The sequence below is a fragment of the Labrus bergylta genome, chromosome 20, assembly GCF_963930695.1.
Source record: "Labrus bergylta chromosome 20, fLabBer1.1, whole genome shotgun sequence".
NCBI classification, from domain to species: Eukaryota; Metazoa; Chordata; class Actinopteri; order Labriformes; family Labridae; genus Labrus; species Labrus bergylta.
The window spans coordinates 6,223,947-6,346,224 of record NC_089214.1 but is presented as its reverse complement, the minus strand read 5'-3'; the positions used below and the strand labels follow the sequence as shown (position 1 = coordinate 6,346,224).

Below are 122,278 nucleotides of genomic sequence, written 5' to 3'. Positions count from 1 at the left end.
AGTGCTAATATTGCTGTTCTTCATAGACACTATAAATAGCGGAGAGTAATTACGTGATAAATGATCTCAGACACCTGTGTTGCACATGGAGCAAAAGGCTACTGCAGAGAAAGATTTCTTTAACAGGCAGCCAAGAGGTCAGACTCTATTAACGATGTTCCAGCAGACAATCTGAGGAAGAGCGTGCGCCTCATCTCGCAGAGAGTCTCTGAAAATTGGCGCCTTTTTGTCAGGGCAATTTGTTGATGATGCATGGTTATGATAAGAATTGAGTGAAGTGTCTGTAGTTGCCCAGGGCCCCTGAAGCTGAAGGCAACAGGGCCAACATGAGTAATCAACCCGAGGTGCAGATTGAGCCCCTGATAGCAGAGGGTCCCTGAAGTACCCCCAGGCGGCAGATATTAAAGATACTTTCGTCTGATTTTGACTGACAGCTGGTCAATCAAAAAAAAAACATCTTTTATCAGCAGTTATCAGTGCTGGAGTGAACATCAGAAATCTGTGTTTGGGCTGCTTTCTATCTGCTTTGATTAAATTAATATCTACCACCAGTATCATTGTGTTATATTGCAAAAATCTGCTTTGTTTGCAAGACTTTCTTTTTCATAAAACCAAGAAAACAAAATGGTTTTGACAGAAACAGAAGAGAATTCCACTGGAGTTTTAACACATTTGTAAATACAAGTCTTACACTGAGGATATGTTAGTTTTACTTAGCAGATGCTGATGTAATGGGATGATGGCAAGATGCAAAACAGGCTGCCACAAATATTAAGCAAAAATGCTAAAACACTGTGTGAGATAACACAAGTGTAGTCTTAGCACAACAAGTGTACATGTTCTCAAAGTAGACACTATCTTTGCAGAAAAGACTTGTTGCCCGCAAGTCGATCCCAGTACTACCCCCCATAAGGCTACCATTAGCTTAAATGCTAAGATTTTAAAACTCAATAATAGATTTGGTTTAATATGGGAATCGGGAGAACATTTTGAGAGTTATAAATGTCATGACATAATCAGTTAGACATCAACAGTTATGCAAATGATGTGATTGTATTTAAAGCAACAATATGTAACTATTCAGCACTGTAGTAGTTTCAAAGTACAGTACAATAACTTTGAACAGGGAGAATGGCGTCCATCCCGTTTCCACCAAGCACTCTGGGGACCTGTTTTCAGCACTATGTAACTTTGGGAGCGGGCTGCAGTTCTCTTGTGACAAGTGTGTACGGTTTCACGGCACTAGTTCACACACCTGCCTACGGCTTAATTAGAAGCTAGTTAGCCTGTCTCTGTACTGTGTGATAAGATGGCTGAAGAGGACAGAGATATAACCGAGCAAGAGTAATTATTAGACCTGTTGGTGAGAGCTTTGTTAAACAGTATGCTGCACTCCAACACCGAGCTGGCTATGACCTTATTCTGTGTGTTTATGATGCAGGATGCAGTTGCTCCTAGAGACCTTCGGTGGGCGCCAAAGCGCACCAAACTGAATTCCTTAAAAATGTGGCTTTAAACTTGCAGTTCCTAACTTGTCTGGGTAACACTTTATATTAAGGTGCTTGTAAAAAGCATTAATAACAGGTAATAAGTCACTTATAAATCACTTATAGGACCTTATTAGAGTCTTACTAACACAAATAAGACTATTTAAGTGTTAATATAGGCATAATTAACACATTTATTATGTCTTATAAGACACTTACAGGCTCTTATTAGAAACGTACTAACACTTTATATACCATCATAAACATTAATAAGATGTTTATGAACATTAATAAGACTTCATGAGTGTTAATTAAACTATAAATTAATGTATCATTGGCTTGTAAGATATTAATTAACACAAAGAAACTTGTTTATAGACCACTTATCAACGTTCCTAAGATGTTTATTGACATTGATAAGACTTTATTAGGTTCATATTAATGCCTTATAAAGGTTAATAAATACTTTATTATGCACTTAAGAGTTAATAAAGCTCCTCTGCAGGTACTGGATCTAAAGTGGGAACACTACTTATGAAGATTAATAAATACTAAACGCAGAAACAAAAAGGAGGTCTGTTGAACTTCCACTCAAACAGTTTTTGGAGAAAAAAAAATGCTACTACAAATACAAGTATTATCTGAAGGTTAACTGTAAACAACATTATGAAAACATTTGGTGTGTCATAGCTACCAACATATCTGATCAAATTCAGGGAAAAAGCATAGTTGTTTTTAACCCTGGTATTGACAAAAGAACCGAATTATGTACTTGAAAACGGGGAACTTCCAAGTGCTCCAGAGTTCGGTTCGCCCTGTGAGAACGTGGTCCGAACCAAGTGAGGGAAGAGTGTGGCTAATGTTAGCATCGCTAACAACAGCCTTCAGTCCTCCTTACAGGTTAAAGTATTCATGCCTGTGCTAAATGTGGCCACACCTTTTTCTCCATTTTATAGATCAAACTACTGCCAAACTGCGTAGCGCTATTGAATGCCCTTCTTCCACTGTCCTGTTGTTTACTTTCAGGTCAAAGCGCAGCATTAGGCCAGATTGCAGTATAGCCACTGACTCAGGCAAGACTGATTCTTTATTGAATCAGTCTTGCCTTTTTTTTGGTGTCATGGTTTGGTCGACACATCTTTAAAAGATAGAAATTCCTTAAACCAAAGTGTTAAATGGTAAAGTTGGCTGACTCACAGCTCTACCCAGCATCCCTGTTTACTGGACAGTTTCAGCGGATAGCTATATACCTCTATCTTAAAGGATGACAAACCCCTTTGCACAGTTATTTTCAGCTTCTTTTCTGTGAACGGAGGTCCAAAGGTGCAGAAGAAAGTTTCACTATCACTGAACTAAACTAGCTGTCGCGATGTTTGCACAAACAAAACTAATTTTATCCGAGCAGAAGGAATAATTTATTTATTCAGGCAAGTTTGACTTTTTGTTTAACATTCGCTGTTCTCCACTCCAGCGGAAACACTTCTAAATAAAATCTGCAGTCCATCCTTAAAAAGGGCCATTCCAACAACTTGAAGCCCAGTTAACAAATGCAGTGAGTAAAACACTCCCTTTTCTTGGGCTGACAGGAAAAATACAAAAGGACAGACCTCGGAGTGCATCTTCAAACACAATCAGTTGAAATGTAGAACAGCACTGTAAAAAAAACCCAACTAGTTATGACTTAAAAAAGTTAGTGTCTGGGTTGCCTTAAAATGTTAAGTCACTTAAAAAAGATAAGTTGAGATAAATTTGTGAGCATTCCAAAGAAATAAAATGTTCTATAGTCAAACAAACTTGACATCAAGTCAGTTGTACTTAAATCTTTAAGTTCACAAAACTTTTGAACACAACTCAGTTCCGGTGAAATTATCTTGTTATCTAGTTGAGGCAAAATGCTCTTTCAATTTCTTTTGACTTGAAATCCAAGGTTAAAATACTTTATCAAAAGTTGAATCCATCTAAAATATTGAGTTAAATGAATTGATCAATATAAATTGAATATATATATTTATATTTTTGTCAACTTAAATCAGTTCAGCGTATACATTTTTAGTGATTCTCTTCGCTTTTGTGGAAACTTTCAACTTCCTTTCAAATACAAATAAAAAAAAGGTATAATCTCTACAGGTTATTCGTTTTATCATAGAAACCAACCAACTTTAGTTCTTCAACCTTTGATAGCAGATCAGATCAAATAGCAAATCTAAACATTTACAAATGTTTTTACCACTTGTTGGTAAAACAATTTCCACCCAAGAATGTGCAAAAAATCAGTTGTCCTCCTTTTGCTGCATTTATCATTTATCGGTCACTTTTCTCAGTATTTTCAGATGCAATAAATGTATAAAATCAGGTAATTTACACATTTAATGACGTGATCTTACTGTGGTAACACAAACATTTCAAAAAAAGATCTGTGAGACAATGTCCAAATATTTCTTGGAAGCTTTCAGAAAACTCTTTCTCAGTCCATGGACCCTTGAAGGGGGCAGTGGTCACCACCGATATTCAATAGGTTCTTCTGTATGACTTAAAATGTACAATGTACTTCCTTTTGGTAGTCAATGTTAATTGCATACAGCAGACCCATGAGCATAGCTACAATGCAGAAATTTCCCCCATGAGGGATCAATAAAGTTTATCTTTACCATATGCTACCAATAGTCATGCTGCTTGATCTGATGCTCCAGGACGACCTCATCTTTTATCACCAGGAGGATGCTGACGTTCATATGCTTTGTTATGCCGTCCTCAGTGTCTGTAGATTTACTAAAGACAGAAAAAAATAGATATAGCTGTAAATTGTTTGTAATACTCTCTGAGAAACAAAATGTTTAGCCGGCAGATCCCCCGATAATCCTTCACTCTGTGAGTGAACTGAGCACAGACACAAAATATGGCAGCGCCCAGTAAGACCTCAGGGTTTCTCTCTTCCTGCAACCCTAGCCCTGTGGTAACTCTTAGGGGAGTTTACAGTCAGCTGAATCAGCGCATAGAAAACTTGACATAACATTGTGACAAAGTGGGTGAGAAGCTCTTCTCTTAATCACCACTTGTCATTTAAGTCTTTATTTAATATCAAATCACATCATTAATTACAGTTGTGTATTTAGCTTTAATTTATTTTTGTTTGTGTAACATTGTAGCACTTACTACTATCCCAGGTTTGTTTGTGTTAGCAATAAGTTACAGTTCACATCAAAGCATAAATTAACTTAAAGCAAACAAACAGTCTTGACTTTGTTCAGTCATTTTTATTTAGTTTCTGGAACTGCAAAATATAATTGATTGTCTTATCCATACTTACCTCTGTTAGTTCTTTTGTTCAGTTTCCCATGTGGTTCCATGCAGTTAAAGGGGGACAACCCAGCCCTTCCTGGGTATTTATCAGATTGATGATGTCATCGCTGACATCACTGGAGCAGACCATTTTGAAGGGGTTTTATTTCTGAGAAATGTTTTCTTTCTAATAATTTCTTTCATGTTTGAGTTACTGGTAGAATGTAATTTAATTATTTAAAGTTAATTTAGTTGAGTAAATGATCTGAGGTTAATTTAAGGGTTTATGTAGATTTCTTTGCTTTAAGGGAAAAGTGTAAACCCACTACTTGAGTTGTGCTGCACCCAGCTGCGGCCATTTTGTTAATGGGGCCATCTATAAAGCCAGGAGACGTGTGCTCTTGCATGAGGAGAGGTGAGGACGTGCTGCCTTTAACATGGTTCTTGGTCTGATTTAATCATGAAGTAAGTTGCCTTATTTACGTTGAACTTTTGTTGTTTTGTTAAGTTAACACGTGTTGGTTTAATCACTGTAAAAATACTCACCTTGGAAAATCTTCATCTGCTGAGTTGCCTTTCTACAACCTTCCTAGACAGTTGTGCTAACTACTTTACAAACACTGAGATTGACATTTCTTTCCATGTATCTAGCGATGTGGAAAATTCCAGGCTTTGGTCTGCAGGGACTCAGACTTTTCCTGACAAAGTCCAATCAATCAATGTGAACACTACTGTGCCAATTTGTAAGTGTGGAACTGCTGTATTTTTTTTTTTTTTTTTCAGATGCAGGCAGATCCCAGTCTCTCCTCCTCCAGTGGTTCAAATAGGAGTATTGTTGTTGCTGATAAAATGGTTATCCTGTTTTGATCAGAGTTATCAAACCTTCCTGCTGCTTCTGGTCATCTCAGTAAGTTCCTCTTGTCTCTGACTCACTGTTTGCTATCTGTCAGGGGCCTGTATCAGAGAAGGTTCAACAAACCCATCTCGGCTAAGATGACACAAATGTGCTTAAAAATGACTTTTATATTAAAATGCAAAACATTGAAGTTAATGGACCCATCATTAGGGCCTTGCTTGACTCCGGCAGTGATTAGACACTGGTACACAGGAAGTTTGTACCACCCAACATTGTCAGCAGCAGTGACACCATCCTTATCTGTTGTGTTCATGGAGATGAGAAGCCTTATCCAACAGTTGACATCTACATTAAGGTTAATGGTCAAACTTACCTTTTGAACATTGGGGTTGCTGATAATCTGTCTTTTGATGCTGTTCTAGAAAGAGACCTACCAGTTCTTTTTGATTTGTTGGAGCCAGAACAAAGCAGACAGTGTAACGCTGTGGTAAACAGAACGCAGGCCAGGCAATCCAATGAGCTACTTTTCAGTGAGGAGTTGGAGACCACACCTGGGAAGTCTTGGAAAACCCGCAGACAGACAAGAAATTCCAAAAGACAGTGATGACACCACCAACCAGCACTGAGCCAGAGTTACCACTAGGGTTTCAAGTTCCAGGTGATATGCAGAAAACTGAGCTGTCTTTGGTCTCTCTCATCAACAAGAGTCAGCGTTGCAGCTAGTGGTTCCCCAAGCAGCTAGAAACGCCATACTTGCCTTGGGGCGCTCGGTTCCCTGGGCTGACCACCTGGGCCCACAAAACCACAGCTCGCATTAAAAACCATTTCCACTGGCCTGGCCTGCGCAGACATGTTGCCCTCGGTGCCAAATAACATCTGCTAAAACACCCCCCAGAGCTCCACTTCAAACACTACCCATTATTGGCACCCCATTTGAGTGCCTTGGGATGGAAATTTTTTGGTCCTGTAGAGAGAACCAAAGCAGGGAACCGTTATATGCTGGTTATAACAGACTTTGCTACCAAGTATCCAGAAGTCTTTCTACTAAAATCTGTCCATGGTTTCTGTTTGGTACAGTTCTTTTCAAGGGTGGGCTTCCCTTGTGAAATATTAACTGATCAGGGAACTAACTTGATGTCTACTCTGCTGAAACAGGTGTACCAGTTACTGGGTATCAGGAGCTTCAGGACTACACCATATGTTCCTCAAACGGATGAGCTAACAGAGCGCTTTAACCAGACCCTGAAACAGATGCTCCGGAAGTTGGTAAACAACAATGGTACAGACTGGGATCAATGACTGCCATACCTCCTTTTTTGCATACAGGGAAGTACCCAATCCTCCACTGGTTTCTCTCCGTTTGAACTTCTGTATAGACATGAAGTTTGGGGGTCGTTGGCACTGTTGAGAGAGATCTGGGAGGGTGGGATCTGTTAACGTTGTATCCCATGTCATCCAGATGAGAGAGCGGCTGGAGAAAATGGGTGAGCTGGCCCAATCGCATGTGGCGGATGCTCAGCAGCAACAGAAGTCCTGGTACGACAAGCCAGCCAGGCAGAGATTCTTCGACCCTGGACTGAAAGTGCTGGTGCTAACAAACTGTTGGTTAAATGGCAAGGACTGTTAAAAAACCTAAAGAAACTTGGGCCAACCAGGTACTGACACCAAGGCACTCACGCTCCAGTAGGGTACTTCACACAAATCTCTTAAAAGAGTGGGTGCCGCGACCTGAAAGAAAAACAGAAGTGATGCTAATAAGTGTGCTGGATGAAGAAGTGGATGAGCAATACTACCTCTATAGTGACCTGGTAGACCATGATCTCAGTAACCAATCAGAAGGCCAATGGCTTCAGGTGAGCTCTATCTGTAATTCAGATGTTTTCCAAGAGAATCCTGGGAGAACAAACATTGTTGAACATGACATCGTTGTTAGAGAAGGTGCTTCTGTGAGAAGATTAACTTACAGGATCCCTGAGCGCCTGCTGGCCTCACTGAGAAGGGAAGTTAACCTGATGCCTTCCCTGGGGATCATCGAGACTTTGAAGAGCTAGTGGTGTAACCCAATGGTGCTTGTACCAAAGGATGGAAGCATAAGGTTCTGCATTGATTTCAGGTACCTGAATTGAATTTCTCTCTTTGATTCAGCCAACACCAATAATGTATGAACTGCATGTTCAATAGATCTCTACAAGGGTAATTGGCAGATTCCTCTCACCGATTGGTCACAGGAACTGACAGCCTTCAGGACACCATGGGGCCCTTTCCATTAGTAATACCATTTGAGTTTCAGCAACTTTCCAGCGACTCATGGACCAGGTAATTTGTTATTTATCTGGTTTTGCTGCAGCATATCTAGATGACATTGTCATTTACAGTAACACGTGGGAGGAACATCGGCAAGCTGTCTTGGATCGCCTTCATTCTGCCTGGCTGACTGTCATCCTATCGAAGGACCTAGGCCATATCATCAATGGGGTTGTACGCCCTCAGGTCAACAAAATCCAGGCCATAGAGTCCTGTCCCATGCCACAAACAAGGAAGCAGCTCCGATCTTTTTTGGGCTATCAGGCTTCTATCACCACCTCATACTCAATTTCTCCAACAGGGCAGCTCTTCTCACAGACTTGACTAGATCCCGGAGTCCCAATCAGATCCAGTGGACAGAGACGGCAGTGCAGCTTTCAGTGATATCCAGCAATTACTAAGTAAGCAACCTTGTCTGTATAGCCCAAACTTTGACGAACATTTTCTTCTGCAAACTGATGCTTCTGACAGGGCTTTGGGAGCTGCGTTACTCCAGGGACTTCAGGATGATCTGCATCCAGTCGCCCACATCAGCCGGAAACTGTTCCTCAGAGAGATTCGATATTTGCCGGTGGAGAAGGAAGCACTGGCTATCAAGTGGGCCCTTGATTCCTTCCGGTACTACCTTCTTCTTCAAGAGTTCACCTTGGAGACGGATCACAAGGCCCGTTTGGTTTGTAAACTTGGTTTACTATTTTTGGGTAAAATAAAAACCTACCTTTTCTTTAACCTTACTCCTGTGTCTCATGCCTTACTGCTTGGTCCCTAGCAGTCCCCCACAAGAGAATCCTTCTCACCAGGGTAAGAGTGTCTATAAGACACACTACAAGTGAAGGCCTGTGTCTGGCCATGAAATGTTTGTCTGATTTCACCTATGGCTTTGATGATGTCACCAGTTGTAATAATCCCAATGGATTTCATTACCTACATAAAGATGTGGGTTCTTTTTTTAGGCTTTGGTAGAGAAACCATCCAGTGACAAGAAGACGTACCACTATCTCCTCACACAGTACTACGAGGGAAAATACGTACACCCATTTTTCTGCCGTACGTACATTTGATAAGTGAGGGCCAATATGTGTTATGTTTTTGTCAACAGGGATATACAATGTGTTTCTACTCATGTAAAGGATGGGTTTTTCCACATTTCAAACTTTGCCTTATTGTTGACCAAATGAAACATAATTTTTTTTCTTTTTGTCATTACAGCCATAGAAAAAGTGGATGTAGGATCTTTGAAAGAGGTTAGTCGAGACCCTCTTCTGTTAGGGTTATTTTTTTTTTTTTCAGCTCCAGTCTCAAGTCAAGATAGACTTCTGCTCGACCAATGATTACCACATCAGTGGTGATGCTCAGTCTGGGCCATGAAAACACTTGGTGAGTTATTGTTTTATTACAGCGCTTGAAAAATTAATTTTCGCTGGTGTATCCATGAATTAAACTATATTGCAAGATATCCTTGCTGCCTTGTCCATCTTATTCGTTTATCACTGATGTTTTTCCAACTGCATTTTAAACTGGTTTTGGCTGTAATTATATTCCCTCTGGGCACATTTGTGGACAAAATCTGTAATATTTGCTTTTGTATTTTGCTGTTTTTTCTGGCCTTTTTTCCTGCTTTTGACATACGGAAAGAAATATCGCGTAAGGTTCCTCTCTCGCCCCCGGTCTCAGGGGTGTGAGAGAGACAGCGCTATAATAATAATTGGTAGTGAACTTTCTAACCAATCAGGTGAGACTCCCAGCATTCCTAGCTGGCTGATCTGAGACCTGTTGTTTGCCTGCCAGCCATATATTCCTGCTTAGCCTATTCTCTGGGCTGAGAACATGCGTGTTAGTTTAAATCCAACTCTTCTGTCCTGACTGAGGGTACAAACATCCATAGTGTTCAGCGGTAGATTGGGGGGGGGGGGGGGGGGAAAAAAAACAACACAATGTTGGCTGTTGATCAAGGCTGGATCCGCCTCGATGCTCACAAGTGTATTGAAAAATGCCTAGTCCTGTGCAATTGTAGCATCGCTGCTAACACTAATAAGATACATGTAAAATGTCATATGCCACTGCTAATCAGTTAGCTTCTGTGTTGTGACAAATGTAGTATTTATTCAGGCTTTTTGTGATCTGTAAGAGCAAAAGTTTGACACCATGAAGGGTGAAAGTAGCTTAGCCACAGTATGTATGTAAATGAGTAAGGAATAGTTTAATGGAAGTTATGATAAAAGTTTTTTCCTCTTTTATTAATGTCACTCTCTTTTGTGGAGTCCCATACATAACTTCAGTGTTTCTTATTACAGTAAAGTGTCCTATATTGTCTTATCAATAAAAAGCTCAACAGTAAATTGATATGGAAGATATTTAACCTTTTTTGCAGTACAACAGAGCTAAAGGAAAATTGTGAATAAAAACAGATGTTATTTTAATACTTGGTGTTAGATGTTCAGTGCTTAAATTGAGATGACGCCTGTGTTGATGCTGACATGCATGTTTATCTTTATAGGGATGGTGTGACCTGTCTGTAGGTCAGGTTTTGGTAAAAGGTGGCTTTTGGGCTCATCCAGAAAACCATCCACTGACAAGAGCATCCATCCATAGAACTGTGAACAGCTAACTGGATAGTGAGCCCAACCTTCGAGACTGCAAGTGGGATTAAGAAGACGGTTTCTTCTAAGGAAGAACTTCCTTTACTACTTCATAGAGCAGAAGCACAGATTAAACAGAAACATACACCAATGAAAAAGACTGGGATTAGACACTTCAAATGTTTGTTTTATTTCATGTGCACACTTTATTAAATTAGTTGTTAATTGCGTATTGTAATCGTGACCTGCAATATTTGGGTTCCTTACATACAAAGTTTGAAAATGTATTCCTGTGTGCGTCTCTTGACTGGTATTCAGACCTTCGGCTCCAGGAGTCCTAGTCTTCTGATGTTTGTCCACCTTCAACACTTTATGTACAGTAACATGGGTTAAAAACAACTATGCTTTTTCCCTGAATTTGATCAGATATGTTGGTAGCTGTGACACACCAAATGTTTTCATAATGGTTTTTGCAGTTAACGTTAAAGACAACTTGTATTTGTAGTAGCATTTTTTTTTAAACTGTCTGAGTAGAATTTCATGTGCATAATAAAGTATTTATTAACCTTTATAAGGCATTAATATGAACCTAATAAAGTCTTATTAATGTCAATAAACATTTTATGAACATTGATAAGTGGTCACTAGTGGTCTAGTGATTTTATTAATTTTATGACGTATATAAAGTGTCAGTACATTTCTAATAAGAGCCTATAAGTGTATTATAAGACATAATAAATGTGTTAATTATGCCTATATTAACAGTCTTATTTGTGTTAATAAGACTCTAATAAGGTCTTATGAGTGACGTATTACCTGTTATTAATGCTTATTACAAGCACCCTAATATAAAGTGTTAACCTTGTCTGTCCTGATCGCCTCCATGAGAGATTGAAGAAATGAAAATTGCAATTAATTCTGAAAAAAGACAATCTTTGGGTTTGTTGTCTGAATATTTAATAACAGTGTGCAAGAATTTAAGATTTTCTAACTTGGCCTATATTGAAAAATTGTGTTATTGTTACCCTATTCATTTTGCCTCCATCCCCTTGCTTGTCTAATTGTATCAATACTATTTCATAATTATTTACTCTCAGTCCTTGGCACTAGAAAACCTCTGTTTTAGTTTAGTCAGCATTTCTTTGTCTCAATGAAAGTTTTATTCCCCTTAAAAAAGCCAACATAAGCTATACTGTTTCTCATGCCAGACAAAGGAAGGTTGTAGAAACAAACATTGCACTGTGTGCAGTGTAATCCATACTAATTCATCTAACTGGTATGAGGAAGAATGATTCCCCATCTTTTTTTTCGGCAGTTTCATTCTAAATACATAAAGGTGTATTTTGCTCTTTGTAATTTGATCCGTCTTTCTGGTTTGAAGGTGTTTTTGTACATTTGACTATCTCTCGGGAAACGTTTAAAAGAAATCACAGAATGTTCGAACTTCAAATGATTATAAATGTGCTCCAATTCCACTTCAAGCATTTTTCATCGGGAAGAATCCTTCTATTTGCTGTTCCCTCTTACAAGTGATCTTTGGGGTTTTGAATAAGCTCTGCAAGAGGCTATCACCTGTGAAAATGTAAGAAAGAACACTCTCCATCTCTTCCTCTATAGGTTTGTGTGAACTGCATCACAATGATACCACACAGTGACCTTGGTTACTCCTTTCTCACACTTGGAAAAAAAATATAAAATTCTAAGATGTTTTGTTTTTGCAAGGTTCAAAGCTTTTGGAAACTATGTCAATACCTGTAAGGAGACGACATATTTACAGAGCGAAGATTCATAATAAGTTCATTGCAATCTCTTGCATCACTGTGAATTATACTGTCAGTTGTATTCATGCAGCTCTGAGTGCTGTCGAGACGCAGCGACAGCTCAGAGACGCTAGTCACTACTTTTGAACTCCAGATTGTTGTGAGTCCTCAAGTGAGATACATTTGGATACTCTGCTCAGGAGATACTGATGACAGTATAGATACAAATAAAAAAAAATATTACAGTGACTTTGGATTCTGAATTTGGTTCATATTTTTTTGCATGTCAAATTCTTGCAGATTATTTCAAATTGTAAATGTTGAGATTTCTAGCAGAAATGCTGATCAACACTTATGAAGTCAACACATAATACACACCAGCCCGGGCAGGTCATGGCTCATTCTGATTCAAAATGCAACCAAGAAAAGGACTTGATAGTTATTTATTTTCCTTATCTTCTCCCGATTTGTAATGCCAAACACCTCTCACCTCATCTCTCGTTTTTTTCAACAGTTGAACCTGGGCGAACCAAGAAAAATTGTTTTTTTGTATATCAGTTTACTTTGAAGAAATATACCCAAGCGTGTCCATGCAAAATAATGCTTCATTTAATAAGTCAAACATACACACACAAAAAAAACTTTTCAATTTTGGAGCATTTTGGTTTTCTGGTTTACAAAATGAAGGAGTCAGGGTTGTTGTACTGTTGGAATTTGGACCCATGGTATTCAACTTTCTAAATCTCTTGCTTTAGGAGGTTAGTTAAAGATGTAGTTTTGTCAAACATAGTCAGCTGTGTCTGGTGCTGTATGAAATTAAATTATTGAAACATGAATGTATTGACATTGGGTCCTATATGTTCTAGAAATGTGAAATAAACTTTGAAGTTGGTGCCTTCTTGGCCGAGAAAAGACAGAAAGTGTCTTTTTGGCTCATGTGGATGAAAGACACCAAATCCCAGAATGCACAGCACCGCAGGCCACTCCCACTAAGGTCCGAATCAGAATCAGAAATACTTTATTAATCCCAGAGGGAAATTCGATCGTTACAGTTTCTCCAAAATATACAATAGCAGTGGAAATATAGTAATAAAAACATTTACAGACATATTTACTTCAACACATAAGGCCATTTCCTCAACAGATTCCATGATTTCTTCCTGAATTGATCTTGGAAATTCAGACTCTATGTCTGTGTCCATAGGCAAACAGTGAGAGCACCGACACTACCAGTCCGCCCCAGCTTGAGCCGGCCCGGGCTCCTCGTCCTCACCGCCGCCGACAGGCTGCGGCCACAACAGCCAAAACACAAGAACGGCCTGTCAGCAGCAGCCGCCTCGCCGCTATATTTATATTTTTTCGCCATTATCAGCTTTCTCCATAGAGCCTGTTAACATAGCTTCCAAGCAATATGGCGGACGTTAAGTTTCGATCATGGGAGTGAGTTCCTACCCACTGATCTGTGATTGTTCTGTAGCTTCAGTGGTCGAAAATATGAGGAACTAGCGTTGTAGTTTCACCCCGCTAACCGCAACAGCTTATGATGACGCAAAATGCCGATTTTTGCGTCATCAGAAGCTCCTTTTCAGTGACATATAAAAGAGTTAATGTTTTTAAGATAAAGTTGATGTATGATATATATGGTAAGCTGTTTAATTCTTTTTAGACATTGTTCTGAATATGTGGCTGAAATCAGCATTTCCTATCCTGTATTCAGCCAAAGTTTACAGACAATATTATCCAACTGGCAAAAATATCTGTTGGTGTGAGACCTGTTAAGACACAGATATATAAAAAATGTGTTGGATGTTGGAATTGGATTTAGGGGAATTAATAACATGAGTAACAGTTTGTATTTTCAGAGACAATATTGTCACATGAACATGTTCTCATTGACCTTTTTGGTGATACATGAAAAATATCTTCACATATAGTTAATCCTGGAAGTGGCCAAAGTTCTTAACTTGATCAAATGAAAAGTGGGTTTTTCAAAGATAACATGCCCGATATATATGTGTCTCTTTCATCGTCACATTGGGCGCAGTATTTGAACACACCTTCAATGAAGTTCCTTTTAACTGCATGAGAGGCAGGCCTGGTGAACTCGCAAAAGTCTCCTCAGATAGCCGATGGTAAGCCTCTAAGTCATCACACACGCCTCTGTGGAGCGTCTGTGCTCCGTCTCCATCAGGCCTTTCAACTACAAAAGCCTCATCAAAAAAAAAAGATATGAAGAAGAAATCTTTCCCCCTCCTCCCCCCGAACCCCCTCTCTGTTTCCTCAAGCTCCCCAAATGCACATAGTGAAGCATCATTTTTTGAAAATTATTGATTATTGTTGTTAGATGCTGCTTCTAGACCATCATCAGAAAGAATCTCCATTTATTAACTCACTTGTTTATGCTCAGATTGACTGAAAGAAATCCCCTCAGTCTTTTACAGAACCGAATGTCAATTTTATTTTTTCAGCAAAAAAGGATAAAAACATCATTTGCACAATTCTGCGCCTTCAAAATAAATAATAATAATAATACATATCGGCTGTACATGTCGACACCCAATCATAACAGAACTTTTTTTTAAGCTGGAGAAACAAAGTGGGCACAATGCGGCGCATGAATATTATCATACAGTGTGTCCTTTACCATCAATAAACAAAACCATGGACATCATTGACTTCATGTTTGAATGACAATATATGCTGGACTCTGCAAACTACAGAAGCAAATTTCATTTACTTGACAAAACTGCAACTTCACCTCTCAGACCAAAAACGATTTTCTTGGGTCTAGTTTGCGTGAATCTCGCTATCAAAAACAACAAGCGGACTTTTCCAGCCCCCTTGCATCATACAAAAGCAGAACAACGGAATAGCTCAGAAAAAGAAACATCAGAGTTGGAAAATAGAAAGGCGGAAGAAAAAACAGACTCAGACAAACACTACATTGCAACATCTGCAAAATGTATTGTTAGGAGAATTAGAGAAATGATATCAATCCTGTTTCGCCCAGTGGAGACATCAAACTGACTGAGTGTCATTCTTTATTTTTTATTATTTGCACAACGTATGTCTTCACATCACTTCCTTAGCACATCAACTACTAGTTTATACTGTATGTGTGCAGTTGCACTTCTCATATAGTGTTGCGAGGTATGACAGAGTCCATGAATAATGTGCCTCTGTGTTTAAATGTTTATGAAAAAACATCTCACCAACCTGCTCCACAACCATCCCTAAAAAAAAAGGAAGAAAGAAAGAAAAAATCCATAGATTTCATGTTGTCAAATTCATATTGAACAGTCAAGTGACTACTGATTAGCCGCCAGGGACACAGCATTTCATGTGAAACGTTTTTTGTTTTTTTTTAGCACAAAGATAGCAAAGGAATGCATCAAAGCAAAGGGTGCTGGGCCCGTGCCCATCGCTGGAATGAAAGGACACGTTCCTCCCCGTAGAAATGCTCCAACATGTATGCATTCTGCAGTCAATGGTTGGGCTGGACCCCAAACTCGGAAACCTTTAATGTCTTTTGCACACAAGGTTTCCTCCTCCGTCGAGTCACTTTTGATGTCAAAACTCACCATGGCACGCTTTTGAAAATCCATACAAGGAGGTAAACAAACCCTAAACCTTTGAAGTCAAAGCGTTTTTCTCTCAATCTCTCTTGTGTTGTCTTTGAATCCTTTCCTCCAATGCGCCAAGGCAGACAAAATCATTTTCTCTGACAATAAATTACTTGTATTTTTATTTTTTTTGCCAAGTCCAAGAAATGTTGAGAGACATCGAGGGGCTATGAGAAGACACCGGCGCTGTCGCTGTTCCCGTAGAGGTCGGCCAGCTTTTTGAAGCGTGGTCCCCAGTTGCTCAGATAGTCGTAGTTCTGATCTGAATCTGTACTTAGTGACTCCAATGAGCTTAGAGAGTCTGCTACAGAGCCGCTGCCTTCAAAAGCATACGTCTGCAGAGAGTCGTACGGGGGAGCAGACGTGTCCACATCGGCGTCCTTAAGACGCTCCCAAATAAACTCTCGAAACACCACGTTGTCCGGCAGGGATTTGTAGGCTGGGCGAGTAGTTGATGGGTAATGAAAGAAGGTGGGAGTATCAGGTGTGACATCTCGCCGCACGTTGGGGTCCCTGATGACGTTTAGGTTACGCAGGGTGACCATGTCGAAGGCCTCTGTGTCCTCCTCTCCCCCGCCCTCGTCATCATAACGCACAATGTTCTCTCTGATGTCCCTCTCCTCCTCCAGGATCAGGGGCTCCTTCTTCCGCCGACGCATCGTCACAATTAGCAGAACCATCACTGCAGAGAGAGGGAGAGATGTTTGTGTTAGTCCTGACTAACAAGGTGCATATTTTCTGTGCCAGTCAGCTGAAAAGACGGCTGAAAGTCTGCCATTAATAACGGCTAAAGAATTGAATTTGTTAACGATAAGCTAAAAGCAATATCACATTTTGACCTAAAAGTAACGGATAAAAAGCAGACACAGCTAGCTAAAATATTCTGATAAACAGTTAAAAACTGTAGCTACAGGTGAGGGATAAAAAGCTAAAATTATCGGCACAAAGTAATGGATGAAAAGCAAAAAAATAGAGTTAAAATTGTTATCTAAAAACTGGATTCAAACTGTATAAAAAATGTAAAGTATTGGAGAAAGAAATAGTTAAAATATTGTTTTTCCGTGGACCCCCCCAACAAAAACCCACACCAAAGTTTTAAATTCTTCCATGTGCTCATGTCTATCACGTTTGGTTATTGTACAAGTATTTAAAGCTCCTCAAAAACCATGTCCTTCATTTTACAAATAAAGATTGAATGATTGATTGATTGATTAAATAGTTTGCAAAAAAAGGTTTTGAAGCCCTGCGCTGTAAATGCAATCAGTGTTTACAAAACTAGACCTGGAATGTAATAAATTGGCTCCCGCTGTGGTTTCATCTACCTCCATTCTGCTTCAAGACCTGCACAAAACTCCACCAAACTAAAGTCTTTGGCCCCTGTGAGATCTTACCAGAAGCCCTGCTCCAGCCCCTGCTCCCTCTCCCATACATTATTGCTGAAAATAACTCCACACCCAAGCAAACTGGCAAATGTCTAATGATCCTCTATCCATCAATGTCAAGCCGGTGCCAGTGAAATATCGTTCCATGGACCCATATTTCTTTTCCCCTCTCGGAGTCGAGATACTGCAGGCAGCAGAGTAAGAGGCCCAAAAACCAAATTCAAACACCACTTCACACCCTCTAATAAGGGAGTAAATGGAAGAGATGGAAGGGAGGAAAGTGTCACATGAAAGGCTGAAAGAGATGAATGGGCAGCTCTTGGTTGGCCATTTGCTGACTGCTGATACCCTACAACAGCCGTACTTTTACAGTTTTTTTTTTTTTTTCTTAGAAAGGCCCCTTCTGGTCTTTTACCCACAGCTAACATCCATGACACTTTTTTTTTTGGGCTTCATGCGGAACAGCAAACATTTCTGTGGACTATTGTTTCCTCTGATTTTGGGAACTCATTCTGAATTCTATTCGATTCAGTAAGTGAATAACAAAGCTGCACATTGAAATATAATATTCTCAGTGCTCTCCAGCAAAGCTCTTTAGGGTTTAAAGCCTAGAAGGCAGGCATGATGCGTCACAGACTGGAAGCTGGCCTACATCCAACCACGTCTGACTAGGATGAGCAGGTGGATGGTCGCGCATACAAAGTTACGTTTTAGTTCAGGTACCAAGGGTCCTTTAAGAAATGATTTCCAGCTCAGACAATTTAGCAAACACACACACACACACACACACACACACACACACACACACACACAGTTCTACAGGAGTCTTCATAACACACTTGGTGATGATGTACACTGAACGAAAAACAGAGATCAATTTAGTGAAACAAAAGCTTTCGCAGTAATTGGGTTGTTTAAATGATCCACACTGCACAATCGATAACAAACAAGGTGAGTTTTCGGCGCTGCCCTTTTCTTACCAGCATGCATCAATGAGTGCACTTTCTCACTCGACTTTTCTTTTTCTTTCCATGTGCTCCGTGATTCTGGTGAACCTGGGACTGATTCACTTTTGTTTTTTTTGCACCCACACACACTTCCTCTGTGTCGGTGCTGCAGTGAAAGCTCTATGAGATGTACGAATCAGCGACTGTATCACCCTCAGAGATGGAAGGTTTGTCTTTTAATACTAATTATGTGAGGAAGTTCATTTGTTGGACTCTTTTGTAACGCACTTTGGAAACCTATTTTCTCACTAAGTGTCTTCGAAAAAAATATGAAAAGTTCTGGACATTATTATGTGGTTTTGGTTTTGACTGGTTTGTGTTTTTGTGTCCTTCTCTGGGGTTATGAAACAGGTTTGAAGGGGGCGGGACTTAGTCACTCAAATGGGATGTCAAATACATGGACCAATCAAGATTTAGAGAAATGACTCATAACATTTGTCAGGTTACAGTGCACTTTTGTATAATGAAATACATTTTAATCCCCTTTTTAACTTTCTTTCAGGGTCTTGTATCTGGTTTTATGACTCTCTAAAGCACTTTGAATTACGTCAGTGTATGAAATGTGATATAAAAATTAAGCTGCTTTGCTTTCCATCACAACAATAACAGCTGAACTCCATTGACATGCAGATTTCCACCACATGATATTAATGTATTTGGAATTAGAGTCACATTTCATCACATTCAAAAAAGGAAGGATAAAGTATAAAGTAAATTGTTCCTGTGAGGCTGTTCAAACTCTTTATCTGCTGCCACAGCTTCGATTCTGCTGAGACGCTCGATTTGACGGGAGATTAATTCAGCAGCTGTTCAGAATGTGTTGGACATATTGAAACAGAAAGGGTTAATTTTCATGGCCGAGTTGTACACAACACCAGACAGAGTACTTTAACATCAAGTGTATGGGATTTGTAGGAGTTTTGAAATTATTTTCAGCAACATTGGAAACACTTTGTACTCGGCTGTAATGAATAATGTGTGTATTCTGACTCCTTTCGTCTTTTCCCATGCCACCTTTGACAAAATGACAAACAAAATATGTTTTAAATGTTTGTATAACTAAAAATATGATGTTCAAAGTTGGTGAGGCCACAGAAACCAAACCCACAACATTCATTGCATCCGACTAATAACTCCTAGAAGCTCATGGTGAGAAACCACAGGCGGTGGTGTGTGTTCACATTTCAGTCAGTCTGAATTTTCATTTGTTTTTATCACTTAACCTCATCCAAATCATCACATCTATGAAAAATGAACACACTGTTATTGTGAGTTAACAGACTACCACAGAGATATTTTCGTATTTTGTTGTTTTCTTCTTCTTCCTCATCACATTGTTAACCAAATGTCAGGCTTGATTTTTAAAGCACTCAAAGTCAAGTTTGAACTTGATTCCAATATTCTGAAAGCACTTCAATATTTCACAACATCAAACAATTGATTGTTTTTTTTTAGCTACAAGGGCTTTAAAAATGATTACTGTCATGTGTAATTAATGCTCCAATTTTGAATTCCCAATCATCTCATTTTTGGGTCTGAGAAATGTAAGAGCTTAGTAAAGTACACAAGCGCTTTAAATTTCTGTTTGTTGTTTTGTAATGTGAAGAAACCTCAGGGATTCAGTCTAACTTACCACAACCCTCATGTACTGACTCTTACAGTTCAGTTTAACATGATGCATATGTTGGCAATATGAAGGTTACATAGAAAATGCTAACATTTGTGGACCTGGAACCGGGACATGAAAGTTTTTAGTATTTGGACAAGGTAAATGGACTTGAGCTTGTATAGTGCTTTTCTAGTCTTCTGACTGCTCAAAGTGCTTTTACACCACATGTCACACATACACATTCACACACTGATGGCAGAGGCTGCTATGTAAAGTCACCATCAGTATAGCGGGAGCAACTTTGGGTTAAGTGGATTCGAGTCGACCGACTCTACCAACTGAGCAACAGCCAGTACCACACACTGAAAGTATCAACAAACGGGTGGAAAAAGGACAAACTGGCAAGCAGAGAGGAGTATGACATAGCTTAACATGTGCACAAATATTGCACCTGCAGTCCCAGGATATAAACGTCATCACCCCGTCGCTTGCAGTGAATTTCCCTGAGTATTTCCTTCAGCTCACCCTACTTCATGCAAAAATGTTCCTAAGGTGCTGGCAGGAAAAATTCCAGGTAAGGTCAGGATGAAAAATCCTGCTATTTGGGTTCAAACATGCAGCATATGCACACAAATCTGAGGACATTTTCAAGACTTTTGTGCATGTGTGAAAACACCAATAAAAATGTGTCAGGCCTCCTCCTTAATTGAGAGATCGAACTCTAGTGCAGGGAAGCTATTCTGCAACACAACTTGATAAAGGATACTGAAACAATCAGAATCAGACAGACATTCATGTCAGTGGCTAAATCGGCAAAACGTTCCTCTTAACAGCCCTGCTTTATATTTTCTGCGTGATTAAGATAACTTTTGTTCCACACATCCTCTTACAAACTGGTATTTTCAACCTCCTTTACAAAAGCTTGCTTTAACGCTTGCCAGGCTTTCTTTACAAAAAACATAAAAAACAAATCAGCTTTTAATTGACTTGCCCAGTCAACAAAGAGCAGACTTTCTTTTCTTTTTCTTCTTTCATTATTAGCGTGTCAACGAGTGAAAGCAAACAATTAAACAGATGAGACACACAATTGTGACGCAGCGATTCGGCGCGCAGTGGAGCTTAAAGATGAAATCTGAAGATGAAATTGTGTGCTGTCTGAACACAGACACATAAATAGAGACGCAGACAGTGGGCTAAAACAGGAGACAGACAGAAAATTAAGAGACAGATGAATGGACATGAAGATTTATAGAATGAGTCTGATAAGGCGCACACAGACAGAAATAACTGTCTGGAGAGTTGGAGCGCTACGTAATGTACTAATTGGGCCTCTGGAGGATTGAGCCGTACCTGACCTGGACTGGAGGGAAAAAAAAGACTGGGGATCTTAACAAGATAATGATCGTCTCAGTAGTTTGGTCGTATCATCCGAAAGTGACTGTATCATTAGAAAAAGGTTTTATGTGACATTTACTCAAAAACATAACTGCGTTCGGGCTCTTTCAGGAGTATTACGGCTAGGAGTAGAGGACAAGCTCGGTAATTAAATCTAAAAATATCAACCTATGATTAATGAGCACTTAGCTTATGAGCACGTGGAGACAAAGGTAATGTGCATTCAGCTCTGTGTGCTTTAAAGGCAGCCAGGTGGAACTGCACATATGCATCATGTTGGGATTGAAGTTTCTCACACACATTTGATGAATCCAGAGAGGAGGACGAGGAGGAGGACGAGGAGGAGGACGAGGAGGAGCAGTGCCCTGAGGGCTCTCCACCTGCAACACGCATCGATGTTATTACATTCTGCTAAAAAACGACCGATAACTAGAATCTGTGTGTTCTGGTGCGAGCTTTTCTCCTCTCGCCTGATGAGAAAGAATGAGATTGATGGAGGGCAGAAAAAAAAAAAGAAAAGAAGCAGATTCAGGAGTGACAGCACCTGAGGATGACAGCGGCGAGACGCGGCTCCGAGGGCTTTTTCTGACTCGTGTCTCATCGGAAACAATGCAATCAAACGCAATCACAGCCTCGATTGCTACCTAGGAGATTGAAAGAGGTCTTCATGGAAGGCCATCAAGGAAGATCAGAATAAAGGATTGGGCTGAGTGGTCGGGCAAGGGCTGTTAATACAAGAAGAAGAATAAGGTTCGGGGGGGGGGGGGGGAGGGGGTATGCACAAAGAGGTAACAGAGAAAAGAAGGAATGAGGATGATCCAATTGAGGCGGCAAACAGACTGATGGAGACAGCTTAGGACACACACTCACACGCGCACAAACACAGAGACATCTTGGAGGTATATTAAACCGGAGGCCATTAGTTCTAAGCCTGTGGCCTGAGGCCACGCTGTGCAGAATAGACCCAGCTTTCATTAGCCATGCCGAGTTCAGGCTTGTGCGGCCACGTATTTCCCCCTGTTGCTCTTTTGAAGTTTTCATTTATCACACGAAAATAATTCTCTGTTGCAATGAAAGAAGGAAAAACTTCAAGGGGACTGAAATGAAAAGCAAAGTCTGACCCTATCAAAGACCTTATTTCAGTTATTGTATGTGCTGTTTTGATCCTCCTCTGCTTTCACTGAAGATCACCTGAGCGTTAAACCACCACTCGGCCCGGATTTGATCACTCTTTGTCTGTGGGTTTTATGAGCAATAATGCAGGCAGGAGGTGATGGCTTGGAGCTGTAATATTTTTAAGGTTATGTTAATGAATTCTCAGTTACAAGCACCTTTACTAACATCTTAACATATGGTGTTGCATTAGACAACAGAGCGCCTGTCCTTGAAATACAGATCTTCCTACAGTGCTTATCCGTATGACCTTCATGAGATATATGATAATTAAGTTTAGAAAATACACTGAAACATATCCAGGGGAAGCCATCACGAGGCCTTCTTTATAGAGAAGGATGATCAAAAGATTGAAACCACATCACTGACTCAGACTGCCTGCAGGCAAAGAGCTCTTTCGAAGAAACTGCACATTATTACATTTTATTTTTCAATATCGTGTGCTATAATTCAGGAGAGGCACTGTAAAATAAACCACACATAATAATACCTGTGAAAATAAGGCTTAAGAAGCTTCTGGAGACTTAAAAAATAAAGTACAAGCACCTCTAAAAGTAATCAAATCAACAACAATATTGGTGTCTCAAACAATTCAATGTGAATATATCTATACTTAAAGCTCCTGTGAGGAACTTTTGGGTTGTGTCAATTTTGGTGACCTCAAATTCGTTGCTGATTTTGTAAATAATAAAAGTGGCTTTTTATGACAAAAATGTCTAATATGCAATTTACATACATTACATTATCCGTGGCTTGGAAAAAGTATAAATCGTCTGTTTCATTCATTGAGTGACACCCACCCCGCAGCAGGGCTGAAGGGCACATAAAATAACCAGATGAAAATAATCAATGTACTTTCTGATGGTCTTCTTTGCTGCTGTAGGGAAGAGACTTCAATATTCTTTTCAGTCTTCTTCATTTCTAGCTTAACAAAAACCTAAAAAGAGCTTTAATCATGTTAAAAACACTGTGATTATATGTTGAATATGCAGTCATGTCATAAGGTCCAGTGCGTTTTTCAGACATATAATCTCCTTCTTCTATATTTCCCCAATTTTGGACAAAAAATAAAAAAATAAATATGAGAAATAATGTCAAGTTTGCAGCCTTGGGTGTCCACATATTCCATCATTTCTCAACTCAGTTCAGCAAAAAATGAATAAAATAAAACACAGAGTACATTTCAGCACCTGGCGGGTCCAGCTAAACACTCAGGCTAAATAAAAATACTCCAAAAGTTCCCCCAAAACCCTGTACACCAACTCTACTTAATTGATCCTGTTGGCAGGAATTCAGTAAACATCCAGGCTGCTATTCAGAGCCGGCTGACCTAGGTCACATGTATTTTACCGAAGAGGAAATATGTGGGGAAGAAAACTCCCCCCAGGTTTGACATGTGCAAGACCTCAACAAGTAGCTGTGTTTTAGCAAAAGCTCCTCTCAAACATTCGACTGCCTGGAGAATGCATAATAGCAGGGATAACTTGGAGATGGGTAGTAAACACTGAGGCTAGTAGTGTTCAGCAGCACAGCGCTGTAGACTTACATTATATCCACTTAAATCTGAACTCACATCTGATCCGCTGAGGTTGTAAAGCTGCGATGTATTCCCTCAGCAACTTAACAAACAAAGGTGGTTCAATCAGACATTTCTAAATTGACAACATGCTAAAGGTGTTTCATCTGCTGATGTTCTGCCAAAGACTTTTAGTTTGCAAAAAAAACAGAAAGAGTAGAGGTGGAGGTTGTGTACGTTTTTCTAAAATCTTACTCAAAAGGAAAATGGTATGAAAATCGATTTTTTTATTTAATATTTTCATATCTGAGATTATTTTTTCCCTATGAGATTTATCCTTACAGGATGGATGGGCAGATGGATGGATGAATAAATGGACGGATGTACAGTGGACCAATGGACGAATGAAAGGACGTTTGAATGGTTGGAAAGAAGGATGGATGGAGGGATTTTCAGTGGACTGACGGACCAATAGAAGGACAGAGAAATGATGGATGGATAAATGGATGGATGGATGGATGTTCAGTGGCCCGATGGACAGATGGAAGGACATTTGAATGGATGGATCGATAAATGGATAAATGGCTTTTATTTTGAATGTTTCTACTATTTCAAGATGAGGTGACTTTACTTCCTGTTTGAATATAAACCTGCTTCTGTTTGGAAATTAAACAAGAAACGTCATTAACCCTTGTAACCTTCAAATTACGTGGTAATTTGAAGGTTACAAAATCATCTCTCAATGTTGACACTCTTGTTTCACGGTGTATGATTGTTTTCACTGAGAATCACCCTGTCTGTGTTGTTTTATTTGTGTAATTCGACATCTTTGTAAATGAGGGAAACCTCATTGATTTTCCAGGCTTAAATAAAGGTTTGAAATGAAATTAAATGAACTTAACCGAGGAACTTGTAACAACTCGAGAACTAAACTAAAACAGCCAAATGGCACGGTAAATAAAGAAAAATATCTGATTTCACGAGGTGAAAATGACTTTGACTCGTTAACTGAGCTGCATTCAAAAGAGCAGCATGGTCGATGCAAGTAAAAAAAAGGAAATACCATGACAGGAAAAGTTGTAAACAAACCCAAAGAAACTGCAAGTGAGTTGCTGCAAGAAAATGACCTCTGCTATAATGATCATCTTCAGCTTCATATCGACCTTTTCTGTACTTCTTACTTGGAGTGACTTGTCCGTGACACTGAGGTTGTAGAATTCTTACCCAGGAGTGTGATGATGCAGCCCAAAATAGCCAGGAGGGCACCGGTGCTCAGGCCGGTCGCGATGTAAGCCACAGCTCCACAAGACAAGGCCACGCCGTCGGAGTCACAGTCGCACACACGCACCGACAGTGTGTTTGTGCTGCTGAGGGCCGGACTTCCACTGTCCACAATCAACACGGGCAGCCGGTACACAGGCTGCTCTCCTCGCCTGAAACCGCCTCGTTTTGTCAAAATGGACGCCGTGTTGTCTGGAAAGCAGAGGGAAGAGGGTGAAACATGAGTAAACCTGATCAACAATGATCTGCATATAGTCGACTTGCAGGCGTCTAAAGTTCCATCCTGTAACGATCACCATGCTGTGGCTGTGCAGTTTAAAATGATTTTACAGTGTTAAAAGCAGGAATGCCAACAGATGGTGTCATTAACACAATTCATTACATGACACACTGTGGCGTCTCTCCCTGATCTTGACCACCTGTTGGCTAATAACAGCTTCAGTTTGATGGTTAAATCTTATATGAAGTCTGGGAGTACAATCGAGAGAAGGAGGCAGACAGAGGAGAGCAATATGCCATTACAGCAGCTAAAAAAAGCTTCATCATGACAAGTGTTTCAATAGATTCAAAGAGGCTTTCAAACTGAGCAGTCAATTGAAATGTAGATTTCCTCTTGAAGGACAACGTCTTTTATTTTTTTTAAGAGCGATATTAAGATTACGCTTTGCTTTGCTTTTACTTAGAACAAAGTAATAAATGAGGATAGAGATAGCTTCTCTTGTAAATGCCACATCAGTCAAATCAGCAAAATATGCCCGCTGCTGAAACAAACACATACTGGTTTGTCACAACTGTCATGAGTTGAAAATAAAGCTGTTACATAGTTGGATGAAGACGTTGTGTTGCTAAATGAGGCACATTTTGTTATGAATATTTTCTGCATGCAGTCAGGCTGGAAAAAAAAGGGAAAAGACGACTTTAAGGCATTAAGCTGCATGGGAAAAGTATGTAGGCACTCGCACGCTGCCCTCACATGATTGTTGAATAATTTATCCCAAAACCCAAGGCTGCTTTAAAGGCCTTCTGGTTTTAGGCTTCCCACAACACAGTGGACCTGACCGCAAGGATTTGCGAAACATTTGTGAGTTCACTTATGTTGGCCGATAAGGCTCAACTTCCTGGTTCCAATATAGATGTGGGTGAGGTCAGGGCTAAGGTCAGTAAAAATGTCCCAAGGCAAACAGGAAAAATCATTTCCTTCTGGAGGTGGCTTTGTGCTTGAGGACGTTGTTGTGTTAAAACCGGAGTAGGCCAAGTATCCAAAGAGATTGCATTAAGAATATGAGGCAAAGCGGTGCCATTTATGTTGCAAAGGGAAAACACGGGAGTGGAAGATGTGGTGATGGGCAGGTGTGTGGTGTGTCCTCTACCAGTGTTCAGGTCCTGTCAGTACAGAATTCATACAGCAGCCATTTTCCTATGACATCACGCTCAAGGTTTCGAAGCTCAAATGCTCAGCGGGCCGTGAAGCTTTGTCTGCTTTGAGACTGTCAATTCAGATCTCCACAAATGAACTATAATCATGACAACACACTTACTGGATGGTTTATATTAGGGCCCGACCGAATTGGGATTTTTGGGGCCGATGCCGATATATTGGCCGATATCTTTCTGAGATTGATCTTTGATCTTTAGAGAGAGATAGATATGGATAGACACACATTTATTTTGCTGATCCCTAAAATGCAGTTTTCAAACACTATTGGAAAATATATATAATGAAGACACATCAATCAACTGGAAAGTAATGCGCATGTACATACATCACCGCTTGACACTCTGTAGGGTGATAACGCTTTTTGTAATCCATACAGCCCCCTCTGGTGATAACAGCCAGAGAACTACTAGTGTAATACAATGATATATTCAACTGAAATGCTATTTGACTGGTAAAAAATAGTAGACTAGTAATATCGACATGTATCAGAGATAAAATTAGTCGATACCGATAGTGACTTGGCCGGCAGAGAGAGATATATATATATATATATGAATGTTTGACAGCGATGTAGGTCTTGCACTTTTTTTTGGTGTGGGACCTTGGGGGGCTCAGCTTTTCTTTGATAGGAGTAAGGGGGCTTCAAAGAAAAAAGGTTGGGAACCACTGATCAAAAGGATTATGTCATATTACTGCCTCACACGATGAAAGATAATGCAATGTGTGCTAAAATATATGATATTCACGTTAGGATAAAGTGTATACATAATCAACATATTTAAAGCCGGGTAAACACTGTATGTGTGCAGAGAGCCTCTCTTAAAAATAGGCTATAAACCATCTTCCTGTGAAGCTGCTCTTAATCTTCTAAGAGGCTGTACCAAACATGCAGTTCATCATGCAACACAGGTCTGCACTCACTCTTATTACTCCTGCACAACCTGGCTGCTTCCTCTGAAATGTAACATGGCAGCCTGAGCTGAGCTCCCACACGTGTGAACAAAACACTCAACAAAGGGCATTTACCTCGGAGAGCGAGCAGCTCGGTGCATGTTTTTAAAGCAGCGGGATTCCAGGTAAGTAACTGATGATGGAGTCAGGCCCAATCCTCATGTGTCTTTAAAGCTGAATTTAAACGAACATTTCAGCTTTCCTTTAGGAGAAGCTAATTTTATCCTTTCGACCACTTCACTGTGTGTAGGTGGTGAGTAAATCATAATGATACAAAGGCATTTTCAGTCTTTAAGGTTAACTTATTCTGCGATCGACTACACAGAGACCTTTTGAAAAACAAGGTTGTGGCTTTGTGGAACAAACTGAGTTATTGAAGATGTGCTCCAGTTGCAGCAGAAAGTTTGTTTTTGCATTCAGTTTTGATGAACAATTATTTTTAAAAAAGGGTAGTGAGGGCATTGTCATGGCAGAATTATGGTTTCATTTGGCGCAGCCGGGCACGCCGGAGGGGTGCTGCAGATACTCTCTAACTCTCCTCCTGAGTCAGATTGCAGTGTAGATTGTGTCCAGAGAGCTGGAGTGAGCAATAGCCAAACGTGTCAATTGCACCGCTGCAAGGCTCAATCTGAGGCAAGTCAGCAGCAAATAGACTGTACCTAACCTGACCGACACCTTCAACAGACTCTGAGATAAACTGGCAGGTTTCTCAGGGGACTTTTTTTTTTTTATTAAGCAACTGCACAAAGTGGGTTAATGCAGTGGCTCTCAAACCTTTTTCTGTCACCCTAACGTTCAGTCAACCTAACGACAGACTGAGGGCTGGAGCTGAGGCGGGTTTTTAAGCCTCCTGACAACCTGTTACATCACGCCCACCACGCACACCAACCACTATGCCACCGGCGCCCATATATTGACCTTTCTGAAGTGGTGCAATAAAAGCAATAAGCCGCAAAACCCACAGTCATCATTTTGTGCAGAAACAAGTTTAAGTTTGATTAAAAATTGTCTAATGGAAATATGAGGACTGTGGAGTTTTCAAATGTTTTCCCTTTGTACCCCGTAATAAATTTATCTTTTAACGACCAGTTTTTCAAAGTCCTGTAAAGGAAAGCCCTTGGATTTGAACATTTCATCATTACATTTCATCTGGATTTTTCTCCCAGATCGAAAGAAACAAACACATTTTAACTGCGGTAAATCATTTATAACTACAAGAGAAGGTCGTTCAAGGATAATGTCGAGGAATGAACATGAGGGTTGTTTTACCTTTGTTGTCCCGCAGGGTGAAGTTGAGGTTGCCGGCAACAGGAGCAGCCAGGGCGAAATAAAAGCGATGGCCGCTCAAAGGTTCGTCCTTATCCACGGCGCTGATGGTCTGGATCACCTGAGGATAACACAACACAACACACACGATCAAAAAGAGACACTTGAGATTAGCTACATTGCTGATCTTGATCCAATCTCACAGGCTGATTAGGTGTTAAGTGAAGCTGTTAATTGTTGAATGTGTGCAGTCAGTGAGAGCTTTGGTATCAGTTTAAGGACAGCGCTGTCGTCAAGCCTTTGCATATGCATCTGTGACATAGATTTATATAAACTGAGACATAAATCTTTCTTAAAAGGCCACCAACAGTGAGAGGGAACCAGAGAAAATCAACTTGATCCTGATTGATGGAGAAAGATTTGTTTTATGATGTTTGGCTGTGTTTAAGTGTCATTTCTCTCCAGAGAACAGTTAAGTGCTTATTTGGCAGAGCTTGGCACCCTCTTAGGGATGAAGTGTTTGCTTTTGGGAAGTGATTTCTCCCGAGCAAATCCTGTCCAGCAACTGTTGTCCCAGTAGGAGCTCCTAGACTACGACATCCATCGGAGAAACCCCAACCCCCAGAGCACAATAATAATCCAATAATAATAAAGTGTGTCCTATCGCATTATATTACATGTATCATTTTCAAGGTAATATTTCCATAGTTTTGTAATTATGAACGGCAGCCAGAAAGGCGTAACAGTGTATAGGGATATCTGATTACAGTAGACAAGAGGGAATAAAAAACGGACATATCATATGAGGAGAAGATCGTTTGTTAAAAGACATATTTATAAAGAAAATGAAACAAAGCCATACAAAATAAATACACAATTTGCAGTTCAATCTTTAAAGAAATAGATCAATCCTTCTGATTCTATAAAAAGGAAATATTTTGGCATAGATTTCCTTTTTTTATGCTTCAAAAAAAAAATTATTTACTGAATTATTTCCACTATACTTAAATTTGGACAAATCTTTGAGGGAATGATATAAATCAACCACAAGGATCAAATTTAAGATTCAAATTTCAATTTTCACAGCTGTTAAGTAGCATGCATTTGGATTAAATTAATGATCAATGAATCATTGTCATTATAACCTTATAATTAACTCATTAATACATAATAGTAGTAATACCTATGTTTGATGTTTTGTTTCATTATAAAGGTCTAAAATAAATAATGAAATAAAAAAAACAATTTTAATGCTCCTGAGAGGAACTTTCACTTTGAGTTGATTTTGGCGCCCCCTGTGGACAAAGCCATCCTGTCTTCTCTAAATGGCCAACAGGATAACCCGTGCACAGCCTAAACACGATCTCAGGTGCACACGGGTGCAGGAACATACCACGAAAAATACATCATTAGTCTGTGGCACACTGAAAATAAGTTATTTTCAGTGTGCCACAGCCTTTTGATTAACTTAAATAACCATCTATGCTTTTGTTGATCCTGTCTCAACATGCATTAGTAGTGTTGTGTTTTTCTGTGGAAAATGTAAAAATATGAACAAAGGCTGTTTCTCACTTTTTCCGACACCTACCTGGAGACAGCGGCTACAGGCTTTGAAAATATCTGAACAGAATCAGTCAGTCTTGTCTCTGATGGTCTCTTTTGCTTTTGTAGGTCACTGAAGGCATCAGTTTTAATTTCAGTCCGTTTCATAACCAGAAAAAAAAATCCTCACAGGAGCTTTAAAACAATCTCCTAAAATTAAATCACCTGAAAAGGTCTGGATCTGAAAAGTGCTTTCAAATGTAACATACTCCAACCAAGTGCTGGATGGTGCAATTAGTTAAGTTCAGTACGACTCACTTTTCCAACAGAATATTCCATTTGGAAATGTTCTCCAGTGAAAGGTTGAGAAGATATCAGAGGATGAACTATTATTAGAATCAGTCTTCTGGCTGTAAAATCTCGTCCAGAGTTGTATCTACCTGCCTGTATCGATCACCTAACAGGAGATGTATTCAGCGGCAGGTCAGCGCTTTGAGTGTAGTATCACTAATGCACGCCAACTAAATGCACATGTTATTCAAGCAGGCACTCCGACTTCATTATAAAATGACTCATGATAAGAACCGCTCTTGCTTGAGGCGATGCAAGACAAGCGTTCATTTCCAAGAGTTAAACAAGTGAATGCTATTTGTTTCGGCCCACTTTATTTTGCCTCTGAACCCCCCGACTAAACAGCATCTGACTCCTTTTATTTTACAGCAGTGTTGAAAACTATAAATAATGCAGGAAATCAAATTACCAAATAAACCAATTTATTTACACCCACCAGCGTGAGCTGTAATGACTTTTTTATTCATACAAACATGTTTTCTGAAAATCAAGTTATCTTTTTTCAGACGAAAAAAAAACCACACTGAGCTTTAATTTCAGCGCCTTCTGTGCAGCAGCAGCAGCAAAAAGAAAAGACAAGAAAAGAGAAAAGACTTGCACACGCTGTACAGGAGAAGCATATCACACACAAACATGCCATATGGGCGACAAATGATAGCCACCAAGACGACCATCAAAGTGGCTGTTACTGCAGAAGTGTCCTTGTAAATTTAGATCAAACCTGCAGAATCCTTTTGTAGCAGATCTAAAAACTCAACCTTGTGACAACTCACACCCATGGACCGGATCCAAGAAAATCTTAAAAGCAATTCACGCTAAATTATCACATTTCCCAGGCCCAAACATCTCTGCGTCTCACATCGAGACAAAAACAGAATTAAAATATTTTAGAAAATTAAAAAGGGGCGAGGATGAAGACGAAGAAGAAGAAGAAAATGAAAGCCACTGATCCATCAGTGCCCAGACATGGATTATCAGTTGTCAGCTGTGATTAAATGCTGCTGGTTACGAGCTGTCAGGTATTAGGGGTTGGTGTAGGTGGTAAACGACATCCTGCCAATTATTAAAACTGGCAGGCGGGGTGAAAGATTCATGAATATTTTACTCTGTGTCTAAACAAAATTAAAATAGTTCCTCTTTCATCAGCAAAAGTAATCACAAAGTATGTTTTTTTAGTTGTTGTTTGTTTACTGCTTGGCTTTGCAGCGCGAGGGGAAATTTGTGTGCGATGCAGAAATGCTCTAGTTGGAGACCGCCGGGGATATCTGTAAATACAGACAGAAGTGATGTTTGTGTCAGCGACAGATCAGGGACAGGTAGACTCGAATGCCGGGCAGCCAGACATGCAGCGTGTGCATGCTCGGGTGCATATCATGAAAGCTGCCATTGATTCTGGGATCATAATAACTCACAAGGCTCTCACTCTGTTATGGAAATTTCCCATCTGATAGAAACCTTTCTTTGTGGTTCTTACAGTGACACCTCCTATACACAATTTGAACCCTTTGATGTCCTTTGAATATCGTGGTTGGATCCGGGGCTTATCTGGAGGAAGGTTTCTGTTCCTCACTGCAGAGGGAAAGGACTGTAAATCATCCTTAAATCAAACACTTTGTAATGTATAATGCCTTTCATTAGTGTGGCTCTGATGCAAGGCGTTCCAGAGAACCTTTGCTGGGGAATTCTCTAATGGCTAGAGTGGCAGACAGGAGAGGAGAGGCATGGATGTAGGCATAAATTCTCGCTGAAAGACATTACCGGCGGTATCAGACTGCTGCCTGTCGCAGTGCGAGACGGAGGAGGCAGATGAATCACAGAATTAAAGAGTTTACACAAGGCTGCCCGTCAGATCAGAAGCGGGATATTAAAGGACAAAAAGGTGTCTGTATTTGTAGCATCGAAGAAGGAAAGTGCAAAAAAACAGAGGCATGCATGCACTCAAATATCCACACACCTTTATTTGTCCTTCCAAAATTTTTTATATTCAACTGTAATCCCAAAAATAAGATTGTCTCCTACGTGCTGGAAACATTTGGACCAGCAGTGCAGTCCAAAGTCAGAGAATTAAGAACAGGGTTTTCTAGGTCCTAAACAGTGATTTTAACATTTAAGACCAAAGGAACTTGTTTTCTAAGACCTAAATTGATCCAAATAAAGGTTTAACTTCCAAGAAAAACAATTTTGAAGTGATTCTTTTATATTTGATATTTGTCAGAAATGTTACTGCCAACCACAGTAAGATGTCTAAATAAACCTAATTAATCCTGAGAATGAAAACAAGTTAGACATGAGCTCAGACATTCGTTGATGATCATCCTTTAAACAAAGTGAGAGAAAACAACAAGACGATCTACACAACAGAAGAGCTTCTTGTGTTTTGCATGCTTCACCTTGGTGTCATCTCGTAATGAAGTGATAAAGTACATAGGTGCAGCCTTGTCAAAAACTCTGTGACACATTGACAAACATTAATTAACACTTGACATAGCTGTATTTATAGGATGGGCCCTGCTTTTAATCCTGAACCACACTTCATTATACACATGACTGTTTTAATACAATCATAAGAAAGAAGCATTAAAGATGTGAGCCTGACTTAGTCTAAACCTGTAAACTCTGGATCAAAATAAACCCATTCAAGCATAAAGAATAACAAATATTGTCAGTCTGTCTGATCTTTGCTTCCTTTTGGATTTTTCCTGATCTGAAAATAAAATAAAAAGCAGTTTTATTATTTGGCCTAACCCTAAAATCTGTACTTCTCTCTCTCTATAGCGAGTCAAAGAGGATTTTATAAATTGAATTAAAACATATTTTTAGTATTAATTTAAGCAGTTTTTGAATATCAACTGATTCTTTTCATTACGTTCTAACTAAATGCATGGGGCGCCGGCAGCCTAGTGGTTAGTGCCTGCCTCATATACGGAGGCTGTGGTCTGGCCTGGGTCTAAATCCGTTCAAATCAATAAATAAAGGCACCCCCCCCCCAAAGAAAACAAACTGGTCAAATGTGTTTTCTTTGGAAATATATAATTTTTAACTCTTTAACTGAAAGTTGAAATATTGTTCTTATTAAAGGTCACATATTATCCTCATTTTCAACCAGTTTAAATGAGTCTCAGAGCTCCCCAAAACATGTCTGTGAAGTTTCTTGTTCTAAATCCACTCTGATCCTGTATTTGATCATGCCTATAAACCCCTCTATTTAAGCCCTGCTCAGAACAGGCTGTTTCTGTGTCTGTAGCTTTAAATATGTAAATGAGCTGCGTCTGATCATGCCTCTCTCTGGAAGGGCTTGGGTGGCTCTGGCTTTCTCGCTCCATGTTACGGTGAGAAGGCAGACTCAGAGAGCAGAACAAACACCTAGCTGTGGGAGTGTCACCCACCTGGGGGAGGGGTTACTGCCCTTCGTGATGTCATGAAGGGAAAATCTCCAAAACGGCCTGTTTGAGCACACATTTTATGAAAAGTGGAGAAGAAGACGGAGAGGATGGACTTTTCTCATAATCTGGGTGTTATTGTAGACAGACTAGGGACACATATTATAGTTAAAAAAAACAAGGTGAAGTGTATTTTGTTTAATATGTGACCTTTGACACATATGATTTAATGCAATAAGCAGCTTTGTATATTTCAGTTAATGGGTAAGTGTTGCATATCTGATCTTGATATTCACAAACAAAGAATTTCACTTAAATAATTCATTGATCATTTGTAAAAATGTATTTAATGAAGAAAAAGTATTTTCTATCAATAGTCTTCACAATTAGTGGTTAAAAAAACATTTCAGCTTTTATACTGATGTCAAAAATCCTTAAAAGATACTCGGCTCAATGAGCTTCATGTGTCATCAACCAGCCCCTCTGTATTTAATCCAATAGCTAACATTAGTCTGCACTTTGTGATTGAACACTTCAGACTCCTGATTTAGAAGCAATTTTTATTCTTGTTAAATTTTGCACAACCTGGATAAGACCTGAATTTTTCCCTAACCAAACACTGACAGTAAATTGCCTCCATCCTGCCAACTAAAACTTGTCTGTTCCCTCTGGTTTAATCTTCAAGCTATTAAGATTTAACTCGACGCCAAACACCTGGATTATGTAAGAGAACAACAATGACCATAATCCACTGCATCTACAGCACTCTTCAGATGCGTGCCTTTAAGTCAAGGTGTGTGAGTGCATGTAACGTCAGCTAACGCAGCATAGCGAGGAAGTGTTGTGTTTGAAAAACGGCACAGGCATGATGTAGTTGAAAAAAACAATTTAAAAAACAAATCTCTAAAAGGACTATTTTGTAGTCTTAAAAATGTGGTTATCAGATAGTTGACCAGACGAGTCATGTGATGAGATGAAGCAGCAACTTGAAAGTTGAACGAAGAGTATAAATAAGCCCTTAATCAAATAGGTGGCACTGGTTGCCATGGGGATAAGACAGCTGTCACCAGGGGTTGTGTTGACGTCGGAAATGGTGGCCCTGCAGTTTTCACACCCCTCGCTTTACCTTGCACCGTTGTGACTCCCCATGACACCGTCGCCCACATGTGACACCCGCAGCTTCACAGACAGATCAGCAGCCCCCCCCGTTCACACATCGCACCCCGCTGTCATCACAAACACACACAGAAACGCACACATTTCGATCTATTTCATTCGCAATCAACACGTATGTCATCTCTCAATCTCCTCTCTTTTTGTTGGTCGTTTCAGTTCATCCACCTGATCCCGAAAAAAGACAGACCTGCTGAGGCAGCGTGCTGTCCTGCTGAGATCTGAGACTTCATTTGCTCCATGTTCAGTATACAGGCCCACTACATGTTTTCCATGTTTCTTGCACTTGACATCTCTGTTTTTATCTCCCACCTCCATGCGACACCTAAACAGATCATTCTGACGACGAGCGACGCTGTGGAGATATGTTTTGTTGTTTGTGTGATTGAGGTGGAAGTTAACAAAGTGGAAAATGACGTTATCTGATCAAAGAGGGTAAATTCACTCCTGAAATGTTCTTAAGCAGCAGCTTTGATAACCTGACACAGTGGCCCTGGCAACAGACAAAATCAAGACAACAAAATGTGTGGAAAAAGCAATCCAGCTGGGTCTTTTAATCATCAAGGAATACAATAATATGAAGATCAATATTTCAAATGCTTATCAACTTTCTTTGTTTTGGTTTCATTTAGAGGTAAACTGTTTGAGACTACTGAAGCCTTAATGCATTGCAGACGGTTAACAGGAAGCAAACTGTTACAATGGTCACTTCTTTAGCTGTAGTCTGAAAGTCATATTTTTCTGCATTTTGGCAAATTGGCACCATATGCCAAAATAGCTACTGGCTGCTTCTTTTCTTTGCAGTCCACTCAAGGATGGAAAGACAAATTCTACTGATTGACTTTGAAATAAAAGTTGAAAACATGATGATTCAAAAGCAAGTGCTGACTAAGGCCAAAATATTTTCATGATTTTTGTGTATGAATTTGACTGAGTAATGACTCAAAGAAGGAGAGCAATGTTAGCGCAAATTGCTCCAATCAGGCACTAAGGGTTGTGTACCTTCAAGAGTTATGTGTTACAGTTTTAAATCTCAGACTGTTGCACATCACTGCAAAACGGGACAATAAACTGTTCTTTTTAAATTTAAATTATCTGGTATGCATTTTTTTTAACAGTTTAAATTGTTCTGTTCTTGACTATCCAACATTCACAAGTCTTGAGGGGACACTGCACCTCCTCTGGGATGCTGCAGGACTGCAGGGAGGAGTGGAGGAGCAGATTGGGGGCAGCTAAATGCCAAGTCTACTCATGTATGTAATGGTTACACTGAAGTGATTGTACAACCTGACCCCATACCCCGCCTACTATCCCCACTGCCTCTGCCCCCTCCACCCCATCATAATATCAATTAATATTATGGCAGAATACAGACGCACCGATGATCCGTAACAAGTGGCATGTCCTGAGAGAGCCAGTGCCACGAGACCGCCTTAATTAGGCCTGAAAAAAAAAAAGGCAGGTTATTCTATCCCTGTACTCCCCGTTAATCTGCGTTTCAGAGCCACAGAGTCAACCCCAGCCCCGACCGGCAAATGTTATTATTTCATCTCTATCGCAGCTGTGAATAAGCCAGTGGGCGTGACAGCCAGTGGGCGGCCTCAGATCCTTAACAAAGCTTTCCAGGGATGCAGACACAACTAGTGCAGCCAACTGTTTCCCCGCTTCAGCCGGACATACAGTTCTCAACAGGAGCATTTTAATTAATTAGAAATCAGGAGGGTTGGTGGAGTGCACATCTGACAGGTTATGAGTCCACCCGGCCTCTCTGCTAACAGACAGCCGACACCTAGTTGTAATTCAAACAGGGTGTTGCATTCAAATGTCAACCCCTCTCCTTCTCTTTGCTCTGGATCTGTTTTTGGGTGTAAATTTCATCATGAAATTTCCATTTTGCCTGCATTCATTATGCCGTCTGGAGGAGCAATCCCACTGGTACAGCTCTAAACAGAGGGCTTTATTTGAATAGGATTGAATAGAAAGTTGAACTATTGAAAAAGAGGAATGAGAACAAACTCTTTCCCTCTTTAGTAGTCACACATTTAAATGGTAAGGTGCATGTATGGTTATCACAAATACTTTGGTAAGATGTTGATTTTAATATATGTCAGGTAAGTTGTAAAAACACTCACTTTTGCACATGAGAAAATCTTGTTTTTAAATAGTCCATATGTAAAACATAACATTTAAGGAAATCGAGGATTTAAACCTTTAATTTGGCCTTTATTTGAAAAGAGAAAAATCTATCAAGGTCTGCATTTGCCCTTTCTAAATTGGGTTACAAATGTCATAGATAAGTTTGTTTTTGTCTCTTGATTGGTGAATCCAAGTCAAGTAGCATTCTAGCTAACTTTCTAGCTTACTACATGCCATGCTAGCTAAACGCTTGTAGGCACAAGTTTTCCAAGTTGAGCAAATAACCTGCTGTTTTGCTAACTAGCTAATCACAAGCGAATTATCAGGCAAACAAAATGCAAGTGTGCGCAATAAGCATCCTTGGGTCAAAGAGGAAAATATTTTTTAAGTAATCAGTTTTCCTTACAACACTTCAGTACTGAATATAACGAAAGGTCAAAACATTCACACTCACACAAATAAAGCCGACGCGTTCTGTTTTTTAATGCTCTTGACTACTAGCATGTTAAACCTAGCTTGTAGCTATAGCCGCTTTTTTAAACATTCAGCAGACAGTTTCCCCGGTTCAAAAAAGGACAGACGCCTTCGAGAGCAGCACACGTTCGCTGCAGAGTAGCTCTTAGCTACACCTTGGGGGGGGGGGGGTGGACCTCACAGCTCAGCTATCACTGGCATTGAGTAAGCAATCTGTCTGCTTCAGCTGAGTAATTACAGATTTGCCGTACCTTTTCCTGCTGATGATGCTGTCATGGGCTGTGGCTGTTGCTATGTCCTGGGGCTCGGGTTGATTGTCAGGGAATGACTTTGTTTCAGCATTGTCATAGAGTCTATACCATAATTTATCAGGCGCCAGTGGGGGAAAAAGAAGTACAAATTATCTGCTGTATTTGAAAGTCAGGGCATATTGATGGGTGATAAATTGAGTTGGAGTCGCTCTAAATTTCTTATCACTGAGCAACGACAATAATCTCAGGATAAGTGGCAGCATCATTAACCAAAAATAGACATTAAGCTCTGGTAGCGTGCATTCTTCAATAATGATGACATCTCGTGTAGAGGTTTTTTCAACAAATACTCTGCACCCCAAGGCAAAGATATGATTAATTAAATTTAGATACAGCATTATCTCAAAATACCTCAAGGTGGGTTGAATTGTACACACTGAGTTGTATTTCTTTTAGTTGCAATTTTCAGTCTGAACAACTAAATAGAAGACAGAAGGAAATACTCCACACAGGAACCACATATTAAAACATCACCTGTAAGGCTACTGTAACCTCCAAAGCATTACTGTGGTCAGGCACCATGCACACAGGGAAAAAAAACAAAAAAAACGCACACATGAAATATAGTCCCTCATTTTGGCAAATGAAACCATTTGCTATTCTAGTTCACCCTCCTGTGAGCACGCTGACAAACGGCTACCAAATATGAATGCAAATAACATATTTAAAATGGGCCTAATAGCTATTTCCAATACAATGCATCATTCTGATCAATTGTACTTATTCAGGTCTACACGCCTCCTTTACCCTTCGCCTCTGATTGTATTTTCCAAATGCCAAGAGCAGACGAATCACTGCCGCAAACACACAAGTCATTTAGCGACAATGAGGCCAGATGCTAAACACAGAGAAAATGCGATGCACGGCCACAGCCTCTTTTCCCTCCTTCTCTACCTCGACTAAATCTCCACAAACTCAAATCTCTCAGGGTTTCTTTTGTTGTTTGATGTTATGATGCGTCTTCTGCCCCATTCCCCTCCGTGGTGATCATCTAATTACACCAGTGGAGTCAAACCACGACAGAGCACCACTCCATGCAAGCACAAGATATCAAATTACCCCATGATGTTATTGCGGATTAGGACCACAGGCAGAGTCGAGCAGTGACTCATTACTTTAGATGCTTTTGACAGGAGGAAATGAACAATAGCACCTACAATACCTGCAATTAAATCTTAAGGATGTGTCTCATACTAATGACTCAGCCTCCCTGGAATGACCTCAAGGTGCGAGGCAAATATGTGGACAGCAAACTTGAGGAACATGAAAGAGTTTTAATGGCTTTGAGAGTCAGCAGGCTGCCTTTGTGAGTCAAACCTCAAGTGAGCATGGAGAGAGAAAAGAGGAAAAAGGGAAGGTGGACCAACTGCAGAGACGCTGCTGGGTCTTACCTGTCCTGGCATGGCGTTTTCACAGAGGAGGGTTTCATAGTCGATGGCAAAGACCGGGGCATTATCATTTATGTCCAGCACTGTGATGAGAGCGATTCCTTTTCCAATCTGATTTGGATCCTCTGGAAGAGAAAGAGAGAAGAAAGTCAGCACGTTTCATGTCAGCAAACCCTCCTTGAAACACTTTTATTCTGCTTTAACTTTGGGTTGATGCACTTGGCCAAATTATAGAATATTGATCTTTCTCGTGTGTTTTAATTAATCACAAAGTGCTGCGGTAATGAAATATGCAGTGTGCTTCCAACAGCTGGCTCTGCTGTGGATCAGCCAAAGTGATTACACTCGGTGTGGGCTTGTCGTCCGGGAGGCTGCGCATGGGCTTCACGCCTCTGTCTGCCTGACACACACTGATGGCTAAATGGCCACATCTGAGTGTAAGATGATGATTAGGCCTGGCGTGGCTGCCATGCCGGCCACAGATGACGCTCTGACATTCGGGCCGGACGATTTGATCGTGATAAAAAGGACGCGCAGAGCCTCAGGACGCAGACTTCTTGTCATCGGCGTGGTCAGGGGCAGAGCGGATGAAATGTGAGTGACTGTAGCTCAAATGCACAACATCCTTCAACCCAAAGAGTCCCTTCACTCTTTTCAGTTACAAAGAAACCCATTTACTATAAATACTGTCATAAGTCACACAGGGCAGTAGATTTTGTTGCCAGTGTGGAAACTCAGAGATGTTTTCAGCTGGAAACAAGGCCCAAGTGTCACTATGTGTCACAAGCCAGTACCTCATGCATGAAGCACCGTGGTGACATTTCATATGGCTATTATTATATGCTGCCTTCTCTTTGTTGCTATATCAGGCAAGCGCTCACACTCGGGAATGAACTGAGAACTGCGTGTGTGTGTGTGCTGTTAGATGTAAATAAAAACACATCATTTGAAGCTAAGAGTGATAAAAGGTTCTGAAAAAAAACTGAATATCCTTTTTCACTCTGTGTTCAGTGTGAAGATGTGAAGCAGAGGAACTGCCGCGCTGACAGGCTGCTTGTCTTTTTTAACTTATACTGATGCGATGCAGCTGTCTAGAGCGCTCTGCAAGATTATGCGCCGAAGATTGTTGTCCGTTGTGTTTCCATGATAGCGAGGAATGAAAGGAAACGTGTTGAAAAAAAGAGACACTGGTGTCCTTTGAGTCATCGAGAGATAAACAAAAAGGCAGGCGGCACTTTTTCACATCACATTAACATAGAGCCCCCGTGGGTGAGATGGCCCACCCTTAGTCAGCATCTTGTCCCCACATCTCAGGGATGTGTGGAGGTCAAAATGACCGTCCTCTATGTGAATTAACATTCCCCTGACGGCCCTACAACAATGCCAACAACTGCATTGTTCACAGCTTAGAAGGTTGTAGGTTATTATGAGGAGGTTGATATGACAGATAGGATCTTCGGCTTCACATTTTCACGGTGACACCAACAAGTAAACTGATCTTTCACTGAGAATTACCACTCCAAATTTTTGAAGCAGGTCCTTAATTTAAAACAGAGAACAATGGAATCGTATAGCATTTAATTTCCAGCCAGCAACTACTGATTTTGCAGCCTGAAATGACAGCTGTTGCTAGCAGATTTTATCAGCTAGCTAATGGCGCTAATGTTAGCTGATTGAAAACACCGTCATCCAGCCGACTCTGATATTTGAGGCTTGTTTTAAAGTGAGAATCTTGGGAAAGGAGTGTAAAATATTTTATGGCTACTTGTAGGATACAGTACTGAGTAAAAGACTGGGCCTGTATGTCCAAGGTCAAACGTTAGCATCCTCACCAGTCCATGAAACGCTAAGACATAATTAAAAGGATTACTTTTTGTGATGTCGTAATAAAGGTTCAAACATAAAATTGGATGGTTGTGTTTCAGGTATTACCAAAAGATTAAAAGCTAGTGGCTTAAGAGTGTGTGTGTTGTACAGTAATCAAAAGATTTAAAGGTCACATATTATACTCATCTTCAACCGGTTGAAATACGTCTCAGAGCTCCCAAAAATTTGTCTGTGAAGTTTCTTTCAAAAAATCCACTCTGATCCTGTATTTGATCATGCCTCTAAACCCCTCTATTTCAGCCCTGCTCAGAACAGGCTGTTTCTGTGTCTGTAGCTTTAAATGCAAATGAGCTGTGTCTGGCCACGCCCCCCCTCTGGAAGGGCTTGAGAGGCTAAGGCTTTCTCGCTCCATGCCCAATGGTTTACTGTGAGAAGGCAGACTCAGAGGGCAGAACAAACACCTAGATGTGGGAGTATCACGCTGGGGGAGGGGTTACTTCCCTTTGTGATGTCATGAAGGGAAAATCGCCAAACAGCCGGTTTAGCACGCTTTTTTTCTTTTTTTTCAAAAGAGAGTATGGACTTTTCTAATAAGTGGGGGGGGGGGGGGGGGGGGGGGGGGGGGGGCTGAAGACAGGCTAGGAAGACATATTAGAGTTAGAAAAACATGGTATGGTTTGTTTTGCATAATATGTCACCTTTAATGTTCGATACCTGGCTCCTCCAATCCAAACTTCAAATTGTCCTTGGGCAAGATGCTAAAACCCAAATTGCTCCCAAAGGCAAAGCAATTGGCGAGAGAGTGAGTGAGGGTGAGTTTTAAAAAGTATGAGTGAAATGGCTCGTAGTGTGAAGCACTTTTAGAGGCTGGAGTACTGGGTCGCGCTATCACGATATCCATTCACCACTAAATGAATCATGAACATAACACTGCTAAGCTTACTTGCTCTTTTTTTTAATGGAAGGATATTTTACCCTTTCAAGTCTAGGACATTTATTTAATATCAAAGTTTTCTTGTTAAGCATCAACTGAAATCTGAGATCAAATATATTGCTAACGCCAGGGGTACTACCACTAGTGCCCATATGACGTTTAACTTGTGCTGTTGACTTTGTAGTTTCCCAAATCCAATAAATGACAGTATAACAGAGAAGCTAACATTACTCTAAACACTGACATTGTCCAAGACAAGTTTGCAACACAAAGGGAAATTACTAATCTTTTTTAATGTACCTGTAACACTTCAAATCAATGTCGTTAGCTAAGAACTGATCCTGTAGTTAGTGAGTTGTTTTCCAAGATTTTTGCAAGATTTCTTTGGAACAAAAGCGTGGATGAGAACACTGCTTAATCAGTACTTACACTTTTCATTTTAATTTTTGGTTTTAAAAAGACTCTCCAATCCTTACAATGATCTAAAGAAAAAATCAAATTCATTTTGTCATCCAATGTGCACTGCTTCTTGATTAAGAGTCCCACTGACTTCTTAGAAACAGTTTCTATTCACAGGTGAAGTTTCAACTTACGGCTTTCGATAGCGAAGATGGTGAGGTTATGGATCGAGTTGGCCTCACGATCCAAAGGCTTGGCTGTGCTGATGACCCCACTTAAAGCGTCTACATTAAAAAAGCGCTCCAAGTCGGTGTTTCTGTCAATGGAGTACCTGGATAAAAAAAAATACACAACAAAACTCACTACTGATGTATCTGCTCACAAAAATTGCTTTTGGATGGTGGTATTGATTTGACTTGTGAGAAAAGATTAAGCTTTCTTCCATCAAACTGTGCAACACATATACTGAAGCTTCTCAGTTGATGCAGAGATAACTTCAATCAGTGAACAATACATCTGGTTAACATTTTGACCTTTTAAAAAACAAATAAAAAAAACAATAAATGCGCTAGAAACTTGGAACAATATAGCACGAATGAAACAAAAGCCTATTAAATGTTTTTCAAATTTGAAGGCTGTCCTCTTGTCTCTTAGCGCACAACACTGATCAAAACCTTTCAAAACACAGCAACTTATATTTCTAGAGAAAATTACGACTTAAATTAGCCTACATCCAAAGGGTATTATTGCAATGTAATTTGACTCTTGTGGCTGCATTAGTTCCACAATAATTTTAATTTCAACAGATGTCGTGAAATATATTGCAGTCGCTGTAACAATCACAGAAGCAAAAAGAGGCAATTTACAGCTACAATGGACGAGTAATTTGATTTTCTGATTAAGATTACTGACAACCCTCACAGACCAGGCATGAATACCATACAATATTCATTCAATTAATGCAAAATAGGCGGGGATCTCGAGAGTGACACCGAACAGATTGGCGATGAGAGTGCTTGTTTTGAGTCTTAAATGCCACGAGTGCACAAGTGTTGAGACTTGACCCTCCTGAAGGAATGCCCTTCTCTTGTTCGAGATGGCATTTTTAATTTTGCACATGCTGCACTCCCCGGTTCTCTCACCATCTGTTGCATTGGTGACAATAACATGGGGGCTTTGGGTGGTCTAAGGATTCTTTCTTTAGAGATCATGTGGAGTAGTAGAATGGATTAGATGGTTGTCTTAATTGTCCCAAATGGGATATTCACATCCATAGATTCAGATGCCGATACTCTACAACCTATTTATGATCGGGCTCTTGGCATTGTGAACTTTTTGGAATCTTTCGATTACTCCCAATCACTCCAAAAATGGTTTTAAAGACATACAGTATAACTTAAGAACATAAGAAATGGTAGGCGAGTCATTTGTAACTACCTGATGGCATTGTTGGAGGTGTCCGGGTCATGGGCAGAGACTCTTCCGATTGAGGTGCCCATTTTGGCATCTTCTGAAACCACCATCTTGCTAAGAGGAGATGAAAAGACCGGTGGCTCGTTCACATCTTGCACTGTCACCCTGACTGATGTTGTATCGCTGAATGGTCCTGAACTTAAGAAGTTGGAGTCGATGTTCCTGTTTGTGGCTTCAATTCTCATCGAAAAACTGCTCTTTGTTTCAAAGTCCAGAGGCTAGAGGAGACAGAAGAAGAATACACAACAAATGAGACAGTTCTTAAGTAAAACTATGTAAAGACTATATTCCTTTTGCCACTCAACATTCCCAGACAGTCAAGGTTAAATAAACAACTCATATTTGTCCGTAAATCTGAAGATAATCCACACAATGCTTGGATATTGATCCCAATTAAAAAGTAGATTTTAAGACCCATTACAATTTAACATGGAGTCTGATTTAGACAAAGTAATTTGCTGATGGATTTTAGTGACTTTGTGCTGTGAAAGCAATAATATTGATTTTAAAAAAAGCATGCAGCATGGTGAAAAGCATTCTCAAATGAATGCCTTTGAAACATTTTGTCATTTTGTCTGGAACTCCCCATTGCAACATGTAATATACTGCTGGAGACCATTGATTTGACACTTTCATTGTCAGAGACTCTGTCCAATGGTGTAATTGTCTGAGTTTGGTGCAAAACAAACAAAGGATCAAATTGGCCCATCTGACAAGAATCACTTGTGTCCAACAATGGCTCTGGCTTGTCTGCAAAGGAGCTGCAGCAATGAACTGTCACATCCATGTGGCCACAGGAGCCAGTTTCTAGTCCACTGAAACCCTGAAATGTAAAGTGTTTGCCATGGGCTCTGTTGACACCAAGTGAGGCAAGATTGTGCAACAAAATAAGCTGCTTTATAACCCATTTAAAGTTCAAAGTTTTATTCGTTTGTGTAGGCAGATATTGTGACATTATTTATAACATCTCAGTAACCATGGTGAGAGGAGTGCATCAAATCCTACAGTGAACTAAGTGATTCACTGTGGTTCAATGGATTTGAAGTGTCTAAAAATGTAAATTCTGGTTGGCGTTTTTTGTTTTGGATTTTGAAAATTTCAAAAAAAATCAGAGAATCGAAAAAGACCAAGTACTTTGAGTTTTCTGTTGTATCTTTCATCACTACACTGATTTACACAAGTCTTTAACCTTAAACCCGAATGGACTACAGTTTACTTGTAAACGTGTTGGAGAGAGAACTATTTTAGTCATTGATGATGATCACTAATCCAAAGGTGTAAAGACACTAAGAAGGAAAGGGGTGTAGACATGTAGACATGGGGGTTAGGAACGAAGAAGAGAATTTAAACAAGCATATCCTACATGGAGCACAAAGATCACAGAAATGCACTTTTCTATTTGTTATAACTAAGAAATGCACATTTTCGCGCTGCATTCCAAAATCCAATGAAAAGACCAAAATCAGCCATGCTTGAGTCTCCCTCTTAATCCTCTCTGACTCCCCTGCCCTCTCTGTGCACTTCCTTGCACATTCATTCCTGATAAATACTGTACATTTTAAATAACAAGCGACAAAGTGAAAAGGGCTGTATGTACTGTGCTCCTGAAACTGCTGTGAACTGTGGTACTCAGCAAACATTACTATTTTTTGGGGACTATTTTAAGCTGCGGATTAATTCACATTTGGTGCTATTGTAAATATTTGCAACAGATGGGGTATATAGGACTAGAGTAAACTACAGTGCCCAATGTTGATGATAATGAAGGACAACGACAGTGTTGCTCAGTGCAACAGTGTGGCTCAGTGTTGGAAAAGCATATTATCAGCTTCATGCTTTTTTATTTTAATTTGAAAATCTACATGAAATTATGATTAATTAAGAAAAGTGTATATTCTACAATTCATTTAGCAGACGCTTTTGTCCAAAGTGAAGTACATCAGAGAGTAAGTACAACACAAGCAAGGATCTAGAGAGGAGGGAACAACATCAGTAAGTGCAAACAAACGGCTTTATGTATATACTGCGAACAGTTTACAGTATGCAGATAGTCAAAACACATCAATCCATATTTCAAGCAACGCTAAATGCCAACTACACCAAGATATTGCCTTCAATCTTGATGGGTTTCAGAAAGGAGCAGGTAATACTATGTGAAAGCCTGTGATCTGTTGAATTAAGCCATCTGTTTATATATAAAGTACCTTCAGGAGGATAATGACTCCATCTTGTGTTTCCTCATCTGTCGTTATGTTGAAAATGGAAGGCCCGTCTCCGTCCATGATCCTGTAGTCCATCTCTGCATTGGAGCCTATGTCAGAATCTGCAGCCTTGATTCTGGCCACCACAGATTGCACCGGCAGTGACTCCAGCACCGTGTACTGATAGTTCTCTGGAAAAGGAAGGGAGAGCAAGCTGATGCTGGTAATGGATGTGCTTATTTCACCACCAACTCACCTTCAAGCAGCTCAGCCTTTTTCAAAACCCCTTCAGCTTTGATTCGGCCGTGTGGCTCAGCAATAAATTCATGTTGCATAACTGAGACAGGCGGCGGCATTTGGGACCCTTTTCATTTTGGAATGCAGCATAGGCAATGAAGAAAAGTTAAAATATGTAGCTAGGAAAGAAAAGACTAATTTGAGACGCCAGATTCTTACGTGGAAGAGTATTCAACAAAACATAGAACTCCCTTAATTCAGCCTGGATGTGATGGTTTAACCCTTGGACCAAAAAGAGATAAAGTGTAGAGAAAAAAAGCCAGAGTAAGGCTTAGTCCCTCTCCGATACCTTTCACGGGATGAAATGTCCACTTGAATATTCTATTACTCCGAAAGTCTCCATTGTGTTCCCTGAGCTTTTGTCTGACCCCTTGGATTTAAAGTACCCTTATAGGAATAAAGAAGGGAATCATATTCATAATCATAATCTCTCCGATCACCATGGCGGAGCTCATTACCAGACCTTTCTGTGTTCCTCATAGTGTCTCCCTCAGCCACCGTCTAAATGCTAATCTGCCTGACATTGTTTGCCGCCATGTAATCTTTATAATGGCTTTTTAATTTGCCGTGGAATAGCAGCTCTTTAAAAGACCAAAGAATTGCTTTCCTCCCTCCACTTTGCCCCTTGCACCTACCTCTTTTTCCTTCCCTTCACCACCTCCCTCCCAGTCTCTCCTCCCATGCTGCTAACCTTGGCTCCTTTCCCTTCCTTTCTTCCAAGGACTAGCTATAGCTCCCTACTCTATCAGCTCTGATGCTCCATAATGGTCTATCGATTCTGACCCATGACCCTGTGAACGCGACGGCAGGTGGAACCCCCAAACTCATCCAAAGTCTCTTTCTTCCCAGCTTGACAGCATTGGGTTAAAACGTCATTGATGACTTGTTGTGCAAACTTGAACCTTTCTTTTCCCCCAGGGGCTAGCAAATTGACTTTGGTCCTCAGCAGTCCAGTGACGAGTGCACTAGGCAGACAGTGGTTGGACTATCAGCGGTAAACCGATTGCCGGCGCTTCAGATTATCATGAGAAGCACTGCATGGCTTTGAATCCCAAAGCTCGGCCTGGACCCCATTAGCAGCCCGTGAAATAGGCTGACAACAAAAAAAGAGGGAGTCTGATTGATCCTGGTATCCAAGGCTGAAGCAGCCCACAGCTGTGACAAAGAGTAAAGCAAGGAGGTGTACACCTTCCAAGAAGGCTGTTTTTAATTTGGTTGTAAAAGTCCAAATGTTTACTGAAAATACAAACAATGTGAAGTTTAAAAGATAAAGAGAAAAGGACAGCATGGCATTCTTCAAAACTAACTAGACAAACACATAATGTATCAGATCAAATGATTTATTTTCAAGAGCAGAATAACAACCCTGCGTTTTCTGTACCACTGCATTCATTGCGAGCAGTACAATGTGTCCCTCATTTAGTTGTCAGAGTTTAAGTGTTCTTTCAGCAATTATAGATCTTTAAAGCCCCATTCATCTGAAGCTAAAGATCTTGCATGGAGCTGATGGTTTCAATCTGATTGTGGAGAAGCTGTTAAAAACATGGCATTTACTGTACATGAGGGGCTTTATAAACCCTTAGGGGACAATCAGGAACGCAGTCTTACTGTGAGTGAACCGCGGTGGGTTGTCATTGACATCGGTAAGCGTGACAGTGACGGTGGTTGTGCCGGAGAGGCCACCCATCTGGCCGACCATGTCTTTGGCCTGTATGACAAGAACATACTGGTCCCTTGTCTCCCGGTCCATGTCTGGCAGAGCTGTTCTGATGACACCTAAAGAGAGAAAAGCAGAGAAAAGGATGCTTTTATATTGGTGGTTTCTAACATTTTAAACAGCCTATAATAATGTTTTATTCAAATTGTTACCTGTCGTTTCACCTGTGTTCTTGATGTTCTTGTCTGTTACTTTCTAATGCTTTGTTTTTTTTTATATATGCGATGTTCAGCACTTTGGATCAACTGTGCTGTGTGTAAAGTGCTATATAAATAAAGTTAAGTTGAGTTGAGAAGAGATGTAGTCAGATTTTTACTTTGCCACAGAGCTTAAATTTTCATCATTTCACTGCAAGTGATGACTTGGTTGGTTTTTCAAAACGAAGCAGGAAAAAAAAAAAACATTTAGAGGGCAATACAACATATTTATTCCTCATACTCTAAACGGGATGTCCATGACGCCTGGTAACTTGTTTTCACATCAACAGTTTATTGTGACAGTTGTTAGCCCTGAAATGAACTGTCACTCCAAATAGTTTAGAAGTGACATATGATGAGGTTTATGTTAAGACACTGCTGAAAAGTGAGCACATGCAAAGGGACATTTTTAGCCGCCAGGGGATGTATAATCTGTCAGCCCGCTTGTCATGATTGATCTGCATCAGAAAAGGATCAGAGATGTGACACCACCGGCATTAAATGACTGGCATTTGTCTGCAGGTGTCTGTTTTTGTCTGCACCTGAGCCACTGTATTAAAAAGCTAGTGCCAAGCCAAGATCAGGCACACACACAAAATACTAAAAAGCTTGTAGAGAAATCTTCCATTAATGAAATTTTTCCAAGCTCGACATTATCTCCTGACTACAAAGATGATAATTCCAGAAAAAATTAACGCCACGCATTTCAATGCAACGAAAAGTGCCCTAATCCTTCAAAAGCAATCACTGTTGCTTCTCAAAGTTAATGAGTTACCACACAATGTGTTTCATTCATTAAATGGCACTTATTAAAGATTCCTACAGAAAATGGAAGATTACTCATGAAGAATCCCCACATAGCCATAACATGCAGTTCCTGAATAAATTTATCTTTTTTAGTTGTGTTATCACATTCACGGCCTGATGAAGCAGATCAAAGGGAGGCTGTTGCGTATAGTCAGCACCTGAAGAATTCCTCATAATCCTTTAAATTACTCTGAAATTTGATATGTAATTGAGGCCCACTCTTACGAGAAAGAAAATAGGCCCACTGCAGAATTCTCAATCAGCTGTGCTCTTGATAATGAAGAATTTCAGAAATATTTGTAAAATATATTTGGCTGGTATGAGTGAGCCAAGGTAGATTTATGCCTGTTATTTCTTCAACCAAAGCTGCACTGTTATCCATATTTTTTATATTATGCTGATTTGTGTTCAAGTCATCTTTCTCTGGAAAGTTTTTTTAAAATGTATTTTTAATGCTAATAGGAATACAATGCCATGATTGATCGCTCTGAAGTCATTACACTTCTTAAACTGCTTTAAATGGACCCAAGAAAAGGACATCGTAATCTGTATTTCTGTGGATATATGTTGTTTTATCATTAAGGGAGCATTTTGGCTTCATCTTTGTTCAACAGGAGTAGACTGAGGCGCGTTGTCCATATACTGTATAGTCTATGGGTGCACCACACACACAGTCTCTCTCACAGACACCTGCAGGTGCCCTCCTGGCAAACATTAAAAAAAAAAAAAATCACTAAAGTGGTTTTGGCGGAATCATGGATTAATTTAAGGCATGGCCAAGAAGAGGCCTTAAATATGTCACTTGTTGGGTGACTGGTCCCATGTTGATGAATAAGCAATGACACTAAAGTCCTCTGATGGATAGGAATGCAAGTGCACACACACACATACAGACACACACACACACACACACACACACACACACACACACACACACACACACACACACACACACACACACACACACACACACACACACACACACACACACACACACACACACTAGGACTAGCAATTAAGCTCAATCCAGGAACAAAGCAGGAAGGACAAACAAATCAAGAAAAGTGGGTCAAAAGACTTTAAGAGAAAAAAGAAGATGCTGTTTGACCGCTGCTGCAGCTGTACTTGAAAATAAACAATTCCATTAAGTGTTTAATTTTCTAGCCCTGCCATCCTTTGTTAATGTCATTACAGTCCCCGCAGCTGAAAACTGTTATTGGCTGCTCTAACTAAAGGGCTCGGTTAGCTAAATTATAGTGAGCTGTCCGCTTCTGTTCTCCAAAGATGCTGCCAGTGGGCTTACAGTGGGATGACTGTGGTCAATAAAGCAATAATCTTTGCCTGTTGCTCTACAAAACATGCCATTTCAGTGCTGCATCAAATAATGAACAGCGAGATGTCACACAGCGCTGGAGGAGGAAAACACGTCTGCCTTTCTCTCCTCCGCTTAAGCTTCAACGACAAAGTCAAAACATGTCATCTGTTTTTTCTTCTTTTTTTTTTTTTAGCTTAATGCTTTTATGAAGAGAATTTAGGCATCCATCTCTGCAATGTGGATATTCACCCATCTGCTTCCCTTACATCCATCCCCCCTCCACCCATTCATCACTTCTCTGTTGCTTCTTCAGCAGTGTAACCTCGTAGCCAATTAAAGAGCACCACCACTGCTCGGGAGCTTGCTGCGGTGACACCTGTGAACCCTGTTTACTGAGTTGCATCTGAAAGGTTACTTCAAAACCTTCAATCCAGCGAGGCTCCCTTAGTACAAGCGAGACGCAAACAGAAACAAACTTTTCTGTTTTCTACTACAACTTCACCACAGGGACAAAGCAAGCATGTCTAGACTTAAAAGAGGTGTCTTTAAACATTCAGGAAGTAAGGCTGAGCTGGATAATGGTTGGATTATAATAACAGCAGCAGATGACAGCAGATGACTCCTAAAAGGTGAGATAAAGCAGGAAAAAAGATGCAAGGTTTGTGCAGCCAGCAGTGAAACAAATGAATGCTCACACTGAACCATAGATAGGCTTCAAACACAATTGATGTACTTATTTAATATCAGCCTGGCGTGTTGGAGCCTGAGAGATATTGGCTGTGGTTAATGATGCAATGAATCCTGATTCCAGCTCTCTTTAAAAAAAAAAAAAAAAAACCCCAACATGTTTCTCCTCCCGCCTGGCCAGAAGCACACATACTTCTTGCAGAGCTACGCTGCTAATCCACACGGCGATGTTGCGAGTCTGTTGTTTGTCTGCTGGGTGCCAGCCTCCCCCGTCCCCCGCTCTCTCTATCTCTGTTACCCCGTGCGGCGCTGGTGTCATTCCTGGGGAGAGGCGATGATTAAAATCCTTCTGTCGCTATCACGGCACGGCCTCGCATTGCGCCGTGACTCCTTGCCTCCGGTGCAAGCCAGACGCATTGTAGCCATGCATTTATCTAGCTGTCTCCACACCACTGGCGGCAGACGGGTGGGCCACGCTCCCTGCTAAAACCCAGATACTTGACATTTGTCTTGGGAAGAGGAAATAAAAAGTGCAGACTTTGCGAGGCAGCCTCTGGCTCTGCGTGCAGCTATGAGAGGTACTGATGAAGGTGATGAACACTTAAACATGAAGGGTGCAAGATGTGATTTGCCAGACCCTCAGGCGCTACACTTACAAGGAAAAAAGATCCCATAACACACAAAAAACAGGCCATACAAACAGGGAATAAAACCTCCGACCTAGGAAGTATATAACTCATTGACATTCACGCATCACGCTCTGATCACAGGTCACTATGCTTACCCAGGGGCTGTGAAGGCGCCACATGATACGACAGAACAAAAGTGTTGTCGGAACACGTCATTATGTCAAACATGTTACACAACAAGATTTCCATTCATTTGTAATGTTTCCCTCAAAGCAAGTGTGCTCATCTGTGCACACTCCAGGTGTGTGCATTTGTGATTTGAATTGAAAAATTGCCTCTCCCATTGTGGCAGCCAGATTTATATCTCGCCTTCAGCTGTAATGTTCTCCATTTAGTGCCGACACCACAACTAGAATCTGGCACAGAGCTACAACAACAAAATAGGGTTGAGAAAAGCTTTTGAAAAAAAAAGAAGAAGGGCTGTGCTAATATCTTAATTACATACTGATCACAGGAAACCTGTCACCTCCTGACCTCAGAGCGGCTCCAGGTTACGCAAGGATTGGATGTGGCCTTTCTCTTTATTTGAGTTGCATTCTGTTTAATTAGATTTTCAGGCTGAGAAGAGACGAACCTCTGCTCTCCCCTCCTCCTCTCACCCAGGTACCTGTCATATTCAGATGTCATAGTTGTGTCGCTTTGAGAGGCAAGCCGTGTCACATCTTAAATACCCCCTCCAGAATGTAATTAATCCTCTCATTCAGGCACCTGGCATGTTCTACTAACTAAATTCTTCTCTTGTTATTCCAGCCATTGAGGTTTGCGAGCTTGCATGCATGCTTAGCAGTGCTAATGTGTGTGGATAATTGTCTCTAAAGGACTTGCAATATCGCCAAGGTGTATGGAGCTGGAGGCAGCTGTTCAAACCTCCTTGAGCCTGCCATCAATTAGAGCGCAGTCCTCGACAGCGCTACCAATTCAGCTTCACCTTCAAACTAAACTACAAGCTATCAATCAATATGAATTACAAAATACTGTCTTAACGGAGCAGCTTTAGGTGCAGCAACTTATGTATTTTGCCGACATTATGCGTTGCTTGTAAGTTAGTGGAGCTATTCAGGATTAAGTACTTCTCCCAAGGGCACCTTGTAGATTCAATTTGGGATTAAGAACCAGAGGAAAGAGACTTGTTAAGCGAAAAAGAGCAAGGATGCTACCCACCTAACACTGGGTCGCACACATCCTCCTCCCCCCCCCCTGACCATTAGCCCTCTGCCACTTAATCGCTGGTGCAGTATTGCAGTGTGGAGCTTAGAGTGTATTTCAGCCCCGGTACTTTGTCAAAGTCACCCTCTGCAATGGCCCAGGCGTGTGCTGCAAATGGGACTAATTAGTAACTTGCAAAGACAGAAGCACAACGCTCATCCCACAACACTCAATCCTGGGCTGCTGTCTTAAAGCCAGTGTCTCACCCCCTGAGTGTAGTCTTTAAGATACATGGTATTGATGATATGTTAAAAACTAACAGGTCACATAATATGGTCCCATTCCAAGAGATTAGAAAAAGTAGACCCCTTGTTTACCTCAGAAAAACTATTTCAAGAAAAATAATGTCTTTAATAATTAATAAATAATGAGATAACAACCTTTTGATCAGGTGGTCACTGGAACCGGACGATTTTCAGCCTATTTGTCAGTGACCTGTGACCTGCACTTCCTCTCAAATATATTGGATTATGTGGTGATCTCAGATTTATACACATGAACAGCCAATTGTGCCATGCACACAGCAACCCACACAGGCTAACATGTCATTGGTGTGGACGTGAGGCGCACATCAGCATGGGTGCAAAAGCATCGACATACTGGAGCATAGACAAAAACCCTTTCCTGCCCTTACTCCTCTTGCTTCAAAGTATCTCTACTTCACATCTGCTCTGTCCAAATGTTTGTGTTCTCTCTCTCTCTCTCTCTTACTCCACAGGGCCGGGGGAGCACAGTACATTAGAATATTTATTAATCAATAATCCTGTTGTATTCTTTGGCAGTGGGACAATAATTGATAAAATCTCAGTGTGAACGAGATTGAAAAGGTTTACCTGATGCGAGAGGTATCACTTGAGGGAATATTATGTAGTAATACCTATTAATAATTAACAGATATAAAAAAGATGTCCAAATCTTTGTAACAGCAATGTAGGAGACTGCAAGCAATAGCCTAATGAAAGAGTCAACCCTGGTAGATATTTGATGGGTAATTCATAAGTCCTACAGGAGTCAGGGAGAATGCAGACGAAGCGAGTAAAGTATATCTTTACATGAAAAATGTTTGTTTTATGCCTTCAGTTACAGTGCTTTAAAGAAAGAAATGATAACAAAAAACCTGTCTCGACAATGGTCAATTAAATAGTTTTCCTTCAGTAGTTTTAAGGTCTGATACACTTCCTGGGCTGAAAAATAAAGCCAAAGAGGTAGTGTACAAAGTCTGAAGTTCCTTAAAAGTCCACTTTAAGCTGGCGTCATTAGTGAGTCCATCCCCATAAAGAACCATTTTAAAATGCCCAACTATCCAGCAGAATGAAACATGTTTAAAGACAGATACAAAAACAAAAAAGTGTTTTTGGTCTCTAAATTTCCTCTTTCATGACAACAGTCGGGGAATGAATCACTTGAGTGCCAAAAGCGTTTGTTTCCTTCGCATCACTGAACTTCACATCTCAGCCGTGTGTTGGTGCCTTTTGGAGTATTTGTCATGCAAATTTAGGACATATGGCTTTCTGTATAGTTAATTGTAGAAACAGATGAAGTCTGTGCTCCAGCTCTTTTTGGTGAGTTAAATTCGAGGATGATTATGGTTGCAATAATGAGCAGATATATTTGTGTTCACAACACCTGGCAGACTTGTTCAGTGTTCCTCCCGCTGGTTTTATAAACGCAAAACTACAATTCATTTTCTAAAAGCAGCCCCTGTTGCAACACGTGTCAATCACTCCACCAAATCTTAAAGAAAAATCTTCATTTGGTAATTAATCCACTGATAAATTGGCTCATTGTCGTTTCTGGTTTCAAACTATCAGAATGATTTTTCCAATCAGGAGTCTTTTTGATTGCCATTAGAAAGAATACAGCTTGAATACATATAGGAATAGGCTTTACTTTGAAACTAAACACTTGGTCAACTATTTTTTAGGCTTTTATGTCTTTATTGGAGAGACAGGATAGTGGATAGAGTGGGGAATGTCGTGGGAATGGAGCCACAGTTCGGATTCAACTCATGCCACCTTGAGGACAAGAGAGTTGTCAGTTTTTTTGGGTGCGTAACCCAACTTTACGAGGCCAACAGCGCCCCTACCAGCTTCATTTTTCCCTCAAACTTTACCCGGACTTTCTCCTGCCAGCTCCCTGGTAAATGTTCCGCATGCTGATGTGTGAGCTGATGTGAGAAGGAAGAAGGTAATATTCAGGGAAATTCTGCAAGCAAGCGGGAGGGGTTGACGATAATTATCCTGTGGGCGGCGCTCGGTGATAAGCGTGTATGCATAGCGTAACTGCTTCATTATGTTTTTCTCTTCACCAGTGTGATCTTCTCTGCTCTTTAGTTGATATTGTGAGCATGTGGAGGAACAGGTACAACTGATATGAAGGCAAACATTTTCATTATAGCATCCTATAGTGGACTCTGTTGCTTCCGCCTCGTTCTTCAGACGTCATGTACCGACCACTCCTGTTCGATTTAGGAAGATTTCAACTCAAAATGTAGAAGGTTAACTGCAATGCAGACATTGAACAATGTATACGATGTGACTGACAAGGTTTAACAAAAGACTTCAATAAAGCGTACCACATTCTTCTGTGATAGAAAATCTGAGAAAAGTAAAATGGTGTCAAGATGCTAACAAATGTCTGCACGCACATGTAGGCGACCGTCACTCTTAAGATCTGAGGATTCAATGAAACGCTTTAAAGACACTGACAGCTCTACACCAAACAGAAAGAAGGAAGGCTGACATTTGAACAGTGTCTCTGCATCAAATCTCATCCATCGTGATGACTGCAGTGTAAAGTATGGCATAGAGCAGGAATTAACTGTGGTTAGCATCACAATCTACTGTAAGTGAACACAGGCCACTTACAGTAAGTACTCAAACACTGTAAAGCTTTTGAAATATCAACAATTGGATTTAAAAAGTCTACTCAGCTTAATGAAAATCAGGTCATCAACCGAGGAAGGGAATAAATGAGCTCTAGTGCTCTGAACGGAATGGGACTAAGAAAATATGAGAGTAATATGGACTTTATGGGGCAGACTGCTGTTTGAACACCACTGAAGGAGAAGTCCGCTCTCGCTCTAATTGGTATGGGTGTCATGAAGTCTCTCTTGAGACTCATCGATGTGTTCAGTTGTTCTTTCAAACTTTGTTAAAAAGATCATTGAACAGCCAGAGGCAGGTGGTCAGATTTCTATCAGTCCCATTTTGGAAATCTCTGCCGGGCAAGACATGATAAATGAGCCAATCCTTTAAGTGATTCGTGATCGGAATTTTAATTTATCTTCGAATAGGAAGTAGCAGATATTAGAACGTATCATGTGGCAATGAATCCCCCAAAGTTTCAAAGTTATGAGGATAACATGGCTGGAACAGTTTATTCTTAAGATGTCAAAGAAACAAAAAGCAAATAGACAACTAAAAAACAAAAGGTGGCAAGTTTGTAAAAGGTGCTACAGTTTCAAAGTTGATGACAACACAGGATTTTTCTCTAAGAAAACCAGCCGAGCATTTTTAGTGGTATCAATTTTTATTTCCCAAAGGTAGTTCTTCTTGAAAGGCGACTAAATTAAGATGAAGATGAAGGTAACGGTGTGAGCACTTCCTAATATTTCTCCCAATTACAGTTGTGCCTCGTACTTTTTAAGGGAGCCATATAGAGGGGAAAAGGAATCTATCAAAAGCCAGCTTCAAACCAAGAGAGGATTCACAGAAGTAACGATGCTGCTATAAAGCCCTGCAGGTTCTCCCCTCGACGCACAAGTTACTGCCCTGTAAGCCGTTGTTTTACACCGGGTTGTTATTAAGGTTAGCCCTGTCAAACAAGAGAACATGTCTTCATGCTTCCCTGCATCGAGCCCCACATGGAGTCACACCTCTCTGACAGCCGTCCAAGCTCTTCAATTCTGACTCCGATATTGCATCTCATAACCATGAGATCCAATCACCTTCTACGTGGGCGGAAACAGAGCCAAGTATAATCAGGCGTGGTCGGGCAGCGATGGGAAGCAGAGAGCTGAGGAGCTGGCCGGGGCCCAAGGGCTCTATCTGAGTGCACATTTAGGTGTGTGTGTCTGAGGGTTTGTGTGTGTGTCTGAGGGTGTGTGCCACTGTTTGACAGATTAATAAACCAGCCTACACTTCACTACATTTAATGAATTCTTTATCGCCTTTACCAGCCCAGCAAAGGCAAAAAAAGGGACGTTTCTACGTATTCATTATGATATCTAAAAGAAAATAAAAGTGAAAATGTTGCTTTCGATGAAACACTTGCTTTAAGTTTGATGTCTCACCAAGATGAGGAGGGCCTACAAGCAGACTGTGATATATTCTCACACTCAACACTGTTGGCTGTTGTAGATGCTGATCTAAATGTATTGTGCTAAATGTTCTTCAGATGCAACCACGAGTATAAATAGCCATAGATTCGGTGGACTGTCTTGAGCTTTACATGGACTAAAAGTGCAAGCTTCTATGTGGCCCAAATGTTGACAAAAAAATTACCCAACATCCTTAGATGTTCAGGTGCTTGGTCATGAGCTGAATTAAATTCCCCGAAAAAAAAAAAAAAAAAAAGGAACCGAGAAAAACACTGGCGCACAAATTCCCAAGTTCCCGCCCAAACTCATCTTAGGGAAGGTGATTGCAGCATTTTAACTCATTAATTAGCCCACAGAAGTTTCAGCTTCCGAGAATATCAAAGATTTACAGCCTCGCCGACCTCCCACAGGAACTGTCGGAGCTTAAAGAGTATCCACGAGGAACCTTTTCATTTAGGGTGGATAAAACATGTAAATGTTCACCCCCAAACATGGAAACATGGAAATGTTCCCTAATGAAAGCTGCAGCAGGAGGCTTCATTAGCTCAATGTCTCTAGAAAGTGAAAAACAACACAGAAATGCTGTGATAGTGTGCAGACTCCATAGCTTAGTGTGCTGGAGTTTTGATGCTCACTACATCTTTTCCTCCTCTAACAGCACATCCATAATGCCTGCACAGTGAGAAGTCATTTCCTTTCTTGCCATGTGCATTCATTTTTCTTGAATACTCCATTTTCTTCCGCTGGTTAGGCTTATTGAATGTTTACAGAGAACCTAACAGGTCACAGTAGAGTTTTTTGTTGTCGTTGAGCATTCCTCTTAGTTCTGTCTGCCTGACTGTGAAAAATAAACGACATAAATCCCTGCATTGCAGTGGCTCCCACCAGTTCATGAATTAAAACTACATTCATAAAATACCAGCATGTGTGTATGTGTTGCTCCCGAAGCAGGGGGATGAAGCCTAATATTATGGGATAGCCCATATTTTTCTCTTTTCTTGCAAGAGTGCTTTGCATGAAGTAGCTGAGCCTCGGCAGGGCAGTGTCTAATGAGCCGGCTATGAAGATGTAGCGAGGGGCTGCCGCTGCACTTCTCAGGATAAAACGCCCCACAAGTCAACAAACTACCTCGCATCTTATCTCGCAGTTTATTTGAGGCCCTTTTTTTTTTTTGCTCAGGCTTTTGTTAAACTTTTCTCCAATATGCTGTTATCTCCGCAGCCCCGAGTGATGATAAGTAATAGAATTTGGTTTTCTGCTTCGTTCTTTAAACAGTGCCGTAATTTGTTGATAGCAAAATGAAAACGTCATCATCAGCTTCAAAGTGTTTAAGTCCAGGTTTGTTTTTTTTCTAGTACAGAAAATACTGTTGCATTTTGAAATAGAGCATAATACAAACTAATCAAAAGTTGAATTTGTAAGCAGTAAAATACCACCCCATGCTGAGTTTAATACACTTAGGTTTCTTTTGCACATACTGTATAGTCCTACTTTAGATTAGGGCTACACGATAAATTGCAATCTTATCATTACAGCAAAATAAACATCCGCAGTAAACACATCAAAAAAGTTTGAATTTATTGCAATAAATTCAAAAGCACTGCTCTCTCAGTCAGATTATTTGCAGAAAATGTAGTGGTAAAAAAAAACTTGATTTATTTATAAGGTACTGTATGAGCTACTGCTACATCATATTAGATCTTTTCACTGACAAACACTTCAATTGTTACATTAAAATAGCAAACACTCACGGGTAGACATGTTTGTTAGCTTGTTCTCTCGCCTTCCTCTGGCTCTCAGTCAGCTCACATAATTAACATGTTCTTAAAGCGACTGACTCGAGGGAGTCAATCAGCGGCCACTTCATTAGCTGCACCTGTTACAGCTAATACAATGTATCCAACTGGTAGTCTCATGATGTGTAATGTTCAGGTTTTTTTTAAAATACATCATTATAGAGATCTTAATTAAAGTACGTGTTATTGCTGATGTCGTTTCCTGTGCTCAGTTGTACCAGACAGCTTGATATGCACAAGAGTTTTATTCTTACAATGTGCCGTTGTTTTGTATGAGTAAAGGAAGGACAACTCTCAATTCATTGATGTCCTAAATCTGAAGGCTTTAGGGCGTGGCCACATGGCGTTCTCCCGGGCAGATGAAGCACTTGTGTGCTTTGAATAAAAGCGTTGCACGTATTTGTCGCTATTACATGAGTCTCTTGACAATGGCTGCTGTGTGACCGACGCTGCTCCGTTCCCCCCCCCCCTTTAAGAGCATCTAACGGAGGATGTTTACCCTTCTCCTTTGTCTGGATGATCAGCTTAGTAGTGATGACGGCCATGCTATAATGGCTCCGTTCAGACAGAAAAGACACGGAATGAACGCCGGTGACGTCAAACAGCGCCCTTTTGAGAAGTTGAAAGATCTTCAACTAGAATCTCTCGGATAAAGAACGCTGCTTCTAATCTCCGGGGGCGGCGGCCTGCTGCTGCAAACGTTCTCTCCTCATTGGGAACCATAAAAAAATTAAAAAATTAAAAAAAGATGCTGGCTTAAAACACCAGGTGGACACAGACCCTTAGACTGTTGGAGAGCGGGGTCAAAAAATTGCTATGCCTCCATTCTGCAGGTGTATCTTTCATGGATGCCAGAGAGCTCGGCCTGTTTTCACGGAGTTCAGAGTCCTCAGGCTCTGGGTGCTCAAACATGCAGGGCTGGAACGGTCCAATAGGAAGGCCATATGAACCCTCCACTGTCAGCAGTTTTTGACAGTTGAGAGAGGCGTGTCCATCGCTCGAGTAGGCGTGGTTACTGCTCAACGGACACTCCCATGGCATCCCACAGCAGAGATGTTTTCATTATTTAAAACTTAATTATTTAAACTTAACACTTTTTTTCACTACTGAAATTTGGCCTGGTGGTTAATAACACTGTTTCCTGATTGTCTGATTATTTCTGCCTTCCCCCATACTTCAAATGTATGATCATCACTTCTGTAGCACTTGTGAGATTTGTTTCACATTAAAGTGTGTTACTAAAAAGTGTTTAATTATTACAAGGTATCATCTCTAAAGCTGGGTAACTCAGAAGCTCAACATGAAGTCTTTGAGTGGGATGGTTTGAACGACCGTCATTGTCAAAGACATCTTTCATTTTCATTAAGCCTTTGGAAGTTTGGCCTGAATAAGTGAAAATACAAAGACATAGAAACCTAGATAAAACCCCAAACCCATTTTTTTAAAGATTTATTTTTGGGGAATTTGTATGCCTTTATTAGAGACAGGACTGTCAGGGGTAGAGTCAGAAATTGGGGAGAGAGAGAGAGAGAGAGTGGGGAATGACGTGCAGGAAAGGAGCCTGAAGTCAGATTCAAACCCGGGCTGTCCGCTTGGAGGACAGCAGCCTCCGTATATGTGGCGCGTGCACCAACCACTAGGCTATCGGTGCCCCTCAACTCATTTTACCGTGAATTCCATTTGGTGAAATTTTGTAAAGATGGATGAATGAAAAGCAGCCATGGGACTTTCAATGAAAGACTCAATTAAAGAAATAAATATCCACACATAACCAAGCCTGAATCAAGATGGACTTCAGGACATTTTACTAAATACTTACATGACAAAATTGGTTAAATGTGTCTGCTAATATTTTTGCAATGCTTACGACACATATTACATAATGAGACGGATTTTGGTGATTGGGGTCCCCAGTGATTTGACAAATTCTAATATGTTTACTTTTTACATGACATCAAAGACAAAGACTTGCAGCAGCTCATCAGTTTTTTCATGGTGGGGGGCTTACTTATTGTTTTCTGGGGTCTAAATTTGGACACAATGTGGCCATATCTGAACAATGGTCACCTCCACTTTCACAGACGTCGTACTCACCTGTCTTTGGCTCCACTGAGAAGTACGGCTGTCCGTGGATGATGCTGTAGATCACTCTGGCACTGTTCCCATATGTTGGGTCATCTGCATCTGTGGCTGCCACTTGCACTACCGTGGTTCCTGTGGGCAGACAAGGCCTTCATTAGTTTCCAAGACAGCATGCATCCTGAAGCCGAGTCAAACAGAGCTAAATGTGGAAATCATCGTCATGCTAATGAAACGTGTGACCAATTCAACTTGAAGGGGAAAAACAGAAGAAAGCGATGAAAATGTGACATCTGAGGCGGTAAATAATCTCATTCATCATTAAAATCACACCGCCGTCCTTTATTTGCACCCCTGTTAACGCTTGTTTTATGTTTCTTTTTACAAAAATTCAGTGTTAAAGCAGTTTTGTTTTTTTGTAGAAACCTTCAGCAGCATTTCCAGATCCGACATGTGCTGTGTACTAGCTCAAGGCCTCAAACACGGCTAAACCAAAAAAAACACGTTCAGTTGTTGCCATCGTTTGCAGGAATGCTGCAACAGGATTAAAGTGTAACACCCTGCCTTTTGAGATCATTTCATTGCCATTGTTTCTATTTTTTTCCTCCTGCAGATCAGTTAAGAGGCATCTTTTCTGCTAACTTCAATCTGTTGATTCAAATTCAGCAGCCAAATGGGTTCTGAAACCAATCTGTGCTCTGTTGAAAAGGCATTCCAACACCAGAAAAGACAAAGCTAAACTTGTGAGTGTCACAGTCCGGATATTAGAACTGAGACGTTTCTTTTTTATTTTGTTTCAGAAAAGTCAAATGCTTTAAGTTTGTCTTCTAGCTATACCAATGGGCAGTGTATCTTAATATGTGCACTAATTAATCTGAATGAATTAGTTCAAAGCTTTTTACAGCACAGAATATGAAGAGACACACAGAGGGTGGGAAAACATTTCTTCCTTCCTCTTTTTGAATACTCGTACTTTTTCATTTTCCCTTAAAATCTGTGTTAACATGCACAGATGGTAACCCATAAAGTTGCTGTTTTAGGTTGCACGAGCTGCTTCTGAGGATGTTGATCTACAGAAGGAAAAATGTAGCTATGAAAACAAAATGATGTCTGAAGGCGAGAGGCAGGATAGTGGTTTTTGTTGCACAAACATTTAAAGAGTTGTTTGTTAGGGATGCTCCGTCAAAATGTTGTGCTAGTACACAATGCAAGGCAGAGAAAATTTTTCTGTTAAAACTCACAAACTGAACCTGCAATCCATACCGTGTAGCAGAAGAGAAAAACACACTTGAATCATCTTAGTTAACACCTTAAAGCTCCAATCTGTAAGATATCTATTGAAATAAATGAAAAAAAAAATGTCTTTCTATATGATCAGACATTAAAGAAACATGCTATGATGAAGTGCTGGTTTCTTCCTCAACAATGCAGCAGTCAGTATGTCCTCCTCCTTAGTTTCGATTCTGTTGCATATGGTTAGTTTTTTGCCTTGACCAGAGAAGATAGGCGGTTTAAAGACACCCCCACACGGCCGTTGGACATCGCTTGTTTTGCCAGACAAACAGCAAACCAGCAGGTGTTACAGCGACGAAAGCAGGCAAGTGAACTAGCTCAGATATCTGATTCTAAACTAGCTAAAAAGCCTAGGCATTTTTCTAATGAGCTCGACGATGAAACGTGATAACACTAATGTTGGCTAGATAATGGAGATACTTGTGAAAAATAGGCCGATGCAGAGCTGGTTTAATAATGAAGCTTCAGTGTCCGGGACATGGCAACATGCGAGCACATCGACTCCAGAGAAGAGGAGTCGGGCGGAGACTGCTCTCTCCAATGTTTTGAATTTTGACTGCAGTACCCGTTGTAAACACTAGGTGTCAGAGTGACATATTGCTCCTTTAACTTTGGCTAGGAAACGAGGTTTAGTATCATAAGATCCCTTATTTACTCAAATTCCGGAATTGAATAACCCTAACCCACCCATAACTTAAAGTTACAAGGAAACTTCTTTTCCAACTTGCCACTGAACCGTGCTGATAGCTGACAACTGTTGTCTCTCCATTGTCCTCTCCCACTCTTCCTCCAAGGCAGGAAAAAACAGACATCACGCATAACTCCTTGTGCATTTCTCCTTACATTAAACCGCTGATGTGACTTGAGCTGACAGCCGTAGCTTGGAAGGTAAGGCAGAAAAGTGTTTGAAGATTTCCCAGAGAAAACATATTCAGCAACGATCAGTGCCAATCAATTTCAATAGGTCATTCATTAAGGCCAGTAAATGAGCCTTGTTGCTCCAACTGGGCTCATTTACTGGAGACCATTTTTTTCTGGCAGAGTAAGTTTGCATCAAAGAATTTATATCCATTTCATAATGGAGAGGAAAAGACATTTAATTGGAAAATGATCACAAACAGCCCCTTATGGTTCAGGCTTTTTTTCTCTTTTGCTGTTAGACTGTACGTCAGTGTTGGTCTTAAAGCTGACGCCTACGAGACTTGGCAGCAGTTAAATCATCAACACCAGCATTGTTTTAATAACCTTGAAAATGAATAACTGCAGTTCATTTGAAGCTCGAGTAGCTGATTTATACTTAAATATTTCACTTTTATGTCGAGCAGCACAATTCTGTCTAAACTCCATCCTGTTTTGTAGCCTCTGACAGAAAGTGCATTATTACAAGTTGGTGATATTTTACTTTGAGGAAAACATCCTAATAAAAATCTCACTTTCTAGCATTGGATGTATTTTACAGGCTTTTACAGAATGAAGTGATCATGGAAATTGAACATTAGAGTCCTCCATTCTGGCCGTAAAACAGAATTAACAGGCTCTGGCCTTGGATGTGAACAATATAATATATATATATATAAAAAAAAAGCTGTGGGAAGCTGGAGAAGTTATCACCATGCTGGTGGGAGAAGGACACCTAGATTATATCATCACCTCTTAGTCATGACAGGTTATATTACAGGTAGTTTAAAACACCAAGGTCAAAGGATGACTGCATGAAAGAGAGCTCAGGCGACGTCTAAATCTCTATTACAGGTTGATAGTTAAAATCACTTCTCACAGCGGGCGAGGCTGTAAATTTACATTCAATATGGACTCGGGCAGCTTTTAAAGCGTTTTTTTTAGCTTCTTCTACAGGTTATTTGCCCTGAGAGTCCAACAAAACATCCTGTTCTAACAATATTGTCAGAAAGAAATGTAATACAGGCGGCATGAGATGGATGTAAAAAAAGACAGACACCTTGGAAGGATTCTTTTTGCTTCACAAGGCTGTCATCTGCTAATCAATTTGGCCCGTCCATGCCCCTTCAATATTTGTCCATCTTCATTTGCCTGATGGATCCGATCTTCATACTTTTACATTTTTGTGTTTATTCCCTGCAGCTGTGTACAAAACAGGGTTTCCTAATCAATCCTGCATCTTGGGTGAACAACTGTCATCTGCCAGTAATGAAAATAAATGTGGCGTGCTTAATCTGAATGGGAGACAGGTCTTCTTCAGCCGCTTGCATACACAAGCGGCTTCCGACTGTCGAGACCAACAGCGTCCCTTAGTGCACACTTGCAATGCAAATTTGTTGTAGCTGTTTGTTTTGAGAAAAATGACCCCAAATGTGACTTTGTATAAACACAAACACAAAAGTTGCATTTTGTTTTTAAATGAAGTGCCATTTTATGCACAAAATATAAAATATATATTTACATGTAACAAGAGGGGAACCCATTGGATACAAAATCTGCAACTTGGAATATGAAAAAAACAAAATTAAAAATATTACAGTGTTCGGTTCAAGCCCAGTAATTTGGCAACGCCTTCATGGGTATTCAAAGCTACCACTGTTGATTAAGTTGATTATATTCATGCACAATCACACCTGCTCCCCACTGTTTCAGATAAGCAAGGGATTATAGCTTAGAGATCAATTCAGCTGCTCAGAGAAAATGAATTAGAGCACTTTTTAACAAAGTTTCTTTCTGCCTGCTGTTTTCTTTGTGTTTTTAGCATTTTTACAGTCAATGGTTCAGACAGCGTGAACTTCATCAGGTTTATCTTACCATATGAAAAACCATAAGACAACTGACATCTTATTTTATCATGCAGTGGATGCCATTAAAAACCACTGAGGTCAAACTGAGTGATAGGTCACTGGTATATAATAATAATAATAATAATTTGTACAATATTAAAATAAACCTATATACTTAACGGCCCTGACTTTTGCTAAATGTGTGACTTTTTTTGCTCCAACATGGTTATTTTGTCAATGTTACAAATTATTTCAGTGTGTCTACTGTGAATGGCCATAACAGCTATGTTAGAGAGTGGTGAATGACAGGCGGGAAAGAAGCTGCAGGTCTGATTTGAACCCGGGCCGCCTGTTTGGAGGATTACATGGTGCACGACCTTACCACTATAGGCCATCTGCGCCCCCTAGATTATTCTGTTTGAAAATGGTTCGATAACTGCTGGTTTTTAAGGGCCAAGCAGCAAAAACCACCTGAGAGAAGAGACGAGTTTAAAGGCAAATACATTCACTGCAATTTCACATTTTTGCATAGCTTTTCCATTATCAAATTACAGCTTGTTTTTGTTTTCTTAGACAAATGTTGCTTTCAAAATGACTTCAATTAAAGTTCAGTTTGTTTAAGAATTTGAATATTGACAGTTTTAGATTCTTTTTGAGAAAAAAGTATTCTTACCTGTACTTAAGATACATATTTGTGATGTTTCTAAATGTGATTGTAATCCACAATTGAGGAAGGTTTGAATTAGATTTTGTTTAACAAAGATTTAACCCTAATTCAAACTTGTATCTGCAGGTATATAACAGATCTTATTTATTCAATTTTATTTTGATTATTAAAACTACTGGCAAATAATACATGAACAGTCGAAATGATCCCAAATGCCTTTTTATTATCTATGGATAAAGTTTGAGGCGTCATATATTTTGCCTCATCTAAATTTAGATGAAAGATGAAGGAAACTTTTCTCTCAAGGTGGGAAACCAACAAGAGATGAATAGAAAAACACAAGCAGAGAAGATAAAGGATAGAACAGTAGACAAACAAACGAAGGAGAAAGGAAGTGGGTGATCAGCTGGGGGGAGTGTTAGATGAGGCTGAATGCTTTGGTGAACAGGTGGTGTTTGAGGAGGTTTTTTAAAAATGACCAGAGATGCAGCACTGCGGATTGCGGCGGGGGAGAGAGTTCCAGAGAGTGGGGGCTGAGGCACCGAAGGCTCTGTCACCAAAAGTCTTGGATTATAACAATGGTTCTGATGCCTAATAAAGACGCCCTAGGGTGTACATTTAAATCCCACTATGCAAAAAGGAATCAGCATGATACAGCCTGTGATAAAAAAGAATAATAATAACATGGATAGACTTTCCCTAAACCGGAACACCTTTTTCATCTCCAGAATGAAATGACTATCCCATCCTTGATCTGGGCTCATGAATTAGACAGGAACAATGACAGCTGGATATAGAGCTGGTGAGCAGTAAATTCTTAAGCGCTGTGGCCTTGGGTTGACATTACATTCTCTATGCTTGTAATGAGCCCTCAAACTGCTCCTTTGGCCCTTCGCTGAGCAGCAGGAAAGAGCCAAGCCACGAGATTGTCACTCCTCCAACTGTCCTCAAGCTCTCTTGTCTTTTATTTGACATCCCCGTCTTGATTAAGACAAAAGCCTTTAGAGATCCCTGGGCCGTAAGGTCACCATGTGTATGGACGAGCCCTGCCCCTAATTACTTTAATTAATTAAATTCATGATTTCCTCTAAATTGAAGCCATTAATCAACGGTGCTGAGCTGTGACCATTAATGATTTAAAGACATCTATAAAGGAATTATTGAGGACAAGAGGTGCTTGGCCCCGTCCCTGCTCTTTACTGCATTGATAATTGCTTTGAGCAGATATTTACAAAGAGAGGCGACGCATTATTCTGCTGTTCTTTTCTCAGCTCGTGATGAAGACCTTCACAGGAGGCGGCTGAGTAAATAAAGTGGCGAGGGTGACCCTGCATCCAGGCGATCGTGGTGTGGACGCATCCTCCTCTGTGGGTGATATGCCGAGTTGCTGTCTTATCTCGGGTTGAACACAAGACTCCCAGCCCTTGTACTCTAATCCCCTGGTTCCTTAAGCCTGAGCTCTGTACCCCCCGTTGACAGTCAGCTGTGTAATCCTTCAGAGATCTCTTTGCCTGTGTAGTAAGCAAAGCACTGCTTCCCTTAGAACGAGCCCCACCACAACTGTAGGCCTGCTAACATTTTAATTTTGACTTTGAGGGTTATGAAAGCCATAAACACCTTTGTATTCACTCATTTCCATCCCTATGGTGCGATGCATGTTTGAGCTACTGAGGTGATGCTGATATGAAGAGCTTTCTCGTTGTTGTTATTGGTCTGAGGAAGTGATTCCAATTCAACATGCTAATGAAACCGTGACATTTAAAGTTCCTACCTGACGGACACTGTTAGCACATAGGTGAACATAGCACATTTAGCATTGGACCGACATACACCAGAATCTATAAACTGCCTATACCTACTGGACATACAAACAAGATTATACATCGCTGTTGTTCACAGCTTGTTTCTGTCTCCAGGCTATCAGTCGTTGCTCCCTTGTGATAAAACAGTAGCTTCCAGCGTGCCTGGGAATGCTGTGAACAAGGTTGAGCATTTAGCAGCTAAATACCCTTTCATTAATGTAAGGACCTGGTGGGGACCAAAACTGAGCTAAAAAAAGAAGGTATATCAAACCAACATATGTCTGATTCGATAGACTGCCAATATCTGCTGTATATACGAACTAGATTATATTTCACTGTTGTTCACAGCTTGTTTCTGCTGCCCCCAAGTGGCCAAACAAATCTGTTATTGTAAGCTAAAGGGTCCTTAAACCCTGTTTAGCTGAACAGAGCTCCTACCTTCCACTCACAAATGAACAATTGCTCATGTGCTAGCTCTGACCCAACAACTAGACAAATTGTATTTTTTTTTAGTTATTCCTATTTTACTTTAAATTTGCTATCAACAAAACACTTGAGAACCACGACTTATTATGCCAGTTACAGGCTATGGCAAAAGGTCAACAAGCCAGCTAGCGATGAGCATCCATTCTTACTGACACTTTTGAATTTCCTGTCTTCCCTCGCACTGTTCTCTTTCAGCTTTAATTCCCAAGATTCTTTCTCTCAACATGATGACACTTCACAATCTGACCGTCCACTCAATAATCTACTTCTAATCTTTTCAACACTCTGAGAGGATTGATTGGTAGGTCCCATTCTGCTTATGGATTATTATTCAGACTGTGGAGTGCCTGCAATGTTCATCTCCTTCTGTACCAAATACCTGTATCTACAAAAAAAAATCATAAATTAAAGTTATTTAAAGAAATGTATGGTAATATTCAACATTTTACTTTGTATTATAAAAATAAATATATATAGGTCATATAATTGTTTTCTTTCTGCTCACACCCAAATTCATTTCTGTCTCCAATCCATCAGTCATTGCTCTCTCATGATTACGCAGTAGCTCCCAGCATGCCTGGGGATGCCTGGAGATCCCCCTAGGAGGAGCTGGAGGAAGTTGAGGATGTATGGTTTGCTCTTTTTAATGGATGGATAGAAATGTATTTGTCTGGGTCCGACATTTTTCAGAGACATTTTCAGCAGAGTAGGTACCAGTAAGTGCCAGCTAATATGAACTCTGAGCCCAATTTATGGAAAACATGCCCATGGCCCTCATGCCTGATTCAGACCTTAACTTTGCTTGAGTCAGTTTTGCGTCACTCATCAACATTTCTGAGCCTTAAGGTCTGTGCTGGCATATGTGAGTTGATAAATATGCAAATTAAGGCACATCAGACTTCACATTACGCTACGCTTAGTCTGACTTAAAAACACCATGAAATAGCAAATTGACTGCTTTTAAAGTACAGCACCACCCATTTCTTGTTGACCAAAATGTATGGTTTCAGTAGCTTTAAGGCTAAACTGGAAAATACAAAGAAGGGAAAAAACAAAATGCAAGAAAATAACCAAAAGCAGCTTTGATATACATCATATTAAGTGCTATGTTTCATATAAAGGTCACATAGATCATGGCTTATCAATATGGATGTCTCTCTGTCTCGCTCTAGCTGCTTTCTCATACACCTTCTCAGTCAAAGAAAAAAAAAAAAAAAAAAAAAAGCCTCCGGATGTTGTTGTGGCTCATTTGCATTTACTTGCATTTTGAGCGTGAGCATGACCCGTTCAAAACCTTGGAGGAAATCTTGACCATGCAGCAAAAACAGACAGAGGTCTGACATTACGGATTCCCCTAGGACTGTATTCAAAACAGACAGATAAAAGAAATATCTGCAGTAATTGCTGAGATGAATCCAGCTGTAAGATGTTTGTACGCCGTGTTAGCAGTTCATCACTTCTTTACAAGTTTTAGTTTCAGACTGAATATCTTAAAAAACTTTTGGATCGATTGTTATGACTTTTTGTGCAGACATTCCTGTTCCCCAGAGAATGAATGATAATAATGTTGGTACTCTTCTAACTTTTGACATTTCCATCAGCCTCAGCTGACCTTGTCTGAACTGCTAACTAGCGGGCTAACATGGCAAAGATTAGCATAACAATGCAAAGCAAAGAAAGTAAAGTATGTAAAACACGGCAGAGCTTTCAGTTACTGTGCACTGCACCTGGAATAAAGCTTTCATATGTCACTTTAAATTTAAAAAAGGTGAAAAATTTGATATTTTTATATTCTGTTTTTTGGCTCCTGATTTTCAGCTCCTTTGATTTTTTTTTGCCTGTTTTGTTTTTCTCTCGATGTTTCAGTGAAGGTCTTTAAATTTATGAATGTGCTTCAGTGATAAATTGCCTGGCCTTGTCTAAAACTTCCAAGGGCATCTTTGAACATCATCGTGCTTTCAAAAACGAAATCGAGGAATGTAAAAGCTCAAGGACATCACGAGGAGCAAAGTCCACACTGCTATTTATTAGCATATAGTTTTTTGCGGGTAAAGTAATAAAGAAGCCAATAAATCAGCATGCTCTTACTAAGGATTGCCAACATCCAAGAGATTTAACTTGGACCTCCACTGATGTACAAGAACTCGGGGTAGTTTAAATTAGTGATTAGCAGGTGTTGAGTCCTTCAAAGCAAACATGCTGGATCCAAATTAATATTAAAAAAACTTCCTGATCCCTGAAATGACCTAGAGACTGAAAGAGATGAAGACAAATTCACTGAGGTAGAAAATTATCAAATGTAGATTTTTGGAGCGAGAGTGAGTCAAAGCTAAAGTGAGATTTAGAGAGAAAAGGATGGAACAGGGGGGAGAAATATAATAAAGAACAAAAGGAACTGTTATGGGATTATCTCTAAGACAAATGGGGAAGCTTACCTAAGGGTGACATCTCGGGTACTCCTGCCAGGTACGGTCCATCCAGAAACTTTGGCTCATTATCATTGATGTCCTGGACCTTGACCACAAATTCAGACCTGGGCTCGACGGGTATATTGGTGATTCGGTCTACAGCTTGAGCTTGGAGGGTGTAGTAGGGTTGAGCCTCCCGATCAAGCCGCTTCGTGGCGTGGATGTCTCCTGTGTTCTCATCAATGGTGAAGATGGAGGTGGCGCCCTCGCCAGAGAGCACATATTTCACCTTGCCGTCTCCTTTGTCCACATCTGAATGTAGCTGTTAGACAGAGAAGAAAAAACGTTAATATTTAAGTGTCAGACTTAATAAAGAATAACCTGAGGGCTTTGGGCTTAAAGGAGTCTTTCACTCAGCGTGTGAGGCTGATACTTCACATTTCCTTTTCAGAGATAACAAGCAAAACTGATTCATTTTAAATTTGTACGTGGCTGTGATTTGATATATTAAATGCTCTTCATGTTATTTAATATAATATTTAAATATCTGATATGACATACCACTAAAATATGCAAATATATGAAACATAAATTATGCACATTTCCCCATCATGCCTTTGCTGATACATACAGCACACACACATACAAAACAAGCAAATCCACAGTGTTTATTGGACAAACAACCGAAATCAGATCAAAAGATCAAAACATGCGCCATTTATGCATGAATTAATCATGTGACAAAATCCCCTCGTGATTTGCATGGATTTGAAATGGTGGCACTTAGTGCAATGTCGCTGTGATTTGCTGACTAATTGATCAAACTTGCAATTTTCAATTCTAAACCTCCAGCTATTACCAGCTCATCTCACATACAAAACACTACGTGTATATCAAAGAGTGTTTTGATTTCATGAAAGTACGAGGATGCTCCAGATGAATCTGCCAGTTCTACTTACATTCTTTCATTTGGAGACATTGCATTAAAAGGTAGGCCTATTTTGATATTTTTGCTTTAATGCACGGCACAGGGATGCTTTATGTCAAACTACTTCAGCCCAAGTGGATGACCTGTACTATTTGTTTGCCGTCTTCTCTCAAATGATGATGACGTCAGGTGTGTTGCTCTGGGTACTGAAGAATCCAATATTCCTACCGCCATTTGACTAGCTCTAAGAGGATTCTTTGTTAAGTGAAAGCCAGACCCAATTTTCAAGCTGTGCTTCTTTTCATCCATTTCTGCCCTTATGAAGAAAAGAAGCACAGATGACAAGGTTGACATAGATGTTTTTTGTGAAAGTCCTCAATGACCTATCTCTATCACATGACATGTGGATATTAAAGTTCAAATATTTTCAACTGCAACGTGTCATAGTAAGAATCAGCAAACAGAATACCAGACCATTTTGTTGTTCCTGTTATTGAAATGGACTTCTGTATTCAAATTTACTGTGTACGACTTTGATACAAGTGTGAAAAACAGATACAAGAATTATTGTCTTTATATCAAATGAATGTGTGCTATTAACCCTGTATGGATATATATATATATATATATATATATATATATATATATATGACCTGACCCTGTACACTGAAGGAATCCTAACCTTGAAACATGCTAAGCAGGTATAAATGCTAAACGTTAAGCTAATATTAGCTCCAGCTCTGCTTGGGTCCTGAGTCTGCCAAAGAGACACTGACTATTAGCATGAATCTCCTTTCACATATCAGTAGGCCTATTTGATTAACATCATTTAGAAATATTAGACATACAGTCTTAAATTGACCATGGGAAAAGTCTGCTTGCTATCTTTGGCTAACATTATAAAGTAATAGCACCTGCACTCTTGTTTTATGCTATTGTCAAGATGATCTGAAACAAGTTGAAGAAGTATATCATTAGATGTTTGAGGAGGCTAATAAATTATGGGAATACACTGAGACATCCTAGGTAACCCCTGGGCGGCAAGGTATTGGCTCTGCACACTTCCAGCAGTGGGGAAATGCAGATCTAAGGAACAGGGAAGACATGCTCCAGGTTGAGGTACTGGCCAGGAGGAGGAGATGTGGATAGCTAGAGCACTGGAACAAGGATCCCAGGGCACATGGACAAGATAGAAAATTCCCTAGCGCTAGATCTCGTGGGCAGAGCTGTGGAGACTGAAGCCCCTCCAAAATGTCCTCCCTCCTAAACTCTGTGTACAACACCCTTCCTATTCTGTCACTCGTGCACACATGGGGACTGAGAGAGGACCCAAACTGCAAACTATGTGGTCAAAATGGGACACAGGGTAAACATGCTATCTGGGCTCAAAACAGCTCTTATCCAAGGACTGTCTCTTGAGCGTGAGAGGTGCAAGTAGACGTTAACAGAAAAACTCAAAGGTATAAAATCACTACTAGCGGGGAATGGGTTCTACAGTTTTTTGCCAATAGCAAGGGCTTAGATAATAACTTAGACCAACAGACAAGCTTTGAGATCAGGCCTTATAAAAGCAATGTAAACCACCCTTCTCTAAAAGTAGTTTTAAATATAATAAGGGTCAGGTTGGTGTCACCAAATCGAGTTGTTTGTTGTTTGAGTAAGGAAAGTTCCACAAACAGATTCACAGGTCTACAAAGAAGTCAGTCAAGTCTGTCTGAACCTCTATAGTCACTTACAACAACCTTCTACTTATGGCAGAGATGTATTCCCAGGAGAACGATGCATGAGTGTAAAGATGACTTTAAGACCCCTCCTCAAAGTAAGACTCAAAAAAAACAAAAAAAAAAACCTTGAACAGCTCTATAAAAAGAACTCTTGAAGCTCGTAACCGCAACCTTGAATAATCCTATTTGAAGTTTGAAGCTGTCTGATAGTCGTCAACCCCTTCAATGTGCCGAACATCAGAGTGATCACAAAAAGCCACATGTCTTAGGGGAAGGCCATTGTGGGCATTCAGAGATGGACAGATGGACCATTTTCAACTGTCAGCATTTAGCAGAGTGCATATTTCTGTCGTTACTCCATCACCTCCAACACGACAAAACCCCCAATTAACAGTACGGCCTGTAGAGCAAGCTTTTAGTGGATATCTTGAGTGAATGTTTTTCCCTGATTCTTCATATTTGAAGATAAAAGTGTACACGGAAAACTGCAATTACTTTAAGAGCAAGTGCTCTCAATGTCTTCATGTCAATGAAAATCCAACAACATTAGCTGTCACTTGGTAGACCTATAAACACTTTGGATTTAAGATGTGGTCAGGAAGAACATCTTACAAACAAGATCTGAACTAGCATAAAGCAACCGGGGATGCAGTTCATTCCCATCTAATGATATGAAGATTGGCCCTAAAAATAGAAAGAAACTGAAAGAAAATGCCACGCAATGTTACAAAAATGCTCTGAAATGACGGCTAAAAATTGTAACACAGATTCCACACTGGTAAATGACAGTACAAAACATTTTTGATTGATTTCATTTTCAGGTTTGTTGCTACTAATGATCTGGGCCTGACCGATATGGAATTTGTGGGGCCGATACCGATATTAGGGATAAACATTTTTTGATAAAGATATATTTGCCGATATCTTTCTTAGATCTTTTTAGATCGAATCGATATAGATATACACAGACACATTTATTGAGTTGAGTCAAATGCTGTTATCAAACAGATTTTATCGGCCGGCTGATTAATCGGCCTACAAATGATCAAGCAAGCAGTTGCCTTAAAAACATTGAGAGGGCATTCAGAAAGAGATGACCCACGCCAAGGCCAATGTTCAAATCTTTTATAATATTCAAACCTGCAGGCACAATATTCTAATATTATTGCTTGTTCGGAAAGTGAGCACGATCCAGATACTGTCAAATTGCTTATGCCTAAATTGCATCTATTTAGCCCATAATTTAATTGGTTTCTTCCTTAGCTAGAACTACAGCCTTTCATCAAGTTTCATTAAAACCCGGCCGTTATCCTGCTGACAAACAGACAAAGGAATCAAATACTTAACATCTTTGGTGGAGGGAATTACTCACCAAACCAAAGTTAAATATACTTAGACCCACTGAGAGCCGTTTTTGAAACTGTCTCTATTTTATACTAATGTACCTCTACCTACTGATCAAACTAGACTTTCAGCCAGAGTTTTTTTGTTATGCTTACCAGCAACGTCACAGGCTGCATCACATGAAGCAATTTGCCGCACATGGACTAAAGGAGCCTTTGTTAAAATCTTTCCTGACAAAGCTTCACGGCAAGTGAAGGACTAGCAGAGTAAAAGAAAGCTTGAGAGAACACTACGTCCATCACTTTGGGAATGATCAGAAAAGGGGCTGGCAAGATTGACAGAAATGGTCATTCCTCATTGATGCTTTAATGTGTTTGTATTTTATACAATAAGGAGGATGTATTTGACTTATTTTTCCTTCACTAACACGCAAACATAAAACAAAAAGTAAAGATGTAATTTTCTTCTCGGTGTGCCAAAAGTGCAAAGAACAGTTGTGTGACTTTTTGCAGGGAGCTCTCAAAATATAAAGACTGCATGAGTAAAAATGAAAAAAAATACTGGGTGCAAAATCTCTTCTATCCCAGGATTGTGTTCCTCAATAAACAAACAGAGCTGTTGACAATGCCTAACCTTCAACAGGAACGCTGCTAAATCACTGCTTGAGATGCAAACACAGCTTCCGCCTCAGTTTAGATGACTCCAGCAGCCCACGCACCGATGCTGCTGCTGTTTCTCAACAGCCTCAGTAAGACTTCCAATGAGCCCGCTGACACGTCTTCCTCTTGGATTCTGTGACATTTGGGATCAGGGGGTCTTCATTGTGTTCCTTCCCATCACCGCGTGATCCCGAGCTTTAAGCAGGTAACTATCGCTGATGAAAAACAAAGTCAGAGCAAAGGCTCCCCATCTCGAGCAAGGGTTTTGTCAAGGCCTCTTTTTTTTGGATTATGGATATTTTAACTTCACCTGCTCGAGCATGAAAACACAGAAAAGTACAGCTTCTGTTCAGAAACAGCCCATACAGAAGATTATATTTGAGTAATTTAATTATTCTCTCTTATTAGGATTTTTTTTGTTGTTGTCAGAACAGACCAAATGAGTCAGTGCACGTTGTGTTCAGGGCTTTTTAAATTACTTTATGTACAGTGCTACCCTCCCTCTGTTGTTCATTGCTCACCGTTTCTTTTTAAATTACAACGTATTCACACAGGATTGCTGTTGATACTCTTCCTTCAATTTATCTGTAAATGTCAACATCTCATTATGGGATAAATAACATTGGTATTTCAGGTTACGAGCCAGCGCTGCAGGGGTGGAGAATGATTAGGTCAATATTATATCGGTGGCACTGAAGGAGTACACGCCGAACAGAGGATACAACACCAAAGGTCTTTTATTAATGGAATCCATCAACGTGCTGATGGATGCAGCGTTCAGGGCGCGATGATTGCATTTGTTGTGTCCTCGAGCCCATGCATGCATATGGAGCTCGCCGTGTTTATTCACCATCTCTTGCTGTCTGCGAGGCAAACTTGAGCTAAATTGTCGGCGGTGGAAAGAGTCAACATTTAATCTCGAGGAAGCCAGCCGTGGCGCTTTTGTTTCCGGTGGACGCCATGGACAAGAAGGACAAAGCTGAAGGCCACAAAGCATGCAGGAAGGGGTCAAAGGTCAAGCTCACTTTCTGGTCTTTTCAGTGTACTGTTTGCTTCATTACCCTGGTAGCAGGGGATGCTGGAAGTCGGTCAGAGACAGAAGTGGTGAGAGAAAGTTCAACCTTTATGATGTCATACCTGCTGCACTGTACTTTAAGCTTTTTAATAGGTTTAAATGTTCAGGTTTATTTGTAACAGTATTTTCTTGTGAGTTTAGAGCAGACAGCAACTTTGACCTTTTATACCAAAGCAGACCGAGCTAAACAACACACAACGTCAAGCAGGAACGTGAAATGGAAGTCATCAGGGAGTGAGAAAGCGTGGGAGGTGTGGCCTTTGACCGGTTCATAATTTACATTGATCATTATACTTCAAACAATACATACGTTGCCTAAGTTAAAGGCAGGGTTGGTTGTTCATTTTGAAAGTAGTTATGCGTAAAATGATCTAATTTGGTGACACATTTATTTTTTCTCTCAGAGGTCAGATTCGAACCCAAGGCTGCTACAAAGAGGAATAAATCCTCTGTTAATGGGCAGCACGATATGGCTGCTAGGCTTACCGCTCTTCTTTACTGTATAAACAGAAGTTATGGTCACATGACACACAAAGTAAAACAGTGTCAGTGAACAGCTACAGTTTTTTAAAAGACAGCAGCTGCAGATTATTTCTTTCGATACTTCAGTTCAGTCTAAAAACTCCCCCAGACGATATGATTCTTGAGTGATGTAAAAGCGCCAACATGTATGAAGCATCACTCTGCAGCAAGTATAATGAAGTCCTTATATGCTATAGAGGGTTTACAAAAAGAGAAAATGTCGCATGAAAGGATGGAGTATTCCTAGATATGAGCAGAAAATGGAGGGAAAACACGAGTCTGGATGAGTTTGGATAAACTGATGGTACCCTCTCTTCCTATGCCTGGCAGTATAAAGCTGCACATACTCCATCTCTAAATCTCATCAACATTAAGGACTACATAAAATATGTATAGCTTGGCAGGGCTTATTAAAAGTATACCCTGGTCAAATACTTTCCTCTCCTATTAATCTAACCCATTTTAAAACCGTCACTGCTCATTTTCAGGTGCTATTTGAAGTTTCAACTCTTATTACTTTTACAGAGTGCCATAGTTGCTTCACTTGCAAAAAAAAAACTCCTCCTCCTCCTCCTCTATAATTCTTCTCTTTGCCTCCCTGGAGGTGAGCGTAGCAGCAGGCGGCACGGCGCCGCAGCTCAAAGACACACTGAGGGAATGTGAAGGAGGGGGTTTGGATCTGAACACGAACCCTTCTGAAATCAGTGCTGACACTTATCATCGCTTTGTATGCAGGCAGTTCTCCAGGGACCCGCCTGTTAGCTTTGTGTTTGCTTGTTTACATTGTAGCCAGGGAGAAGGAAAAATAAAAAGGTTCTGTATCAATCGCTGATACACGCTTGTCAAATCACTAAAACTACAGTAAAACTGTTCTCAAAATGTTTTAGCATTTGAGTTTTATTCTGCCTCTTTATCCTTCATGGAAACTCGCATTGGAGAGTGTGTTCTGCTCCTCTTTGAGCCTATTTAGCTGGGTTCTTTCAAACAAACGCCAGTAGGAAAATATAGAATTCCTCAAATAAAACAAAAATAAATAAAAATAAAAATCCTTAAACCCCAAGATGCACATCTCAAGCTTTGTGTTTCTCACTGAAAGGGAGTACAATTTCTCCTATTCAATGAACTGTGCACGTTCCAAAGTGGATACAAAAGTCCGTACCTACAGGCAACCTGTGAGCAACACTGGATCCAGCGCAACAAACCAGCTTCAAGGGCCCTTCATCAACAATCGCCCTGGAGATATTTCACATTGCAACTGGAACGGCAGGTTTTTACGGGGTCTCTGGGAGCAAGGCGGTATAGCATGTTTCACAATCAACCCAAAAATAAAATGTGAAACATTGACGACGGCAGACCACGACTCCTGCTGGAAATTTGATGTTGCACAAGAAACCTGCACATATACACTGGCATTATCCTTCCCACTGTGCGTATGCTCCATGACATTACCTTGAGCATTAATCATGACCTGTGAATCTAAGCGATTTGTGAAGCCAGCAGGGACTTCAGACTCATTTAATTAAACATACATGAAGCTTATAATAAAGAAAGAAAATTGCAGGAAAAGAGAAGGGGTCGTTCTGCAAAAAAAAAAAGGATGAAAAAAAAAGAAGAGCTAAAAATGCAGACAGGGTCTTCAGTGCAGCTGTCACTGACACGCTTGGCTTTTCATCCATTCCCTGGGCTGTGTTCTGGTGAGTAGCCATGGAGCTCAGAGAGAGAGAGAGAGAGAGCTGCCCCTCTTTTATTTAATAAGGGAGGTGCAGAAGTAGAAATCACCATGGAGCGGCTGTCAGCTATGACAGTGGAATGCATATACATGGGATCCGTACACATAGGCTTGTCCTTATTGACATTAGATTCAATATATCATTCTTTTCTTCTCAGGTTTTCATATTGCTTTATATTGTTTGATTACTGCTCCTCTCTTTCAAGTAGCAGTGTCGGGTTAAGATTGTGTGTTTGATTGTTTTCTAGCATACGTGCTACTATATCTGACGCAACAAACAATCTTTTTATCATGGCAAAAAGAGGTTGCATTTCCTGGGTTTATTCTGAGGATTAAGAATGACATTCAAGTATGCACAAAAACAAAACAAAAACCAGGACAATCTAAAACCAGATCATAGCTACCACCAAGAGCATCAGTGGATTTAAGAAACACTCCAGATGTTGAGCAAAAGCAAATAGCATACACAACTGCTGCTGGCTAACATCTGCCGGTCAGCTGTCGCTAGCGAACATTAGCCAGAGGCGCCCTGCACCTAGCACAAGTAGCGTCCTAATGCAGCTCTTTCAGGCAACCTTGTCATTCTCCTTAATAGCCTTCATGCTAGGTGACATCAAGTGTCTCCACCTCATTAACAATCTGCATTTTTTGTAAATTTACAATTTACAAAATGACTCTAATTCTCCTCTTTCCATGTACTTGATTTTTTTTGTATTTTTTTTTTTTTTTTACATAAAGCTTTAAACAGGATGTGTGGGTTGCCTGATTGAAACACTTCAGAATTATTCACAAGTTCAATCAGTCACACTATATATACAGAATGCATGTGCTTGAATAGAAAAAACAATCCCAGATCGCATGACGTGTTTTTGTGTTACGATCAGGGATGTATGAAATGGACTTATCAAGATGAGGCAGATTCAGGCACATGCACAGACAGCTATTTGCAGCTTGTGAGGCAATTGAAGAGATTTAGTGAAACGGAGACATTTCTTCCCTCCAACAAAAAGATGTGTGTGTGTTTTAGCAGCTGTATTCTGTTGTGACTCATTTGTTTTCTCAGTAACTTTCAGTTATTTACAACATCCTCAAGCAGACAGATTTCTGATGCTGGCGCAGGAGATGTTCTCTCTTTTAGCTTTAAGAAACTGAGGTGTGTGTGTGTGTGTGTGTGTGATTGTGAACAGGTTTTCAAGGATCCTGCCATCACAGATGAGTGTAGCCTCCTGCTCTGCTTTAATTATATTTACACATTTTTTTTACGGGTTTTGGTTGTAAGACTAAAGTAAGGTCTGTGGTTAAAACTAGTCCAAGAGTTTTTGCACTTCATAAATTCTCTACCCTGGATCTTTGGGTTTAGGGTTGGGGTTAAAAGCAATCATTTTGTTAGAAATGTGCACGACCAGTCGATTTATTTGGCGGCTTATTAGTTTGCGGCCCATGTGCAGAGGCTAGTCCTCAATGGTTCTAATCCCACCAGTGGCTCCTTTATCGCATTCAATTCCCCAATACCTCTCTCTCCCCGATTCCCAACCCCCGACCCCATCACCTGTCCTGTTTCTGGACAGGTGTCCCCCCCCCCCACCCCCCACAGTTTGTTTAAATTATCTTAAAAAGAGTCAAACTGTAAAAGGTGTGACTTTAAAAACACATGATACAGCGTTACTGAACTAAAACTGTCTCTCAATGGTATCTTTTTTTTTCATGTGAAATCAGTTAAAACTCTTTACGAATCTTAATTTATGTTGAAAGCATTTCAAGTCCATGACTTCTCATTGTAACTGTGCAGGTGTAAGAAATGAAAGCAGCTTCACTGTCAGTTAAAGATTAAAGAAATAGTTACACTGCAGACAGTCACTCTGGCTGTGGCAGCAGATAAAATACAAGTTGAGTTGTCACTTGAAAGATCACAAAGCAAAACACTTTTTTTGTGATTTATAGAACGAGAGTAAATAAGCAAGAATTCAATCTCATGTCCGGAGTAATCTGATATAAAGAGAGTGGAAACGGCAGTTTAATACGCTGTTAAACCAACACTAATAGATGACTGATGGCTCGTCGGCAGGTTAGGAAGCGAGCAGAGAGAGAGATGTTTTTATGTCGAGGATAAACGTGGAAATGCAGAAAGGCAGGTTTCAGCGGGGTAAGGCAAGGTTCACTGCTCTCTCTCTCTCTCTCCAACATAGAGACTGTTCACATAAGGGAATCGGCATTCAATCAAAGTCAGGAATGATTTTCAGAATCCCGGCTACCATTTAGACACTTTGTCTCCATCAGACAGCCGCAGCTCCTATCTGCTCCTGCTGGCTCAGTCGAACCACAGATAGTGTCTTTGTTTCCGTGTGAGGGAGAAGAAAAACGACACTGGATTTTACAAAGAAATACAAGTTTTCCACCTGTTCATCTGATTTTTGAACTCATCATTCTACTTTTTACATGAATCCATCCACACACTGAGCTTTTTATGGATGCCCAGTGTATTCATGATGACAGGTCGTCAACTTATATTCATAAGATGGCATGACTGACAATGTATTGATAACTGAATATTGTCAAACCACTTCATAATTTAAGGAGCTAACATGAAACACATATGAAACCCTGATCTTGCTTGTGTTTCTACAGGTGTAGACACCCAACAAATTCAACAAATGCGCTGACAATAGTCGCAACAATACAAAATCAGCCTCTCCAAATCCACAGGATATTTAAACATGGAGTGTTTTTTGTTCATCCTTTATTACCTCTGCCGCACCGGAAGTGAAGATTCTTTCGACCAATCAACTGGCTGCAGTGTGTCTAGCTTCAACCTTTAGATAAATGAGCGTACCGAACTGAACTGAACTGAACCGAAACGCTCGGTGGAAACGGGGCTTAAGAATTCCTCGAGGCGGAAAATATTTGATATTTGTCCTTTAAGATCAAATGTAAATAGAGAAATATGATATCTAATGTCAATGAATGAGGTTCAGCAGAACTGCAGACAGTTGAATCAGTTTCTCAAACCAGCCCAATATTAATCTACTGTATGTACAGGTGGATACATGCACAGCTGACACTAGCTAGAGATGCTGCGTGTATCAAATAAAGCTGCTCACTCTCGGCCCAATATGACATTTTAAATACATTTTCAATGTGACAAAAGGTCTGTAGTTTACTGAAGCCCAACGTGTTTGTGTTATAATTGGCCCTTGACACACACATGTTAATGTAAGACCTGCAGCAGTGCTTCCAGGCCTTTCAGTCCGCTGCCCCCGCTGCCTTTTCTGGTTCACAGACCTTGCCACAATGCAGATTTGTCATCCACATCAATGAAAGTAATCAAGCAAGCAATCAGGACAAGCTTTCATTTTTTTTTTTTTTTTATTTATTTTGTGTCTCTGTGTGTGGCGTTCAGGTGCCCACAGAGATGCGAATAAATAGAAGACGGGAATAGGCAACCCTTTCAAAGTATTACGGGTGAGGGAATCAAAGCGCTTTTGTCACAAAAAAGGCTCTTTAGATGCTATCGTGTGACGACTGTGGGGTTTTTTTTGTGTGCAAGTGAGTACAGGAGAACTGACAGTCTATTGATGTAACAATCTAAATAAATAAAAAAGCTTGAAGAGAGTGCAGGAAACTGCATTTCCATATCAAGTGGCGTACATAGAAGGAAACTGTCGTTGCATGCTACTCTGTGAGATGTGAGTCCATTAGTCTGCAGGTGAAAAATGTCGACAAACACTGGACAACAAGAAGAAAAAAAATGCATTGCAATTAGTTTCCTTTTTTTTTTTAAGCTTCAAAAATGCATTTTTTGGTCTTTTTATGTTTCAGTATAACCTGAGCTGTTTGAAGATGATGTATTGAATGTGTGTAGTTTCAATCAAATTATACAGAATATACATGAAGATTTAAGTAATAATCCAATCAGATTCTGCCAAAACCTCTCTCAACCAATCATCCTGCTGAGGTCAAATTTTAAAATCTGATCTCTCTCTTCCACAGTCAGTTTGTCATTTCAGTGTGATTTAAATGTGTTTGAGTATACAGTGTGCGTGAAGAATAAGGTTCACAGGAAATCAGGAAATGAAACAGAAAGTTCTGGTAAAGACTTGCTGAAAATCAACGTTTTAGAATAATGTAAGGCATAATAAAGACAGTTTATACATAAATGGTTCTCAAACAGATCAACATGGGTTAATGTAAGGGTCGATATATAAGAACCAAGACTGCTGATATAGTGATTGACAGTTAGATCAACCAATGGGCTTGTGATTAAGCTTCATGTAACATAGGTATAAACTGCTGTTTTCTGCAAGAACTGATGGATCTAAAATGTAAAGTAAGCTCTTTTAAAAATGGAGATTTTTTTTTAGGTGACATTGCTAAAGGAATGATATTAATACAATGACAAATCTATAGAAACAAGTGACTAAGAAGGGTTGGTTCTTCTGCTAGGATCACGTACAGGGCATAAAGCACCTTATAGAAGGCTTGAGTGGGCTATAAATATCGCCTGACATACTGTTCTGAACCTCTGGTCCCCAGATCCAACTCTGAATCATTCAGAGTAACAACACACTGAATTCAATAAAGCCCAGCCGTTCTGTAAAACTCCCAGTGACAATGGTCCTAGGTCACTGAAATGTAATTATTAGTTTGACACATTGTACAAAAACGCTCTCCTTCTTATATCAATTGTAGAGCTGAGTATGAATGTATTATGATGTTTAATTGATCTGCCTTCAGATGTACCAGAATAATACATTTAATTGGTACCCTTACTGACAGGTTTTATTTGTATTTGAAATGAATTTAAAATGAAAAAAATTCAGCCATTGTGGAGGACTCAGGATTTAAATATTATGTTTGTGACAGGTTCATATGGACTGAAGGCTGGCTGCACTCAAAGGCATGTAGTGCAATAGAGAAAAATAATTACATCATAGTCATCATACCCAAAATAAGAAATAAGGGGGATAGAAATGTAATGGAATAATGTGTGATGTAAGGAACGTTTGTATCATGTCTCAGTTTCTGGGTTTCCATCTCTAGTTTAAAATGTTCTTCACTGATCACACTCCCGTTAAGAGCAGGCCAATATCACCAAAATAAAAAGACTTTAGACCAAGTCAACCTGTGACTGACAAATCGCAGCCATTGCAACCTAACAGCCAAGAAAAAGATGAACAATGCTTATACCACCTTGTTGTCCACATATTGTCAGTTATGGTTCAAAGAAGCAAGAGTGCGACCACAGTGCCAGACTTCAGGCTTTAAAATGACTGATCAAAAACTAATGGATGATATCAGCAGTGTTGTAGTACTTGGGTCCAGAGCTAAGCCTCCAGCCACGATTTTTAGGATTTGTGACTGACCTTGGACTCGAGAACTGATGACTTGGAATTAGTCTTGGTCTTGAGCATTTACTGCATTCAGAGGATGGAGAGGAGGAATCAGACCTATTTATCTATAATGACTTTTTTATTGTATAAGATCATAATTGGTTCAGTTTCAAGCAAGGACTTGCATGTTTGTTCACCTAAATAGGCGTTCACATACAGTCTTATGCAGCAGCAGTTCCAGTCAGGATGCCTAAAGAGGCACCAACAATCGTGCGCTTGCCTTTTAAGTATTTTACAGAAAATGAAAGAAAGAACAGTGAAAGATCCTTGATGCGTAATTAATTGAACCATTGCAAAGAAAATGAATGGGGACAACCTCAGACTTTAACAGACATCTGTCCAGGATGCACTCAGAAAAGTAAGATGCAAAAGTTACTTGTGCTATTGATAAGTTTACTGTTAATAACAGCTAGCTAACGGTAACATCACAACAACAGCCTATAATATCGCTCAACTAATGGGTCCACAATATTCGGTTAGGTCATGTGGTATTTCTCTGACTTTTCTTAAGCAGCTAAGACTTCAACAAGGTCTCAGGGCCCATTTTGGACTCAAGCTTTTGTGACTTGCTTACAACACTGGATGTCACTGAGGGTGCGTTGCTTTCTTGTATACAGTCTATGCTTTCCAGTTGGTAAATAATAGGTGAAGGAGAAAAAGTCCTGTTGAGAGTTTTGAAAGAAATTAACAGACAAACTTAAGTATGTATTGTCATGAACGCCTGTGTGTGAACCCTTTCTTCAGGGTATCATGGTAACTACAGGTTGGCATACTGACATAACCAGACTGTGCTCAGTCAGATCAAGTCAAGGTTCATGTCGGGACTGCACGCTTCTTTGCCTCAAGTTTGGACTCTTTGGTTTTATATTTGTTTTTCCTTTCACCAAGTATGTCTGCAGCGACCTGTGAAGAATGTCTTAGCGCCCATGCATACAATAAACATGCAGTGTGTCAGTAACGAGCTGTGTCAAGTCTTGTTTGTAAGTCTACCAACTAGTGGAGAACTTCAGCGTGTGTCTCTCTCTGTGCCTGCCTGTAACAAAAATTTACATTCGATTCTTACGTGACTGCTATAGAGACCCATCTCACTCTTCTACTCTCCATTGTGGATCACTTTGAATGGCCTCTTTATCGGTTCCCTTTGAGCTAAAGCTTAAGATACTGAAGGTTTGTGCAATCTGATCAAATTCCAGCAAGAAAGGCAGAAATCATATTAGAGAACAAGGATGTTCATCCAGGTCAAAATGGCATTGCTCCTTCATAGTGCTAATGGTGCATTGTATGTGAATGATTTATAATTGCATTTTTAAAAGCAGGGACAACTGTGATGGTCACATCAGAAATGTGACGGAGTGAGGTTAGCCTCAGTTTGTCCTGGTTTTCTATGGAGTACATTTTCTTTCACACATTTTGCAGATGAGTCAAAAGGTGTTCAGGAGCTGCAGACTCAATAGCCAGTTCTATAGCCATTATATTGTGCCAGCTGTGTAAAGTTAAGCCTCTTTCCTATCATTAGTCAGCTCACAAAAAGTCCACTTTGTGTGGTCGCGTCTGTAAAGTTAAAATGTTCTACAACTTTATAAAGTGCTCCATTCTGCCAACTAAAATGACAGGCTTTTCCAAAGTGGCTGCTTTCCATCTGTCTCGCAGCCACTCCCCATTGGCTGTCATGAGAAAAAAGGCTCTGGCAGTTTGTTCAAGCTGGAGGCTAAAATGAGGAAACATTTCTACTGTACCATAAAGTGGAATTCACTACTTTTTGTGCAAACATGACAATAAACCTACTCCAACTTAACAGACCTCGTTATTTTGGGGATATTCAGTAACAACCTGGGTCTGCTGGTCAATTTTCTGGTCATTTCAGGGGCTTCATCAATTGATTGATAATCATGGAGGATTAAGGGTCAATGAGATCACTTGTGTGGTTGCTCTGTGCTTTGACTGGGTTATCAGAGATGAGATCAAAGGGTTTAGATATTCATGGTCCCAAAAGATAAACTTACTGACTTTACCCTCCCTCCTAATGTTTCTCCCAACAGCAGGTTACAACCTTCATTTGGATAAGCAAAAATTTAGTTTTGACATTCATGGTTCCCAGCGGATGTCGTTTTTTATGGCTATGATCGAAATCTTTAAACAATTATTAAATGGATTGCCTATCACATTTGGTACAGTTCACAAGTGTTATGATAACGTCAAAATGTCAAATTGTCCTACAAAGCAAACCTAGTTTTTGACCTGAAAGTCATGCATTCAGTCTGAATTCATTCAACCAATTCAATCCGTTGATCAGTTTTTAACAGGGCCATATTTTCCCCCAACAGACACCTCACAACAGTGGGAAGGGAAATGTCCTTTTAACAGCCAGATACCCCAAGCAGGACCTAACTCATTGGAAAGTAGCCATCACCCACAAGTTGTGTTTGGTGCAAACTTGCCTTTAGAAAACTCTAATGCTAACAGAAAGACACTTATAACAACTAAACATCAGCCTGTCAGCACTACCATTGTAAGCATTTTCTGATGTTGGTATTTAGCTTAGAGCACCATTACACCAAACCAAGTTAAAGGTCTATCTCGAACTCAAAGCTTCAGCAAAACTAAACGTACAAATCATTTGAAGTATGACTCTGCAAAGATATCATCATCTTTGTTTATCACAAATTAACTTTGACTCTGGACAATTGTTCTTGTAAACACAAGGGAATGGTCATAGATCCAGAAAGTAACTCACTCCCCCTTTCTACACCCACCCTTTTGGGCCCCATTGCGCCACTATTATCATCAAACAATACTGATCTAGGCATTGAAAACACAGTCAACAGATATCCAGCAGGTTTATCTTTGCAATTTAACAGAACTGTGAAAAATCAAACAAAACACACATTGGCTTGTGTGCGAAAAGAAATGAAATGTTTCTGTCCTGAAAGAAAACACTGAATACTATAAAGTGTTAACTGGAAATAAGGGACGATAAATACAATAATCACATACATTTTCTTCACCACCACCACTATTTCTTTTGTTTCCTTTGGGGATTTTGATAAACATCGCTTTCATGTCATTCATATAATTTCTGAATGCTCTGGGAGGCATAATTGCCTGATGTTTGTTTACTCTTGTTTTTCACATTCTCGAGCTCTTCACGGCAAACGGGGTTTTTCGATGGTGTTTGACACACATTATTTTGATTAAAAACCTGTTCAGTGAAGAGTGCTCATCGCTCGGAGCACTCTGAGGTGACCGCCTGATGACAGTGACATCAATAATCTCTTCCAGGGTGCTTGTCACCAACAATACATGGATGAAGATGACCGACAAGGACAACAAACAATCCAAATATTGGAGATGTGGATCAGGAGAACTATAAAGACATTATCACTTAACAATAAATCACACAATTTCAAGAACTGGACAGTGATGCTACCTCACCTTTTATGACTCTAACAGACAAAGTCTGTCTCTTTGGTTGGCATCCTGTTGGCCCAGGGGTTTGGGACATTGGCCACAAAGTTGCAAACAGGTGGTTCTCTCATCTCTCTCTCCTTCTAGTTTCCACTAAAATGTTTACTCTGTCTTAGTGGGGAAAAAAGAAGAGGCCTAAAAAACATTTTTCTTCCAAAAATCTGTCCTTCAGACTAATGAAAGCAATCATTATATTGGAAATTTGAACTACTAGACTAAAATCTCGATTTCTTTTGCCCATTTTTGAAGGACACAAATAGCCTAAATAAAGGATACAATGAATGACCTCAATAAATGAAAAAAAAAAAAACATTCTGAAAATGTTGATAAAAATAAATTTAAAGGATATGAAAGTATACAATAAAATATGCAAAAAATACAAAAAGATATAATGTGGGGCGCCAGTGGCCAAGGGGTTGGTTCGGGTGCCCCATGTACAGAGGCTATAGTTCTCAAAGTGGATGTCCTGGATTCGAATCTGACCCGTGGCTCTTTTTCCGCACGCCATTTCCTTATCTCTCTTAGTGATGTCCAGTCTCTCCAATTAAGGCACAAAAAGACCAAAAATAAATCTTAAATATGATATGATATGATACAATTTCGTAAACTTCATTGTTCCAATTGGCAGGTTTTGTCTTGGACTCAATCACTTTTATTGCCTCCACATTTGAAAATGTTAACATCGAAGTAAGAAATATTATCCCATCCTAACTAACACAACATTTCAATCATTACTTGTATACCTCTGCAATACCATTTCTAGGAAGGTTCAAGGCTTCATCAAACTGTTTCCTCTTAGTTAAACTTCAAACTTATACTGACAAGCCAAACTTGTACCAGCTAAATGAAACCCTGCACTGTAACCTTCAAATGTGTCTGCTCTAACAGTTAGCTGCCATTAATGATGATAAAATAATTAAACATTTCAAAGTCTCATTGCCTTTGTGTGAATGCTCAAAGGGCTTCCTGTCAAATAAATGAAAATGCCTCATCAATGTAAGACAACCAAAGATTTCTATAATTTTGAAGTGATCCAGTGTGTTTTTTAAGACCAGTTCATTATTATGAAATGTTCATTGAATGTACAATGTACATTTTCATTTCTCTGTCTTTTTATAGTTGTGATTTCTTCAGGCATTTTATTGAATTGAAATTTAATATACCTGATTGCCATAGCAATATCCAATATTACCTGAATGGTATAATATTTATTTGGACTTCTTTATATAACTGCTGCATAAATGTAGGTTTCCATTGTATATCACAGTATATTCACTTGCCAAGGCATAACTCAGTATTAATATCGCAGTCTTCTGTTTTCTTTAAGTGAGTGCTGTTAGCACTTCTTTTGAACCAAAGGAAAATGCACAACTAATCCCAATGCTGGATCACAGGTGCACATCAAACGCTAACAACTCTCATATAATCTTAATATTTAAAATCCTATGGATCTTCACTCCTACAGATCTTTCCTTTTGAAGAATGTCTTCTCAGAGTTTTTAAGTGTACAGCTTTCCTTGCAGAGCTGCACTCTTTAAGTGAAGTGAAACGAATCTTGATCTGTGATGGGATGGGATGGGGTGGAGGAGGGGCTCAACGTTGGGAAGTAAAAGGGCAGGCCTCCGCAGTGGTGGGAATAAATACTCTCGTCACTAGTGGGAAATGATCCATTTGTTTAATGTGCCATTTCCGAAGTGGAACCCTTGTAATCCTACAGACATAGAAGCCTCACCGTGTATATCAGCCCTCTGGAATTTGATCAGAGCTAAAACTGTTTACCAATGTTTGCAGCCTGACATTTATTGAAAGTGGCCTTTAGTAAAAGTCATAGCTAAAGCGTGAAGAGGTTTTCTGATGAGCCTGTGAAGTTTCTCCATCTTCTGAGCCAATAAGATGGAAACTGGCATATTAATAGAGCAATATATCAGTCACATCAGCTGAAAGCCTCAGCTGTCAAACACTTAGGCCCGTGTTTACTTTGACATGTGCAAATCAGTATTGCAGCAAATTCACAAGGAACTGACGGAGCATTTTAAGATTGAAATTGAACAAATAAAAACTAGGAATAATGGAAGAGGATGTATGAGTATATATATTACATGGTCAGTAATGTATTGGTCATTTACTAGACTCATTGCTTTCTTCCAAACTGAAATAGCTCAAAAGTTATTGGATGGGTTGAACCCTTCTGACTCTCTTATCTCTCTGAATCGTTGCTTTATCTTTGAAAATAAGAAATATATTTAATGGATTATAATAAATAATCAATACACACTAAGGTTCAATCACAAGTTACAGGAAAGACAGTTTGCCCCATGCTTTCACATTCAGCATGTATACATCTGACCAATCAAATGGAGTCCCAGCTCGCTGTCAGCAACACTCACTGGGAGCTGTGAGGTTAGCTAGTCTGATGGTGAGGATAGTTTGGTTGACAAAGAAAAAGAACCACACTAAGGAAACCGGGACTGACAACTAGTTGCAAACATGGGTGCTGCATATTAAAACATGCTGACCCCTAACCCATATCGGTCAGGCCCTATACTGCATATCGCATACGTCATTTTGTCATAGGAATACTGAAAGAAGTTATGACTCTAAACACAAATAGCAGTAAAAAAAAAAAAAAAAAACACAAATATGAATGCCAAAGCTATGTTCAGTGTAGTGCATCTGAAAGAAATGCAAATGGTGCACTATTGTAAATGCATAGTACTTTAATTATTTAAGTCAATAAAATGGAAATGTGTCCTGTCTCTATCAGCCACCTCATATAACATCAACAGCAGACAGCTCAGCTCACTGTTACCTCAATTAAAACTTATCTGGCAACTTTTTTCAACTGACTCGCATCACCTCATGCACCCTGCTACACAGTTTGAATGAATTATACATTTGAACCTTGGTCTCTAGTTTAAAGAGACCCTCGAGCACTGCAGAGAAACAGGAGCTTTGGAGCTGCAAGTATGTAGGCGATGCTTCCTTTGTGAGTAAATGTGGGATTATGGGTTACTGTGTTCCATCTACTGCTCACATGACATGTGGGAATCTGGATGTCAAGAAGAAGTCAACTTTGATTCTGTCTGCTGCTTGTGGGGAACCAACGTGGTGTTCCTGTCGCCGTGCTGCTGCTGCCGAGAACCCCAGACAGCACAAGAGCGAGCGTGACATCTCTGCTGTGTCTGCCAGCGTCTGAGGAAAAAGACCCCGAGGCCACGAGACGAAGAGTCAGCAAAAGTTTGGGCAGCGAGGGGAATTCATGACTCCTCTTGGCCCTGATATTCTTAATCAATCCAGACCTGCATGACTTGGCAACATGTACCCACTTACCCGCTCTACAGTTATCTGAAACAGGATTAATTAAACATTCCCTCTCTGAGACACCATTTTACTAGAATTAATTCATCTTTTAGACATTCACAAAAGTAAAGCCCATAAAAGTGAAATAAACTTCTAAAAACAAAGTTTCACACACTTACACTAACACACCTGGTCCATTATAAAAGCTGTTTTTTGTGAAGTATAACTATGTCCATATTGACTGCGATCGGTTATCATGTCTCCTGGCTTATCAACCAATACACTTATTGTATTTCTCCATGTGAATATTGGTGATAAAAACATGTAATTGTTTATGTTTATAGCAGGACACTTAATGGTGGACCTTGAATTACGCTCAACGTTATTATGATCATAGATATGTCTAACAGCCCCAAAAGTATGTTTTATTATTGCATAAACATGGAGTAAAGGCTTTTGAAACAGCTAACAATCAGAAAACCTTCAGTGCAATCTTTTTCGTTAAATACCCAAAGGCTAACCCTTAAGCCTTAAGTAGCTTTTAGTATATTTTCTTAATCTTTTTAACATTGTGTTATTATATTTTACTATTTAATGTTTCTTGAGTGTATTCATTCATCATTCATTTGTCTTGCCCAAGGACACATCGGTCATGTTGCTGCAGGAGCTGGGGATCAAACCCCCAACCTACTCCCAACCAACCGACTCTACCAACTGAGCCACAGCTCAATGTTTTAGTTTCTTCCTCCTTCTTAACAGCCTGCCTGTTTGTCAAGCACTGTTCCCGCTCCTTTATAAAGCACTCTGATCTGATTCTGAATTTTATGATGCTTAAACGTTTTACTTTTTAGATGACTGATCCTCATGTCGCTTTTTTCAGATTCCCTCATTTGGTTTTGCTCTGGTCTTTGTTGAAAACTTTATTGTCTGATTATCAAGCTATCTAAACAGATGTACACAGTATAAAAACAGCGCTGACAGACTACCAGGCGCGACCTTATCTAATGATGTTTGGAATGTGGCGGCGTCCAATGCGCCCGTTTTTTCTTTTTTCTTATTTGCTAAAGTGCTGTGCTCATGGTGGATTAATGTTGGATCTTTGTAAATGATTAAACCAAGAGTGAAGTGTCTTGAGATAACATTTGTTATGAATAGGCGCTATACAAATAAAGATTGATTGCTTCATTAATCGATTGATTGACAGCGCTACTGAATGCTCAACAAGCTAAACGTCGCATCAGCGTGCTTTAACATCCCCATTGGCTATTCGCTCACGTTGTTGTTTTTCGGTAATAAATCTTGACAATTCTTGACTCTTATTATCGACTGTTGCGAGCTAATTTAGCAGCTGAAGCTAAAAAGTAATGGTAATACAATCTGACATAAGAGCCGGAGATCAAAAATATTTCTGTATATCTTGGGTGGGGAACATGAACTTTGCTAAATGTTGCCCAGTGTTGTGTTTCACCTATGTGAAGCAAGAAATCACAACTTAAAATGTTCGTGAAACGCTGTAAGAAGGGCTTATTTTCTAAGCAGCGAATTCTGTGTGGGTTGACTTCGCTATTTTCTTCAGCAACCAGATAAAAAGTGTCTCTAATAGGCTTTCATATTTTCTAATTTTGCTTGAAATGATACAACAAGAGAATCAGTTGAAAAGAGCAGCACATTTGCAACACATTGCTCAACACATTGACACGCAGGAAACCTTCTATATGTGCACAAGTCTTACATTGAGGGGATAGAGGTCAAACATAAACATCAGCATGCTGATCGTCCATTATTCATGTTTCATGCAAGTGTTGAAAATGATGGTTTCGATTTCCTTTCAGCTGGTCTCGTGTTTTTCTCCTTCCTTAATGATCCACATGTCTCATACTGCACACACTACATACCTGAAGCTGCTGTGCATTTTTAACGTGTAGGTGGAGATAGTGTGGGTGTCTTTCTGCTTCACACACCATGTCTTGATTTCATTTTTGCCAAAGATGTTGTGACAGTTAATTCCTTGACCTTCATAAAAAAAGGAGAATCTGTAAATTATTTTTTTATAAAGATTCTCAAGGTGCTGTTTTTTGCATTAAATCATGTCAGTATTAATATCTGTGAAGCTGGTAGATAGATCTCAAGCCGATGACAGTTGTGATTAAATTCACAAACTTTTAACCTAGTGTGGGAGGTGAAGAATCTCATTTACATGCAATAAAATCAGCACGTCTTGAGAGCTTGTCTCAGAAAAAGGGTAATAAAAAATTCACAAGAACAGAGACGACAGAAGCTTTTACTTTTACACCACATGTTGTGGAAGCTAACTTTGCTCGGTGCCGCCATATGCTCAAAGTCAGTATGTCACCGCTCAGACAGACAGCTTTGTATGATGTGCTTTAATTGATGGGATGTCATGTTAAGTAGATCTAATCATCTGAGGGAAAATAAAAGTGATGCAAATGACCACACAGCCAGCTGTGCTACACCTCACAGTTAATTATAATGAAAGCCTATGGTTGCGGTTAACAGGGGCGGATGCATGTCTACGTGACAATATATCAGTGCCTGTCGACGTTAGACTCTTAAATAATTACTGAAGGAACCATGTAAATAACTTCATGCCAGGCTCCACATGTAACATAGTTTAGATCATTTAAATTCAACTCTATTTCTGTCAAAGTTTCTGATAGGAAGAATAGATTTCAGTGTTGAAGCTGTTGAGCTTTGAGTTTCAGCAAAGAGTCGATACAGATGAAGCCACTTTTCAAACTGCATTTTAAGGCCTAGTGTCCATTAAGTCAGTTTAAGACACTTGCAGACAGCTGTATATGTGAACGAAACAGAACACATTTCAGCTTTTTTTCTTTTTTTCTGGAAAAGATAACTCATATTTGGTCATATTTGGATTTTCATTTTGCAACTTTTTGCAATTCATTTCCATAATCAATGTGACTGATGGGTCTTTTTTTCCCCCATTGATTACACTTGGGTTTAAAACTGTAAGATTATATTGAAAAATATCAAGTTAAACTGTCCAAGATGTAGCGATATCTTATATAAAATGTATACAAGAGGGGAAAGGGGCTTTGATGTTCAGTCCATCATCAAAATACTTCATCGTTTCTATTTGAGCCAGTGCATGATAAACACAGCTCTAAAAATGTGCACATATATGTAAGACACATATAAAGTAAGACATTTGAATCACTTACTGTTGAAGCACTTAATGCCGAGCAGCGCTGTCAGGTCGGACATACATTTCCTGGGCTTATTTGAAATGTCTTGACACGTGGCCCTGCTGGACTTTAAGTGGAATCAAACTGTGGGTGTTTTTATATGTCAGGTGGCCACATGAGAATCCCCCCCACTGCTCTGTCATGTTAGTACTGCAGCTGGTTCTCCATATGATTTCAATTCAAAGTCAACATGCATGGACTGGGTGGAGCCTTTTGACTACAGTTTTAAATGTTGATGCAATCTTAATTGAGCTCTTTTCCGCTCTTGTAACTATTACCACTGTAATAATAATATTATCAGATTAAAAAGAAGAACAACCATCCAGGTATTCAATATCATACTAGTTTCTGAGAATTTTCTGTTGTGTCCCATTTTTGTAAAATATTAGACAACTTCACCTCCAACATAACCTCAGCTCCTACAGGTTTTCAAAAACATGAAGAAAAAAAACACAATTTTAGGTTTAAATTTAAATAGCTTATCGACCTAGAATTTTACAGAGAGTTCAAAGGGGGCGCCGGATAGCCTATTGCATGTGCTGCCCCATGTGCCGGCCTATCGTCCTCCAACCAGGCGGCCCGGGTTCGACTCCTACACATGGCTCCTTTCCCACATGTTATTCCTGACACTATCCACTGTTCCATCTATAAAGCTGTAAAAGCCCAAAAATAAACTTGAAAAAAAGGAGCCACAAGTAACTGATTATTTCATTGGCGGTCAAAAATAATGGAAACAGCTCTTTAAATAGCTGGTTTTCTGGAGATCCTAACATTGCAAGTTCTTTGATGAAACTTAAACTGTGTGAAACTGAACTCTTACTAAATTCAGTGTTTTTTTAATAAACACTACTTTGAGTTGTTCAAGGAAAGCAAAACGATCTTCACATGAAAAACCTGGAAATCATGAATCTAAAGTCCTGTAATGGAATGATTTACATTTTCCCTGCTCACCATTAAGCCTCCATTCTCTGTGTAGCTCCTACAAACCAAAAACAAATAGTTGCGTCTATCAACCACCACTCACATTGAAGTAAATTATACAAATCCATAGCCCTGTGAGTCAAGCCTTCGTCTGGTTCTTTGGGGAAAGAATAAAAAAGTCCCACCTGGATTATACGATGTAACCAAAGCCCAGTGCCAGAGAGAGGAAGAGAAAACACGAAGAGAACGCCATCTCCTCTCCACCAGCATCCAAAGGGATTATAAACAACTCAAACAAGCAGAACTACTTCAAACAATAAAATACCTTATTAAACCTCAACATGAGAGGACCTTTGGGACGGAAGACTTTTGATGTGTACACAATCCCTCCAGTGGTGAATATATTTAGTCCCGCACCAGGAAAAAGAGCAAATCACTCTCCTGACTCCATTCTTCATTGTGAGGGATATCAGGAGCCAAATTCAATAACAACTTTAGATCACAGCCCAATCCATCTCTGAATCATCCCATAGTCTTTGCATAGCCTTAGCCCTTCAGCATAATTTAACACTGTCAGACTATGAACTCATCTCCTCCATGGAAAATGAAACGGGCCGGGATCCAAGAAGCAGATATCTTCACAGAAATCCCTCAAACTTCTCTGGAGCGACTAAATTTAACTGAATTCAGGCTGTGTAGAAAATGAGATCTACTGGCCGGGAAAACATGGGCCAATATGGAGAGGAATTTGATGTGGATGGAGTGGAAATAATTTGTCTTGCATCTTTTTGTTTAGTTTGTTTAATGGCCCCAACCAGTCATAGGCTGAAAAGCAAAAGTTCTATAGACTGGAAGTAAGGTTAAAAACAGCACAGGTGGATCTGAATTTGGAGTGACTTTCACAGACTTTTTAGTGAAAAGTTAAATTTTAATGGTATTGCATTAATTCAATAGGAAGAAAGGAACACCAGAGAAAAGAAAAGAAGACAAAGAATCACAAACAAGTTCTGTGGTTACTATAAACACAAGCTTAAAAATTCAAATCATAGGCTTGGATCTGACACACAGAAGATGTCCTTGGTTTCAGGGGCATCAAATAACACAGTCCAGTATTAGAAAGAAATAATTCCTACTTAACATTTTTGGCACCATCTTAAGTTGTACTTAGCCCTGTTGTCCCTGAGACTGAATGAAAGCTGTGAAGAAAGATGATGGAAAAAGAACAAAATGGATTCAGCCAAAGTTGTTTTTTCTTCTCTCCAGTGAAATGTATTGTGGTGATGTTTTTATGAATAAGCCTTGGGCTCTAAAAGTACAAAATCTGTCATGTTGTATCAGCAATGAGGAGGGCTAGTTTTGTGCAGTGAAGCAATTATGATTTACAGCCACATCTGTAGCTCAGAAGAAGAGCGAACAAGCAACGGTCACCACTTGCATTCTGATTATTTACAAGATAATTTGGACTTTAATCGCTCAATAATTATTTCAATGAACTCATAACCACCTTCCTCCAGGTGGGCTTTTTAGTTGTGGTACATCATGACAAATTTGGTCTGACAGTCCAGGCTGGTATTTCCTATCATCATCTTTTGGATTTATTGGCATTAATTTAAATTCACACATTCATAGTTTTGAGACAATGTCTTTGATGATACCCTCGCTTGTCTCCAGTGCTGCCATGGGGCAGGTTTATGTGAAATGGCTCAACTTGGATTATTATGAAATTTGGTCAAGACATTAATGATGCCATTAGGACGAATTATAATACCTTTAGAGATTCTTCAAATTTGCATTTAGGGCTGTCATTAGACTACGTTTAAGTCTGTCCTGCAGTGGTTTGACCAAATTCATTATTACTGTTAGCATAAAGACATCCTGATACTAGCATTTAGCCCCAAACACTAGCATGGCTGTCAATGCCTTGACCTGGTTTGAGACTGGCATTAAAGAATGACCTATATCCTATCTGCTTTAGGAAACATTGATATGGTCAGGGTTGCCTTGTCATTGGATACTCAAGTAGACGTGTAATATTTACTGTGGGACACCAGTCACATGATTTTAATCATATGGAAACTAAGTTTGGCTCTTCGTACTTGCTTAAACTGACCAGCAAACACAACATGTACAAGATTAAATAGCCAGTGAGTCTTCACTCATAAATAGTATTTAAAGAAAGGACATCTGTGACTTTGCTTCCCCCTCCCCTAGAACTCACTGTGCCATCAATCCTTGCCTAACAAGTTTGCAGAATGTGCAATCCCAATGTAGATACAACCAAGAAAAGAGAGAAGGTGCATATATAGAAAGTGTAAATACAAAGGTTTGCTGTTAAGACGTCACTATACAGCGAGGTTATACAGCTAGAGCAGGTGTTAATAGAGACTTAGTCTTATAATTTCAAAACCCAATGAGAAGTGGAGGAGAGACTATAATATTTACCAAAAACACCATCCAATTTCCCAGATGAAATTGTGTTTTCCAGGACCAGATTATTGGTAATGGGGGCCCATTAGGCAGAAATAAAAGGTTGAATTAAAAGCAGAAATTTCACATTCTATAATGCAATTAGTGAGTTTGGGTAATTAAATACAAAAAAGGAGACTAATGAATTCAACACACTGACTCACATGCATGAAACAAAGATAGAAATCCTAATTAACACACTCCCTTGCACTGCAACCACAGTGTCCTATTTTTTCTTTTATCTGTATCCATTCACATCAGAAAAAGAAAGTACACACTATCTCTGTGCTTTCCTGCTGCCAAGTGTACATTTTTTACACAACAAATGGGTGACAGCCTCTTGGGCTGCAACCAACATGGGCTGCAAATGATGAAATACACGTCCAAGAGCAAAGGTGCGGCGGCAACGTTGTGAATCACCAACATTAGTCTGATGACTGGCTCATACAATACCCTAATTGCCTCGAGTTACTATGCACAGATTTTTCTGCACAGAGAAATGAGATGTTCCACATCACATTGCTATTCAAGACACATAATAAGAGCTGGAACCAAAGCCCCTAAAGAGTCTGAAAAAAACTGAAGAATATCTGACCATATTATTAAGAAATAAGTGCAAACCATAACATGACTTGCAATGGCTCTTTTGATGCTCCCACCTGATTTAGTTAACCACAGCCTGTGTGATGTATAATGAACAGTTCTGATATGGTTACAAGCATGCAGCATTGGTCTTTTACTTTCAACACAGCTCAAAGTGAGGTTTTCTGTGTTTGTCATGCTTTCAGAAGAGATGCCAAGTAAGAAAGCTGTAGTAGAAAGGCTATACTAAGAGCTTTTTCCAGTACATGTAGGTCATTTCTCCTCCCTGTGGAAATATAGCCTGTTTTAGGATTAGGGGCTATGATTCATTATGATGGAATTTAATTACAGCGAGAGGTGGCCAATGCATCCCTGGTTTTAGCATATTAGGATCCCTTCATCCGCTGGATGGGAAATGTCTGGGAGGGAGTGGGGGTTGGGCTGGATGAAGAGTGTTTGTGTATGTGTGTCAATGGAGGAGCACGGGAGGTAAAAAGCTTCAGGTTACTGCAATTTGAACGCGTATTAATGTGCAGGCACACACACTTACAAACACACACACAAAAGCAAATTACTGAGACTAATCAGGTTAAGGTGAGAAAGTCAGATAACTCAATTATGTATTTCCCTCTAACATTTCCCAAAAAACAACCTGATGTCAGGAACAGCCCTCAGAGCTCCACTGTAAACAACAAATGCATGTAAATACAATGAAGACCTTCCACCGTCATTGTTTCTAATCACAGGAACTACCTCTTTAAAAATTAATAACTTGTCAATGAGTAGGGCACTGTTTCCAAAGCGCTCTTGTTTGCTGTTTCTTCTAACGTCAAATTAGTTAAAGTAGCTCTGCATTGACTCCAGCTGTCATGTTGTATATTTTCTACATTTATTTTTTTGGTAAAGTTGTGATTTGTGAAGTAATAAAACTTTCATTGCTAATAAAGGCACCAGTCAGTCCAAGCTTAAACATTTCATGTCAACAATTTAGTCCAAAGCCCGTAAATTTCTTTGCTACCCTGATTTTTCATGAAGGGCCATCATTTAGTAAACATGCCATTTTCTTTAATCCAAAGCTGAATTTAAGAAAACTTAAACATGCTAAAACCCCTAACTTAAATGTCTAAGAATCTGCATATTGACATTGATCACTATTAGCAAGCTATTTTATTTATTAGCTTTTAGCTCATGCACTGCTGTAGCCGTCGCAGCCTTTCAGAGTAATTAGCCCAGCTGTAAACCCTTCGTGTTGTGCAGTTATGATTTCGTCTGTTAGCAAATATGAGCAGGCTTACACAATAAGAAGTTGAACATTGTAATTAATTTAAAAACATAATCTTGTTTTTATCGTTCGCTTGTTAGCATACTGACATTAGCTTAGTGCTAAGCTGATTTAGGGCCTTACAGAGCAGCTAGCATTGCTTGAGACTTTTTGTATGAGTACCGTAGCCTCCACAAACACTACATCATCATACAATGGATAACCATGGCTTTTGGCAGTTAAACAACTCTTGTTGAATGATAAGCCTTACACTATTTGATAAGTCTATTCCTGTTTATTTGCCCATTTAAAATTTCGTCGTTATGTGTAAACGTTTTACCAAACCATGATTTTCCAATTAGCTGAGCTACAAAGCAGTAGTTACACGTGCCACTGGTTTCCCCCTGAGGTACAAGAACCCTTGATTGGGAATGATTGGTGTAATGCGTTCATTCAGATACACTTTCCAACATCATGCAAAAGCTCCAAGAACCCAGATAGCATTATAGCGTACCACCTAATTGGGTTTCATCTTCACAAATCTGGCTCTGCTAATCAAGTTATTCTCCCTCTCTTAACCTGAAAAGGGAAACCACATTTCTCACTGAAATGGATGTTTCTGAATTTAGACTACTGCTGAAAGTGGGGGATAATGTGATTACTATGGAGCTTCAGTGTTTGTTAAATCAATGGGGGTTTGATAGCCTTTAAACCTGGGGTCCCATGAGCAACCCAGGGTAATTCATAATGAATCAATCTCAAAGCACGCTTGACACAATGAGCAACTCTCTGAACGTTATCTGTAGTAAAAGGAAAAATAATAGAGATAGAGAAACTCAATATCTCTATATAATAGTACTTTAAGGAAACATTTGTAATGCCTCGGGTATCTTGTCTAGTGGTGAATCGAGCTGTGTGAAACCCAATTTCAGGTAACTGAGATCAAACCGCTTTCATTTCATACCAATCCATGTGAAATGTAATTAGTTAGTCCATGAAAAATGAGCGATGTTTCCTCAAGCCTCATCACATTTTGAAAATAGTTGAGTAGCCTCTGCATACAGATTCCTGACCAACATCTTTCTCATGTCAAATCCAGGAGCATGTCCAGGGGGTAGCCTTGGGTGGCATGGGCCTTAATTAAATTTGATTGGCCACACTGGGGGCCCTCCTATATTTCTGAAATATGATTAGCTGTATGCCTGGTCAGAGGTGGGACTTTTCAAACCAACTTGTTGGGCTCTGTGTAGACAGGATGCTGGTTGCTTTAGTGGTGAGACAAACTGAGTCATTTTCTTTGTTGATACTTTGAGCTTTTGACTTTTGGAGATAGATGGATGACCTATTTGTTTGCCCTTTTGAATGTTGTTCTCATGGACTGTTAAAATCAATGATTCTCCCAATTTTTTTTCATATGAAGGCCTTTTTATACACAGTTAGGGTAAAACAAACTCACAGTGTTGTTTGTTTTTCTTCCCCAGAATAGATAATGTTGGTGTAACATTTACATTTTATAGCTTTCTTTTTAACAGGGACCTGAGAACCTTATTTGAATTAAATGCTGTTGTATAGTGGTTATGTATTGTTGTGTAGATGTTTTTAGTGTATATTTTATTTCTTAACAAAGACAGTTTCTTTGTTAAAATAATGCCATCCCCTTTCATAACCCAAAATGCTCTGGAATGACAATAACGATGGTTGAAACCTAGAATATCCTTTGAATACCCTTAGAAACATCAAGCATGGACAATTTAAACATATACACTGTTTCGTGTTTACTAAAAAAACTATAGACAGGAATTTATCAGTTGTATCCTCCCAAATGTTAAAAGTAATGGAAAATATAAGCAGAGGCAGAAAAGCTGATAAGGCTTTTCCAAACATACATGTTTTTGCACATGATCTTCATGGCCCCCACCCCCCAATCATACTGAGGAACCCCAGTTAAGAAAGTCTGGACACACCCCTTCTAACATTATGTTATGTTTCTGCTTTCCAACCAACAAAATACTTGTTAAAAATGGTCTTTTATTGAAACTACAGGACCTTTTCAGATGAACTAGAAGCAGAATAAATCCATCTCTTTGGTAAGAACTTCATGTACACAGTTAAGCCCTGCCATGCGTACATTATTCATTGAAATGGAGAAGAATGCTTGATATCACAATGATACCAAACACAATATTCTCCAGGCCACCTGTTATCCTCTTTGTAGGGGGAAAATGGAGAGATCTAAAACTTTTGTGTGTATTCATAGTACGTCTACCCTCTCAGCACAGGCTGAGGACCTGTCTTGAATTATTCAAGATCAGACCTGTTGGGGATGTTGAAAATCCAATACATCAGCACTTCAGGAAACTTCAGCTACCCCATATTGAGACAGGGAAAAAAAGGCACATAAAAGGGAATACAGACAGAAAACATGAAATAAAACACACAACAACTTCAAACTATTTCCAAATCCCCTCTGCACACAATATTTTCCTCAATATTTAATTAAGTTACAGTACTATTAGCTGCAAGAAGTGTTCATCTTATACAGTGCATCCAAACGCCACAATGATTTACCTTCCGTTTTTATCAAACCATCAACAGAGCGCCATAAATTTGAAGGACCTAGCCGAGGGGTGAGACAGGGGGAGAGTGTGTTAATCCAAGCTGTAAATAATAATTTCAGTTTGCAAAAAAGACAAACAACTTGTGCAATAAGGATAAACACACAGGAAGTAAATCACTGCATGAGATCCAGACCACTTGCCTATCTCTGGTAAACATGCTGTAAACAAAGTATACAAAGGTTTAATTGTATGGCTGGCATGAAATGCACCGTATCATGAAAATTATTCCATTTGACATATTACAAAAATTGAGTGTATTTATTTTGACTAGAAATCAAGTCAGCCCATGTAGTCGAAAACAACAGTGAATGTTTTAAAGAGCATTACATCAATCAACCCCCTAAGTGCAAAGAACTGTATTTTGATTTGGCACTTGTTCAGAACTATTTATGGTCAAACCCAGTTTTCCCAGCTCTCATGTACTAGATGCTTTGTGACTGGGTATAGTTTATATGGAGTTTGGTTGTATGAACACAGCTAATCAGGAGGATTGGGTACAGGGATGTTCAACAACTTCATACTGAAAAACAAGATATACCTTGTAAAGTCAATGTTAACTTATTTTTATTAGTTGACTTCCTTAAAGTTGTATGTAAGAAAGTAATGTAAAAGACATATGCACAGCCATTCCTTCATAGGAAGTATTTTTATGTGCTAAGGTCTTGTTGCACTTCCAAAGTGCAAAAACAGGACATTTTTCTCAGCAAGATATATTTTGAAATGCTAAACAGATGTTGCTATTTTTTAATTGGAAAGTCTAACTGGACTTTGCATATTTATTATTGCCAGCTTGACTTGCTGTATTTGACAAGTTGGAAGTGAAAAACAGGTTTTCATCCTTGCTGTCAATTGATAAAATTTCTGCAAATCATCTCATGTGGGAGCTCCTGTTGCAACACTTGTAGAATTTGTGTGGCTGTAAATTCCTACTTTTGTTAAGTTGAAGTATGACAGGGTACTGAAAATAGAACACATTTGAATAATACATTTTGTTCTAGGGTCCTTTTGTGGTTATACGTTCTTAAGGTGGGAAAACAATGACTCTTTGATTTCTCCGTCATAGGAGATGCAGTACATATTCACAGGGACAGTATCTGAACTCTTTATTGTGCACATTTGAATGCAAGTGTTGCTCCTGAACCAGATTCAGTTTACATCACAATGTCCCGACTTTGCCCTGACCCTCTTCTGGACTTTACTCGACTTCATCTAAAAACTGGCCCTGCAAGTGTTGACACCAGCCTTGGCCCAATATGTGAGAGACAATGCAAGTGTAAACAATGTTCATCTTCTGTCCTTTCCCCCACCCCGCTGATAACTACCCTCTGGTCTAGTTTACACTGCTGTATTCCTCCTCTTTGATTCCTTGGCTCAGATAAAGGCTTTCCCACTCTCCCAGCGGCCCCCAGGATGCTTCATGAGCTCCCCCCAACTGTGAGCTCTTGTCCCAGGGTACCGTGTGTATGATGTCCCCACTGTCAGCTTGAATCACCCTCCTCCCCGGCTCAACACGCTGCTCTCACTACTCCCCAGCTGTGCCGATGTGTTTGCAGCACCAGCGAGTGTGAGTGGATGCTATTGAGACTGACCTTTGCAGCGGTGCCCTGTGCTCTATGATTCTAACCCATTTGACAGCGTACACCTAATAGAATGCTAATGAAGTAGCTTGCATACTTCCCTGTTATGTTGGCTCCATTGTAATTATCTGTGGGACTATCCCTCATGCCCATGATGCATATTGTTTGATTATTAAACTGAATTACTGTCACACACAACACCAGGTTCTTGCCACCAGGTCAGGAATTATACCCGTGATGCATGCTCATAAAAATGTCTAATGATTGCAGCAATGAATATCATCCAACACTTGTTGCCATAAACACATTTTCCTCCAACGTCAGGCTGATGGTGGAAAATGCAAATGCATTCAAAATGTCTTACTAGAATCTAATTCTTGGTAAACATTATTAGCTCAGAAATGGGGTAATGCTGGGAATACTGTTTGATAGTGTTATAGGCCTACAATGTAATAATCAAGCGCCTAATTCCTAGCTAGCTAATTTTAAGGAAATGGTTGAATGCCCACAACACCACACACTACAGGCTATTAGAAAGTTTCTATTCCTAGCGAACTTTTACACAAGGTAGGAGGTGGATGAAGGCTAACGATACCATTTGATATTATAAGGATACAACAATAAGGTCTCAAATACTGGTAAGTGGCTGAATGCTAACCTGAACTCTGTGGAGACAGAGGATAACAGATAGCAGAAATGCTACTGACTCAACCTTTTAAGTAAAACAGATAGCTCCTTAAGTTTCAATTTGGAATTACCTTGTGCTAAAAAATAAAACTTGCCTTGCTTAAGGTAATGCAATGCTAATTGTGTCAGCATTTTCGGCATTCATTATACATTGCATCATCAAGCTAACAAACTAAGATAGAGGCTACATCCTGGTCCATCTGTGAGAAATGTTGCCCACCCTGGCACACAATGCACCAGCTGCCTCTATAAATGAATGTGTTTATAGCATAAGGAATGAATGTCTTCATTTTACGTGTTAATATGACATGGGGGTGTAGAACACTGCAGTACATCATCATGACGACATTTAAACCTTTCACCTTGTGCATGAGGTCAGAAGAAAATGGCCACCGTGTAAAGGAAACGCCTGTTTCTTGTTTTGTTCCAAATGTTTGACATAAATCAGTGTGTGTAAAATTTTACAAGCAATCTATAAGCGAGTCCTCCTTCTAGAGATGTTTTCTATCCTCATGCTCTTTCCTGAGTTTCTTTTATTTAAATTGGTAGAAATGTGTCGAGCCCTGGCTAATGCTGCCTGAATTATAAGGTGAAATAGGTCCATCCATTAGTCTGATGGTTAGTCCGTCTGCCCATTCTGAAGACGTGTATGAAAAAAAGGTGAGATTCAGCATAAGGGCCGTGTCTGTCTGAAGGAGCACTCTGCCTGACGGGCTGCAAATGTCTCCGGTCCACTGAACATAAACAGATCTATGAAAAACCTACATCTTCAACTGTAGCTTTCAAATGTGTAAGGAACTATTCCAGTGTTTAAAGCAAGGTGATTTAATCCTCTGTGAACTTATCTCACTCTAGTTTTTACAACTTCAACTTTCAACGTTTAACTTAATTGTCCCTGAGGGGAAATTTGGTTTGCAGCCAGGTGAAAACAATACAACATTTTTAGTATAAAAACGTCTGTAAAACCATCATCAAAAACAGAATTAAACCCATCTTCAGTCATCAGGGTCATCATTAGAGTTCAGAAGCTTGATGGCCTGAGTAATAAAACAGTTTTTTAACCTGTTGGACTTGACTTTTGGTCACCTGTATCTCCTGCCCTTACATGATCCTGATCAAATCAATCCAGAATCAGAACTTTAACAGCTAGAGGTGTTTCTGTGTGCGCTTAAGCACAGACGTCCAGTTAGTAGACGATAATTGTTTAAATGTGTTTAAATCCATCTAGAAAAACAACTTTCATATCTTCAGCCTTCATTATTTTTGCAACAGAGAGCTATGGCTTCTGTCTACTGTTAAAACACATTGCTCAATCATTGATCATGCCGTCTTCTTCTCCCTCATTTTTATATCATTGTCATCAGCTTGAACTGACTTTTGAGACCTGCCTGTTGTACCTTTCTTGTTTTTGTCATTTGCATTTATATTGTTTTTGTAGACTGTTGTTGTCCTGACTTCCTGTCTTTGCTTTTTCTGTCAAAGCACTTTGTAAACATCTGTCTTTTAAAGGTGCTATACAAATAAAGTTACCATTATTATTTTGCCATAACTTATTTAAAATAGCACGACATACACAACCTGCGGAAACCTCTGTTTCACAGATTTGATGGGTATGAGGCATTCAGACACAAATAATGCTACAGCCACGATGCAGGCTTTGGATTTCTTTTGCAGATCAAATATTTCTTATTAGTTCATGACAAAGTTTTCTCTTAAAAATTATCATAGCTCTCAAATCTTTTAAAAGATATGCTGAGTTCAAGGAATTTCTGGAGTGTTAAGACATGTTTTTATATGAACACATTTTGGGGATAATTTGGTATTTATTCAGCTAAATCATATTAAAATTTAAGTTTTTGTTTTTTTTCTTTATTGACACAACTTCATGTATTTATTGACTTGTACAATTTGTAGCCTAGGTTGTAGAGATTGCAGTTTTACATTTGCATTAATTTTGAAGAGCAACAAAATAATGAAATAGCCAAAGTAAGGGAGCGCCGGTGGCCGAGTGGTTAGGGCGCACGTCCCATGTACAGAGGCTGTAGTCCTGGGTTCAGATCCGATACTCCTTTCCAGATTGCCATTCCCCACTCCTTTGTCACTAATTTCCAACTCTATCCACTGTCCTATCTCTACAAGAAAGGCCTAAAAAGCCCCCCCCCCCAAAAAAAAGAAAAAGCAAAAGTATATAGCTTAGCCTTAGACTTACTTTACAAAACCCAGATCCAAACCTGACTTTTGAACGCCTGCTTACGTGTCCAAGTCAGCCGGCGCTACAGATTAATTCACTTGCAAATATTTAGTCATATGAATACTGCAGAGAAAAATGATCACAACATGTTTACCAGTAAGTGTTTGTTAAGCGGATGAGCTGCTGCAGCGTGCTCGCTTGTTCAAATACAAGCGTCACCAATTTACAGCAGAAGGCTGTGCAGTTTAGGGGCTTCTTTAATGTATGTTTCCACCCGCTTGATGTGGCTGCAGCTGATTCCAGGCCAGTACACTTTCCCGAGGCACAGTGCCAAGGCATAATGAGACATTTGGTTGTGAAATTCGGAATCTGACAGAATGCATTAAAGCAAAGCAGACTGCAGATTCAAAGGGAGCAAGGAGGCCAAAGTGATGACTTTCCATTTTCCACCCAACTATATCACGTTTCCCCTTTGCTTCCAGGCCAAATAAATGACCAAAATGTGCAGCGGCTGCGCCATTGTTTGGACACAGATTCCTATTGTTTGTCATAATAGAAGCTTCTGTCTAAAGCAATTACTGCTCATGTCGTAACCTGCTGAATTTTTTTTTTTTTTTACAGCTGAGTATGAAAAAACGAGCTTCAGCTGCATGTCTTGTTTTTTTTTTTTTTTGCAGAAGCTACATAAAGCATTCATTTCTAGTAAGGTCATTTTCCTGACATGGCAGGACCTTCCGTGTCGCTCAAACTGAGGTCAGAGTGTCCCACTTGGACTTTTCACAGCACCAGCGTGCCCTTGTGATAGCAAGCAAACACAAACTGTATGACAACTACGATCTCAGGGAACAAATAATGTGACAGCTTCACAAAGCTCCCAGGGCAGCCCGCGCTCGCCCGAGGGGAGTAAATGCATCTGATTTTTCACATCTCTAAAATGTTTGGATTGAACTGGGGCACAAGGTCAGATGTAAAGATGAAGCCTGATGTGCTTTTTTTTTTACATGATATCTGCAAATGCAAGCTGAGAAGGATGGCTTCGAATGCCAGACAGAATAAAGATCAATCAATGCACAAATGTGAAGGAATAAAACGCTTACCTGTAAGGAGGGGGGGGGGGAAGAGGTTTGCAAATGAGTTTGTGTATATTCCATGTGGATAAGCAGATCTCCACACATCTATGAATAAGTAATCAGCTCGCTCACATCCTTTGGGATTTACTAACAAGAAAAGCAATCATACACAAGCATGTGTAAAAGAAAAAAGAGGCACTCCAAATTCTCTCCACTCTGTACTGGTTTTCCTTCTGTAACTTTCAAACTGGCAACACACGCGAGACAAGGACATGACATCCCAAACAGAAAACAGATGTTCACAAGCAAAAATGCTTGCCTAAAAGAGGCAGATTTAGTAGATATTTGGGGACAAACAGATGAGACAAGACAGCGTCTAAGAAGCTGGGGACGCTCGGACAAGAAATGACCTTTATCTGAACTCCGGCTGTGTCACAGAAAAAAAAGGCTCATTCTGATTTGAAGCTCTCCGCCGACAGCCCTCTGGCAAAAACAGAGAAGGAGAACAATAGGACAGTGAAATGTATCCTAATTCCAGCTGGAGACGCTAATCCAGTTCAGAGACAGCAAGGAAATGGGCTTGTGAGAGCAGACCCGGCAAATACATGCAGATGAGAGTGATTATCCTGCAGATGAGCGAAAAGATGAAAACTAATTTAATAATAAGACCAGAAAATTCTCCAAGATAACAGGGATCTAGAGACCAATCCGAGACCCATCTGGCCCCCTTCGCTGCACAAACCAGAGTCGGATATAACAGGCAGGAGCTGTCCATTCAAACGCTGGTGCTGAAAGCTCTGTGTACACCAAACAAGTGTGGTGCCAAACAACCATTTTTATGAAAGCCATTTTTTAAAAATAGAAGTAGTAGTAGTGATAGGCACGTTCCGAAGCAGGGAGGAAAAACTGAAGAAGGTTTTTAGATGGTTGTTTTTACATTTTATTCAACTTTACATCCACTCTATTTCAATTAAAAAATAAATATTTGCTGGTCTACCTCTATTGTTGACAGCTGTGTCACCCCACGCTTCAACTGGTGGACTGTAACTAGCTTCAGTTATAAAGGTGCTATATCTAAGTGCTGTGCTTGAGTGCATTTTAAGGTGTTTTCACATTATGCAGGATTGTTATGCACCGTGCCCGAGTATGAATGCTCCCCCCCTTCCCTCTCTCTCTCTCCCTCGCTGCTCTGCATTCACATTAGTAACATCGTTCAGTACCCGAGAACACTTAGGTATGTACACAGTCTGATACAGCAGGTGGCAGTTTCAACATAGTTGGGTCCCAAATCTGCCATAAAGCACCAGGAGGAAGCAGAAGAAATGGCAACCACTTGCAGACCGAGTCCATTAGTTCAATTATTTCTTAGATGCAAACAACGACCCTCTGAAGTAAATCTTTAACTATGGCCTAATAATCTTGATTTGTGGCTTTATTGTTGCCTACTGATAGATATGTCGTTCTTTTTGTCATAAGGTATTAATTACCCTTTTATAAACATGTTAGAAGTGTTTCTAATACGTTTAATAAACATGCTGTTCTCTTCTTATCAATGTTCACTTCAGCACCTAGAGTTGCTTTAAATGATGAAGTTCACTGCAGGTTCTGTACCCGTTGACTTTTTCTAAGCTGTTGTATTCCTTCCTTCATGTAAGTGAAGTGCATCCTGCTCTGGCCTGCGTACACTCTCACCTGAGGGGGAAAGTCATGCATAATAGAAAAGGCGGCGTTACAGTATCTCACAAAAGCACCATCAGTCACTCTGTCGACGTAGCCTCACGTTAACTCTGCCATTTGTGTCATTGGGAGGGTTGCAAACTTGTTTATCTGCCAAAACATGCATTACTTTGATCTATCGGCTTGTGCCCGGGCAGAACACCTACTCTACAAAGACACATTTGAGTAATCTGCACCTTTTTTCGGCGGGAATGATTGCGATGCAAATTACCTTGTCACGTCGCACGTCGTCCTCTAAACTCAAACCGCACATTTGTACAAGCACGTACTTCAGCCTTGATGGAATAAAACACAGGATACTTTCCTTCCTACACTGTCTGTGTCTGCTGCTTTCATTTGTTTAACACTTTATATAGGGCGCTTGGAATATATGCAACTCCATAAAACACTTCTGTGTCCTAGATTTTGTAGGTCATTATGCTAAGAGGTTATTGATATGTGTTTCACTGTAAAGGAGCATTAAACCAGGAGCTGGATCTCCAGGGATAGGGTATGTTGGGGGTGTTGGGTGCATCAGTTTCCTGTGCATATTGTGGCACATCAAGCCGTGCTGATGCTGCTCCATTAACAGTCACAGATCACTTACCTTGCCGACGTAGAGCGGCTCATTTCCCGTGTACTCCTCCAATACGAAGAACTGGTTCCATACCCAGCTGCGTCTGTGCCTGTGCAGGACCTCCCAGGGGTCTGGATCAGAGTGCTGGGAGTTCTCCAGATCCCCAGAGCTGGGATTCAGCCCCCAGCAGCCCCCCATCTCCCGCAGGGGGAACAGGAGCGCCAAGAGAGCCAGGGCTCTGCACACGCCTGAGCGACACCACCCCATCATCTGGGCGCACTCCAAAAAAAAAAAAAAAAAAAAAAAGAAGAGAGGCCAGAAGAGGAGCGAACACTAAAAAAAGACAGTGAGGCTGAAATGTCAAAACCCTCTGGGTTTTTTTTTTTTTTTTTTATCCACACAGTCCTGACCCTGTGCTTTAGTACACAGCAAGAGCAGTCAGACCCGCTGCAGAAGAGTCAAGCTCTGCATTTTGCTGTGTTGCTCTTCTTCTTTTTTTTTTCCCTGATTGGAGACTAAGAGTGGGGTAATTCCCTTCACTTAGGAGCCGGGGAGTTGACATTAAAGGTGGCCAACGGGGTCAGCGGCGACCGGGGCCGGCTTCGACACTCAGCCTGTATAATTGGCACCTATCAGAAAAGAGAGAGAGACAGATAGATGGAGAGGCGGAGAGAGAGGAAGAAAATAGAGAGACAAAGACATCGGGGAGAGAAGGGAGAAAGTACTGTCAGCAAAATTGCCTGTGTGACCGCAGTCACTTTAGACAGCGAGTAATGTGCTTGCTGATGCAACGATAATGACATTTTTTTTTTTCAGCAATCATAAAGAAATTGGTCAAAAATGAGTGGAGGGTAAATAAGTTAAACACAATCAACAGAATGTCCTTCACTTGTGGAGAGGTCAGAGGTGTTGATAAAGGTGAAACAGAGGAGGAATGACCTGACTTTTCAATGAACATTTCACTCCGGGAATAACAATCAAAAACGCCGTCCTGTCTGCCTCCCAATTATCCGAGCTTTACCTCGTCCAAGGTCATTATTTTGTCACATTTTCTTTGTATAAGATCATAGCACGATGGTGCCGGGGCTCACCACTCAACGCTAACAAGCCACATGATCTGTGTGGCGAGCTCTCATCACCCGAGATTAAAAATAAATCTGAGCTGTCAGCAGCGTGATGGCCCAGGCGCTGCTGACCTCTACTCCCAGCAGTCTGTTCGCCGGGCCGTGCACATATAAGGGGGGAGGGGGGGATTCTGTCTCTCAACCATGACAGATCCCCCAAGATGCCGGTACATGAAGACGTGTCAAAGCAGAGAAAAGCATCCGCTGACAGATAATGTTCTTTGTGTCACAACACATCCCGGCAGTGCTGAGCGGTTGAGCAATTACAGAAACTTCATAATACTGCCGTCTAATTTGATACGTAACAATGAATCTACCCTGTTTCCGCTTAAGCTGTGCGCACGAGGAGATTCATGCAACATTTTGGGAAGATTCTGACTCACAAATTTCTAACTTCATCATGAGCTCGTCACAAAGCAGACATTGAGAAAACGAAAACACTTGACTGCACGTTTATTTATTCCCCCCTCTTTGACCTCTCTTTCTCTCTCCTCTACGCTAAATATTGGCAGGGCCCTGCGCGAGGAAGGTAATTGCTTTGGCATAAAGTGACCTCTTTTCTTCCCACACGCTTTCTCCAGCTCTCATTGTACTTCCTTCTTCCAACCCCGACAGCAAAAATAAAAACAGCAACGCACACATCCTGTGGAAGTGATTAGCTGTTCATAGTGCTAATAATTAGCACCATGCAAATCCCAACAACATGGATTGTCACCTCTGCAGACACCTCGATGTGTGTGGAAAACATCCTGAGTATAAGAGGTGTTTACTAAAAGAACACTTCACTTTTTAAAAATGTTTAGTTCCTGCTTTCAAGGTGCGAAAAAGCAACCAAACCCCTACAAGGCAAACTTCTCAAAGAAGACACAAAGCTGCGTTCGTGCCTTCCCCCTAGAAGACAATAACCTCACACGTTGAGCCTGCGACACGTGAACCTGCACAGACAAACACATCCAAAGTCACAGCCTCTGCATGACAATTTAACGGCCGAGGTGGAAAGTGGAGCAGATCTGGCTGCGGGGCAGCACGACTTGTAGAGGCAGGTTGCAGCGGTGGTTTTTGTGGTGGGGGGAGAAAAAAAATCGGCGCATGCAGGGTCAGTTTGAGCCGAGCGGTCCAGTGAAGCTGCCTCTCCTTTCACTTAACCCCCTCGCACTGGAGGAGATGGGAGTCAGATACAGGGCTGAGATTACGCTAATGTGGTTGCAGCGTGCTCAATAAGGCCGATATTGGCTTGTTATTAAATGAGTTTGTAGTGATTTACTGTCTAGTTGATTCGTCTGTATTATTAAGTAATTCATGCTGCAGGGAGATCTGGTTTTTTTCTAATATATTTTAATTATTAATCAGTTTAAAAATTAATTTAGCTTGAAATGAGCCACTAGAGACACACAAATACAAAGAGATGGATGTGACGAGAGACTTCTTTCCTTGTTTCTTCCTCCTGTCGGTGTCGGGTGATTGACAGTAAGCAGAGTGATGTGAAAACACTCGACTCGAGCCACAATGGAGTGACAAAGAGAGAGAGAGGAATTAAAACTTCAGGGTGGGAAACAAATGAAGGGGGTCGTGTGTTCCTGTGATGGATTATCTCGCTCACTGGGAGTTGTTTTACTACGAGGCCTGATGTCTGTGAGCTGTGATGACTGACTGAGGGAAAATGCAAAAGAAAAAAGGGGCCAACTGGAAGGGAAAAAAAGTCATTGTGCAGATATTAAACTGTCTATTATTCTTCATTTGAAGGCAGTTACACTCGTCTAACTTTAGGCTCTGGCAGTGTTTGGCTGCCAAATCCTCGAAATGCTTCACTTGGTTTTCCAGCCGGCAGAAACTCTCTTCTTCAAAATATTCAAATCTCAGCCACAAAATATCATCTTCTGGCACTGTTGCAAAACCAAAAATGTCCCCCCCCCCCCCCCCAAAAAAAAAAAAGTCCACACTTGACTTCCCGTGGAGAGCAGCGACTTGTCTCTGGGCCGGGGTGTCAAGGCGAAGACGCCAAATTAAGTGAAAATGTGAGATAAAGCCGTGAATGTAAAAAGCCTCACAGTCATCCCCGGGCTGTGTCTTCTCTTACACACGCTGTGTTTCTAATCCCATTTGCCAGTCTCACAACAGGATTACCAGTGCTACAGAGCTCGCTAACCAATCACACGCTTCCCCTGATCCATATTCTCCTCGATCATTGTGTACGTGTCCTCACTCGTGGGCCAGAGTAAACAACACAAACTGCTGCGCTCGTAAGTTAATTATGCTTTGAGACGTTTCATAAAGGCTGTCGATGCTTTATTATAGACTCGCCGTCATTTTGAGTCATTTGCTGGAGAGAGAAAAAAAAGCCTAAAGACGAGGCTTTATATGCGTTTAAGTGGCATTTGAATCCCAGTTTTCTTCATTTAAAAAGGCATGCATATGAGCAGAAAAATCAGATCATTCCAGGAACGTCTGTCTTTGTGTTTCCCCGAGCACAGGGTCAACCACGAAGAGAGACAACAACAACAACAACGCGACCTATAGGCAGAGGTCTTCAAGGACGCTCACAGTGCACACAGACAGGACTAGTGCTGACACAGGAGTTTGAACCTGAGTCCTCTGGTTGAACTCTTCCGCTCACATGTTTCTAGGACCGTACATGGATTCATTTGAAATTCAAGGGAGCGTACGTTCACTTGCAGCATAAAAAAAACAAGACAACCCGAACATCTGTTGAGGGTTCAATCAGAGGCCTCATAGACTCCGATACACATGTTAACATTTGTCTTATTTGTTCAACCTCTAATGCTGCATAAGGAGCCACTGTGTCCACAAGACGACAAAAGGGTGATAGAAAATGTACATATTACGTCCTGAACCTAAGAGTCATGTTGAAAGTATTGTTCCCCTGAATAAAGAAAAAAAAAGTTAATTTAAAGCCTTTTTTAATGAAAGTATTTTTTAAATCTTTGCATTTAAAAGTATTTTAACTGAGACCTCGACATCCACAACAATGAAAATATCCAATTTTTCTGTCCTGCAGCCACATGATATAATTCATAAATGCTGCTGATGGCTTGTGCACAAAACTATATCATAATCCACTTGCTGTGAAGTCTGCAGGGCTCGCAGGACACAGGACAGTTTGTGGTTTTGGAAAGGCAGAAATCTCTGAATTTGATGCATTTTGCATAATTCAGTCTCGTCGGTTTACTTTTATTTGTATTCATTCAATCTGTATGTTTTTAATCATGCACCAACAAGGGAGACAATTTTACCTGCACCTGCAAGCTCCACTAAAGCCTGATCTGACTCCAAGATAAACTTGCACTGCAGGAAGAAAAAAAAAGAATCCACCTTAATAAGTCATTTTATTCTCTATTGATCCATGTGTCATTTTCTGTTTGTCCTTAAACAAAGAGGAACATTCAGCTTGCAGTTGCTCCCACTGCAGTCATTAGTTTCATGGCTTTCCTCGAAACATGTGGGTGTACATTGACCTGCCACAGAGCAGCTTTTCCTTCTAAAACATCTTAATTCATGTCTTTATTGAAACAAGTTCTATAGGGTTCTTTTTTTTTTCAGACCTTGCTTGCAGTTTTCTTTCCCTGTAACTTCAAGGAAAAAGCGAGAGATTTTTTGCAGCCCAGGTCTCTCTGACAATTGCCTCATTGCAGTGTAAATCAGCAGGAACCCTCTGGCCATCTCGACCTGACAGCTTTGACCCTGCTGTTAAGTATCAATCATTGCGCATTAGCTGTCAACACCTGCACAATGCAGAGGGGGGGAAAAAAGTTCACAAGACGCACCTGTTCCCAATCGATTTGAGACGTTTGTCTAATAAAAAAAAAAAAGCAGGACTCATTAACACAGATCGATTACACATGCCAGAACTTTAAAGCGAAAGAGGAGAGTGGACGGTGGAAAATAAGCGCATGATGGGAGTCAGACAGCTCGGAAACACCGACACTAAAAATCTCTGTGAGCGACCGCCGCAGGAAACCTGTGTCCACGGAATACTAATCACAAAATAAGACGGGACACAAAAAAAAAATGCACAGAATACCTAAGCAGCGCATGAATTATCTGCAATTCATTGTGGGGACGTGGAAAACAAACTCGGGACATGATTTCGCAGCAAAAATCCATCCGACTTACTCACCAAAAAAGAAGATGGAATAACTTCAACCTCCGCGCAGATGGTGTCTGCTGCTAAAAGTTGTGCCTTTTTTTTTTCCTCCCCTCACGAATCACAGAGAGAAAAATCTTCCGCGTCTGTCAGAATGAGACTTTGAAAGTTTTCATGGTGAAATTAGTCCTGATGGAAGAGGAGTGCTGCTGGAGATCGGTGGCTGGATCGCGCGTAAAATGCTCTCACCCTTGGCAGGGATGTAGCAAGTCTGATCACCCCCCCCCCACCCCTCTCTCTCTCTCTCTCTCTCTCTCTCTCTCTCTCTCTTTCGCTCGCTCTCTCTCTATCCCCCTGTCTCCCTCTCTTCTCTGTAAATCCTGCGCAGTGCCGCCTCCGTGCAGGGAACCCCAGCTGCAGGCTTCTGGGTGTATGTATCTATCTCTCTCTAACTTAAAATAGGCAACAGGGGACGCGCAGCAGCGAGGAGCACCGGACTCGGGAAAAAAAGGAAAAGAAAAAACGCTCTCATCTGAGCCAAACCCTCTCTGACTGAAGATGGAGAGAAGAGGAGAGAGCCTATCGAAAAGAGTTTGACCAAAATAAGTTGGTGCTGAGGGAGCCAAAATAACACACGCAGCGCTTTTGGCACATAGAAAGAAGAGCCGAATTTTCCCAAACCTGCCAAGTTTTTTGGCTGCAGATGGCATGTGTACTGGTAAATGATTGCGTTTGCTTGTGAGCAGAGAAATCAATACGCAATTCTTGACACCTTCAAGCACGGAGAGGAATGCCACCCTCCCCACTTCACCTTGAGAATTAATCTTACAAGTCACTTTGTTTATTTCAATGAAAAGAGAAATCAAGGTTCCAAGTTTTCACATTCCCTTATTTTGAGAAAGTGTACATTTAACCTCCACTTTCTGTTTGTTTTCTTCCAATTAGCTGCAAACCGAGCCTCTGTTGTGACAGAAAATTGCAGCATGGGTCTGCCCTCTCCAAACTAATGCAACTCCACCAACCAGCATTAGTTACCTTCCTAATTAGAGCCAGTAAACAGCAGCATGCACCACTATCTCCGGCTAAAAACTCATTCACTTCCAGAGAATACCACTAATATCTTAAAGTCTTGTCAGTGTAAACAGCTTGAACTCTTTGGAGTTGTGTGTTTTATTTATAGTCTAACACCTTTCTCTTATATTAAGAGAACGCTACATTTATTTAAACCTGGATCATGAGTCACCCAAGGATAATAGTGTGTGTGTTTTTGTCCTTGCTATTTGCATTCTACAGACAGATTCATTTCAGCAGCGCAGCTCCCTTTGTCTTCTCTGCTCTGTCATTTAGGATGGGAGCAATGACCCAAACTAATAGAAAGAGCAGCCTCTGTCTGTCATACCTGGAAGAGCAGTTAGCAAAACTGAAATTAGAGGCACAGGACAATAGGGAGGTGGAAATTAGCCCAAAGTAAACCAGGGGGAAGGGGGATAGAATAATGGTGGAGGTAAAGAGAAAGAAGCTAAACAAAGGGGACCTAATGCGTAAGAGATGAAAGGTAAGAGGGCAAAGAAAGCTGGACTGAAGTTAAAGGGATACGGAGTACAGAGGGAGAGTGGGTGTGGGATAATAGAAGGAGAGGTGAACGGGAGGAGAAGAGGGAGGTGCAGCAGGAGGAGGAGGAGGGGGGAGGCTGCAGTTCAGCGGTGAGAGTTATTTAATTGGAGAGTGACATTGGGAGCCCGGCTCGTCAGCTCTTCCCCATCAATCATGTGCGGTCAGGAGATGCCCGAGGTGATGTGGCCCGCGCACCGCTCCCTGAGGAACACACGGCCGGCCCCGGCATTTAACCGCCAAGCCTCCATTACATCTCCTCCACCCCCTTCCAACCCCACCTCCCTTCATCAGGATGCTCTGACCTCCGCTCACCTGGTCTACTGTTATCTGCTCCCCCGTGACACGGCCGCTTGATGGGTCTCTTTGTTCACAGACTAACAAGAAAACAGTGCAGGGAGACTGTAGCAGCTTATGGAGCATTAATAACATGACCTCCAAGAATAATCGGGTTAGCATAATATTAGCCACCATACTCTGAATCTCAGCGAGCGTTTAGTTATGTGAATATTGCTTTAACACAATCAAATGAAGTTTAGCCGACACCTTTACTGACACCACATGCAACGCTTACACAGATGACTTATCTGTGAAATGTAATTTATTCATTTGGATGAACTCAATGTTTGAGTGGCTCTGACAGGTTTATGTTTGTTCTAGGCTAAAGGACATTTTAGCTAGCTTAATGTTTATATTTTTTTTCCACTGAGCCATTTAATCTACTCATTGAATAAAGTTACAGCTTTTATTTTTAACCAGCCAATTTACTAATCTAACGTTAATTAAATATTTTTACTTAGAATTCTGTTCATCCGTAGCTTTCTTTCATTATCATCATTCCTTTTAAGTTTTCAGTTTTTTTAACACTGTCGTTAGCATCACTATAAGCTAATGACTATCCGGTACGTTCATCTGTTTTACTGTTAATCCAATGACAACTTCTAGCCAACAGTTACAACATATATTACTTATTTTTGATAACTAGAAATGTTTTTATCACTTTACGCTAACTCACAACTAATAATTCTCTCTTTTGGTATACTAAGATGTTTTTCCATGTTCCTTTGAAATATTCAATTTTTGTACGTCTTTTTACCTTTTGGCAGGACAGTGAATTGGACATCTGGAGAGTGAGGAATGACATGCTGGAAGTAGTTAAGGAACAGACTTGAACCCGGGCCGCATGCGACACTAGCACTAGGTTTACTCTGAGATAACAATTTCAACTTTCTTTTTAAAATATCGTTAAGATTAAAAATATTTGCTTTTTCATTAAGTTATCTTACAAAGTTTAGCCATCAGATTTATTAATAATAATATGCTGCGAAAATTGTGAAAATACAACATTTTGAGATTTTTTTATTTTTATTTTTTAAAGCAATTTGAATACTTAAAAGCAAATACTCCAGTACTAAACTCACTGAGCAGCATTGACTTGTACTTGTCGTGACCCAGGAAGCACTAGTGTTCGGGGTTACAGCTAGTTCTGTACAGATACAAATCCATTATATTTATTTTTAATTGTTTGAGCTTATCTTCAAACTTTCCACATGACTCTTGTAAAGAGAGAACACTCCTTAGGGAATAAGTACATCTCTTTAGAGATAACCTAAATGAATACTTAGGGTTCAATAGGGAGCGAAATCAATTGATGAATTCATCAGTGATGCCAATTGTTGGTCGGTCTCTGACCCGCTAAAAGACAGTTGACATTATAATTCCAGTAACTGCCGTTCACTGTCATTGGAAACAGATGATTGTAGCATTGACTGGCCAATTTCAGCTCTAAACAAGGTATTGATTTCCCCGATGGACATTTAAAGAAAACATGTTGCTGTGCTCAAAGCTAAGAAGCTGTCATAACATATGTTGTCCTTTGTTGAACAGCGCTCTGCAAAGACCAAACATGACGAGGCGAAGCAAACAGGAAGTGAGTGAATAACGATGAGGCAGGTCCACCTTATCTGTTGCTTCTTATCACACACAACTTAAATGTAGAAATGTGCTTAAAATTGCAGATTCGTTTATTTTGATTGAAGTGGATTTAAAACCAAATTCAGCCCACTTGTGTCTTCATTTGTGTTCTAGTGATGGCGCAGCAATGATTCAAAGCCAGTGACCTTTCTCACACCGTGATCTTGACAGTGGGTTACTGATTTATCATCAAACTGAATTCCATTTAGCCGTTGTTCTAATTCATCTCTGACTCCTTCTCTGCTCCATAATTGCACCGAGACATTTGGACACAAGTTAAAATGCCCCCTTAATTGTTTTTTTATTTCATTCTAATCCTTTTTGTTGATTGATTTTGCTTTCCGCCCTGGACACATCACGAGCAGTGTTTCTCTCAGCCAGTGTGGGTTTTTGTTTTTGCATAGGAGGCAGAATGTGACCGTGCATTTTCACTACATGGTGTTCATAAAGGCTGCACAGAGCCGGGGATCAGAGAGAGCATAGGGGGGGGCCTTGATGTTCAAGGGACAAGGCCGAGGAGTTGATGTCCCCCTGACTCCTCGGCCATGACCAAAATACAAAAGCCGGATTTATTTGCATACGCTGCATCAAAAACATTCCGGTTCCTCCTCTCTGAGACGCGGGGATTTGGACTAATCATCCAGGAAGTATTGAGCGATTACATTTTCATCAGATGCAATGTAAGAGGGTCGAAAGATCAAGTGAACTAATGGATGACCTAATCATGGGGGATTGGCTGTATCGATTCAGATGGTCATATCCTCATTGTCTGTCAGGCCACTGAGGCCGGAGGAAGGATACAATCTCTCACTGGCTGAGGCCACCATATTCAAGAAAAACCTCATTCAGATTACACTAATTTAGACCATACCTCTCCTGCTCCCCTGGGGGGGTTAAATAGATTATGGAGGAGGAATAGCAATCTTGCTGAGTTGCACCTTAGAACTTGTCTTCCAGAAGCTTGGACTTCGAATAATTTAATGTAACAGGTTTTTTATCATCCCTACTCCAAATTTAGTCTTTCCTCCTCATATTTCCTCACGAGGAGATTCTGCAGCCCCTCTGCTCGCATTGTCCACGTATGAAGTGTTCTAATCCTCATTGATATACAGAGGGTTGAAAATGTTGTCATGCTTGCATATGCAATTTTGCATGCAGGCAAAATTATGACTTGGTGCTTGGTGACAGTGGCTGCTAACGCTGCAGAGACAGTCATTCTTCAAGGACAATCTTCTGCATCTGTGTGAATAATCAATGATACTGATAGTTTATCATGAACTCGTGGCATCTTTCATATCGCATCAGGCAATATCACTTCCGCAAAGCACATCTACAAGTGACATTTATTCTTCCTCAAGAAGATCGGGACGGAGGACCCTTAAAGTAGATTAAAAATAATATCTAGGTAAATACTTGAGATAGATAACAGGTATGTACAGAGGTCATTCTCAGCAATCTTCCTCCAGATGCGTTACAGCAGGTTCTGAAAAGAGAAACGTCTCCCTGGCAGACAGACATGTTCATTCACCTCAGTTTGTGTCGACTGAGACGGCGTCCTGATCCGAATCCTAATGACACACCAACTCGCTGGCATTCAGCGGTCTGTGTGTCACAGAGCGAGAGAGCCGTGGCAGCTCGAGCTGTGCTCTCAATTCACACAAAAAGATCTGCAACCTACACAATCTCTGCAAAAAGGGAAATAGGAGGCTGTCAGAGGAGATCCTCGGGTCAACACAGCAACTATCATGATGTACCGTATAAACATTCTTCTGAAACCTCAGGTTAAAAATTCAATGATTTGTTGTTGTCGTTTTTTTTTTCCCACACTCACTTAAATAAAACTACTGAAGAAAAGGTTAAGTACTTGGAAGGATGAATGACTACAAATACAGGTGGAGGAGTTTGCATCACTAATTTTAACCTTTTTTGGGGATTTACATGCAGGGCTTAAAATGAAATATAATCTACCTGCAACAGGAGCCTAGTCCGCCACATTTGAAAGCGCCTACTAAATGGTTCAGCCTTCAATGTGAAGATGTGACCATTTAGTTCTTTCTTTAAATGAAGCTGTTGAATTGAGACACAGCTAATGCATGTTGTAGTGTTGGATACTCTGCAGCCGCTAATGAGGCTAGCTGGCTAACACAAGCCGGTAACTACAAGGTGGGCCAGTTGAAAAAATTGAGGGACAATAGTGCAACCTTTTTCTTTTTGATGCCAAAATAGATGTATTGGTTATCTATTTGTGTGATGGAGTGTAAAACTGCAACATAAGAGCAGAAGAGAGGCTGGCTTTGCAGGTTTTAGTTATTACAATAACTCTTGAAGAGCAGAGACGTGGATTCTGTCCAAGGAATAATTTTGGGAAGTTTTGAAGTGGTCTTAATGAAAGCATGTTTTCTTTTGGCCATTGTAACTGCACTAAAATCCAAGGTGACTAAAGCCACTAACTTGAGTGAGGGTGCTGCTACTCAATCAAACTTTGTTCTTTCATGTGCAAGAGGTGATTGTTTGGTATTTGAAAAAAGGAGTTTGTTAAGGGAGATCATGGGAAAAAAAAAAAAAACCTTGCCTCTCATGATATTCTTATTTGGGGTGCTCTTAATAAAAAAATAATTTCTACGCCAAAATAATCTCGGGAAAATTGCCTGTGGTTTCGCATTTGATCGCATCAGTATTCATTTCTAGTTTACACATTCCTGGTCTATGTGTTGTACCTCTAGAGCCTTAGTTTGCAATTAGGTTTTTTCCTGAAAAGGTGGCAAATGTTCCAAGCTTGTGACAGCAAGCCTTGACTGCGCATCACCCGGATTCTTTTCTTTCCATTTGTAAAGAGAGAAAATAATGTCACCTTGTGTTATATAGCGCACAATGCAAGAGAACGAAAGAGCCAAAGCACAGACAACACAGAAATGAGGACACAGGATGAGACAGAGACGTAGATGAGGAGCAGGAAGGGACGGCAAAAAGACTAAAAAAACAGAGGAAAAAGGCATTGGCTTTTTTCATGACAGACTCCTCTCCCATGGCGGGGAAGATGTGTGTGTTCACATGCTCCAGTAGTCAGGCTGAAAAACCCGGGCCTGTTGCATTCACTCCAGCAGAGCAATAGCACTCATGGTTGCCTGGTTGGCAAAGAAGCTTGTTATCCCACCATCCCTTCATCTGCCTGCTCCTCTTCTTTCCACGTCCTCCCATTCCCACACCGCAAGCATTTGCATTCTGTGAGCCTCGACAACCCTCCGTGTTTCCTGACCACCGTGTTGCAGGGAAACAAGCAGCTTCTTTTTGTATTCTTCTTGCAAGACACAGGTGAAGACAAACAGCGCAGGCAACAGCCCAGGTGGTGTTTTCAGGCCAAGCGTCCTGATCCTGAAAATCAAATGCGATCCTGTCAAGCAGAATCTGGCACCCCCTGCTATGCCTGAACCGTCCTGC

The 122,278-nt window shown here is 40.2% G+C and overlaps 1 protein-coding gene across 1 annotated transcript; it reads right to left on the bottom strand.

The window, feature by feature from the left end:
- Positions 1-14,536: 14,536 nt before the first annotated feature.
- Positions 14,537-115,559, bottom strand: cdh7a (cadherin 7a). Its single transcript, XM_065948935.1, has 12 exons — positions 115,289-115,559; positions 110,060-110,658; positions 71,034-71,328; positions 61,622-61,741; positions 48,401-48,568; positions 46,499-46,686; positions 44,259-44,512; positions 43,016-43,152; positions 39,665-39,786; positions 28,910-29,027; positions 25,195-25,443; positions 14,537-16,570 (listed from the first exon to the last, which is right to left on the bottom strand). Exons 2-12 carry the CDS (start codon positions 110,297-110,299, stop codon positions 16,056-16,058), a joined length of 2,406 nt encoding a protein of 801 aa, XP_065805007.1. The 5' UTR covers positions 110,300-110,658; positions 115,289-115,559; the 3' UTR covers positions 14,537-16,055.
- Between the last annotated feature and the right edge of the window lie 6,719 nt (positions 115,560-122,278).

Excerpts from the sequence above, each read along its gene's own strand:
- cdh7a (XM_065948935.1), bottom strand. The coding sequence starts at position 110,299 with ATGATGGGGTGGTGTCGCTCAGGCGTGTGCAGAGCCCTGGCTCTCTTG. Across the intron at positions 39,787-43,015 it reads CATCTTCGCTATCGAAAGCC|AGGATCCAAATCAGATTGGA; the intron begins GTAAGTTGAAAC and ends TTTCTCTTCCAG. Across the intron at positions 16,571-25,194 it reads CTGCATCATCACACTCCTGG|TGATGGTTCTGCTAATTGTG; the intron begins GTAAGAATTCTA and ends CTCTCTCTGCAG.